At 35.0% G+C, this 144,179-nt stretch overlaps 3 protein-coding genes and 1 long non-coding RNA gene across 10 annotated transcripts in view; 2 read left to right on the forward strand and 2 right to left on the reverse strand.

Moving 5' to 3' along the window:
- Window positions 1–4,515, forward strand: part of LOC136232208 (bZIP transcription factor 16) — an 18,836-nt gene extending 14,321 nt beyond the window's left edge. The window contains exons 11-13 of the mRNA XM_066021250.1: window positions 3,296–3,373; window positions 3,455–3,580; window positions 3,951–4,515. Of these exons, the coding sequence (XP_065877322.1) occupies window positions 3,296–3,373; window positions 3,455–3,580; window positions 3,951–4,046 (300 nt within the window). The 3' untranslated portion in view covers window positions 4,047–4,515. The remainder of the gene's footprint in view (window positions 1–3,295; window positions 3,374–3,454; window positions 3,581–3,950) is intronic.
- A 63,399-nt stretch (window positions 4,516–67,914) lies between these two features.
- Window positions 67,915–70,367, reverse strand: LOC136233611 (probable pectinesterase/pectinesterase inhibitor 51). The gene is made up of 2 exons (XM_066023341.1): window positions 69,647–70,367; window positions 67,915–68,597 (listed from the first exon to the last, which is right to left on the reverse strand). The coding sequence occupies exons 1-2, from the start codon at window positions 70,311–70,313 to the stop codon at window positions 67,915–67,917; spliced, it is 1,350 nt and encodes a 449-aa protein (XP_065879413.1). The 5' UTR covers window positions 70,314–70,367.
- Window positions 70,368–77,276: 6,909 nt separating this feature from the next.
- Window positions 77,277–81,610, forward strand: LOC136232076 (uncharacterized). 7 transcript variants are annotated; one of them, XR_010690287.1, is made up of 6 exons: window positions 77,277–78,846; window positions 79,072–79,250; window positions 79,326–79,575; window positions 79,797–80,441; window positions 80,520–80,663; window positions 81,261–81,610. It is a non-coding gene; the product is annotated as an uncharacterized lncRNA (long non-coding RNA). The 7 variants fall into 7 exon arrangements; XR_010690284.1 differs by having other exon boundaries at window positions 79,797–80,096; window positions 80,372–80,441; window positions 80,520–81,610; XR_010690286.1 differs by having other exon boundaries at window positions 79,797–79,912; window positions 80,372–80,441; window positions 80,520–81,610.
- A 10,359-nt stretch (window positions 81,611–91,969) lies between these two features.
- Window positions 91,970–95,376, reverse strand: LOC136232912 (probable pectinesterase/pectinesterase inhibitor 51). Its single transcript, XM_066022391.1, has 2 exons — window positions 94,346–95,376; window positions 91,970–93,012 (listed from the first exon to the last, which is right to left on the reverse strand). Exons 1-2 carry the CDS (start codon window positions 95,289–95,291, stop codon window positions 92,333–92,335), a joined length of 1,626 nt encoding a protein of 541 aa, XP_065878463.1. The 5' UTR covers window positions 95,292–95,376; the 3' UTR covers window positions 91,970–92,332.
- Between the last annotated feature and the right edge of the window lie 48,803 nt (window positions 95,377–144,179).

Below are 144,179 nucleotides of genomic sequence, written 5' to 3' on the forward strand. Positions count from 1 at the left end.
GCATTTTTCTTCTTCTCAGTTCTCATTGCTAGGCAAATAAGAGTAATTTGGATCGATCTGTTGATAGTTGGGGAAGACACCTTTAAACTACAAAGTAGCAGTCAACATGAATTATGTTGCTTTCCACCTTGTGGTTAAATCTGAACAAGCCTTTCTGAAGGTAGTTGCAATTGTTTTGCCACTTCATTGAACATAATAAGGGGAGCATTTAAATTTGCAAGATAACTTTCGTACACATTTTTTTCCTGTTCCATCAATCTCACATAACATAAACCATCTACTGAAAGAGATTTAAGATGTGTGCCCATTTGAATTATTTTTCTAATTGTTTTCTTTTCAGATTCAGTGTTGATAATTGTTATTGTGAAAATGCTTTTGTAACTCTAGGTTCAGATTATTAATTTGATTCATGAAGTGGGAACAAAGTGACAATTTGTTTGATAAAGTCGCAAAAATGCATTTCTCACCGTGGCTTGGTCGAGTATTGGTTGTTCGTTTGACCCATGCATGTTTCATGTGCCGAAAAGAGGTGTGTCACTTGCCCGGTATTTTTCCAAGTACTAAGTAGAACCTTTTTAATTTTACGAAACTGAATTGGCCCCTTGCTCCCTCTTCATGGTGCAATTTGGAATTTAATCTCTCTTGAGGTGGTTTTCTGGCAGCAGTATTAGTTCATGCCTTTTGATTTTTTGAGATTTTTAAACTGTAAAGCTACTGCATGAAAAATGAACTTGTAGAATTTTTATGTTCTAACCTAAAGAAAGGAAGGAGAGATTTTAGACAAAGGTAATCGATTTCTTGAAGCTTCAACACTGAAAACTTTCGTTCTCTTTGAGATTCCTCTCCATAATCTATTTAATCCGCGAGTCGGGTTTATATCTTTGTGGTTATCACTGTACTGGCGAAGGTTTTCTTCTGTTTGATTACAATGATTTTCTTCGTTTTTAATCAAATTCTCTTTAGAATTCTGCTCTGCTTATTGTATTTGTTTATTTTGCTTTTTCCGTATGGATTCGGATGCAAATTGTTCTGGCATTGGTAATACCAGAATATCATTTTGGAGAAACATAATAAAAACTAAAAAACTAAAATGGAGGTTCTTGTCACTGAGAAAGTATATCAACCCTATATAATAACTCTGGCAGATTTATACCCTTTATCTTTCGAATACAGCCTGCTGATGTATGCACCATCCTGGATCTTTTTCTAGTCCTCTTCTTTGTTTCTGCTCATTTAATTGCCTACAAATTTGCTGAAATAGGTAGATTCTGTGAAAAGCTTACAACGTTGAGGGATTTAATTTTCTGAATCAAACCCAGTTGGAACAATTCTGTATTTAATTTGAAGGCTGTCAGGATTAGGATTTCTGACAGTAAGATTAGGGCAGAAAAGATCTAAGGAGAAGAGAAGAATAGAGAAAGAAGAGAGAAGGTTAGAGAGAGATTGAGATAAACAGAGAAAAGAGAGAATAGAGAGAGAATTTAGAAGAAAGAAATAAAGATTTCATTAATCAATTGCATAATGAATTAGTACAGGCTCATTCTCTTAAATAGGGAAAAAAAGGAAAGTATAGCTAGCCTCCTAAATTCATGGCCCTAATAATTCTAACTTACCTTAAATCACCCTAATAATTCTAACCTACCTTAAATAAGAAAAGGAAATACAACCTACCTTAAATAAGAATAGGAATTACAGCAATTCACTAAATAGATAGAATGACAACTATGGATGGTAAAGAGCTATTTTAATCCTTCTTTTGCACATATGTGACAATACTTCCCCTTTAGAGATCAGTGAACTTGAAAGGGCTCTGCCACCGAAACAGCCCATTGAATTTGTAGCGGAACACGAAGATGACCTGGAAAATTTCTCTTCTCAAAATTCCAGCATGAGCTAGGTGTTTTCTCAATAGAAGTAGGAAAGTTTTGGGTTCTGACATCTAAAGTTTTCTGTTTGATCACTGGAGACATATTAGTCTCAAGAAGGATTTTCAGTGTGTTCGAGGTGATTGGAGATCTGAAAGTCGGATTAGGTTTCAGATTGTTTCGGGTGGTTATTGGGGATTTGAATGGCGGTTTAGGTTGCAATTCTTCCCTATCATCTTTGTCTTGCCTAAGGGCTGCTTGCAATGCTCTAGGGTAATAGGATCTCTTAATCCCAATATTTAAAGGAATGATAGGACATGGTAGAGAGTAAGGCCCTGTTTGATAACAATAAAAATCACTTAAATTAATAGATTAAGCACTTATTTAGTTTAAGTGTGTTTGATAATGGTTTTTTATTAACCACTTAAATTATTCAATTAAGCTACATATCACTTATTTTGTTATCATTTAATAATTTCAGCACTTATAATATTCAACACTTAAAATTCAGTACTTATTTTTTCAGCACTTAATTTTCAGTTTTATCAAACGACACCTAAGGCTCAATAATGAAGGGGCTTACCCTTTCAAACAGCCCTCCTTAACAATTTCAACAGTGACCTGCTTCCTTAGAGAAGGCTGCTCTAGCACATCTTCAACTTTTCCTTGCAAATAGAGACCTTCCAATTCTATTTTCTTTTGTGGCATTTCATCAAACAGTTGGAGGGTGGTTTGCAAGGTTTCCTCTTCTTTGTTCTCAGACATTACATCAAACAACTGGTAGGCAATAGAAGAGGGATTTGAAACTCCATGAGTTTCTAGAATCAATTGAGACAAATTTGAGATGGATTTACAGATTTGTTCAAGAGAGTTTTGTTGCTCCTTACGAAGAAGTTCCCATCGTTGATCAGAGTCCTGTTGCTCCTTGCAAATCCGTTCCCATCGTTGGTCAATTTCTTCCATGGCGGGAGGAAGGAAAGCTCTGATACCAATGTCAGGATTAGGATTTCTGACAGTAAGATTAGGGCAGAAAAGGTCTTAGGAGAAGAGAAGAATAGAGAAAGAAGAGAGAAGGTTAGAGAGAGATTGATAGAATAGAGAGAGAATTTAGAAGAAAGAAATAAAGATTTCATTAATCAATTGCATAATGAATTAGTACAGGCTCACTCTTAAATAGGAAAAAAGGAAAAGGAAAGTATAGCTAGCCTCCTAAATTCATGGCCCTAATAATTCTAACTTACCTTAAATCACCCTAATAATTCTAACCTACCTTAAATAAGAATAGGAATTACAGCAATTCACTAAATAGATAGAATGCCAGCTATGGATAGTATTTAATCCTTCTTCTTTTGCACATACGTGACAAAGGCGTCTTCATCTGTTCATATACTTAATTCACAATGATCATATTGTCAATTATTGTTATTTAGGACGAGAGAGAGATAAAGAGACAGAGGAGAAAGCAGTCAAACAGAGAATCTGCTCGCCGTTCTAGGTTGCGTAAACAGGTAAAAAGTATGCCTCAGAATGTGGTTCAAAATAGCTATTTTTCTTTACATTCATTGGTAATATGGGTCCTTTTGAATCAGGCTGAATGTGATGAGCTGGCCCAGCGTGCTGAAGCCTTAAAAGAAGAAAATGCCAATTTGAGATCAGAAGTGAACCGCATCAAGAGCGAGTACGAGCAGCTTCTCGCAGAAAATGCCTCTCTCAAGGTGATTATATATTCCCTGGTTTGATCATTTAACTTTATTGTCCTTGTATTTCTACCTGCTCTGTATTGGAATTGCGATGATTAGTTCATGGTTTTGGGTTTTCGCATTCGAACTTTTTACCTGTAGGAGAGTTTTGGTGTAATTGGGTCCTTAAAGATATACACCTAGGGCATGTAATGATGTAATGACTTGTACTAGTCTGAAGTTCAAACATCCTCGTGTCCTGCGAACCAAAACGATAAAATAAACAAATAATCGATGAAGGATGCTCCACTAGGTTCTTTTCAGCTTTACGAGTAAATTTCCGAAATTACTGAACTCTATCTACGAAAAATTGCTGGTCTGATGAAGTTTATGGATATTGTTGCAGGAGAGACTTGGGGAAATTCCGGGTCACGAAGAGTTTAGGAGTAGCAGGAATGAACAAAACGATACACAAAAGAGTGGACAAAAAGATCCTGTATAGTGTGGTGTGTAGCTGCCATGTTTTCAGCAGCTTACCCTAACCAAATTAGCAACAACAACAGGACTCCCCTTATTTTGCATAGCATCATGTAGTTTTAAAGAAAAAAAACTTGATGAAAGCTGACGTCAACAGTTTTAGGAATTATTGATCTGGTGAGTATGGTATCATCCTCAATTCCTAGGTCTACCTATCAAAATCTTCTTGTAACAATTGATGATGAACTAGGAAGCAGAGAGTAAATTAAGTTTGTGTCATATCCCAAAATGAAGAGGGCTGTCTGTATTTATTTATACTCAAAACTTGTCATTCTCAATTTCTCATCCTTATTTTAAAGAAAATAAGATGGTTGATGATTGTGCTGTGCCGTGCCCTGCCCGACTTTATGGGATTTTATTCAAACCTCTGTGTCAAAAAATCCTATCTGTATGTATGACATTGACAGTTGTGTGGAGTGCAGTTAGAGCCCCGACATGAAATTCTCTTGTTGAACAAAATATTGTTATTGGAATTTCAGTTTTTTTTCTTTCTTTAAATCTTGTGGTAATGATTAGGGTAGGTTGCATTGAAATGGTGGAAAATCTTATATTTCATAGATTTCTCCTGAATCCAATAATGAAGTTCTCAATGGGTTTGTTCAATTTTTGGTAGAGGCTATCTGTATGTATGACATTGACAGTTGTGTGGAGTGCAGTTAGAGCCCCGACATGAAATTCTCTTGTTGAACAAAATATTGTTATTGGAATTTCAGTTTTTTTTCTTTCTTTAAATCTTGTGGTAATGATTAGGGTAGGTTGCATTGAAATGGTGGAAAATCTTATATTTCATAGATTTCTCCTGAATCCAATAATGAAGTTCTCAATGGGTTTGTTCAATTTTTGGTAGAGGCTATGTTTACTTTGTGTGTTTTACTAAAAATGTAGTTTCAGTTAATAAAATTTAAATATCAATTTTTATACTTTATGAGAGTCTTGTTTTAGGGTTTCTTGTGATTCTATTACGGAGGAAAAACTTAGTGATGTTACTATTGTTGATGATGGTTTTGAGTTCTTTGGGCTAGGAAACTAAATGAATTGGTGACTTGTGCAAACTGTCTCTTGGGAACCCTAGTTATAGATAGGTCCTATAATTTCTTGGCTTGCAAGCTTATGGCGACTTTGGGCGCGGTTTAACAATCACTGAACTTGGACATAAATTGATTCTTTTTCGATTCTATCAGTCATGATCTCCGATGGGTAATGGATGGGGGACCTTGGACATTTGATAACCATCTTCTTTTTCTACATGAGATGAAGTTTGGGGAGGAACCTATGGAGGTTGCGTTATATTTCGTGAACTTTTAGATCCAGATTTTGTAATCTATCATCAGGTTTCTTCTCCAAAATAGTTGGTAAAGTCTTGTGTAGTTATATTGGTATGTTTTTGTGATTAGTTGATCGATTTATATGAGACTTAAAGTGCGTTTAGATATATGCGACAAAGGAGGAAAATATTTGTAAATTGAGGGGTGAATGGATTGCGTGCTCTTTCAAATATGAGAAACTACCATCATATGCGGTTGTGAGTACGGATTTACGAACCTTGTGATGTAAGTTAAATGAAATAATAACCGAGTCTTAAAGAGCTCGCGATCATTGATCATTGAAATACGGAGCGTCGGAAGGTTTGAAATGTTTAGAAAAATTAACATGGTTAATGTTTCTGGGAATTGTAAGTTTGTTAAGCCATCTAGAATAGTTATTGTCGAGTCAGTTTGTCTCGTTGGAGCATTGCGGCCTCCCCGAAAGGGTCCGTTTCTCTCTCAGTGAGGACGTAGGATATCAATCCTTCATTTTTGAGGTCTCGCCTCTGAATTGGGAGGTCGAGACTCATTTCAGGGACCTCTGCTGCTCCCCTAGATTGAGGCTGTCGGCTTCGTTTTGTGGAGCTGCCAGCCCTCATTTTGGGGCCTCCACTTTGGAGGCCACCCTTTCTAAGGCCTTATGCCCTATCTTTTGGGCCTTCATTTTCCTCTCTCCAAAGGGGTGTGCCTATATCTCAAGGTTTGAAGAAGGCAAGTTGAGTGAGAAGAAAGAAAGAAAAAAAAAGAAAAAAAGGAAAGGAAAAGAAAAGAAAGTTGAGAAAGAAAGTTGAGTGAGAAGAAAGAAAGAAAGAAAGAAAGGAAAGGAAAAGAAAAGAAAGTTGAGAAAAAGTAGAGAGAGAAAGTGAGGAAGAAAGAAGAAAGAGTGAGGGAAGAAAGAAAGAAAGAAAGAAAGAAAAGAAAGTTGAGAAAAAGAAGAGAGAGAAAGTAAGGAAGAAAGAAGAAAAAAGAAAGAAGAAAAAGTGAGGGAAAGCTAGAGAGAGAAAGAAAGAGAGAAAAAGAAAGGAAATTTTAGAGGGAAAGTTTCTCTCTCTAAAGAGCATTTTATTCCAACTTTAGGCGTTAGAGATCTATTGCATTTTATTCAAAGATTCAGAACACTCTAGAGAACTACCGATGCTGAATCTACACCAGATATTGGAGATACGCTTCAAAGGTAACACATTGAAAGACATAAAATTCCTCACTTTTTATTTGTTTATTTAATTTTCATAGTTGCGAAATTAAATCGAGATATCAACTATGTATTAATATATATATATATATATATATATATATATATATATATATATATATATATATATAGGAGGGATCAAATGAGAACCTCATCTTAGGTGAGGGTACTTCCTTATGGTGAGAATACTCAAAACTACGTCGTTTTGAGTAGGAAAATTTAAAAAAAAACACTGCTACTTAGGAGGTTCGAACCTAGGACTCTTCATCTACACTCCACATTGCTTATCACTAAGACAATTACTTTTTCTGTATATTATGTCGCGCGCTGCTTAATATACCACTGCCCTTTTAGCTTCTATTGTTTAATATTTGACGCATGCACTTATTAATATCGATTAAATATGCATAATAATGAATTATTAATAGAAAAAAAAGAAATGTGTATAATAAATGAATTATTAATAGAAAAAAAAAGAAATGTGCATAATAATGAATTATTAATAGAAAAAAAATCCAAGAACATGCTCTAATTTCTTATTTATTTAATTCCTTTATATTTTTATAATTTATGTTATATAAGAAAATATATTTTTTAAAACATACGTTAGAACATATATTTTAACTTTTAAAACACGAACTATGAAGTTTAGAACGTACGACATATTTTTTAGAACATACGTTATGTTTTTTAGAACATTTGTTATCTTTTTTCGAACATGAGTTATAAATTATATTATAGAACAAATGAAAAAACGATCCAGATATCTACTGATTTTTTTAGAACATTATACTTAATTTTTGGAACACAAACTATATATTTTTTAAAACAAACGTTAGAACATATATTTTAACTTTTAAAACACGAACTATGAAGTTTAGAACGTACGACATATTTTTTAGAACATACGTTATGTTTTTTAGAACATGTGTTATGTTTTTTCGAACATGAGTTATAAATTATATTATAGAATAAATGAAAAAACGATCGAGACATCTACTGATTTTTTTAGAACATTATACTTAATTTTTGGAACACAAAATATAAACTTTAGAACATACGTAATGTTTTTTAGAACATATGTTATGTTATTTAGAATATGAGTTATAAATTATATTATAGAACAAATGTAAAAATGGTCCATATATTTACTATTTTTTTAAAACATTATAATTAATTTTTAGAACACAAATTATAAAGTTTAGAACATATGTAACAATATTTAGAACATCGTCCTTAACATTTTAAAATATAAATTACAAAAATATAGAAGAATTAAATAAATAAGAAATTAGAGCATGTTCTTGGATTTTTTTTCTATTAATAATTCATTGTTATGCACATTTTTTTTTCTATTAATAATTTATTATTATGCACATTTAATCGATATTAATAAGTGCATGCATCAAATATTTAACAATAGAAGCTAAAAGGGCAGTGATATATTAAGCAGCGCGCGACATAATATACAAGAAAAACAATTGACTCAGTGGTAAGCAATGTGGAGTGTAGATGTAGAGTCCCAAGTTTAATATATATATATATATATTAAAATGAATTTCTTAAAATAAGCATTTGATTTTTATCGATCCATGGGATCAAAATGTTATTTTAACCTTAAATTTCCATTTCTTTTCACAAAATTACATAATTAATTTCGAAATGAATTTCTCAAAACAATTAATCCGTCAATTTTTTTTATCTATTTTGATCTCTACATGATATTTTATTATTTATTTTGATTGAATTATTTATTTCTTTCATAAAAATTCATATTTCCTTATGGGCGGGCATTGAGGTCGAAGCAATGTCAGAGGATAGTGACATGATGAAACTATTTCAGCTGAGTTATTGCGTAGATTTTTCTGATTTATGCTCATCGCACTAATTTGATGTGAGATAATATGGACTAATCTTAATGAATTCTTAAAGTACTTGAGATAAGACATAAAAGTGATTAAAGAGGGACTCTGAACCGACAACCCCACTTTGATGCCTAAGTTAGTGATGTGTGATACTAAGTAGTATGAAGTAAATTACACCAATGGTACCTGAAATATACCCCAACTCACACTTTGGTACCTGAATTACATTTTGTCTCAAAAATATACCTTAGTAATTTTAACAGGCACTAACCAGTCAATTCGAATTTGACCATTTATTTGACTATTTTTAAATGTTTTATATATTTACCAAAATACACTTTAATTTCTTCCATGTCAACAAGCAACTCTCTATCTTTTTACATCCTATCTTTCTCTCTATCTTTCTGTCTCTCTCATGCTCTCTCTCTCTCTCTCTCTCCATTGATATCTTCAACATACTCTATCTTAATCTCTCAACAACCTCTTCTCTTGATTCGTCACTGATTTTAATAGCACAATCTCTATAGTGTCTCCGATAAGGATGCAGAAAAAATTGATCAACTGCAACTCCGTTTGCTCCAGATAGATACTCGGATATAGTGGTGAGATTTTGAGTTGTATTATCTGCTTCATTCACAACAAACTTTACTCTACTAGTTGAACTATGGTGGAACTTTTCCTATCCAGTGTAAAAAATAATGCAGCCAATTCTGGAACAATTGAGAAAATGTAAGAATAAGAAATTTCTAATTCAACCGTGAAAGGAAGAGATGAGAATCGTTGGGTCGAGAATGATGGAAACAAAAAAAGGTTAATTAAAGTTGAAAAAGGTTCATTAAAGTTCTTGTAATGGTTGAAAAACAGCAGTAACGTTAAAATTTTAAGATCAATAAAACAAAACATTTTAAGATCAATAAAACAAAACAGCAGTAAAACAAAACCAATTTAAAGATCATCTTGTATCAAATCCAATTTTAAGATCAATAAAATAAAACAGCAGGAACTTCAAAATTTTAGAGAGAGAATAGAGGCGAGAGAAAGAAAGAGAGAATGGAGGAGAGAGAGAAAGAAACTAGAGAGAGAGAAACTAGAGAGAGAGTGAGAGGGGGGAGGGGGGAGAGAAAGAAACAAATATAGAGGAAATAGTCAAAATTTTAATTAAAAAGGTCAAAACTCGGGTTGACCGGTTAGTGACTGCCTAAACGTATTAAATTGTCCGGTCATCCATACTTTAGGTATATTTTTGAAACAAAATGTAATTCAGGTACCAAAGTGTGAGTGAGGTATATTTCAGGTACCATTGATGTAATTTACTCAAATAGTATGTGTACTTAGGTGAGAAAATAGAGTGGATTGAATACTTTTTGGGTACTACGGACCTTATATTTATAGGAAGAGCCGGCCCTGGGTATAGGCCGGGAGAGGGGCCGTCCAGGACCCAAGGCCAAAAGGGGTCCAAATTTTTTATTTTTATTGTTTATATAGTAATTTTTTATTTTTGTTATAAATGTAGTTGAAATACCCATTCAAGTCTAAATAGGGACCAAATAATATGATATTGGGAAAATTACAAAGAAATTCATCTTTTAAAAACTATTTACAACTATGTCAAGTCATAATTTTGGATTATATCAAACTAGTAAAATCAGTACTTTTAATATATTTTAAGGACTAGAATTTATAAATTAGAAGTCTAGAATATATTTTCTAGAATTTATAATTTATGAATTGGAGTCTAGAATTTTTAAATTATGGTGTAAAATCATAATATATAGAGAATAATGACATATTAAGAATTAAGTTTGATGATATGACTTATTTGTAATTTTGTACTTAATTATGATATTCATGTATTTGACCCGATATTTTAGGTCTAAAATGGGCCCAAATTTCCATTTTAGATTTTTAAGTACATTTTTTTTTATTAAGAGTTTATTGTCTCTTATTTCGTCCGGAGCCCATAAAATGCCAGGACCGGTCCTATTTATAGGAGGTCTAGGTTGTGTGCTCTAAATGAGAGCAGTCAGGGGCGTCTCCAGCATCTTAGAGGCCTTAGGCAATTTTTTTTTTTTTACTTTTTTTTCATATTTAAACTTCGTATATATTATTTTAGAAATAATAAATACGAGTATATTATTAAATATAATTCAAAACATTATTATTCATCTTGCTTTTATATGTGCAAAATCTCTAATTACACTGTAATCCAATTCTGTTAAAATTTTCATCTCAAGGTAAAGCCGTTCATTCTTGTGACATAGTTGATTCAAGATATATTCTCAATCAAATTTCATCAATAGTGGTACTCCCTATTAAATTTGACAATTTATTACTCAATCCATTTCATTTTATAAGTAATTCTAACAATTGAGTTTTTTTTTCCTAAAATAGAAGTTATATTAATTTTTTAAGAATTTTTAGTTTAGTTTTTTGGTCCAAACATTACATTTTTTTTAATCTTGGTCCGTATGTTTTTTAACATTTTAAGGCTTATTTCCCAACCATTAGATGTGAGAGAATTTTTTTAGTTAACTAATGTAAATTCATTAATTTTAATCTATATTATTCGTATTTCTTAATTTGTTTGAAACACCTTATAATGACTGCAGTATAATGTTTTACAACTGTTCATGGGTCCCATAAGCAAGCAAGTAGGTTGTTAAACTAATAGAAAAAAAAGTACAGCACTTATAATTTATTAATTTTAAATCAAATTTTCGTAAGAAATTTTTTTATACCCAATCAAAATTAATAAATCAATTCCAAAACTAGGAATTAGGAAAATTTATATTCAGTAAATTAGAAAAATAAGGACATAATATTAATAATTCATGAAGTTTAAGATTTGTTTGAAATAATTTTAATTTTCAATTGAATTAAAATTCAACACCGTCTGAAATTATTCCTGATAATTATTCTTAAATTGAAAATTATTTATGAAAATAATCTCCAATCAACAGAATCAAAAACCAAACAAATTACTATTTGAAATGAGAATTGTACCTAAACTAAATAAGGCAAAGCTCAAAAAAGAGAGAAAACAAGTTTTTTTTTTTTAATAAAAGGATTAACCTAGCAGTTTTTATATTTTATAATAGAAATAGTTATAGCTAATTGCTTTCTTAAATCCTTATTGAAGGTGGTGGTGTAATATAGTAAGGTGTAGTTTTAAGAATAGAACTAGTTTTTGACCCGTGCGATGCACGGATTCATCTTAATATATAAATATTAACAAAAATATAATTAATAATTACAATTAATGATATAAAAAAGGAGGAAGTGACACCTCAGCTCCATCGTTACTGTTTTATATTATATATAGATATGCAAAGAAATAGAGAGATTTTAGGGACTAATTTAAATTATGTAGAACTTTTAGATATAGATATGCAGAGAATTAGAGAGATTTTAGAGATTAATTTAAATTCTGTAGAACTCTTAGATATAGTACGGATAAAATAATCTTTTTATAAATAAATATAATAATATAACTAAAGTTAATATATTATATTTTTTATTATATTTTTTATTAGTAAAAAAGGAGGAAGTGACACCTCAGCTCCATCGTTACTGTTTTATATTATATATAGAATATAGATATGCAGAGAATTAGAGGGATTTTAGGGATTAATTTAAATTATGCAGAACTTTTAGATATAGATATACAGAAAATTAGAGAGATTTTAGGGATTAATTTAAATTATGTAGAACTTTTAGATATAGATATGCAGAGAATTAGAGAGATTTTAGGGATTAATTTAAATTCTGTAGAACTCTTATATATAGTACAGATAAAATAATCTTTTTATAAATAAATATAATAATATAACTCAAGTTAATATATTATATTTTATATTATATTTTTTATCAGTAAAAAAGGAGGGAGTGACACCTCAGCTCCATCGTTACTGTTTTATATTATATATAGATATGCAGAGAATTAGAGAGATTTTAGGGATTAATTTAAATTCTGTAGAACTCTTAGATATAATACGGATAAAATAATCTTTTTATAAATAAATATAATAATATAACTAAAGTTAATATATTATATTTTTTATCAGTAAAAAAGGAGGAAGTGACACCTCAGCTCCATCGTTACTGTTTTATATAGAATATAGAATATAGATATGCAGAGAATTAGAGGAATTTTAGGGATTAATTTAAATTATGTAGAACTTTTAGATATAGATATGCAGGGAATTAGAGATATTTTAGGGATTAATTTAAATTATGTATAACTTTTAGATATAGATATGCAGAGAATTAGAGAGATTTTAGGGATTAATTTAAATTATGTAGATCTCTTAGATATAGTACAGATAAAATAATCTTTTTATAAATAAATATAATAATATAACTAAAGTTAATATATTATATTTTATATTATATTTTTTATCAGTAAAAAAAGGAGGAAGTGACACCTCAGCTCAATCGTTACTGTTTTATATTATATATAGATATGCAGAGAATTAGAGAGATTTTAGGGAGTAATTTTAATTATGTAGAACTTTTAGATATATATATGCAGGGAATTAGAGATATTTTAGGGATTAATTTAAATTATGTATAACTTTTAGATATAGATATGCAGAGAATTAGAGAGATTTTAGGGATTAATTTAAATTATGTAGATCTCTTAGATATAGTACAGATAAAATAATCTTTTTACAAATAAATATAATAATATAACTAAAGTTAATATATTATATTTTATATTATATTTTTTATCAGTAAAAAAGGAGGAAGTGACACCTCAGCTCCATCGTTACTGTTTTATATTATATATAGATATGTGTTTATAAAAAAATAAAACAGGTGCAACGTATAGTATTGACACTTCAAAGGAATAGAATATGCAACGTGTAACATGAAAGAAGGTCGGTTGGTGTGGTGTTGTGTTGGTGGACACTTGAACTAAGTATTTTATTTAAAATATATATATATATATATATATATATAAAAGGGAAGGGACATATGAAATTTTGAGGCCCTAGGCCGGCGCATAGCGGAACTCCCCTTGGAGCCGGCCCTGAAAGTAGTGGACCAAGTAGTAGTTAGTCATGGTAAGGTCAGTAACAATCAACAACTGCACCTACAATTCCACTATTTGTGGCATGTATGTGTGTAAGGATATGCGTGATATTAAGGTCTCTTTTAACTGGTCCATGTAGTTCCGACGATTATAATATTAGAACATGGCCTCTCATTGATCCACATGTATTCATGAGAAATTGTGTGATATACCTCTTATTTGAAATTCTTCCTAATACATTGGAAGACGTCTAATTTGTTGAATACATAATATAGATAAATAGAAAAGATATAATGTTTAATTAATTTTCTTCAATCAGGTTGATCACAGAGCCTTGTATATATAGTGTGGATTACATGAGTTAGAGTTTAACTAAGATTAATCATATCCGTAATATAGATAAACATAAATACTAGTTATTAAATAACTCTAAACAATAATAATAATAATTACATGTTAGTATCTGATGATAGGTAAAGAGATAATTAACAATAATTATCTCCAACACTATCCACCACCATGAAACTCTTGAAATCGTAGTTACAGTCTTCTCTTTCATTTCCAAAGAGCATGATCGTAAAACTTGGCGAGGAAAATAGTAGAGTTGGCTTGAGAAGGAGTTAAACAAAGAAGAAGAGGGATTGAGAGTGACATATAATAGGGATAAAAAAGTAATTTCATTCGAATTATATGGGGTGGAATCTATAATAGAGTGAAAAAGCCATATGTTAACGTCTCATAAGTTTAGAGGACAACTGAATATATGCTTAGAGCGAAATAATTTTTTTTCCAAGTGAAAGTGAATGTTTTTATTAGATAACTTTTTAAGTGTATTAAAAAAGGTAAATAATTTATTAGTTCTTGAGTTTGTGCATACTAGACTAGTCAATTCCTCTATTTTTAGAAACACACTATAACATCCTCTGAGTTTTGACAAAACTAACTACTTAGTCCATCTATCCATAAATTTTATATGAAATAACAATTTTAGCCTTCCGTCATAGGTAAAGAGATAATTAACAATAATTATCTCCAACAACCTCCGTCAAGCCAATAGCAAGAACGAACCAAAAGGCGAGATCAAAGCATAACGAACTGAACTCTTGCAAGCGACTTGATTAAGATATCTACAACTTGATTAGTCGGAATGAAGTGGATGCTATGGTCAAGTCATGGACGGGCTGAAACCTCCATTCGTGAATTGAAGAAGAAGACATGATTTTCCAACTCTAGTGTTGCCGGTGATGTACTTGAAGATGTAGGTGTAAGGTTCTGTTCTTTATTACTTAATTTTAGTAACAATCAGTTCAGTTTAGTTCAATAATTTATTATTACTTATTATAATTATAATTATTTTTTCCATTATTATTATTATTATTATCACTATTATTAGAACTATTATTAATTTTATCAAATTTTAATTTAATTATTGATATTTTTAAAAGGATTATATTATTATTTCAGTTTCAGTAGAATTCGGTTCAGTTTAGTTGAGTTTTTTTTCAGTCATAAAACCTAACCTATCTTGAACTGGATTGATCCGATCTTGGAGGAACAAAAATGCTAAAACAAAAACAGTTCAACTGGGAAATAGAATAACTCAACAGAAAATAGAACCGGTAATAGCCTTTGCAGAATTTGACGCAACAAATACGATAACTGAAGAGTACTCGAGAAAATGATTAAACAATTAAACGATTAAACCACTCGAAACAGAGAAGCAATCGGAGCAGAAGTAATAAGATCAGAAGCTGGGAGTATAAATCGAACAGAAAATTCGAAACAGGAGCGATAACACAGGTAGAAACACAGATTGAGAATCACAGACTTTAAACCTAAAGAAGCGATCTTTAGATCAGTAGGTAGGGAAGAAGACAAGCAAGAATTGCAGCGAGGAAGAAAAACGAGTAGGGCTATGTGAGAAATAGAATTGCAGCAAGATGAGGAAACTGCTAACTGAATTGCAGCAAAGAAGAAAGAAAATTAAAGGAGACAGACGACAAGGAAGAAATCACATTTATTTTTTTTTTATTTTTTTTAACAATGAATTGAACTTAAGCCTTTGTTTGGGAGTTTGGAGGTTAATGGAGGTGAGAGTTAAAGGAGGTAATGGAAAGGGAAGAAAAGTGATGGAATGGAAAGTTAAAAATTAACCTTGTTTGGGAGTTGATAGGATGTAAATGAGGTTAAATGTTTAACCTCGTTTGAGAGTTTAAATATGAAGGGGAAGGAAGGTTAAATTTAGTCTGCAGAGACAAGAAATTTTAAAAAAGTTTACATTACTCCCATTAACCCTCAATTTGGAGGTTAGAGTTTGGAGGTTAGAGGAAGTAAACATTTAACCCCATTAACCTCCATTTACTCTCAAAAAATAACTCCCAAACAAGGTTAACTTAATACTTAGGGCCCGTTTGGTTGCTCCTTTTCATGCTCCTGTTTGCCTTTTCATTTCAAAAGGGAGAGTTTTAAGTGTTTGGTTAGTGACCTCATGTTTGCCTTTTAAATCTGAAAAGCAGCATTAAGTATTTGGTTAGTGACCTCCTGTTTGCCTTTCACACCTGAAAAGCAGCCTTTTACAAAAGCAGAGAATTCATGCTTTTTGGAAAAGCAGCTTTTTCCAAAAGCAAACAGCAAACCGTAACAGGAAACAGCAAACCGTAACAGCAAACGGCAACAGCAAACAGCAAACCGTAACAGCAAATATCAAACAGCAACAGCAAATAGTAGGTAAAACAAACGGGCCCTTAACCTTCCATTACTCCCATTTACTCTCATTAACCTCCTCCCAAACAAGGGCTAAGTCACAATGGAAGGAAGGTAAAAAACAATGAATTGAACACCTATGAAGGAAGGTAAAAAACAAAGTTTAAGGCAGATGGAAAAAGTAGAAATTGAGAAAATAAGCAGCTTCAGTGACCGGAAGGTAGGTGTGGAGGCCAGATTGTAGGAAGAGGATGCGACTGTTAGGTCGGCCGAGGAAGACAAAGCAGAAGCCCATAATCGGTAGCTCTGATACCATATTGAATACACAATAGAGATAGATAGAAAAAACAAAATGTTTAATGAATTTCCCTCAACCAGGTTGATCACAGAACCTTATATATACAGTGGATTACATGAGTTAGAGTTTAACTAGAATTGATCACATCCGTAATATAGATAAACATAAACACTAGTTATTAAATAACTCTAAACAAGCCTAATAGTTATATGTTAGTATCTGATGATAGGTAAAGAGATAATTAACAATAATTATCTCCAACACTATCCACCACCATTGAAACTCTTGAAATCGTAGCTACAGTCTTCTCTTTCATTTCAAAAGAGCACGATCGTAAAACTTGGCGAGGAAAATAGTAGAGTTGGCTTGAGAAGGAGTTAAACAAAGAAGAAGAGGGATCGAGAGTGACATATAATAGGGATAAAAAAAGTAATTTCATTCGAATTATATGGGGTGGAAATCTATAATCGAGTGAAAAAGCCATATGTATCCCTCATTTTCAATGGGCACATGATACAAATTCTACAAGTCTAGAGGTTAATATAACGTTTCATAAGTTTAGAGGACAATTGAATATAAGCTTAGAGCGAATACCGCGTAGTGACCATACTTGGAGCAATTATAACACTCAATATTGGACTTGTAGCGTCCTTCATTCAGCCTCCAATTTCCTCTTCCTTGACCGCATCCACGACCTCTTCCTCTGCCTCTAGTAAATTGAGTGCTTCTGTCATTGTTGATATCGTTTTCATTTCTGACTTGACTTCTGCCACATCATCATCCTCTACGATTCACTCCCCGACCTCTTCCGCATCCTCTGCCGGACTGACTACTTTCACCATTTTTAAACACAGTCTTCGTTGCTAAGACTTGTTCTGCGGAATATTCTCTTCGTTTCTCAAACCGCTACTCGTGTGCTTGTAATGACCCTACAACTTTATCAACGAACATTTTGCTGATGTCTCTGGACTCCTCCATATCCACCACTAGGTAATCAAATTTTGGTAGTAGTGATCGAATAATTTTTTCGACAATTCTGGACTCTTCAATTTTTTTCTCCATACTGCCGCATCTGGTTTACAACAAATTTTACTTGGGGTGAGTAATCACTAATGGTCTCTGTCTCCTTCATCCGTATCGTCTCGAATTCTCCTCTCAGCATCTGCAATCGAGCTTTTTTAACTTTCTCTTCACCTTGAAGAGAAACTCGTAGGATTTTCCATGCTTGTTGGAGGTGGTAGCTTCAGCTAGCTTCTGGAACATGACTTCATCCAAGCCTTGGTGGATGAGAGTAAACACCCTTTGATCGATTTTTCGATTTTTCTGCAGAGTATCTTTTTCTGCTTGTGACAGCGTTGACTCGTTTGCTCGGACTACGTTAGGGGTGGGCACGGTTCGATTAACCGGTCCAATAAGTAAAACAATTAACCGAACTGTTATCTTCGGTTTTGTAACCATGTAAACCGAAACCGAAACCGATGAATCGATTAACCATACAACCGGTTAACCATTAATTTTGGTTAGTTTTTTCGGTTAACGGTTTTTAACCAATTCACACTAGCTAACAAAAAATCAACGATTAACCATAATTTTTACCCAAATCTAAATTTTTAAACAATATTAAAATACACATAATTTCAAAAATTCAAACGAAACGAATTCATATAAAAGTTCAGAATTCAAACATAAACACCGAACTAAAAAACAATCCACAAGTTTACATTTAAAACATAAAGAAATGTAAAAAATATTCCGTCAAAGTACTTATTACAACATTAATTCATCAAATCTTTTCAATCATCCTATTCATCACATCTTCTCAATCATCAATCATCAATTGTGCAAAGAGGATGATTATCAGTGACACAAGATTCCTCTACAAAAAAAATATATAGTTAAATTAAATATCAAATTTTAACTAAATTTAATATAACAAAAGTATCTAAATTCATGTTACCTAGGTTGATTGCCTCGAGTTGTTCCAAGATATTATCCAAATTTATTGGTTGAGTTGAACATCTCAACCAATTTTGTGCACAAACAAGAGCTTCCACAATCCTAGGAGTTAAAGCACTCCTAAATGAATCAAGCACACGACCGCCAGTGCTAAAAGCAGATTCAGAAGCAACTGTAGACACAGGAATAGCCAACACATCTCGAGCTACCATAACAATTGTAGGATATCTATGTGCATTTACCTTCTACCAATTTAATATCTCAAAAGAAGCTATATTTGTCACACGGTTTTCATCCAAATACTTTTCCAATTCAGATTTTGAATCTCCACCTGTATCACCTACTTTTTGCTTCTTAAAAAAGTTATCAGCATATTTGACCACATCATCAACATCACCTAATAAACTAGGATCCATGTTATTCTCAACACTAGAAAAAGCCTCACTAGATAAAGGTTGGGATGTATCATAAGATTGGAATAAAGATTCTAAAACACTTCTAACTTTATCTTTCAATTTAGTTCCCTTTGCAACATCATAAGTTTTCTCAATCATGACATTCACATATTCCAACTTACATCTAGGATCAAGAATCAATGCAATGTACAACAAAACATTAATGTTGTCAACATTTTCCCAATACTTCCCAAACTTTCTCTTCATCTTCACAGCCATACATCTCAAATTAGCATCATTATTTTCAATCTTTGAATCAATCATCAAACCAAGACCAAAAATCTTTTTCATATACTCATTACTAGTGACATGCAAAGAACCAGATAAGCCCAAAGTAGTTTCATAAAACGTGGCTGCATTACACGATAAAATCCACGAAAACCCTCATGCTTAACAAACATAAAAGGCAGCTCATCAATTATTATCATCCTAGCAAGCAATTTCCTACACTCTTCTTGATCAAACTTCCAATTAGCAAGCAAATTAATAGCAATATCATCAGAAAACTTGGGTAAAGGTCCAAAAGCTAAAACAGATTGATCTTTAGTAACATTGTAAGGATACTTCTAGCACCTACTCAAGTGATTACTCATACAACTAGTGCCACTAGAAGATGGACATCCATGAGACGTAGAGCAATACTTACATGAAGCTTTAGGATCATTAGCGTCATTGTTTTTAACAAAGTGCTCCCATACCCATGATTTTGGTTTTCTTTTACACGCCTCTTTAGTATCAGGTTTAGGGATAGGTGGCTTTGATGCAGTGTATTCCTGAGTTATAGCCTTGGGTATAGTTTTCTCAACACTTTCCACCATTAATGGAGCACTTAAAGTACCCTCGCCGGTAGTTTTAGTTTTATCATTGTCTCCCGTAGTTTTAGTTTTATTATTGTCTCCCGTGCTAGACATCTGAAAATAGGACAAAACAGAGTACTCAGTTACAAAGAGAAACAAACAGCAAAAGAAAAAATGAATAACTTAAGAGAAATGAATAACAAAGAGAAACAAACAACAAAAGAAAAAATGAATAACAGTTAATTTAAAAATAGTAATAATAAATCAAAATTTACAACAAACAGTGAGAGATCCGAACAAACATTAGCAAACAAATAGAAATACCTTAATGAGCTATCAAACAAACAGCAAAATGAGGTATCAGTATTTCGTAAACAAGCTTTGTCAACACTAAAACAAAACTGAACCGAGGCAAAACTTCTTTTTAACAGTTCAACACTAAAACAAAACCAAACCGAGGCAAAATGAGGTATCAGTATTCAGTAAACAGCAAAACTTCTTTTTAACAGTTCAACACTAGGCCAAAAGTAAAGAGGGAAGCTTAATTTAAAAGCTAGCTGCTCACCAAACCGAATACTAAAACAGTAAACAAGCAAAAACGCATTCAAGAGACTTCAAACACACTTATTTAACTTTTTCTGACTTGGTTTTAAAGATGAATTTGTTTCAAGTCAAGTCATCAACATCAACTTAATCCAACAAAATCTGTCTGCTCTAGCATGCACATATGCTAAAACTTTATATTCCAGAAACATGCTATCAGAACGGATGAAATTATAGGAAGGAACCACCCCCTTTCATTGAAGAAGGAAGCAATACAAATAGTGCAGAAGGATTGCCAGGTAAATCTCCTTTGGCAGAGAGCACACTAGGCCACTTAATGCAAGGTAGCTAGTGGCTGCCTACCAATGGAGATTTTTCCCTGTAATTAAACCAGCTGCACCTCTAAGTTTCTTATAACTAAATGGACGAGAGACTTGCCATTTATACTAACTGTGAATCGAACAATGCTTCATTCCTTTTCATAGATCAATAGTGCAATATATCATTTTCACTTTTTTTCTTTCAATGCTCTCCATATATAGCCATTTATATATGATAAAAGTCAGAAACGTTTCTTACCTTGAAGATGCGCTACGAAGCGAGATCGGAAGATCGGAAGCTGCGTGCGTTCGGTGGTGCTGCGAGCGATCGGTGGTGCTGCGTGCGGCATGCGTTCGGTGGTGCGGCGTGCGGTCGGTGGTGTTGCGTGCGTTCAGTGGTGCTACATGCGACAGACGAAGCAAGACAAGAGAAGAACAAAGGTTTTTTGCGATTTTGAGTTGCGGTGGATGAAGCAAGAGAAGAGAAAACAAACGGGGGTTTTTAATTTTTAGATTTTAGCCTTTAGGTCAGTTTTTGGGTAGACAGTATATAATTAGTATTTTATGTTTAAGTATTTACAAAAAATATAAATTAGAATAGGTAGAATAATAATAAACGGTAGTATTTTAGGTAAATAAATAAATATATATTATTAAATATATATATTAAACGGTTCGGTTAACTATTAACCGCGGTTTTTATACACTTCAAACCGAAACCGAAAACTGAACCAGACTATTTTTTCAACCCTAAAAGAAAACCGTCGGTTCGGTTAACCACCTTTTCTGGTTTGGTTTTCCAGTTTTCGATTCGGTTATCGGTTTGACCGGTTTTTTTTGCCCACCCCTAAACTACGTAGCCTTTTTTACAATATCCTAGACATCCTGGCATCCAAGTAATGTCTTCATTCGAATGCACCAATCGCATAATTGGCTTTGGTAAGCTGAGGGTATTGATAAGTGAGTTTGATATTGTCTGCCATTTTTTTTATAGGATCTCTGAAATAATCAGTTGAAAAAATAAGGTTATTTTGCGGAAGGGTGACTCTAAAAAACGTGGCTATGATATCACTTTGTTGAAAAGAGTGAGACTGAATAAGCTATTTATAAATGGATTATATATGAAATTTTGAAGGACTATCTTGTTTGCATAATATAAAAACGATAAATTTATACAAACATAACCTTACACACTCTTTACTCCAACTTTTATTATTGTCTTTGTAAAAAAAAAAAAACGAAAAACAAACTCTACTTATATAGAGTTGATTTTCGGATACAATTACAAGAGTCCACATGCTAACTTTGTTTTTTTTATTGAGACATTAATTGGAGACACCCATTCATTAAATCTCTCAACATCACATGTTTTGTTTGAATTTTTTCTTTTGACCATGCTGCATTCATTAATGATTTTTTATTTTATTTATTTTATTTTAAACAATTAAGTTTATTTATTATTTTAACAGTTAGAGGTAAAATTGCCCGACCCAAAATATTAAGGATATTTTTGCATCTTAACCTTTTAAGTTTTATATAATTTTATTTATCATATTAAAAAAAGAATAAAAAGTAATATTAGTAATAAAATTATATTGCTATTTATAGACAATTAATATTTTTTGGAAGAGGATAATTAATTTTAATATTTTGTTATTTTAATTTAAATATATCTTTCATATAATATATACTTTATGTGATAATTGTTATATATGCATTAGAGTTTTTTTGAGCAGATATGCATTAAAGATTATAATTTGATGCCTTCTATGGTTACTTTATTTTTGACAAAGTAAAGCTTATTTTGTTTTCTTTACCATTGGATGATGGTGTAATCGATTAAGTAAAACATAAGTTAAATAGTCATAGTCAGGGACGGATATACAGTGGGGCAATGGGGCACTTATCTAGAAAGCAATAAAATCACAGTTATTATTTTATATTTCTGAAAATTTGCCCCCTCAGAAAATTATACCGCCATTGATGTATGCTTGAGGTTGAGGAGCTGCTAAACTTGCACGAGGGAGGAGAAGGGTTCAAAACCTAATTTTTTTGTTCTAACAAAAAGACAACAAAAAATTACGTTTTCATCCATCAATCTCACCCTCTCATTCTGTCGAGTCAAATGAAAATCTCCAAATGAGTTGGCTTCTTCCCTAAAAAATGAATCCCTAACTCTCACGATCTTTCGATTTCTCTTCCTCAAAACGAATCTGTAATCCCTAATTCTCTGCTGCTGCTGCTCTTCTCTTTCTTGTTCGGCCGTCATCGTTGTCGCCTCCTCTTCTTTTTTCAGTCTCTCCTGCTGCTGATTGATTCAAGAACCCCATCTTTTGTTTTGCTATTCAAAAATCAAATAAACGGTTGAATTTAAGCGTTTTCTGCTTTGCTTTGCTGCTCTTCTCTTTGTTTGATTTGCTTAATTTATCTTGAATTGTGTTTGTTGTTGGTTGGAACTTGCAGGGTTTGATTTGAACCTATTTAGTGATTTGAACCAATTTAGGGTTTTGAACCAACTGCCATCTTCAATTAATTGTTTTTTTTTTGTTAAGCAAGCGTTTGATTTGAGCCAATTTAGTGTTTTTAACCCATTGTTAAATTAAGCAAGGATTCTATTTGAACCAATTTAGTGTTTTGAACCAATTGTTAAATTAAGCAAGGGTTTAAAAGAGCAATTTAACAAGCAAATTATTTGAATTGTACTCTCTGTACTTAAGATCATGTGTGTATTAACAAATTTTGGATGTCAATTTGTTTTTTTTATTGAAATTGATTCTGTAAATTTTGTGATATCAACTTAGAGTATTATGTATTAAAAAATACTGGGTTTTTGATGCATAAGAGGATAGCAACAAGAGTTCAGAATTGTGAAAGCATATAAGATAGTAATTTTTTACTAGGAGGATATGCTAATATGCTATGCTGCAAATGACTCTTTTTTCATTAAGAGAAATAGACAAAGATCATGTTCTCCAACCCCATAATGTCACATAATATTTCTGAGTCTCTTCTTTACTTTATTTAGTTCCTTGTTTATTTATGTTGTTATTGATTTTTTTATATCATATATATAGTTTGCCCCACTGTCCAAAAATCCTGGATCCGTCCCTGGTCATAGTCATTAATGTTTTTTCGTAACCTAATCAGTAACATTAAAATTTATGAAATAATTGCTAACTAATTTTAATACATACTATTTTAGTAAAAAAATATTAGTGTTTTTATAATTTAGCTGATTGTTCGGTTCGAGAGACATCCTTTAAGTGGATCATTTTTCAATTAAATTTCTTTACATAGACTAGAACTCGAACTCGAGATCTTTTAATTTAAGCAATTTGAGGTCTTTTACCACTCAATTCAATATTAATTGGCTTAGTAAAAAATAATTAAATACATTATTGATTTTTTAACATATTAATTTATTGAAAATTATAAACACTAAACTAATTTAAGGATTATTAATTAATAAATTAAGAACTCTAATGGTAAAAACACTTAGTGGCTCGTTAAGAGAACTCCATGATCTGTTGATTTTAATTGGATTTTCAATTTATGGCTATTTTATTAACGATTTTCCCTTAAATGGAGAAAATTTACTATACGCCAGGCGTAGAAGATGATGTGGTATGGCAACCATTCAAATTAAGAAAAGTGTTAAATTAATAATAAAAAATTAAATAATAAAATTTAGAAGATAAAAACTTATTTCAATCATGTCCCACCACTTCTCCTTCACGTCTCTTTCTCCCTTTCTTTTTCATCTGCATATCTCTTCCAAAACTAAAATCACTCTTTTCAGAACACTACCACCAGAATTACTCAACAGATTTACAGTTAGTTATTCTTCGGTCATCACCACTTCTCTCTTGATTCTCCTTCGACACCAACTTCCTTCTTCCTTTTCTGTCCACCTCATGGACCTTGTACCTCCAGCGAGTCAAGAAGAAGAATCAAGTTCCATCGGCTACTACTCTTATCCCCAACTTAATTCTTACCTTTTTTTATAAACATTTACAAATTGAATTGTGGAGATTAATTACATGAGATCTTGAAATTTGGTTGGAAATCAGATGCATTGATTTCATGATTTGTGATGTAATTTGTGTTGAAAAAACTCAATAAAAAATAATCTTTGAAAGAGGCGGCATATTGGGATTACTAGGTTAGTGATGATAATTCCATAATTAATTTTTTTATTATTAATTTGAACACTTGTGTTAATTTGAATGGTTGACATACCAGATCATCATATACGCGTGGCGTATAGTAAATTTTCTCCCTTAAATGGAAGAGACGGAATTAGAAAACAAGAATAAAATATTACTAGCTAGGGATGCGTAGGCATCAAATAATTAGGAACATGAAACAACACGTTACTTTCATAAAAATCAATATGCAGTAATAAATTCTTAAATTCTACATGTCAACAAAAATATTTTTGTGATGAACACGGGTTTGGGATCTAGTTACGGGAATTTGTACCATATAATCTTCTAGACAAGACTAGTTAGGAGTCTTCCTTCCCTTACGACCTTACCTATTTTGTTCAAACAGTTAGTGGCTCGTCGAGAAAGAACTCTACGATCTCTTGAGTTTTAATTAGATTTTCAATTGATGGCTATTTTACTAATACTCTCCTCTTTAAATGGAAGAGGTAGTATTACAAAATAGGAATGCAATAATGCTAGCTAGGGCTAAGTAGGCAGCAACTAATTAGGAATAAGAAACAACACGTTTTCATAAAAGTCAATATGCATTGATAAAATATTAAATTCTACATACTCATCAACAAAAATACTTTTGTTATGGACACGGTTTTGGGATCTAGTTACAGAACCTTGTACCCTGTAATCTTCTAAAAAATAATGCTTAGGAGTTTTCCTTCCCTTATGGCCTTACCTATTTTATTCAAACAGTTTGTAGCTCGTTAAGGGAGAACTCCACGACCTCTTGAGCTTTAATTTGATTTTCAACTGATGACTATTTTATTAATGATCTCCCCTTTAAATGGAAGTGACAAATTACTAAATAGGAATAAAATAATGCAAGCTAGGGCTGCGTAGGCAGCAACTAATTAGGAATATGAAACATAAGTTAAATAGTCATAGTCATTGATGTTTTTTCGTAACCTAATCAGTAACATTAAAATTTATAAAATAATTGCTAACTAATTTTAATGCATACTATTTTAGTAAAAAAAATAGTGTTTTTATAATTTATCTGATTGTTTGGTTTAAGAGTCATCCTTTAAATGAATCATTTTCCAATTAAATTTCTTTGCATAGAATAGGACCCGAACTCAAGATCTTTTAATTCAAACAATTTGAAGTCTTTTACTACTCAATTCAATATTAATTGGCTTAGTAAAAAAATAATTAAATACATTATTAATTTTTTAACATATTAATTTATTGAAATTATAAACACTAAACTAATTTATGGATTATCAATTAATAAATTAAAAACTTTAATTTAGTAAGTTTATAATTTTATTTATAATTATTTATTAAAATATATTTTAATATATAATTGATTATATATATTTTAATCTTAATGGTATATAAATTACGAATAACACGTAAAATAAAGTATATATGAAAATAGGTTTATTATTATTCAAATTACAATATTACATTATTATAAATTTAATTATATAATTTAAATAAAAATGTATAAATAATAATATAATATTATTTATACTTGAATTAATATAATAAAAGGTTCATATAAGTAAAACAATTAACTGAACTGTTATCTTCGATTTTGTAACCATGTAAACCGAAACCGAAACCGATGAATAGGTTAACCATACAACCGGTTAACCATTAATTTCGGTTAGGTTTTTCAGTTAACGGTTTTTAACCAATTCACACTGGTTAACCAAAAATCAACGGTTAACCATAATTTTTACCCAAATCTAAATTTTTAAACAATATTAAAATACACATAATTTCAAAAATTCAAACGAAACGAATTCATATAAAAGCTCAGAATTCAAACATAAACACCGAACTAAAAAACAATCCACAAGTTTACATTTAAAACATAAAGAAATGTAAAAAATATTCCGTCAAAGTACTTATTACAACATTAATTCATCAAATCTTTTCAATCATCCTATTCATCACATCTTCTCGATCATCAATCATCAATTGTGCAAAGAGGATGATTATCAGTGACACAAGATTCCTCTACAAAAAAAAATATATAGTTAAATTAAATATCAAATTTTAACTAAATTTAATATAACAAACGCAACTAAATTCATGTTACCTAGGTTGATTGCCTCGAGTTGTTCCAAGATATTATCCAAATTTATTGGTTGAGTTGAACATCTCAACCAATTTTGTGCACAAACAAGAGCTTCCACAATCCTAGGAGTTAAAGCACTCCTAAATGAATCAAGCACATGACCGCCAGTGCTAAAAGCAGATTCAGAAGCAACTGTAGACACAGGAATAGCCAACACATCTCGAGCTACCATAACAATTGTAGGATATCTATGTGCATTTACCTTCTACCAATTTAATATCTCAAAAGAAGCTATATTTGTCACACGGTTTTCATCCAAATACTTTTCCAATTCAGATTTTGAATCTCCACCTGTATCACCTACTTTTTGCTTCTTAAAAAAGTTATCAGCATATTTGACCACATCATCAACATCACCTAATAAACTAGGATCCATATTATTCTCAACACTAGAAAAAGCCTCACTAGATAAAGGTTGGGATGTATCATAAGATTGGAATAAAGATTCTAAAACACTTCTAACTTTATCTTTCAATTTAGTTCCCTTTGCAACATCATAAGTTTTCTCAATCATGACATTCACATATTCCAACTTACATCTAGGATCAAGAATCAATGCAATGTACAACAAAACATTAATGTTGTCAACATTTTCCCAATACTTCCCAAACTTTCTCTTCATCTTCACAGCCATACATCTCAAATTAGCATCATTATTTTCAATCTTTGAATCAATCATCAAACCAAGACCAAAAATCTTTTTCATATACTCATTACTAGTGACATGCAAAGAACCAGATAAGCCCAAAGTAGTTTCATAAAACGTGGCTGCATTACACGACAAAATCCACGAAAATCCTCATGCTCAACAAACATAAAAGGCAGCTCATCAATTATTATCATCCTAGCAAGCAATTTCCTACACTCTTCTTGATCAAACTTCCAATTAGCAAGCAAATTAATAGCAGTATCATCAGAAAACTTGGGTAAAGGTCCAAAAACTAAAACAGATTGATATTTAGCAACATTGTAAGGATACTTCTAGCACCTACTCAAGTGATTACTCATACAACTAGTGCCACTAGAAGATGGACATCCATGAGACGTAGAGAAATACTTACATGAAGCTTTAGGATCATTAGCGTCATTGTTTTTAACAAAGTGCTCCCATACCCATGATTTTGGTTTTCTTTTACGCGCCTCTTTAGTATCAGGTTTAGGGATAAGTGGCTTTGATGCAGTGTATTCCTGAGTTGTAGCCTTGGGTATAGTTTTCTCAAGACTTTCCACCATTAATGGAGCACTTAAAGTACCCTCGCCGATAGTTTTAGTTTTATCATTGTCTCCCGTAGTTTTAGTTTTATCATTGTCTCCCGTGCTAGACATCTTAAAATAGGACAAAGCATAGTACTCAGTTACAAAGAGAAACAAACAGCAAAAGAAAAAATGAATAACTTAAGAGAAATGAATAACAAAGAGAAACAAACAACAAAAGAAAAAATGAATAACAGTTAATTTAAAAATAGTAATAATAAATCAAAATTTACAACAAACAGTGAGAGATCCGAACAAACATTAGCAAAGAAACAGAAATACCTTAATGAGCTATCAAACAAACAGCAAAATGAGGTATCAGTATTTAGTAAACAAGCTTTGTCAACACTAAAACAAAACCGAACCGAGGCAAAACTTCTTTTTAACAGTTCAACACTAAAACAAAACCGAACCGAGGCAAAATGAGGTATCAGTATTCAGTAAACATCAAAACTTCTTTTTAACAGTTCAACACTAGGCCAAAAGTAAAGAGGGAAGCTTAATTTAAAAGCTAGATGCTCACCAAACCGAATACTAAAACAGTAAACAAGCAAAAACGCATTAAAGAGACTTCAAACACACTTATTTAACTTTTTCTGACTTGGTTTTAAAGATGAATTTGTTTCAAGTCAAGTCATCAACATCAACTTAATCCAACAAAATCTGTCTGCAATAGCATGCACATATGCTAAAACTTTATATTCCAGAAACATGCTATCAGAACGGATGAAATTACAGGAAGGAACCACCCCCTTTTATTGAAGAAGGAAGCAATACAAATAGTGCAGAAGAATTGCCGGGTAAATCTCCTTTGGCAGAGAGCACACTAGGCCACTTAATGCAAGGTAGCTAGTGGCTGCCTACCAATGGAGATTTTGCCCTGTAATTAAACCAGTTGCACCTCTAAGTTTCTTATAACTAAATGGACGAGAGACTTGCCATTTATACTAACTGTGAATCGAACAATGCTTCATTCCTTTTCATAGATCAATACTGCAATATATCATTTTCACTTTTTTCTTTCAATGCTCTCCATATATAGCCATTTATATATGATAAAAGTCAGAAACGTTTCTTACCTTGAAGATGCGCTACGAAGCGAGATCGGAAGATCGGAAGCTGCGTGCATTCGGTGGTGCTGCGAGCGGTCGGTGGTGCTGCGTGCGGCATGCGTTCGGTGGTGCGGCGTGCAATCGGCGGTGCTGCGTGAGTTCAGTGGTGCTGCATGCGGAGGACGAAGCAAAACAAGAGAAGAACAAAGGTTTTTTGCGATTTTGAGTTGCGGTGGATGAAGCAAGAGAAGAGAAAACAAACGAGGGTTTTTAATTTTTAGATTTTAGCCTTTAGGTCAGTTTTTGGGTAGACAGTATATAATTAGTATTTTATGTTTAAGTATTTACAAAAAATATAAATTAGAATAGGTAGAATAATAATAAACGGTAGTATTTTAGGTAAATAAATAAATAAATATTTTTAAATATATATATTAAACGGTTCGGTTAACCATTAACCGTGATTTTTGTACACTTCAAACCAAAACCGAAAACTGAACCAGACTATTTTTTCAACCCTAAAAGAAAACCGTCGGTTCGGTTAACCACCTTTTCTGGTTTGGTTTTCCAGTTTTCGGTTCGATTACCGGCTTGACCGGTTTTTTTGCCCACCCCTAGACTACGTAGCCTTTTTTACAATATTCTAGACATCCTGGCATCCAAGTAATGTCTTCATTCGAATGCACCAATCGCATAATTGGTTTTGGTAAGCTGAGGGGATTGATAAGTGAGTTTGATATTGTCTGCCATTTTTTTTATAGGATCTCTGAAATAATCGGTTGAAAAAATAAGGTTATTTTGCGGAAGGGTGACTCTAAAAAACATGGCTATGATATCACTTTGTTGAAAAGAGTGGGACTGAATAAGCTATTTATAAATGGATTATATATGAAATTTTGAAGGACTATCTTGTTTGCATAATATAAAAACGATAAATTTATACAAACATAACCTTACACACTCTTCACTCCAACTTTTATTATTGTCTTTGTATGTCAAAAAAAAAAAAAAAACGAAAAACAAACTCTACTTATATAGAGTTGATTTTCAGATACAATTACAAGAGTCCACATGCTAACTTTGTTTTTTTTATTGAGACATTAATTGTAGCCACCCATTCATTAAATCTCTCAACTAACATCACATGTTTTGTTTGAAGTTTTTCTTTTGACCATGCTGCCTTCATTAATGATTTTGTATTTTATTTATTTTATTTTAAACAATTAAGTTTATTTATTATTTTAATCAGTTAGAGGTAAAATTGCCACTGACCCAAAATATTAAGAGTATTTTTGCATCTTAACTCTTTAAGTTTTATATAATTTTATTTATTATATTAATTAAAGAATAAAAAGTAATATTAGTAATAAAATTATATTACTATTTATAGACAATTAATATTTTTTGGAAGGGGATAATTAATTTTAATATTTTGATATTTTAATTTAAATATATCTTTCATATAATATATACTTTATGTGATAATTGTTATATATGCATTAGAGTTTTTTTGAGCAGATATGCATCAAAGATTATAATTTATTAATTAATAATCGATTAAATAAAACCTAAGTTAAATAGTCATAGTCAGGGACGGATATACAATGGGGAAATGTGACACTTATCTAGAAAGCAATAAAATCACAGCTATTATTTTATATTTCTGAAAATTTTCCCCCTCAGAAAATTATGCCGCCATTGATGTATGCTTGAGGTTGAGGAGCTGCTAAACTTGCACGAGGGAGGAGAAGGGTTCAAAACCTAATTTTTTTGGTCTAACAAAAAGACAACAAAAAATTACGTTTTCATCCCTCAACCTCACCCTCTCATTCTGTCGAGTCAAATGAAAATCTCCAAATGAGTTGGCTTCTTCCCTAAAAAACGAATCCCTAACTCTCACGATCTTTCGATATCTCTTCCTCAAAACGAATCTGTAATCCCTAATTCTCTGCTGCTGCTGCTGCTGCTCTTCTCTTTCTTGTCCAGCCGTCATCGTCGTCGCCTCCTCTTCTTTTTTCAGTCTCTCCTGCTGCTGATTGATTCAAGAACCCCATCTTCTGTTTTGCTATTCAAGAATCAAACAGACGGTTGAATTTAAGCGTTTTCTGCTTGCTTTGCTGCTATTCTCTTTGTTTGATTTGCTTAATTTATCTTGAATTGTATTTATTATTGGTTGGAACTTGCAGGGTTTGATTTGAACCTATTTAGTGATTTGAACCAATTTAGTGTTTTGAACTAATTGCTATCTTCAATTAATTGTTTTTTTTTTGTTAAGCAAGCGTTTGATTTGAGCCAATTTAGTGTTTTTAACCCATTGTTAAATTAAGCAAGGATTCGATTTGAACCAATTTAGGGGGCTGTTAGACAAGGTGCCGCGGCCTAATCTCCCGGGTGGTGGACACCTCATGGCGACGTAAGCGGTGATTGGTTCCGAAAGCAACCAATCGTGGAATCAAGCTGCTCGGCAGGATCGGAGCTCGGAGTATGGAAGAGTCGCCACCTACGAATGGGAAAATGAACACCGATCCCTTGCGGGAGACCGGTGAGGGTTCGGAAAACTTAGGTACGAGCCGAGAAGGCTAGCTCCTTTCCGGAGAAAGGCTACTAGGCACCCCGACATCGCCCGGTTATGAACCACCGGCCTCCTACTCATCGTGTTAGGCGATAACGGACTAATCGCATATTTCTTTAAGTTTAAAATTCATTTGAAACCTTTTCTTTCTTGCTTTGAAAACCGTTTTGAGCATGTTATTTGAAAGCCATTTTAGTAAAGAATCACCTATTTTGCATAAATTTAAAGTATATAGGAGAGAGAGGGAGAAGAAAGAATTGAATTATTCACAGTGTGATTTTATGCTTTAGACTATACACTAACTCTAAGCTAATCTCATTCCCAAAAAACGAGTTTATTTACATGGTTCGTACCTTAATCGCCGTTGGAACGATTTAGGCACGTTTCAAAACACCGTTAATGACGTTCACTCGAATCGCCGTTGGAACGACTCGAGCGTTTGAAAACGTTGAGCAAACATTTTTAATCTAAAAGCGTGATTAAGCATACAAGTCAATTTATTTTGTACAAAAACCATTTAATTAGGAAAACAATTCAAAACTTCATTATTCACAAAAGCAATTTTAATTACAAAGTTCGCTTAATCCGTCGTTGGAACGAATTAAGGTTTTAACACGTGATGCTTTAGGAAACGGTTTAAAGTGATAAGAAAGCCTTTTATTTACCTTAGGAACTTCTTAACAAATTAAGTTTAAATAAGCAAATTAAACTCTCTTTTTTATGATTTATTTCCCCTTTCCACTCAATTGAACCTTACTTGAATATGTGTACAAGAATGAACCATTTAAATCCCCAAAATTCACCAAGTAAAACAAACTTGAAATATGTACATTAAAGTCCAAAAAATGAAGTGAATATACATATATACATATATACATTTTTATCTAAAAGTAAGGATATAGTTTAAAAGATAAGTAAAAGATACTAAATATATGCATAATAATGATAATACAAAATACTAAGTATAATACATTTTTATCCTACAAAAAAACATATGAAAATAATGGGCAAAATCCATAAATAGAAAATAACATTTATCTCAAAATAGTTTTACATACTAAATATATAAAAAACAACTTCCACTCTAAATAATAGCTAATATATCTTAAATGAGCCAAAAACTATATATATATATGTACACAAATATAATGCTTTACAAAACCAAATCAAAACGGATTAAATTCCCAATGTGAAATATAAGCTATACAATGCGTATTTAAGGGTTATAGCACTCAAAAATAAATTTTATGAATATGCTACTTAATTAAATATATATATCTACAAGTATAAATATCAAAAAGTTGAGAAAAGATGGTTAAAAGGGCAATTTTCGGATTCCAGCAGATTACGACGGAAAATCCGTCGCTAATCTGCTGTTAGTGACAGAAAAGGGAGAATATCAACAGCAGTCCCTATACTATCCAGATTTGTTCAAACACTTTAAATTAGATCTATTCTATCGTTTTGGACCTCCGAACTATCCAAATTGGATCATAGTCTATAACGGAGACTCCTAAAACGATGTTTTATTTCAAAACGTTATTTAGAAATATTTTCAAAAACTTATAATTACAACGTTTTTTAATCCTGAACTACCTTTGAATCGGATCACGGTTCGTATTGGGATGTTAAAACGAGGTTTTTATTTCAAAATCAAAACGAACATTTATTTAATACGGGACGAGAATTAAATAAATACGGGAGAATAAATAAATAAATAAAATAAAGACTAAAAATAAAAATAAAAATAAATAAATAAAATAATTAAAATAAATAACACGAGTCTAGTCCTCGGATAATACCTCAAGATCGGTATTGACAGTTGAAGTCGGTTGATTCCACGAATGGTGATTTTCCGGTGTTTTTGGTAAAATTTTAACTTTTAGGAAATTCGGATTTTTTAGGGAAAAAAAATTTTTTTCCCAAAAAAAATAACTTTCTCTCTCTAAAAAATTTTTTAGAGTGAGAAGCTCCCAAAAATCCCTCCTCCCTTAATGCATGGGGATCCGTGCCTTTTATAGGCACGGATCCCCGGAGACTTTGGTCGACGCCCGATTAAGATTGGGCGGACGCCCAACCTAGTTGGGCGAACGCCCAACATTAGTTGGGCGAACGCCCAACCTGGTTGGGCGAACGCCCAACTCTCGTTGGGCGCACGCCCAACTCTCGTTGGGCGCACGCCCAACTCTCGTTGGGCGCGCGCCCAACGGGCGTTGGGCGTCCGCCCAATGGACGTCGGACGCTCGCCCCACCTACGTTGGGCGTTTGCCCCACGTCGTTTGGCGCTCGCCCAACGGCCGTCGGGCGCGCGCGCCCAGCGGACGTCAAGCGTGCGCCCCGCGCTGCCGGGCATGCGTCCAACTGTCGTCGGACGCGCGTCGGCTGCCGCTAGGCGTGGGCACCACGTCGCTGAGCACTCGCGAGCCGTCCACTCGACAACCGCGACTCCCACGAACTTCTTCCTTTTTTATTATATATTTTTGTTTTAAAACTTCCAGAATCAACCGCTTCGACTGTCTTGTTACAGGTTTTCGTCACAGGTCCTCCGACTCGGTGTCTACAGGGGCGTTTGGTTCACAAGGGGTAAGGGAAAAGGAATCAAGAAAGGGAAACTAAAGGAAAGGAAAGGAATAACCATTAATTCTCCTATGTGTTTGGATATGTTTAGGAAAGGGAATGAGGGTAAAGGGAATCTAATTCCCTAGAGGACATGAGGTAATGGCTTAACCTAAAGTGGGTAAAGGGAATGAGTTTTTTTTTGTAAACAAACAAGAACAAAGGGAATGAAACCCTCACATTCCCATTCCCATTCCTAAAGACCCCAAACCAAACACCCCCTTAGTGTTTTGAACCAATTGTTAAATTAAGCAAGGGTTTAAAAGAGCAATTTAACAAGCAAATTATTTGAATTGTACTCTCTGTGCTTAAGATCATGTGTGTAATAGCAAATTTTAGATGTCAATTTAATTGTTTTTTTTCTTATTGAAATTGATTCTGTAAATTTTATGATATCAACTTAGAGTATTATGTATTAAAAAATACTGGGTTTTTGATGCATAAGAGGATAGCAGCAAGAGTTCAGAATTGTGAAAGCATATAAGATAGTAATTTTTTACTAGGAGGATATGCTAATATGCTATGCTGCAAATGACTCTTTTTCTCATTAAGAGAAATAGACAAAGATCATGTTCTCCAACCCCATAATGTCACATGATATTTATGAGTCTCTTCTTTACTTTATTTAGTTCCTTGTTTATTTATTGAAATAATTGCTAACTAATTTTAATACATACTATTTTAGTAAAAAAATATTAGTGTTTTTATAATTTAGCTGATTGTTCGGTTTGAGAGACATCCTTTAAGTGGATCCTTTTTCAATTAAATTTCTTTACGTAGACTAGGACTCGAACTCAAGATCTTTTAATTTAAGCAATTTGAGGTCTTTTACCACTCAATTCAATATTTATTGGCTTAGTAAAAAATAATTAAATACATTATTGATTTTTTAACATATTAATTTATTGAAAATTATAAACACTAAACTAATTTATGGATTATTAATTAATAAATTAAGAACTTTAATAGTAAAAACACTTAGTGGCTCGTTAAGAGAACTCCACGATCTGTTGATTTTAATTGGATTTTCAATTTATAGCTATTTTATTAACGATCTCCCCCTTAAATGGAAGAGACAAAATTAGAAAATAAGAATAAAATAATGCAACACGTTACTTTCATAAAAATCAATATGCAGTGATAAATTCTTAAATTCTACATACTTGTCAACAAAAATATTTTTGTGATGAACACAGGTTTGGGATCTAGTTACAGGAACTTGTACCATATAATCTTCTAGAAAAGACTGGTTAGGAGTCTTCCTTTCCTTACGACCTTACCTATTTTGTTCAAACGGTTAGTGGCTCGTCGAGAGAGAACTCTACGATCTCTTGAGTTTTAATTAGATTTTCAACTAATGGCTATTTTACTAATACTCTCCTCTTTAAATGGAAGAGGTAGTATTACAAAATAGGAATGCAATAATGCTAGCTAGGGCTAAGTAGGAAGTAATAATTAGGAATAAGAAACAACACGTTTTCATAAAAGTCAATATGCATTGATAAAATATTATATTCTACATACTCATCAACAAAATACTTTTGTTATGAACACGGGTTTGGGATCTAGTTAGAGGACCTTGTACCCTGTAATCTTCTAAAAAATAATGCTTAGGAGTTTTCCTTCCCTTATGGCCTTACCCATTTTATTCAAACAGTTTGTAGCTCGTTAAGGGAGAACTCCACGGCCTCTTGAGCTTTAATTTGATTTTCAACTGATGACTATTTTATTAATGATCTCCCCTTTAAATGGAAGTGACAAATTACTAAATAGGAATAAAATAATGCAAGCTAGGGCTGCGTAGGCAGCAACTAATTAGGAATATGAAGCATAAGTTAAATAGTCATAGTCATTGATGTTTTTTCGTAACCTAATCAGTAACATTAAAATTTATAAAATAATTGCTAACTAATTTTAATGCATACTATTTTAGTAAAAAAATAGTGTTTTTATAATTTATCTTATTGTTTGGTTTAAGAGTCATCCTTTAAATGAATCATTTTCCAATTAAATTTCTTTGCATAGAATAGGACCCGAACTCAAGATCTTTTAATTCAAACAATTTGAAGTCTTTTACTACTCAATTCAATATTAATTGGCTTAGTAAAAAAATAATTAAATACATTATTAATTTTTTAACATATTAATTTATTGAAATTATAAACACTAAACTAATTTATGGATTATCAATTAATAAATTAAAAACTTTAATTTAGTAAGTTTATAATTTTATTTATAATTATTTATTAAAATAAATTTTAATATATAATTGATTATATATATTTTAATCTTAAGGGTATATAAATTACGAATAACACGTAAAATAAAGTATATATGAAAATAGGTTTATTATTATTCAAATTACAATATTACATTATTATAAATTTAATTATATAATTTAAATAAAAATGTATAAATAATAATATAATATTATTTATACTTGAATTAATATAATAAAAGGTTCATATAAGTAAAACAATTAACCGAACTGTTATCTTCGGTTTTGTCACCATGTAAACCGAAACCGATGAATAGGTTAACCATACAACCGGTTAACCATTAATTTCGGTTAGGTTTTTCGGTTAACGGTTTTTAACCAATTCACACTGGTTAACCAAAAATCAACGGTTAACCATAATTTTTACCAAAATCTAAATTTTTAAACAATATTAAAATACACATAATTTCAAAAATTCAAACAAAACGAATTCATATAAAAGCTCAGAATTCAAACATAAACACCGAACTAAAAAACAATCCACAAGTTTACATTTAAAACATAAAAAAAATGTAAAAAATATTCCGTCAAAGTACTTATTACAACATTAATTCATCAAATCTTTTCAATCATCCTATTCATCACATCTTCTCGATCATCAATCATCAATTGTGCAAAGAGGATGATTATCAGTGACACAAGATTCCTCTACAAAAAAAAATATATAGTTAAATTAAATATCAAATTTTAACTAAATTTAATATAACAAAAGCAACTAAATTCATGTTACCTAGGTTGATTGCCTCGAGTTGTTCCAAGATATTATCCAAATTTATTGGTTGAGTTGAACATCTCAACCAATTTTGTGCACAAACAAGAGCTTCCACAATCCTAGGAGTTAAAGCACTCCTAAATGAATCAAGCACATGACTGCCAGTGCTAAAAGCAGATTCAGAAGCAACTGTAGACACAGGAATAGCCAACACATCTCGAGCTACCATAACAATTGTAGGATATCTATGTGCATTTACCTTCTACCAATTTAATATCTCAAAAGAAGCTATATTTGTCTCACGGTTTTCATCCAAATACTCTTCCAATTCAGATTTTGAATCTCCACCTGTATCACCTACTTTTTGCTTCTTAAAAAAGTTATCAGCATATTTGACCACATCATCAACATCACCTAATAAGCTAAGATCCATGTTATTCTCAACACTAGAAAAAGCCTCACTAGATAAAGGTTGGGATGTATCATAAGATTGGAATAAAGATTCTAAAACACTTCTAACTTTATCTTTCAATTTAGTTCCCTTTGCAACATCATAAGTTTTCTCTTCATCTTCACAGCCATACATCTCAAATTAGCATCATTATTTTCAATCTTTGAATCAATCATCAAACCAAGACCAAAAATCTTTTTCATATACTCATTACTAGTGACATGCAAAGAACCAGATAAGCCCAAAGTAGTTTCATAAAACGTGGCTGCATTACACGACAAAATCCATGAAAATCCTCATGCTCAACAAACATAAAAGGCAGCTCATCAATTATTATCATCCTAGCAAGCCATTTCCTACACTCTTCTTGATCAAACTTCCAATTAGCAAGCAAATTAATAGCAGTATCATCAGAAAACTTGGGTAAAGGTCCAAAAGCTAAAACAGATTGATCTTTAGCAACATTGTAAGGATACTTCTAGCACCTACTCAAGTGATTACTCATACAACTAGTGCCACTAGAAGATGGACATCCATGAGACGTAGAGCAATACTTACATGAAGCTTTAGGATCATTAACGTCATTGTTTTTAACAAAGTGCTCCCATACCCATGATTTTGGTTTTCTTTTACGCGCCTCTTTAGTATCAGGTTTAGGGATAGGTGGCTTTGATGCAGTGTATTCCTTGTAGCCTTGGGTATAGTTTTCTCAAGACTTTCCACCATTAATGGAGCACTTAAAGTACCCTCGCTGATAGTTTTAGTTTTATCATTGTCTCCCGTAGTTTTAGTTTTATCATTGTCTCCCGTGCTAGACATCTGAAAATAGGACAAAGCAGAGTACTCAGTTACAAAGAGAAACAAACAGCAAAAGAAAAAATGAATAACTTAAGAGAAATGAATAACAAAGAGAAACAAACAACAAAAGAAAAAATGAATAACAGTTAATTTAAAAATAGTAATAATAAATCAAAATTTACAACAAATAGTGAGAGATCCGAACAAACATTAGCAAACAAACAGAAATACCTTAATGAGCTATCAAACAAACAGCAAAATGAGGTATCAGTATTTAGTAAACAAGCTTTGTCAACACTAAAACAAAACCGAACCGAGGCAAAACTTCTTTTTAACAGTTCAACACTAAAACAAAACCGAACCGAGGCAAAATGAGGTATCAGTATTCAGTAAACAGCAAAACTTCTTTTTAACAGTTCAACACTAGGCCAAAAGTAAAGAGGGAAGCTTAATTTAAAAGCTAGATGCTCACCAAACCGAATACTAAAACAGTAAACAAGCAAAAACGCATTAAAGAGACTTCAAACACACTCATTTAACTTTTTCTGACTTGGTTTTAAAGATGAATTTGTTTCAAGTCAAGTCATCAACATCAACTTAATCCAACAAAATCTGTCTGCTCTAGCATGCACATATGCTAAAACTTTATATTCCAGAAACATGCTATCAGAACGGATGAAATTACAGGAAGGAACCACCCCCTTTCATTGAAGAAGGAAGCAATACAAATAGTGCAGAAGAATTGCCGGGTAAATCTCCTTTGGCAGAGAGCACACTAGGCCACTTAATGCAAGGTAGCTAGTGGCTGCCTACCAATGGAGATTTTTCCCTGTAATTAAACCAGCTGCACCTCTAAGTTTCTTATAACTAAATGGACGAGAGACTTGCCATTTATACTAACTGTGAATCGAACAATGCTTCATTCCTTTTCATAGATCAATAGTGCAATATATCATTTTCACTTTTTTCTTTCAATGCTCTCCATATATAGCCATTTATATATGATAAAAGTCAGAAACGTTTCTTACCTTGAAGATGCGCTACGAAGCGAGATCGGAAGATCGGAAGCTGCGTGCATTCGGTGGTGCTGCGAGCGGTCGGTGGTGCTGCGTGCGGCATGCGTTCGGTGGTGCGGCGTGCAGTTGGTGGTGCTGCGTGCGTTCAGTGGTGCTGCATGCGTAGGACGAAGCAAAACAAGAGAAGAACAAATGTTTTTTGCGATTTTGAGTTGCGGTGGATGAAGCAAGAGAAGAGAAAACAAATGAGGGTTTTTAATTTTTAGATTTTAGCCTTTAGGTCAGTTTTTGGGTAGACAGTATATAATTAGTATTTTATGTTTAAGTATTTACAAAAAAATATAAATTAGAATAGGTAGAATAATAATAAACGGTAGTATTTTAGGTAAATAAATAAATATATATTTTTAAATATATATATTAAACGGTTCGGCTAACCATTAACCGCGATTTTTGTACACTTCAAACCGAAACCGAAAACTGAACCAGACTATTTTTTCAACCCTAAAAGAAAACCGTCGGTTCGGTTAACCACCTTTTCTGGTTTGGTTTTCCAGTTTTCGGTTCGGTTACCGGTTTGACCGGTTTTTTTTGCCCAACCCTAGACTACGTAGCCTTTTTTACAATATTCTAGACATCCTGGCATCCAAGTAATGTCTTCATTCGAATGCACCAATCGCATAATTGGTTTTGGTAAGCCGAGGGTATTGATAAGTGAGTTTGATCTTGTCTGCCATTTTTTTATAGGATCTCTGAAATAATCGGTTGAAAAAATAAGGTTATTTTACGGAAGGGTGACTCTAAAAAACGTGGCTATGATATCACTTTGTTGAAAAGAGTGGGACTGAATAAGCTATTTATAAATGGATTATATATGAAATTTTGAAGGACTATCTTGTTTGCATAATATAAAAACGATAAATTTATACAAACATAACCTTACACACTCTTCACTCCAACTTTTATTATTATCTTTGTATGTCCAAAAAAAAAAACGAAAAAAAAACTCTACTTATATAGAGTTGATTTTCGGATACAATTACAAGAGTCCACATGCTAACTTTGTTTTTTTTATTGAGACATTAATTGTAGCCACCCATTCATTAAATCTGTCAACTAACATCACATGTTTTGTTTGAATTTTTTCTTTTGACCATGCTGCCTTCATTAATGATTTTTTATTTTATTTATTTTATTTTAAACAATTAAGTTTATTTATTATTTTAATCAGTTAGAGGTAAAATTGCCACTGACCCAAAATATTAAGAGTATTTTTGCATCTTAACCCTTTAAGTTTTATATAATTTTATTTATTATATTAATTAAAGAATAAAAAGTAATATTAGTAATAAAATTATATTACTATTTATACACAATTAATATTTTTTGGAAGAGGATAATTAATTTTAATATTTTGATATTTTAATTTAAATATATCTTTCATATAATATATACTTTATGTGATAATTGTTATATATGCATTAGAGTTTTTTTGAGCAGATATGCATTAAAGATTATAATTTATTAATTAATAATCGATTAAATAAAACCTAAGTTAAATAGTCATAGTCAGGGACGGATATACAATGGGAAAATGTGGCACTTATCTAGAAAGCAATAAAATCACAGCTATTATTTTATATTTCTGAAAATTTTCCCCCTCAGAAAATTATGCCGCCATTGATGTATGCTTGAGGTTGAGGAGCTGCTAAACTTGCACGAGGGAGGAGAAGGGTTCAAAACCTAATTTTTTTGGTCTAACAAAAAGACAACAAAAAATTACGTTTTCATCCCTCAATCTCACCATCTCATTCTGTCGAGTCAAATGAAAATCTCCAAATGAGTTGGCTTCTTCCCTAAAAAACGAATCCCTAACTCTCACGATCTTTCGATTTCTCTTCCTCAAAACGAATCTGTAATCCCTAATTCTCTGCTGCTGCTGCTGCTCTTCTCTTTCTTGTCCAGCCGTCATCGTCGTCGCCTCCTCTTCTTTTTTCAGTCTCTCCTGCTGCTGATTGATTCAAGAACCCCATCTTCTGTTTTGCTATTCAAGAATCAAACAGACGGTTGAATTTAAGCGTTTTCTGCTTGCTTTGCTGCTCTTCTCTTTGTTTGATTTGCTTAATTTATCTTGAATTGTGTTTATTATTGGTTGGAACTTGCAGGGTTTGATTTGAACCTATTTAGTGATTTGAACCAATTTAGTGTTTTGAACCAATTGCTATCTTCAATTAATTGTTTTTTTTGTTAAGCCAGCGTTTGATTTGAGCCAATTTAGTGTTTTAACCCATTGTTAAATTAAGCAAGGATTCGATTTGAACCAATTTAGGGGGCGTTTGGTTCACAAGGGGTAAGGGAAAAGGAATCAAGAAAGGGAAACTAAAGGAAATGAAAGGAATAACCATTAATTCTCCTATGTGTTTGGATATGTTTAGGAAAGGGAATGAGGGTAAAGGGAATCTAATTCCCTAGAGGACATGAGGTAATGGCTTAACCTAAAGTGGGTAAAGGGAATGAGTTTTTTTTTTTGTAAACAAACAAGAACAAAGGGAATGAAACCCTCACATTCCCATTCCCATTCCTAAAGACCCCAAACCAAACGCCCCCTTAGTGTTTTGAACCAATTGTTAAATTAAGCAAGGGTTTAAAAGAGCAATTTAACAAGCAAATTATTTGAATTGTACTCTCTGTGCTTAAGATCACGTGTGTAATAGCAAATTTTGGATGTCAATTTAAATTTTTTTTTTCTTATTGAAATTGATTATGTAAATTTTATGATATCAACTTAGAGTATTATGTATTAAAAAATACTGGGTTTTTTATGCATAAGAGGATAGCAGCAAGAGTTCAGAATTGTGAAAGCATATAAGATAGTAATTTTTTACTAGGAGGATATGTTAATATTCTATGCTGCAAATGACTCTTTTTCTCATTAAGAGAAATAGACAAAGATCATGTTCTCCAACCCCATAATGTCACATGATATTTCTGAGTCTCTTCTTTACTTTATTTAGTTCCTTGTTTATTTATTGAAATAATTGCTAACTAATTTTAATACATACTATTTTAGTAAAAAAATATTAGTGTTTTTATAATTTAGCTGATTGTTCGGTTTGAGAGACATTCTTTAAGTGGATCCTTTTTCAATTAAATTTCTTTACGTAGACTAGGACTCGAACTCAAGATCTTTTAATTTAAGCAATTTGAGGTCTTTTACCACTCAATTCAATATTAATTGGCTTAGTAAAAAATAATTAAATACATTATTGATTTTTTAACATAATAATTTATTGAAAATTATAAACACTAAACTAATTTATGGATTATTAATTAATAAATTAAGAACTCTAATGGTAAAAACACTTAGTGGCTCGTTAAGAGAACTCCACGATCTGTTGATTTTAATTGGATTTTCAATTTATGGCTATTTTATTAACGATCTTCCCCTTAAATGGAAGAGACAAAATTAGAAAATAAGAATAAAATAATGCTAGCTAGGGCTGCGTAGGCAGCAACTAATTAGGAAAATGAAACAACACGTTACTTTCATAAAAATCAATATGCAGTGATAAATTCTTAAATTCTACATACTTGTCAACAAAAATATTTTTGTGATGAACACAGGTATGGGATCTAGTTACGGGAACTTGTACCATATAATCTTCTAGAAAAGACTGGTTAGGAGTCTTCCTTTCCTTACGGCCTTACCTATTTTGTTCAAACGGCTAGTGGCTCGTCGAGAGAGAACTTAATGGAAAAGCTAAGAAATTGAGAGAAGAATCTTGTTTCATTGAATGGTGAAAAGTAAGTAGATACAGGTGTGCTAATGGTGGTTATATGCTAAAATACCCCATCAGCATTTACTAAAATACCCTCACTTATTGTTATCTAAATACAAGAATGTCCCTTCTCATTTTTATCCTAATATTCCAATACCCCTTCCTCAAGTTGAAATACACTGCATTATTTCAACTTGACATTAAAACAAATCAACTTTCTTCCTCTTGAACTTCAAAAGTGTATATCTGCATTTTGTGTAAAGCTGTTGCCATTTGATTTCCTGTCAAGGGTTTTGTGAGCAAATCAGCTAACTGCTCAGTAGTGCAAACATAAGGTGTATGTATAAATCCTAGCTCCATATGCTGCCTGACAATGTAGCAGTCAATCTCAACATGCTTCATCTGCTCATGAAAGACAGGATTGGCTGCTATATGTATGGCGGCTTGGTTATCACAATAAAGTGGTATAGGTAATTGAGGTTGATACTGAAACTCACTTAGCAGATAAGACAACCACTTTAATTCACATGATGCAGTTGACATAGCTCTATATTCTGCCTCTGCAGAACTTTTACTGCATGTTCCTTGCTTCTTAGATTTCCAGGATATCAAGTTGTTACCAACAAAGACACAATACCCTGTCACTGACTTCCTTGTTATCTTACATCTGCCCCAATCTGAATCACAGTAAGCCTCCATCTGAGTTAAGTTTCCATTACAACTATAGTATAAACCAGTATGCACTGATCCCTTCAAGTACCTGACCACATACATCGCTGCCTCCATCTGTACAATAGTAGGACTGTTCATGTATTGTGATAGCTGCTGGGTTGCATATGCAATATCTGGCCTAGTGAAGCCTAAATAAAGTAGCCTGCCAACCATTCTTCTAAACCTCTCAGGTTCTGAACATAATGTAGACTCATCCTCGAGCTTGATTCCACTCTGAAAAGGACTAGTGACGCTGTGTGCTTCATTCAAACCAGCATTATTAATAAGATCTTTGATATACTTGGTTTGTGAAATCATCAAACCCGAATCTGATCTAGCGAGCTCAATACCCAAAAAGTATTTAGCCTCTCCCATGTCTTTTATGGTAAATGAATCATCTAATGCTTTCTTAGTTTCCATGATTAGTTTCATACATGTGCCAGTGATGAGAACATCATCTACATAAACTATCAAGGCTAAGAATTGACCTGTAGTTTTCTTAGTGAAAAGACAATAATCATGAATAGATTTCTCATACCCCAATTGAATAAGCTTTTCAGTGAAAGCCTTATTCCATTGTCTTCCTGCCTGCTTCAATCCATACAAGGATTTTTCCAGTTTGCAGACCATTCCTTTACTGTTATATCCCTCAGGAGCTTCCATATACAATTCTTCTTCAATGTTGCCATGTAAATAGGCATTATTGATATCTATCTGTTGAATAGGCCAATTATTTGTTGTTGCTACAGCCAAAAACATTCTCACAGTAGTTACTTTTGTGACTGGTGAGTAACTATCATGATAGTCAATCCCATATCTCTGGTTGTACCCTCTAGCTACAAGTCTGGCCTTATGTCTTGATACAGTTCCATCAGCAGCATATTTCACCTTGAATATCCATCTAGATGTGATTGTTGCCTTCCCCTCTAGTAATGTGACCAATTTCCAGGTATGGTTCTTTTCCAATGCTGCTATTTCTTCTGCCATGGCCTTCTCCCATTTGGGATTGCCCTTTGCCTCCTTATAAGTTTTAGGTTCGTGCTCCTTTTGTATTTTAGCTAGATAAGCTGAATGGTCATTACTCAACAATAAGGAACTACCTCCTTTATGAAACACACTATTGACCACAAAGTCTCTCATCCATGTAGGTTGTGTGCGTTGTCTGGTGGATCTCCTTCCTTCAATCTCCATGTGTTGATGTTGTTGTGTTTCATGCACAACTGCTTCAGGTTCAACAATGCGTCTATTATGCATAATTGGGGTTGGTGACTGTTGCTGCTGACTAGAATCAGATTCATCCTCAGTAACAGCATCTGATGTGGTAGGAGCCTCAGGAGCTTCATTTATGATATCATCAGTTGCATCGATAAGTATGTGATTGCTAGTCGTTGTCTGCAAAATAGGAACATCATTAATTGCATAAGGGAAACAAGTTTCATCAAACTTGACATCCCTGGATGTGCAAAATTTGTGTGTGACCATGTTATACATCTTCCACCCTTTTTGGCCTGTTGAATTCCCCATATAAACACAAGGAGTGGATCTGTCATCAAATTTTCCTCTGTCAGGATGCACATTTAACACATAGCCTTTGCAACCAAATATTTTGATATCTGCATAATTTGGCTTTACACCATACAAAACCTCAAAAGGTGTTTTCCACTGCAAGACCTTAGTTGGTGATATATTCAGTATAGTTGTGGCATGCAGTAATGCCTCTCCCCAGAACTTGACTGGTACTGACCCTTCCTTCAATAAAGCCCTTGCCACAGTTGTTAAACTCCTATGCCTCCTTTCAACTGTTCCATTTTGTTGTGGTGTGTATACACAAGATTTTTGGTGTAAAATACCATATTTCTGCAGTACTGATTGTGTTGACTTGCCAACAAACTCAGTGCCATTATCTGTTCTAATGCACTTCACACATTGTTGAAACTGTGTCTTGATTAATCATAAAAAACCCTCCAATAACACACTCACCTGGTCTTTATGTTTAAACAAAACTGTCCATATAACTCTGCTATAATCATCCACAATGGTTAACATGTACCTATCACCACTAGTAGAAATTTGTTTGTAGGGTCCCCAACAATCAATATGTAAAAGATCAAAAACTTTTATTGATTGAGTTGTACTGCTACAAAAAGGCCTTCTGGTCTGTTTAGATCTGATGCAAACATCACAAGTACTAAAACATTGAGAATCTACAAACTGAAATACATGAGACAATTTCTCTGCTGAGATATGTCCTAATCTTCTATGCCATAAATGTGTATCAGTGGTATTTTCTTTAACAGAAAGAGCTATGGCATCTTTATTCATACTACTACATTCTAACTGCATTAACTTGCAGAACTCATTTATTACATTTGCACTAAAAGAGTCTTCATCCAAAAAGTATAATCCTCCCTTCATTCTGCCCACAGCAATGATAGTTTTACATGGCTGGTCCTGCAAAACACAATGCTTAGCCCAGAATAGCACAGTGATTGCATTATCTGTCAACAATCTGCCTACTGATAACAAATTCTGCTTGAAAGTAGGCACATACAACACATTTTGTAAAATGCATCCATGTGGTAAAATGACTTCTCCTTTATAACTCACTGAATGCATATCACCAGTTGGCAGAAAAACTCTTCTAGAATGTTGTAGCTTAACAATGTTACTCATAATTGAACAAGTATAGGTCATATGAGTAGTGGCCCCTGAATCCACTATCCATACTACTTGTTTTGTATTTTCAGTAAAAGAATTACCTGAACAAGCACCTGCAAAACCAGCAAATGCAGAAAATTCTGTCTGCTCAGTTTGCTTGCCTTTCAGTGCCCTTTATACCTCTCTCTGCATCATTTCCAGTTTCTGCAACATTTCTTGCATTGTATCAACATTACGTTTATCACCTGTTTCACCAAAATCATTGTTATATAGTGGATTATCAAGATCTTCTTGAGTCAAATTGGCCTGGTGTTTGGATGAACCAGTGGATGTAGTGGCTGGACCAGTAATCCTTTTCCCTTTGAACCACTCTGGGTATCCCTTCAATCTGAAACAATCATTCTTCTCATGACCTTCCTTCCTACAATAAGTACAGAATTTATCTGACTTGTTTTTGGCACTGTAGCTTGTTTTACCACCAGTGTTAGTGTTGTTGTAAGATTGCTTTCTTCCAGCAGACATATGAGCAAAATCCACAGCAGTGTTTGTACTACCACTCCTTTGCCTTTCAACTCTAGAGAGCATAGAGAATGCCTTGTTAACAGAAGGCAAAGGCTCAGTAATCAAAATTTGATCCCTCACATGATCGAACTCAGAATTCAATCCTGATAGAAATTGCATAAGCTGCTCATCATCAATTTGAGTTTGAGCTATCTTTCTAGATCCTCCACATGTACAGTTATCAAGTGGTTTAAGAATTGCATACTCATCCCACAACATCTTCATCTTATTGAAAAAATCAACTAAGATCATACCTTCTTGATTGAGACTGCAAATTTCCTTGCGAAGCTGGAAAATCAAAGGACCATTGCTCTCTCCATACCTCTCTGCAATTTCCTTCCACAATCCTCGAGCTGTTTTGGCATTAATGAACACCGGTGCAAGTTCATTGGTTACTGAGTTTATGATCCATGAGAATACAAGATCATCATTCTCTCTCCACTTCAGATGTGCATCTGAATCTGGATCTGCTGGTTCTTCATCAGTTGTGATCACACTAGTCTTTCTCTTTGCACTTATGGCTAATATCATAGCTCGCTTCCACAGATTATAGTTTGTGCCATCAAATATGATATGTGCAATCAACAAATTAGGGCTTTCTGTACCTTGAACTACTACAACATTTTGAGTGATACATGAAGTAGTCATTGGAGATTGTTGTTGAACTCGCTCTGGTTGCTGAACTTCTTCATGATCTGAATCGGAAAAATTTTCTGATTCGCTTGATTCTTCTTCTCGCTCCTCGCGACTGGAATTCACCACTTCACAATACGATCGGTATTGTTCCTTCTTCCTTCGCATTCTCCGGTGATCTCCGGCGATTGTGATTCTCAATTTCTGAGCTCCGACCTAACCTTGCTCTGATACCATAATGGAAAAGCTAAGAAATTGAGAGAAGAATCTTGTTTTATTGAATGGTGAAAAGTAAGTAGATACAGGTGTGCTAATGGTGGTTATATGCTAAAATACCCCATCAGCATTTACTAAAATACCCTCACTTATTGTTATCTAAATACAAGAATGTCCCTTCTCCTTTTTATCCTAATATTCCAATAGAACTCTACGATCTCTCGAGTTTTAATTAGATTTTCATCTAATGGCTATTTTACTAATACTCTCCTCTTTAAATGGAAGAGGTAGTATTACAAAATAGGAATGCAATAATGCTAGCTAGGGCTAAGTAGGAAGTAATAATTAGGAATAAGAAACAACACGTTTTCATAAAAGTCAATATGCATTGATAAAATATTAAATTCTACATACTCATCAATAAAAATACTTTTGTTATGAACACGGGTTTGGGATCTAGTTAGAGGACCTTGTACCCTGTAATCTTCTAAAAAATAATGCTTAGGAGTTTTCCTTCCCTTATGGCCTTACCTATTTTATTCAAACAGTTTGTAGCTCGTTAAGGGAGAACTCCACGACCTCTTGAGCTTTAATTTGATTTTCAACTGATGACTATTTTATTAATGATCTCCCCTTTAAATGGAAGTGACAAATTACTAAATAGGAATAAAATAATGCAAGCTAGGGCTGCGTAGGCAGCAACTAATTAGGAATATGAAACATAAGTTAAATAGTCATAGTCATTGATGTTTTTTCGTAACCTAATCAGTAACATTAAAATTTATAAAATAATTGCTAACTAATTTTAATGCATACTATTTTAGTAAAAAAAATAGTGTTTTTATAATTTATCTGATTGTTTGGTTTAAGAGTCATCCTTTAAATGAATCATTTTCCAATTAAATTTCTTTGCATAGAATAGGACCCGAACTCAAGATCTTTTAATTCAAACAATTTGAAGTCTTTTACTACTCAATTCAATATTAATTGGCTTAGTAAAAAAATAATTAAATACATTATTAATTTTTTAACATATTAATTTATTGAAATTATAAACACTAAACTAATTTATGGATTATCAATTAATAAATTAAAAACTTTAATTTAGTAAGTTTATAATTTTATTTATAATTATTTATTAAAATAAATTTTAATATATAATTGATTATATATATTTTAATCTTAATGGTATATAAATTACGAATAACACGTAAAATAAAGTATATATGAAAATAGGTTTATTATTATTCAAATTACAATATTACATTATTATAAATTTAATTATATAATTTAAATAAAAATGTATAAATAATAATATAATATTATTTTCTTTCAAAAAAAAAATAATATTATTTATACTTGAATTAATATAATAAAAGGTTCATATAAGTAAAACAATTAACCGAACTGTTATCTTCGGTTTTGTAACCATGTAAACCGAAACCGAAACCGATGAATAGGTTAACCATACAACCGGTTAACCATTAATTTCGGTTAGGTTTTTCGGTTAACGGTTTTTAACCAATTCACACTGGTTAACCAAAAATCAACGGTTAACCATAATTTTTACCCAAATCTAAATTTTTAAACAATATTAAAATACACATAATTTCAAAAATTCAAACGAAACGAATTCATATAAAAGCTCAGAATTCAAACATAAACACCGAACTAAAAAACAATCCACAAGTTTACATTTAAAACATAAAGAAATGTAAAAAATATTCCGTCAAAGTACTTATTACAACATTAATTCATCAAATCTTTTCAATCATCCTATTCATCACATCTTCTCGATCATCAATCATCAATTGTGCAAAGAGGATGATTATCAGTGACACAAGATTCCTCTACAAAAAAAATATATAGTTAAATTAAATATCAAATTTTAACTAAATTTAATATAACAAAAGCATCTAAATTCATGTTACCTAGGTTGATTGCCTCGAGTTGTTCCAAGATATTATCCAAATTTATTGGTTGAGTTGAACATCTCAACCAATTTTGTGCACAAACAAGAGCTTCCACAATCCTAGGAGTTAAAGCACTCCTAAATGAATCAAGCACATGACCGTCAGTGCTAAAAGCAGATTCAGAAGCAACTGTAGACACAGGAATAGCTAACACATCTCGAGCTACCATAACAATTGTAGGATATCTATGTGCATTTACCTTCTACCAATTTAATATCTCAAAAGAAGCTATATTTGTCTCACGGTTTTCATCCAAATACTCTTCCAATTCAGATTTTGAATCTCCACCTGTATCACCTACGTTTTGCTTCTTAAAAAAGTTATCAGCATATTTGACCACATCATCAACATCACCTAATAAGCTAAGATCCATGTTATTCTCAACACTAGAAAAAGCCTCACTAGATAAAGGTTGGGATGTATCATAAGATTGGAATAAAGATTCTAAAACACTTCTAACTTTATCTTTCAATTTAGTTCCATTTGCAACATCATAAGTTTTCTCAATCATGACATTCACATATTCCAACTTACATCTAGGATCAAGAATCAATGCAATGTACAACAAAACATTAATGTTGTCAACATTTTCCCAATACTTCCCAAACTTTCTCTTCATCTTCACAGCCATACATCTCAAATTAGCATCATTATTTTCAATCTTTGAATCAATCATCAAACCAAGACCAAAAATCTTTTTCATATACTCATTACTAGTGACATGCAAAGAACCAGATAAGCCCAAAGTAGTTTCATAAAACGTGGCTGCATTACACGACAAAATCCATGAAAATCCTCATGCTCAACAAACATAAAAGGCAGCTCATCAATTATTATCATCCTAGCAAGCCATTTCCTACACTCTTCTTGATCAAACTTCCAATTAGCAAGCAAATTAATAGCAGTATCATCAGAAAACTTGGGTAAAGGTCCAAAAGCTAAAACAGATTGATCTTTAGCAACATTGTAAGGATACTTCTAGCACCTACTCAAGTGATTACTCATACAACTAGTGCCACTAGAAGATGGACATCCATGAGACGTAGAGAAATGCTTACATGAAGCTTTAGGATCATTAGCGTCATTGTTTTTAACAAAGTGCTCCCATACCCATGATTTTGGTTTTCTTTTACGCGCCTCTTTAGTATCAGGTTTAGGGATAGGTGGCTTTGATGCAGTGTATTCCTGAGTTGTAGCCTTGGGTATAGTTTTCTCAAGACTTTCCACCATTAATGGAGCACTTAAAGTACCCTCGCCGATAGTTTTAGTTTTATCATTGTCTCCCATAGTTTTAGTTTTATCATTGTCTCCCGTGCTAGACATCTGAAAATAGGACAAAGCAGAGTACTCAGTTACAAAGAGAAACAAACAGCAAAAGAAAAAATGAATAACTTAAGAGAAATGAATAACAAAGAGAAACAAACAACAAAAGAAAAATGAATAACAGTTAATTTAAAAATAGTAATATTAAATCAAAATTTACAACAAACAGTGAGAGATCCGAACAAACATTAGCAAACAAACAGAAATACCTTAATGAGCTATCAAACAAACAACAAAATGAGGTATCAGTATTTAGTAAACAAGCTTTGTCAACACTAAAACAAAACCGAACCGAGGCAAAACTTCTTTTTAACAGTTCAACACTAAAACAAAACCGAACCGAGGCAAAATGAGGTATCAGTATTCAGTAAACAGCAAAACTTCTTTTTAACAGTTCAACACTAGGCCAAAAGTAAAGAGGGAAGCTTAATTTAAAAGCTAGATGCTCACCAAACCGAATACTAAAACAGTAAACAAGCAAAAACGCATTCAAGAGACTTCAAACACACTTATTTAACTTTTTCTGACTTGGTTTTAAAGATGAATTTGTTTCAAGTCAAGTCATCAACATCAACTTAATCCAACAAAATCTGTCTGCTCTAGCATGCACATATGCTAAAACTTTATATTCCAGAAACATGCTATCAGAACGGATGAAATTACAGGAAGGAACCACCCCCTTTCATTGAAGAAGGAAGCAATACAAATAGTGCAGAAGAATTGCCGGGTAAATCTCCTTTGGCAGAGAGCACACTAGGCCACTTAATGCAAGGTAGCTAGTGGCTGCCTACCAATGGAGATTTTGCCCTGTAATTAAACCAGCTGCACCTCTAAGTTTCTTATAACTAAATGGACGAGAGACTTGCCATTTATACTAACTGTGAATCGAACAATGCTTCATTCCTTTTCATAGATCAATAGTGCAATATATCATTTTCACTTTTTTCTTTCAATGCTCTCTATATATAGCAATTTATATATGATAAAAGTCAGAAACGTTTCTTACCTTGAAGATGCACTACGAAGCGAGATCGGAAGATCGGAAGCTGTGTGCATTCGGTGGTTGATGCGCCCTCACCTAAGGTTAGATGAGAACTCACTAAGGGATAAGTGTACCCCGTCGTTATCAAGTAATAAATTTCTGGTTTAAGTCCAGGTTATCGTCCACGGGATTTATTTCTGCAAGTACCAAACTACTCGATCTCGGATGTTATCTAGGCTTAGGGGGTTTTGAGTTTGTTTGTTTTAATTAATCTACTCCTAGGTTGAATTATGCTAATCCTAGCTAAGTTATCTAATTCTAACTAAGTTATCTAATTCTAGCTAAGTTATTCTATGCCTAACTAAGTTACTCTACCCCTAATTGATCTTTCATTAATGAAACTATTCGAAGGAACATGGTATGAACGATAATAATAAAGATAGATTATCAAGTCTATTGAATAAAAACCTAATCTGAGTCACTTGTATTCAAGGCGATTAACCCTACTTACCCTCCTGAGGTTCCTAGCGCATGATTCCCTAAGGCCGAAAGTAGGTCTAAGGCTCAGTAAATTGGCGCTTAATCAACTAAGAGGTCGTCAATCTCCTAGGCTCTGACTAGGTCAGATTCAGCTCGCAATATGTGCCTACTAGATTTTGGGGCTTTTGAATGAGTTAAACCAATTGAATAAAGCGTAAGATAGAGATTAGACAAATAATCATAGAACAAAACAAGAGCTAAATTATTATTAAAGGCGAAGATAATTGTCACAAGATACAATAAGTCAAGTTCGGCAACTGTATCAAAGAGTACAAACATGGAAAGATAAAAGGAGATACAAAAAATCCCTTTCAGGGAACCTGTTTACTCTGCAGCCGGCGACTTGATCTTAAGGACGGACCTTGATAATTCCTCGAGAAAAAGCTTTGAAGGAGCTTCAATGGAGGTTGAGGAAGATGGAGAAGATGGAGAGGAATTACAAGGGGAAAGCTAAAATAATTTACAAAAACGAAAGATGTCTAAATTACAATGGAAAAATCCTATTTATAGACGCGGCTCGGGCCTCGTTTTGACCTATTTTCGTGTCCTTGTTGGTGTAGGAAGACGTGGGGTCAAACGTGGCTTCGTGGGGGCGGAATTGGTCTTTTTGACCAATTCCCGCAGGGTTGCTCGCCGAGCAGGCGCCTGGCGGCCTGCTTGGCGAGCAGGCTCCTGCTCGGCGAGCAGGCCTCCAGGGGCCTGCTCGGCGAGCAGAAATGGCCCACGGGGCCCTGTTCGTCGAGCGTTTTTGCCCGGAATGCTCCCGAAGCGTGCCGAACAACCTCGATGTCCTTTTTCGCCCGAATTTACACCTGCGCACGTATAGAAACTCCAGATAACATTAGTCCAAAGGCTAAATTGATCCGTCAATCGCTTATTTTGAGCAAACGCTTCGTTTGGTGCGACTTTTGACGGATCAATTAGCTTCAAAAGATAACGGAATTATAATATGCACGCCATTTTGGCCGTATTTGCCTAAATTGATCATAAAACGAGCCTAAACAACGAAAAGTAAATAAAACGTTTCCAATTTCTAACTAACTCACACAAAAGCATTTAAATGCGAGAATTGCTCGCTTATTAACAAAATAACGCTAAAACCCGTCCTAAAACCGTGCCCAAAGATAGGGGTTTTTGACCCCTATCAAACCTCCTCGCACTTAAAACTTTACTTGTCCCCAAGTAAACTAAAAAAACTAAACCCGCAATCACAAGCAAGCTAGAAAACCTCCCGGTTTGACTAGGTGCTTGACACAATTTCGAGCATCTGTAATTACATGCATTCGGAAAAACAAAGTAGAGACACGATATCCAAAAGCCGCATTTCAATTATCATAGGTCATAGTTTTAAGCAAAAGGACACATGTTCAATTAAACGAGCTTGAGGGGATCGCTAAGTAAAACACCTCACCATAGATAGTTCACTCATTTCACACAATTTTAGTGGCTAAAGTGTTTACTCTCGGCTTATGTTCTTGCTTAGGATTACGTTGATTTTGCACGTTCATCCGCGTTCCTCTACTATGCTATATGATTCCGATGATATCAAAAACAGCCTCTAATCGGGGTTGTAATGTGGTTAGAGGGTTAAAGGTACAACAAGGGTTAATAGTTCTAGCGCTACAAAAACTAAGTTTAAATGGCATTAGCAAATATAAAGTGACTGAGCTTTTTATTCATCCCTTATTATTTTCTTTTTGGGATGTTTTCTTCGAGATGTTTTTTGATTTTTTCTAAGAACTGGGGAATGGAGTTCTTCCCTTTTGTTCGTCTCTTTTCTTTTCTTTTTCTTTTTCTGTTTTTCTCTTTCTTTTTCCCTTTTTTTTTCTTTTTGGGGTAGTGATGCTCATTCACTTTTTAGCCTTTTGGCTTGCTACTGAAATGCCATAAACAAAGATAAAGCGCTAGAAGAAAACAAAGGCTCTAATTGAGCTTTGTAAAAGAAATTGGGTTAAATAGCAAACCAAGTTGTGGTTTGCAAAAACAGGTTAGAACGAAAGAAAAATCTATAAACTACAAAAATGTAGGCTCAAAGGGGCTTCCTAGAGTGGATGAAAAAGAAAAAATAAGGTAAAGAAAAGGGTTAATTCTAATGAGGCTGATTCATCGTTTATCATCTCAAACCATTGCATGTAGGTTCAACACAGTATTAGGTGCAAAATCTGTAATCTTCCACAAGTCAAAGCATTCACACAAAAATGTCAAGAAAAAGAGCTTTTTGATGTTCGCTCTTAGGCTCAAATTCAACTCACAATTCTTTGGGTTTCAATTTTGTGTTTACTAGTTTTCCCCAAACTCAAGTTTAATGTCACATGCCTTCGATTCTTAAGTTATCTACCTAAGTAATGATTTTAGCATTCCTTCAAAAGTAGGGTCTAAATGCAAACTTTAGCTCATGCTTTTACAAATACAAGAGTTGTGTCCTACGCCTAAACTAGTTGTCATGCAATTTTAGATTCGGTTCTCAGCTCTCAAAGATAAATAACGAAGTTTAGATTCGAAGGAGGTTCACGGTTTTAGGTCCTAAACATGCAAAACCTAAATAAAACCCGAAAACGCTAAACTAAACTAGACACGACGCAACAACAATTAAAAATTTATACAATTTTTGTAAGTTTGTCTACCCCTCCTCCTCACGCTAAAAATATGCAATAAGTTCCAACATTGCATCACAAATCATGAAGTACGAGTGTAAAGAGTTAGGGTGGAGAAGACAACTTACTGATCGGCCGGGGGGTATGGCCAAGGCATGTTGTAGCGCTCGCAGTAATCTGCCGCTACGTATTCAAGACCCGAAAGCCTTCGGTCCATATTCTGCTCAAAGTTGGTGAACCGTTGGTCCATCTGTTGAACAGTGTTAAAGGTCCGTAGGTTAAGACCTCGCATCTCTGCCATCATGGTGTTGATGGCTTGGAACTGGGCCTCCGTCCCCGGCGCTTGGTGTTCCCTTTGGTCTCCTACTGTCGCAGGTTCTTCTTCCTCAGGTCCCTCGTCCCTATGCTGTTGTGGAACTCGTGCTCTTTTCCTCCCCCTTCTGCTAGAGCTTGCTCCTCCGGTTGGGTTCCTGTTTAAGACTTCATGTAAAGTAGATTTCCCCAAAAACTTGGAGTTAAGCAAAGTATGGTAAATAGCAATTTCGGGATTGTCCAAATTTTTGAATTGGCTCTCAAGTAGGTTGGTAACTAAGTGCCCAAGACCTAGGGAACCGCGTTTCCTACTCGTTTGGCTTGAGAAGCCTTCAAATATGGTCTTAACATTATTCACGTGTTTGTGGTTGGCTACACACCATAGTATGAGCAATTATGTCTTTGAGACTTTATTGCTCTCGTTTTTGCCCAACAAGTTGTGGGCCACAAATTTGTGAACAAGATTGAGAAGTGGGTCTCGGAGAGCGACTGGGCTAGCAGTCTGGGAGTCAAAGTCCGATATGCCTGTTAATTGTTCCCAAGCCATATCTTTTGTTAGAGGTTTCTCAAAATCTGAGATCGCCTCTGGGTCGTTATAGACTCCCATTAGGGCTGCTAGTGTGGTACCATCGAGACGGTAAGGTTTACCGTTTAGTCTAAAAGAATGCTTCCCACCGCCCAAGGGTAGCTCTTTTTTCCAAGTGGTTAAGAATTCCATAGTAAAGTTGTGATAAACTGGAGTCTGTTTCGTGGCTAGTCTATACCAGCCGTGGAATTTGAGGATTTCATTGAAATCCTTCTTTAAGCCTATACTCGATAAATAAGTTTGATCAACAACTATGTGTGTAGCAAGATCTTGCTTGGAAAATTTATCGTACAATATCCCCTCACGTTCATCAATAAGACCAAAGGGTGGATCATACTTAGCTTGGAGGCTTTCGTCGAACTCGACCTCAGATTCGGCTTCATTCTCGACGACGACCTTGGCTTTGCCTTTCCTACCCATAGTTCCTGAGGAATAGACCAAAAATGGAAAAGTTAGGACATATTTACAATTTTTAACATAAACCCCTAAATAAACCATTCATAGGCATAAACCATAGCTTTAGGGACTTTAGGGACTAAAACCATAAGTGTTTGGTCCCTAAGTGTTTTACCCGTAATCCACAAATTCGTGCAAAATTGGACATACCCAATGACTAAAACATGGTAAGAATGCAATTCATAACTCTATTGACAAGTTTCTAACTATAATTTGAATAGTTGAACTTTGAGCTAAAATGGGGATTTTTGCCCAAATTGAGCAATTTCTCCAAATATTCACAAATTGAGAATAGAAATCACACCTAAACTATAAATTAATCATTATGTCAACCTAAATTGCAAGGAAATCAAGAATTAGAAAGCAAACAAGAAATTAATTTGAGAAAAGAGAGAGAAACCTAAAACTTAGGTTTTTCTTAAATCTCAAAAATTATCACCCTAAGCTGAAATCTAAGCCTAGAAACATGTCAGAAATAAAAAATAGGTAAAGATTCATACCTTATATCTTGAATTCGGGTCAGAATGGTGGATTTGGGGGATTATGTTTTTGAAGAAGCAAAAGGAGAAGAAGAGGGGAAGAAAGAAAGAATGGAATAAAAGAAAGAAGAGAGAAGGGAAGGAGAAGGTGGGGAAGGTGATGATGAGTCACCCCCCTCTTTTTCTTATTCTTTTCTCTTTTCTTTTTTTCTTTTATTTATTCTTCCTTCTTTCTCTTTTTTTGGTTCGGGATCTTTAAAATCCCGAACAGCCCGTGTCGGCCGAGCCGGCTGACTCGGCCGACCAGCCCGGCGGGCTGGGCATTGCCTAACTCGCCCGGGTTGGGCGAAATTCGTTTTTTTTTTAATAGAGTGCGGGGGAACAAAGTTTGACAACGTAAATAAACAAACGAGATTAAAATTCAATTAACAATAAAAGAAAATAAAGACAGCAAGAAAAGGGAATGCATAATCGAATTGCTCAAACTTTGAATTAAAAATCGAGGAGAACCCGATTTCTCCCCCTTACTCAATCCTTTCTTAGGATCTTTGGATTCTTCTCCATTGTGCTCGGGAGAGAACCCTGTGGCCTTTCCTGCCTGTCCCTATTGATCTGAGCCACCTGATTGCTCAAATCCTTGCAGAAGGCTTCGTTGTTGGCAAGCCTAGCCGAGATCTCCTTCAAAAGAGTGATCACCTCATCAGATTCTTTAGGTGGCTGCATTGGCCCTTGGTTATGCTGTTGGTATGGGGGCATGCCAAGCCCTTGCTCTTTATGCTCTTGAACAAAACCGCTAGGAGGTCGAAGCACATTCTGATTTGAATTCCCGTAAGAGAGGTTCGGGTGCTGAGGCCTCCTGTAGTTGCCATTGTTGTTGTTGTTGTAGGAGTTGTAGTTGTTGGGGTTGGAGTTGTTATAGTTCTGATTGTATCTCGGCTGCCCCCCAACATAGTTAACCATCTCCACCCCATCTCCAGCGAAAGGGCTACCTGCTTGACAATCCTTTCCATTGTGGTCGCCGCCACAGTGCACGCAGGTGGGAGGTCGGCTGAGCGTAGCCAACAGTACGTCCATCTTCCTACTCAAATTCGTAACAACTGGATTTTGTTCCTGTTCTTCCACAGCAAATACCCGCTGCCTTGTGGGGCCGGCGAGCTTCTGTTCTTGCCACTGCACGCTCTTTCGGGCCAGCTCGTTAATCATGTCATATGCCTCTGTTGCTGTCTTCCTAAACAAATCTCCACCCGCTGCGGAGTCTACAATGGCTCTATTGGTGGATGTTAGTCCGTGATAGAAGACGCTTACTAACTGATGCTTGGGTATGTCATGATGAGGGCACATGCGCAGCATTTTTCTGAATCGAGTCCAAGATGTGTGGAGCGCCTCATGCTCAGGTTGGTGGAAGGATGTGATCTCACCCCTGAGCATTGCTGTCTTCGAGGGAGGGAAGTAGTAGGACAAGAATTCCTTCTCCAACCCTGCCTATGTCGTGATTGAACCGGGCTCTAGTGTTCTCAGCCATTCCAAAGCTTGCCCAGTCAGAGAGAACGGGAACAGTTTCAGTCTAGCAGCATCTTGGGGGACCCCATTGGTCCTTGCGGTGTCTGCGCACATTAGGAAGCGATCCAGATGATCATTCGGGCTCTCATGTGCTTCTCCTCCAAACAGTCCAGTCTGTTGGATCAAGTGAATTATACCAGACTTGATTTCGTATGTATTCGCCAGAATGTTTGGAGCAGCAATGCCGGACAGGTGCTGGTGTCGGTGCGGTGCCAGGATCTCGCTCATCAGACGAGTGTCATTTTTTGGTCCGGTGTTCTCAGCATCCCGCTCATTGTTCCGTTCATTGTCAGTCATCTTGATAGGCTTGATAGGCTCGATGATCTCATCTTGCTTCAGCTTTCCGATCTGTTTGCTCCTGCGAAGAGTACGTTCAAGTTCAGGGTTAAGAGGGACAACCGGTATTTTCACTGATCTCGTAGGCATACGCTGAGAAGAGATAAATACAGAAATAAATGAAAGCTGAAGGGAAATCATACACATCATACAGTTTTGTACATGTATAAGAACAGTATAAATAAACATATACAGACACGTATAGATGAAGTTGATAACTACATGTTCGTACAAACGAATATAAACAAGCGTAAGTATAAAGAATGGTTATCATAAATGAGTATATATAAACATGTGTATATAAACAAGTATAAACGGTATAGATACGCATGAAAAAGAATCATGATTATAAACGAGTGTGGTTATTATAAACAAGTATATATGATATTAACAAAGGATATATTCACAAGGAATGCCTAAACTAACAAGTCGACCTATGGTTCGATATTGCAGAAGAAATAAATCCCCGGCAACGGCGCCAAAAACTTGATGCGCCCTCATCTAAGGTTAGATGAGAACTCACTAAGGGATAAGTGTACCCCGTCGTTATCAAGTAATAAATTTCTGGTTTAAGTCCAGGTTATCGTCCACAGGATTTATTTCTGCAAGTACCGAACTACTCGATCTCGGATGTTATCTAGGCTTAGGGGGTTTTGAGTTTGTTTGTTTTAATTAATCTACTCCTAGGTTGAATTATGCTAATCCTAGCTAAGTTATCTAATTCTAACTAAGTTATCTAATTCTAGCTAAGTTATTCTACGCCTAACTAAGTTACTCTACCCCTAATTGATCTTTCATTAATGAAACTATTCGAAGGAACATGGTATGAACGATAATAATAAAGATAGATTATCAAGTCTATTGAATAAAAACCTAATCTGAGTCACTTGTATTCAAGGCGATTAACCCTACTTACCCTCCTGAGGTTCCTAGCGCATGATTCCCTAAGGCCGAAACTAGGTCTAAGGCTCAGTAAATTGGCGCTTAATCAACTAAGAGGTCGTCAATCTCCTAGGCTCTGACTAGGTCAGATTCAGCTCGCAATATGTGCCTACTAGATTTTGGGGCTTTTGAATGAGTTAAACCAATTGAATAAAGCGTAAGACAGAGATTAGACAAATAATCATAGAACAAAACAAGAGCTAAATTATTATTAAAGGCGAAGATAATTGTCACAAGATACAATAAGTCAAGTTCGGCAACTGTATCAAAGAGTACAAACATGGAAAGATAAAAAGGAGATACAAAAAATCCCTTTCAGGGAACCTGTTTACTCTGCAGCCGGCGACTTGATCTTAAGGACGGACCTTGATAATTCCTCGAGAAAAAGCTTTGAAGGAGCTTCAATGGAGGTTGAGGAAGATGGAGAAGATGGAGAGGAATTACAAGGGGAAAGCTAAAATAATTTACAAAAACGAAAGATGTCTAAATTACAATGGAAAAATCCTATTTATAGACGCGGCTCGGGCCTCGTTTTGACCTATTTTCATGTCCTTATTGGTGTAGGAAGACGTGGGGTCAAACGTGGCTTCGTGGGGGCGGAATTGGTCTTTTTAACCAATTCCCGCAGGGTTGCTCGCCGAGCAGGGCGAGCTACTCGCGACGAGCAGCCCCCTGCTCGCCGAGCAGGCGCCTGGCGGCCTGCTCGGCGAGCAGGCATGGCCTGCTCGGCGAGCAGGCCTCCAGGGGCCTACTTGGCGAGCAGGCATAGCCTGCTCGGCGAGTAGGCCTCCAGGGGCCTGCTCGGCGAGCAGAAATGGCCCACGGGGCCCTGCTCGTCGAGCGTTTTCGCTCGGAATGCTCCCGAAGCGTGCCGAACAACCTCGATGTCCTTTGTCGCCCGAATTTACACCTGCGCACGTATAGAAACTCCAGATAACATTAGTCCAAAGGCTAAATTGATCCGTCAATCGCTTATTTTGAGCAAACGCTTCGTTTGGTGCGACTTTTGACGGATCAATTAGCTTCAAAAGATAACGGAATTATAATATGCACGCCATTTTGGCCGTATTTGCCTAAATTGATCATAAAACGAGCCTAAACAACGAAAAGTAAATAAAATGTTTCCAATTTCTAACTAACTCACACAAAAGCATTTAAATGCGAGAATTGCTCGCTTATTAACAAAATAACGCTAAAACCCGTCCTAAAACCGTGCCCAAAGATAGGGGTTTTTGACCCCTATCAGTGGTGCTGCGAGCGGTCGGTGGTGCTGCGTGCAGCATGCGTTCGGTGGTGCGGCGTGCAGTCGGTGGTGCTGCATGCGGAGGACGAAGCAAAACAAGAGAAGAACAAAGGTTTTTTGCGATTTTGAGTTGCGGTGGATGAAGCAAGAGAAGAGAAAACAAACGAGGGTTTTTAATTTTTAGATTTTAGCCTTTAGGTCAGTTTTTGGGTAGACAGTATATAATTAGTATTTTATGTTTAAGTATTTACAAAAAAATATAAATTAGAATAGGTAGAATAATAATAAACGGTAGTATTTTAGGTAAATAAATAAATATATATTTTTAAATATATATATTAAACGGTTCGGTTAACCATTAACCGCGGTTTTTGTACACTTCAAACCGAAACCGAAAACTGAACCAGACTATTTTTTCAACCCTAAAAGAAAACCGTCGGTTCGGTTAACCACCTTTTCTGGTTTGGTTTTCCAGTTTTCGGTTCGGATACCGGTTTGACCGGTTTTTTTGCCCACCCCTAGACTACGTAGCCTTTTTTACAATATTCTAGACATCCTGGCATCCAAGTAATGTCTTCATTCGAATGCACCAATCGCATAATTGGTTTTGGTAAGCTGAGGGTATTGATAAGTGAGTTTGATATTGTCTGCCATTTTTTTTATAGGATCTCTGAAATAATCGGTTGAAAAAATAAGGTTATTTTGCGGAAGGGTGACTCTAAAAAACGTGGCTATGATATCACTTTGTTGAAAAGAGTGGGACTGAATAAGCTATTTATAAATGGATTATATATGAAATTTTGAAGGACTATCTTGTTTGCATAATATAAAAACGATAAATTTATACAAACATAACCTTACACACTCTTCACTCCAACTTTTATTATTGTCTTTGTATGTCCAAAAAAAAAACGAAAAACAAACTCTACTTATATAGAGTTGATTTTCGGATACAATTACAAGAGTCCACATGCTAACTTTGTTTTTTTATTGAGACATTAATTGTAGCCACCCATTCATTAAATCTCTCAACTAACATCACATGTTTTGTTTGAATTTTTTCTTTTGACCATGCTGCCTTCATTAATGATTTTTTATTTTATTTATTTTATTTTAAACAATTAAGTTTATTTATTATTTTAATCAGTTAGAGGTAAAATTGCCACTGACCCAAAATATTAAGAATATTTTTGCATCTTAACTCTTTAAGTTTTATATAATTTTATTTATTATATTAATTAAAGAATAAAAAGTAATATTAGTAATAAAATTATATTACTATTTATACACAATTAATATTTTTTGGAAGAGGATAATTAATTTTAATATTTTGATATTTTAATTTAAATATATCTTTCATATAATATATACTTTATGTGATAATTGTTATATATGCATTAGAGTTTTTTTGAGCAGATATGCATTAAAGATTATAATTTATTAATTAATAATCAGTTAAATAAAACCTAAGTTAAATAGTCATAGTCAGGGACGGATATACAATGGGGAAATGTGGCACTTATCTAGAAAGCAATAAAATTACAGCTATTATTTTATATTTCTGAAAATTTTCCCCCTCAGAAAATTATGCCGCCATTGATGTATGCTTGAGGTTGAGGAGCTGCTAAACTTGCACGAGGGAGGAGAAGGGTTCAAAACCTAATTTTTTTGGTCTAACAAAAAGACAACAAAAAATTACGTTTTCATCCCTCAATCTCACCCTCTCATTCTGTCGAGTCAAATGAAAATCTCCAAATGTGTTGGCTTCTTCCCTAAAAAACGAATCCCTAACTCTCACGATCTTTCGATTTCTCTTCCTCAAAACGAATCTGTAATCCCTAATTCTCTGCTGCTGCTGCTCTTCTCTTTCTTGTCCAGCCGTCATCGTCATCGTCGTCGCCTCCTCTTCTTTTTTCAGTCTCTCCTGCTGCTGATTGATTCAAGAACCCCATCTTCTGTTTTGCTATTCAAGAATCAAACAGACGGTTGAATTTAAGCGTTTTCTGCTTGCTTTGCTGCTCTTCTCTTTGTTTGATTTGCTTAATTTATCCTGAATTGTGTTTATTATTGGTTGGAACTTGCAGAGTTTGATTTGAACCGATTTAGTGATTTGAACCAATTTAGTGTTTTGAACCAATTGCTATCTTCAATTAATTGTTTTTTTTGTTAAGCAAGCGTTTGATTTGAGCCAATTTAGTGTTTTTAACCCATTGTTAAATTAAGCAAGGATTTGATTTGAACCAATTTAGGGGGCGTTTGGTTCACAAGGGGTAAGGGAAAAGGAATCAAGAAAGGAAAACTAAAGGAAAGGAAAGGAATAACCATTAATTCTCCTATGTGTTTGGATATGTTTAGGAGAGGGAATGAGGGTAAAGGGAATCTAATTCCCTAGAGGACATGAGGTAATGGCTTAACCTAAAGTGGGTAAAGGGAATGAGTTTTTTTTTTTGTAAACAAACAAGAACAAAGGGAATGAAACCCTCACATTCCCATTCCAATTCCTAAAGACCCCAAAACCAAACGCCCCCTTAGTGTTTTGAACCAATTGTTAAATTAAGCAAGGGTTTAAAAGAGCAATTTAACAAGCAAATTATTTGAATTGTACTCTCTGTGCTTAAGATCATGTGTGTAATAGCAATTTTGGATGTCAATTTAATTTTTTTTTTCTTATTGAAATTGATTTTGTAAATTTTATGATATCAACTTAGAGTATTATGTATTAAAAAATACTGGATTTTTGATGCATAAGAGGATAGCAGCAAGAGTTCAGAATTGTGAAAGCATATAAGATAGTAATTTTTTACTAGGAGGATATGCTAATATGCTATGCTGCAAATGACTCTTTTTCTCATTAAGAGAAATAGACAAAGATCATATTCTCCAACCCCATAATGTCACATGATATTTCTGAGTCTCTTCTTTACTTTATTTAGTTCCTTGTTTATTTATTGAAATAATTGCTAACTAATTTTAATACATACTATTTTAGTAAAAAAATATTAGTGTTTTTATAATTTAGTTGATTGTTCGGTTTGAGAGACATCCTTTAAGTGGATCCTTTTTCAATTAAATTTCTTTACGTAGACTAGGACTCGAACTCAAGATCTTTTAATTTAAGCAAGTTGAGGTCTTTTACCACTCAATTCAATATTAATTGGCTTAGTAAAAAATAATTAAATACATTATTGATTTTTTAACATATTAATTTATTGAAAATTATAAACATTAAACTAATTTATGGATTATTAATTAATAAATTAAGAACTCTAATGGTAAAAACACTTAGTGGCTCGTTAAGAGAACTCCACGATCTATTGATTTTAATTGGATTTTCAATTTATGGCTATTTTATTAACGATCTCCCCCTTAAATGGAAGAGACAAAATTAGAAAATAAGAATAAAATAATGCTAGCTAGGGCTGCGTAGGCAGCAACTAATTAGGAAAATGAAACAATACTTGTCAACAAAAATATTTTTGTGATGAACACAGGTTTGGGATCTAGTTACGGGAACTTGTACCATATAATCTTCTAAAAAAGACTGGTTAGGAGTCTTCCTTTCCTTACGGCCTTACCTATTTTGTTCAAACGGTTAGTGGCTCGTCGAGAGAGAACTCTACGATCTCTTGAGTTTTAATTAGATTTTCAACTAATGGCTATTTTACTAATACTCTCCTCTTTAAATGGAAGAGGTAGTATTACTTACAAAATAGGAATGCAATAATGCTAGCTAGTGCTAAGTAGGAAGTAATAATTAGAAATAAGAAACAACACGTTTTCATAAAAGTCAATATGCATTGATAAAATATTAAATTCTACATACTCATCAACAAAAATACTTTTGTTATGAACACGGGTTTGGGATCTAGTTAGAGGACCTTGTACCCTGTAATCTTCTAAAAAATAATGCTTAGGAGTTTTCCTTCCCTTATGGCCTTACCTATTTTATTCAAACAGTTTGTAGCTCGTTAAGGGAGAACTCCACGACCTCTTGAGCTTTAATTTGATTTTCAACTGATGACTATTTTATTAATGATCTCCCCTTTAAATGGAAGTGACAAATTACTAAATATGAATAAAATAATGCAAGCTAGGGCTGCGTAGGCAGCAACTAATTAGGAATATGAAACATAAGTTAAATAGTCATAGTCATTGATGTTTTTTTCGTAACCTAATCAGTAACATTAAAATTTATAAAATAATTGCTAACTAATTTTAATGCATACTACTTTAGTAAAAAAATAGTGTTTTTATAATTTATCTGATTGTTTGGTTTAAGAGTCATCCTTTAAATGAATCATTTTCCAATTAAATGTCGTTGCATAGAATAGGACCCGAACTCAAGATCTTTTAATTCAAACAATTTGAAGTCTTTTACTACTCAATTCAATATTAATTGGCTTAGTAAAAAAATAATTAAATACATTATTAATTTTTTAATATATTAATTTATACAAACATAACCTTACACACTCTTCACTCCAACTTTTATTATTGTCTTTGTATGTCCAAAAAAAAAACGAAAAACAAACTCTACTTATATAGAGTTGATTTTCGGATACAATTACAAGAGTCCACATACTAACTTTGTTTAATATCATATTTACTACCATGTTTTTTATCTTTCAAAATCATCATTTTCTGAGCTTTCTCGTTCTAAATATTAATTTCCTCTCTCATAACCAAAATAATATATAAATGACCTTAAAACTAAAAAGTTGCTTAGAATATAATCAATTCTTGAAATTTTTATTTTGAAGTTCATCATCGGTCAAATTGACAATGTCAAACTAAAAGTTTTTGATCTATAAATGAAAAAAAAATCCCAGTTGTACGTTAAAATATATTTTTTTTTTGACACAAATCTATAAATTAGTGAAAGCACATAGTTTTTTTTTTATATAAATTAACCCTAAAATAAAATATAATTTCAAGTAATTTTTATTATATATATATAATTCACTTTCCTACTTTGTTTTTAAATTCTATTTATTTATTATGACCCTCAATTGCTAATTCGTTCATATACCTTCAAAATCTCAGGATTGAATGAGTGTTCAACAACTTGGTTCTCCCTCGATGTAAATACTAATTTAAATAATTAAGAATCAATTTGACCCCTAAAGTTAGTATATATATTCAGTTTAGACCAAATTGAAAATTAAGTATTAACCTCAAGTTGACAGTATTTGATAAATTAATCTAAATTTGATAAATATTTAAATACCGAAGTTGATTGTATTTAAACTAATTTATTAAAATATTGACAACTTCAAAGCTTAATTGACACATGAACTTTTAATTTGAAATAAACTTATCTGTCAACTTCAGCAGCTAAATTCACACTTAATTTCTAATTTAAACATCAGAAAAGTTTCCTAATTGCACCACTGATCTTGCATTGTTTTGTAGGTTCTATTATAGCCACATTCATTAGCGGTTAAATAAGGTTAAATACAGAACTTCACCGAGCTTTCATAGTTATCTCAAAATGATCATTCAACTTTAATTTGTCTCAATAAAATCACTTCGGCAACTCAAAGAGCAAAAAATACCAAAAATATGACATGACTGTCATATCAGCAATAGTCAACTTTCATCGTTGACTGAACCTACATGTGGTTGCCACCTAACTGACTGACACAACATATGTCACCTAGGTGGAAACTATGTATCTTTTCGTCACCTATACGATAGCCACACATGTCGTTTTGGTACCTATGAAATTTAGCTAGTGTTGATGTGGCAGTTATGGATGAGCTTCGGTTCGGTTACTAACCGAACCGAACTGTCGCTTAACCAAACTGATATTTGTACAATTTTAAAAACCGAACCATATCAAATAACTAAAATAATTGAAGTTGACCGAACCGATTTTTTTGATTCGGTTCGGTTGTTATATTTGTAATTTAAATGTTTAAAATGTTATAAATTATGAAATTTTAGCTTCATTAATTTGAAATTACAATTTCAAAATCAATTAACCAAATATATATTACAAATTAATTCAATAGCGTTTAAAACTAAAATTTTGGGCTTTCTTGTATAAATTGAAGTACGAAGAATAAATAAATAAATAAAATTATATATTTTTTAACTAAAACATAAATTCAGTTCGGTTTTCGGTAAGACCAATATTTTTTTAGAATAACCGAACCGATAACCGATAATTGAATACCGAACAATGAAAATTTAACAACCGACTGAACCAAAATATTAAAATCACCGAACCAAACAACAATTTCAGGCCGGCTATCGGTTTTGGTCATCGGTTTTTGAATTTTTTGCTCACCCTAGTGGCAGTCATGTCATATTTCCGATTTCTTTTCTCGGAATTAAAATTGACGAGAGTGATAAAAGAAATATATATATTCAATTGCAATCTACAACTTTATAATAGAAAATTAACAAAAGCAGTAATTAAGATTTAGGAAGCCATTCATCTCCTTGAATGAAATTCTTGATTGAAAATGTAGGAACTTGTTGAGGAGGAATTTTACTACTCCATGAAACTCTTCCTTTCAAATCAGATCCAGGTCCTTTATTCTCAAATTCTCCATAATAAAGTGTATTCAACGACTGATTTCCATCCCATTCCAAATATCCAGCCGGAGCTATAATTGAATCAAGATAACTCTTTATAAATACAATCCTTGAAAAGTCCTTCCATGGCCTCCCTAAATAGTTCAGGTGCACTTTTGGATTGCTCTCACATAGTTTCTTATATTCAGCTGTTCCGGTAATCGTGCAATTGTTGAACACGAATCCTGTTGATTGCCCCGAATCTGTCCTTCCGTGTGCTGTTACTGCGTTCTTTTCGCCTTTTTCCCGTTTTTCTAACCTCGGGCTTATGAAGATTTCGCAGTCTTTGAAGTATGCGGCTGCGTTTCCGAATATGAAATCAATGTGGCCTTGGATTTTGCAGGATTTGTAGAACTGGCGGAGTCCGTGGGCGTGTAGAGTGTCTTGATTGCCGATGAATTCGCAGTTTTCGATGTAGGATTTGTCGCTGTGTGATCGGAAGGCTACTGCTTGTAGTGTTGGTATTCCTGCTGTGTTCTTGAATGTTATATCTTTAGCCATGAATCCGTCCCCCGCAACAGCTGCAAATGTACAATAATTCGGGTTAATTTTGATTCGTAATTAACTGTGTTGCGGGCTCTACAAGTGATGCGTCCGCATTAGTTGTTAGTTCCAAATAGGATACCTACTTGAAACTATGATAACATATATAGTTATATATGCGGTAACATTTGTTAAAAATTCTGATACGTGACAATAATAATTATCATAAATAATATTTTAGTGACAACTATGTAAAATTATTACATAAATAACATGCGACATATATGATAATTTTTTACTTTTAACTATAATAATAGTTCGACAATACATTTATTATTATCATAAATAATAATTTTTATGACATTATTTTATAATCGCATTTATTAAAAGAATTAGCAATAGAATTTCGTATAACAACTACTTATTATTACATAAACTTTTATGTGACATATTTTCGTGATTATGTGATAATATTTATTATCGTAAACAACCTAATTTCTCATAGTGAAAATAACTTTATCTTTCTATGTATTGAAATTTCATTAATAACATACATGGTCTAATAAACTCTTACAACATATGAAGTAAACGTTCGATTCGAAGCTTTAAATTCAAAAATACATTTCATTATTATTTTTAATACACGTTTGGATGCAAATAGTCCTTAGTTGAAGGATAGTTTGTGCAGTTACTAGGAAAATTATGACATCAAACTCGGTTAAAAATGCATTACATACTTTAGATGTATTTGAAATTTTGTTTCTAATAACTTCGTGAAAACTATATTTACACAAAAACTTTATGAATACTGTTTCAAATTGTAGAAATAATTTTAGATATTTGTAATAATTTGATCAGTGACTGGTCAAATAAATTTGGTTAATCATATTAGTTTTAATGTTATTAAAATTATTATAAAGGTTAAATTTAATAAGTCTCCTAACACTAAATTTCAAATTTTATTATAGTTTGTCTAATTTTTTTTGTTAGAGTCTCGTGATGCATTTTTAAATGAATAATCTCTTAATTAAAACTTTTTACGCATGTTAAAACTCGACGAAACCAACAGTTAAAGTGAAAAACTTACCAACAGTAGGTGTGTTATAAGTGAAAACTCCGACGGGACCAACAGTTAAATTCCCAGTAATAATCGTCTTCCCAATTCCATCTCCAATGAACACAATATTCTTCTTCTCCAACGGAACCCTAACCATTTCATCATAAACCCCTTCCTTTATATTAATCACATACTTTTTACCCGTTAAATTACTCGGCGCCGCACTTATAGCTTCTTCCACCGTCTTATACCCCTTCCCATCCTTACTCACCGTCGCATCTATCTTCAAATCCGCCGGAAACTTAGTCGGAAAATCCAATTCAGTACTTTTAATCGGTTCAAAGAACCCATCCCTTTCAGTCTTCGGAGCAGCCCATTTTCCGGTGTCTGTTCCGAACAAATCCAAAGACCTAACCACGCTCAAAGCATTGCTAGTTATCTTCCCCAAATTTTCAAAAAACGACATCAGGTTGTGAATCTCAGCGGTGTCGTTTACGTATTTGAAGTTGTTGAGGCAATCGTAATGGCATAGAAGAGCAGAACTCATCCAAGCTCTGGCATCTTTAGTTTTAGAAGGCAAAGCTTCGATCGACGATTCCAGACGGAACATTGCAAGGCTTAATTCTTCCAAGCAATTACTTGAATATACTGTTAGGTTTAGATTTTCACCGGCGCTTTCCAAAGTTTTGGTGACCATTTCTTGAGCAGTGATTGTGTTAACGATGGAGATAGTAATGGCGGATTTGACGATGTCGAGAGCCGGCGGAACGCTTCCGGAGGTGGTGGATTTTGTGAAGGACGATGCGCATACGTCGGGGAATCTGGTGGTGCTGCAGATCTTTTGCATTTCCGGTGGAATAGCGTCGGTGGTGGCGGATGACAGAGATGCGGCTGAAGATGCTGGATATGTGGCGTCAGAAAAGGTGGAGGAGGTGAAATCGAAGGATGTAGGGGCTTCGGTGTCGGCAGATGACGGAGATGTGGCGGGAAAGAAGGTGGAGGTGGAGGCGGAGGAGGAGGAGGGTGTAGGGGCTTCAGATGGAGGCTGGGCGTTAAGTAAAGGAATAATGAGAAAGAGAAAGGGAATTAGAGACGCCATTGAAATGGATTTAAAGGTTTTGAGTTTTTGTATGTAATACTTTAAAAGACGAAAGAGATTAAAATTAGTAAGATTGATTAAGACATTGCATTACACGGAGAGGGAGAAGGAATAGTAACTGAATTTTAAGATTTGACCAAGAATTTTTACTCTTCATACTAGCTACTTGTCTTTTGGATAAAATATTACTATAAGGTTCAAAAGATAATTCAAACATTATATCTTCGAAAAAAACATAATTGTGAAATTTTAAAGTGTTTTAATAATTCTCTAAATTTGAATTATTTTGATATTCTCATCCACTTATTTAAAATGCAGCTAATCAACCATTTAGTGACAAAGAAGTAAGCTGCACGCAGAAGATGTGTTACACGTATTGTGTAAAAGTGTAAAATGAACAATGTTGGAGTATGGAGTTCTTATACTAGTGATGAAAGGTTTTAGAGTTGAGTGAGTAGAAACTTTATTTTTAATATGTTTTAATCTATTTTGTAGATTATTGATGCAATGAATATGACAAATTCGTAGCCAATACTTGATTCGATGCACGAATATTATTAGAAACTTTCAAAATTCTCAAGAACTTTGGTAATTCAAAAATTACAATTTCATTAATAATAATATGTCTCAATACAAGGAGAACAAGCCTTTAAATAGGTAAAAAAAAGTCCTAAAGACACAGAAATCCTAAATAGAAATGGAAATTCTAATTGGCGACAGCATCCGAGAGATAAAAGGAAAGCTTAAAAATTGCCTAAAAACATAAAATTGGAAAAATAGGGTTTGAAATTGCAAAAAACTGTTCGTAACATCACAGAATTTATCGATTTGCCACTAAATCATATTTCTCCATAAATTTTACGGCTTGCTCTTCAACTACATTAATTATGTAATAACATTTGAAGACGTGTGCAACACACCTTACATATATAGCTTACTTTTTTTAGAAACCGAATAATTAATTGACTATATTTTAAGCAAATTAATGAAGCTATCAGAACATTTTAAATAAATTGAAAAGACTATCGAAATAATTTGAAAGTTAAAAAACCAATCAAATTTTATTGGACAAGTTAAGTGTGCACATGATATACTAAGCCAATAATTATTGAAATGTTGTTTTTTTTATACTAAATCCTAAGTTCTGACAAAAAAAAAAAAAACCTAATTAGCCACCCCCATTCGCAGAAACCTATAAATTTGACAGAAATATCATTAAAACATTGTTAACATCACAAAGATTGCATTACGCGGAGAAGGAATATGTGTTTGCAATTTGTTCTTCGAAAATAATAAACCAACTACTCAAGCAATTAATATATCCACACATCAATAACTACATGTAATGTTATATAACTGAATCCTACAAATTGGCTCAAAATGGCGTGTAAGAATACTTTATAATTAATCTAAAATATAACTATATTTTCTCTTATATTTCAATCATCATACGGTTATAACGTATCTTTATCTTTATGTGGATCAGTAGCGTTCACATGGACCCTGATGACCACGGTGAATTTGGTCATTCACCGTTAGATCTAAGCTGATTAAATCTAAGCCTTAGGATGCTTTAAAACTCCACCATACTCCACCATAGGATTTTAATCAGCTTAGATCTAACGGTGAATGACCAAATTCACCGTGGTCATCAGGGTCCATGTGAACGCTACTGTTATATGGATAGATTATAACGTAATTTTATATAGATAGCTAGTATCAGAAAAGAGAGGAGTCGGGCATTCCAACTACAGTAAAACCTCTATAAATTAATAATGTTGAGATCATGGAATTTTATTAATTTATAGAAATATTAATTTATCGAGTATTAATTTATTGAACTGGCCCAAGTCGGGACCAGAAGTAATTATTATTTTAAAAATTTTATTAATTTATCGAGTATTAATTTATGAAGGTTTTACTGTAGGTTGGAATTTTTTTATATGGATAGTTCAAGGGCTAGAGATTGATCATTACATATCAAATACGGGCTTTTAGCTAGATTGGTTTGAGGGATTTCTACAATCCCGAAGCTTGTGGAAATGTCATTTGGTGTGTATAGGTCTACGGGAAATTTGATGTCAACACAATTCTTATCATTGGAAGGGCTCGTTTTTTGTTCTGTCGATTGCGGCACGCTGGTGTAATGATTTTCTTCGTCAATTTACTTGCGCGGTCTGTTCAGGTTCTACGGGTACATCGACTCAGAATAAGGTGTGTTGGATGGCTCCACCTATGAATATAATGAAATTAAATATTGATGCATCTTGCCAGGTGGATTGGGCGTGTTACAAGACCATTCGGGAGCATTTGTCTTCGCATATGTGCATTCAAAACCAGTTTTTTTACTCATCGAATAGCATAAATTCTAGGACTGCATGCAACAAGAATTGAGATTTGACATAGTGTCTGGTGAAAAGTGGTTTGAGAGTACGAATTGAACTCAAACCGCTAATTTAGAAAATACTGATTTTAATAGCTTTTTCAATTTGATAATTAAAACTTTTATATTAAAATACTATTTATTTGTCTTTCCTAAAAAAACTTTTTTTTTGTTCGGATTACTATCCTTAATTGCATATTAAATATAAGAGAAATTTATTATTATTATTATTATTATTATTATAATCATCGTGGTCCTTTGAAAATTTGAAAAAATTGCAATCAATTGAATATTAAATATAGAGTATTTAATTTAATAAAGAAATTTTCATCAAAAAAAAAATTTAATAAAGAAAACTTTATTATCAATAACATATGACACAAGAACTCACACTTTTAATAATTACACACAACTCACAACCTCACTTGATTATTTAAAGTAGCCTATTCTCTTTTTAATTTTTTCTATCAATTTGGGTGTAAATTATATACGTAGTGTACAACTTTTACCCATTTTCACACTCTGGTGTACAACCTTTAATTTTTCATACTAAAGTGTACAACCTTATTATGACCTCCCACTAAAATGTACAGCCGGTTTTTATAACCGGTCAACACAGGTTAAAGGTTGTCACATCAGCAATTTGCCTATTCTAAAAGTGAAAAACTGACACCTATTATGAAATTACTAAAATAGCATTGTCACCTTCCTTTACAACTCCTTTCTCTCACTTTTTTCTTTCTCTCTAAATCCTCTTTCCTTGTAACTCATCTGTCGCTCTCTCTCTCTAAATTTCCCTCTCTAAGATCCCAGTTTCTTGGATGGATGGCAATGTGTAATGCATAACAGTTTATAAAGGAAATGCTTTTCCTTGCTTTAGATCTGTCACAACTAACTTGTTTTCAGCAGTTATCTCTCAATAGTAACTGCATCTATTTGTTAGCAGTTCCATAATTATTGAACCGTGCTTTTTTTCATAAGGCCTTGAGAGAACTTCTCTATTCAAATTCTCTAAAAGAAGTTTATTCAGATTTTGGGAGCACCCGTGAAGCAATTCTTCAGGTGAGAGAAATATTTATGGTAGCAGAATGTTGGATGTTGTTGCACATGATACTACTTGACGCCATAAACATTTTAAAGTATCCTATTTACTGTTAATTGTTTGTTAATTTATGTGCTATATGTCCTTTCCAATCTAACTTCAGTGCATTCGTACTTTGGATGAAGAGGCAATGGTAAAAATGCCAAAGCAATCATCTTTTATATACTTGAAGCTATTGTTACCGAGCACATACCATAGATGCTAAGAGTGGTGCAAGTATTGGTCTCTCTCTTTTGCGGCATACGTAAATAAAACAGATTTGAGAGAGAGTTGAAGAAACCTAGATTTTAAAGAGGGAACAGGAGAAAGAAGTTGCAGAAAAATGAAAAAATTGTGAAGAGAGAGAGAGGAGAGAGGTTTTAGATAGATAATGTTGGATAAAAAAAATTTAGGAGAGAGAATTGGAAAATTCTTTTTATTAAGGACATAAAAGTAATTTAATAATATGTGGGTACCACTTTTAATTTTTAAGGAGGGAAAATTGATGGGATGTCACGTTGACCAAGTGGTTAACAGGGTTGATCGGTCATTTTTACCTGCTGTATACTTTACTGGGAGGTCACAAGAAACTTGTACACTTTAGTGTGAAAAATTAAAGGTTGTACACCAAAATATGAAAATGGGTAAATATTGTACACCACTTCAATTTGCTACTTACTTGCACACTCTCACAATACCACAACACCTATTTATACTAGTATAGAAGTGTTTTGAATCACAAATTTGTACAAATTTGAGCCACAAATTTGTACAAAATACAACCACAAACTTGTATAAATTAAAACCACATTTTAAAGATTTTTTTATGACTAATCCTAGATATTTTAAATAGATTAATCTAGAACTTAAAAAAGTCTAATCTGCTAGATCCTTCCACCTAAAAATTAATGTTGATATTTCAATATTGAATTGAGTTCTTTAAAAAATGAGGTTTTTTTTAACATTTTTGAGCGATTTAATTGAAATTAACCTGATCAATTCAATAACACTTTATAATTTTCCTTAAACTAAATTTTCAATTATTATTTTGTTTACTTGAGTATATAGAGTTTTTTTTTTGGTAGGCAAAGGAAAGAAAAAACACAAAACCACAACACTAATCCGGGATTAGCCTGGGAAAGCTAACCCCAACCCGATCCTCAAAAAGTGAGGGAAAAAGGAAACTAGAGGTGACGAGAAGGTAGAGACTCCCAAGATCCTCACATGCCCCTCGGCAGCAAGGCGGTCAGCAACCTTGTTCTGCTCCCTAAAGACATGCTCAAAGTTGATGGAATCAAAGGAAGAACATAACCTTTTGATTCCTCTTACTAAATTATGGTTACCCAAACATAAGGTCTTCTTATCAGAGATAATCTTAACTGCTTCAAGGTTATCCGATTCCACCAGCAGATTCTTCAAACCCAGATTTTTTGCAAGCCTAAGCTCAGAGAAAATTCCCCAGCGCTCAGCAGAGAAGGAAGATCCCACTCCAAGGTTCTGAGAAAATCCAGACACCCAAGCCCCTCCAGCGTCTCTCAAGACCCCACCAGCCGCAATCCTACCATCCGACAAACAGGAACCATCGGTATTTAACTTCCCAATTCCTTCCCGGGGTTTGCTCCAACCCAATAAGTGAACCGCCTTGCTCTGGCAAGTGTTCGGTAGACCCTCCTCCTTGAAGCTATTAACAATGGCATTGATTTTTTTAGAGAAAAAAGCAAGTAAATTAGGAAAGATGACTGCCCCTTCTCCAAAAATATCAGCGTTCCTCCACTGCCAAAGCTGGTGACAAACAACTGCAAAGAGAATAACACCATGTTCCAGCTCAGGCAGAAGCAAACCTTTAACTCCATCTATAAACCAGTCCTGCCTAGGATAGTCAAAGAAATTAGTCAGCAAATGGCTCGGAATAATTTCCTTCCACACTTTATTGCTCTTCTCACAATCTCTAAGAGTATGGCAGGTCGTTTCAGCCTGAGCTTTGCATCTACTGCAATTATCAACCTCCACTAAATGGCGTCTTTTCCTTTCCACGTTCGTGAGCAGTTTGTTTTTGGCTCCAAGCCACATGAAACTCCTGATGCGATAGGGAACCTTCAAGGCCCAAATGCTCTTCCAATCGACTGAAGGAGGAGAATCAAGGTTGATATAGAAAGCCTCAAACGCAGATTTACAAGAGTAGGCCCCGTTATTTGTAAGGGACCAGTAATGACTATCTCCATCACCCTCCTCACTGCTCACTCTAACTCCCCGAATCTTCAGGAGCGTATCCAGATTAAGGTAAGATTCAAAATTCGACCACATCTAATCTCCCTCTGAATCCACCACATCGAAAATACTCCAGTTACGAATCTCCAGAGGCGGCGGAGAAGTACACTCTTCTAACAAAGGCTTCACCCCCAGCCAGGTGTCATTCCAAAAACTAATGGATTTGCCATTACCCACCGACCAACCAATCCCAGAACAGAACTCAATCCCAGAACAGAACTCAGAGAACACAGCACTGACCCCTTTCCCTAAGAAGGAACAACAAGGATAGAATTTTAAACCTCCACTTTTCTTTTAACTTTTATATATTAATAAAAGAAAAATTACGTATTAATAAAAATATGATTAATAATTAATACGACATATTGTTCGTTTGATTAAAAAAAATTAATACAACATATTAAACACTAATTTATTGTAAGAAAATCGTTTTTAATCCTACTGATAATGCTTATCTATTTTTATAAAGTTATATTCATCGATTAACAACTCATTATTTAAATATGAAATAAAAAAGAAAATAATAGTTCTAAAAACCAATGTCAATATTTGTTACTTTATACTAGAAAACAACCATTAACAATTAGATAAATTTACTAAACAACTCTATAGAAACAGCTAACACTACAAAAAAAACTGACCTTTGGGTACAAACTTGGGGGACAAATTAAAAAATTTGACCTCAAATCTTATTTTTAAATTCATATTGGGTACCCACGTATTTATTGTCTCCAATTATTTTAAATTTTAGAATTGGGTACAGTTTTTATAAATATTATTAAAATTTATTATTTAATACTAAATTACTAATATACGGGGACAACCCTAATTCAACATTTTACAGAATATCTCTTTCTCATCTAGCCGCAGTAATGGATTCGTTGATTCCCTTCATTCACCGTCAGACTCATCAGCAGCCACCTTCAGTCCACATTCCGTCGACCACATTCATATAAAACCGACTCCAAAGATGATTAATTACAGAAGCTTTTCAATTAAGATCCATACCCTAAACCTAAGAGTTCAATTCTTCTCAGCTTCCATCCTAAACCCTTCACCTCTATGCCTGCCTAACCCAATCCCTAACATTATCTCCTCTATTCTCGGTTGTCCACCTCACATGAACACGATTTGCCTCTCTTTGCGGCTCTCCCACATGACCTGAACGCCAATTGCAGCTCTCCAATAGTCTCACCTCTTGCCTCAGTTCGTGTCATCGCCATAGGCTGATGATGTGAGCAGCAGAGGTAAAATTGTCCAGAAAGAGAGAGAGGGAGGGTTGTTTGAAGCCTGTAAGGAGTCGATCTTCTTACGAAACACAGCCTAACGCCGAACAGCTTTAACAAAGCTCCGATAACTCACTCTAAGAAAATGGCGAAAACGCTCGGCACGCAACTCTTTGTTAGCAGTAATGTCTCCTTTCTCTGTCTATAAGTTTAACTCTCTTTAACTTCTTTTTCAGTTATTGTTTTGCTTTGTCAATAGGATTATCCCCCTACACGATGAATCAGAAATTAGAAAAATTATTTTCACCATTTGGAGTTGTAAGGGAAGGTAACCTTGCACTTTCGGAATTTCAATGAATGCACTATTGCTTAAATTTGGTGTAAATCTAGCTTCTACGGGACCCAATAACTCAAAAGCCTAAAAGATTTGGGTTCATAACTTTTAATTCAGAGGATGAAGCACATAAGGCCATGGATGGAAGGGTAATTACCCTTTCATTTAGGTGGAATCTATGCTTAGTTTGTTAATTTTATTTTTATGTATGTTGTAAACTCGTATTGTTAAACTGAGTTCAAATTTGTTGGGAAAAGAATTTTAATGTTTGATAGGTATGAGTATGACATAGGACTAATTTGGATCAGTTCATCTTATCTTCTCCTGAACATTTAAGTGAACATTTCATTAAAAAACAAGAAATTCAATGCTTTTAACTATGAAAATTGAAGTGTAAAATATAGTCCTGGTATCCTAGTTTATTGAACATGTTTATATTGAACTCTAGTTTCCATGTTTCTCTTAATAATATACATTATATTTCGCTTATATGTTAGAATTCTTGTTGTTTGGTGTATTATTACATGTTATGTGACCATTTGAAGTGAAAACCTGATAAATTGACAATTGTATTATCTTATTTGCTTATAGTTATTTAGTACTTGACACTGTAAAAGATGCTCAGACTAATAACAATAAATTGACTTTCTGTACTTCTTTTGTTTGCTTTTCAAGCTTCTTCCGATCAATCCAATGTCGATCTTTTCACACCCTTTGTTTTAAGCATTACAGTTTCCATGTACATCACGCTGCCCAGCATCATCATTATCATATGTCAATATGCTTGGCCGACTGGATTCCTGTTAATTCCACTCGGTTGGCTGAACTTTTGGTACAGGGTATGATGCCTCATTTTACCTATGCTCTGCAGTTTCTTTAAGAAAAGAACACTAGTATGTGTTGTGTACCTGCTGTATATGAGATCAATTAGAATATGTCCCAAAAAAAAAACCTTCAGATAATCTTGTAGACAATATTCATTTTTTTTATTGATACTTTTAAGTGCCTGTATTGGAGTTTACTTTGTCATAAAGTACTAATAAGCTCTCTATCTTCTGTTGCAGGGATATACTTTCTTGCAACATCTCGAGAACTAACTCGCCTTGACTCTATTACTAAATAACTTATGTAGAGATGAGAATAATATTGTTTTCCTTAGTGCTAGTAGCTGTAAAACTCTTACTGAATGGTTTTCTCAGTGTGAGAATCTAGGATTAGCTGCAGAACATGGCTACTTCCTTAGGTATATTGGTTTGAATTTTTAAACTTATCATTATTATTGGACTTGCAATATGATTTGAATATCATTTGATTTCAGGCTAATGCGAGACTCCGAGTGGGAAACATATGTGCCTGCAGATTGCAGAACCGGTGATGCAACTTTATGCTGAAACAACTGATGGGTCCACTATTGAGGATAAGGAAACTTCACTGGTATGGTCGTATGAGGATGCAAATCCAGATTTTGGTTCGTGCCAAGTTAAAGAACTTCTAGATCATCTCGAGAGCGTCTTAGCGAACCTGTAACAGTCAAGAGTGGTCAAAATACAGTGGAAGTTAAACCTCAGGTGCACCAGATATTTTTTTTAATAAAGTTTTCAATTTTTCCCTACTCTATGATGTAATCATGTGTAGGCTGATATTTGAGTGGATCCGTTATCATTAATGTGAATTTGGTAAATGGTTGAGTGTAAATTTGTAGGCTGATATTCGAGTGGAGCCATTACCATTATTTTTTTTCATGCATTATACTATTGGAGTTGATTCTAATAAGAAGTATACAATGTAGGGAGTAAGCAAGGGGCTGGTGGCGAAAGGTTACTTTCAACGATGCAAGGAAGGGGATCATCACTCGATTTTGTATTGTGCATAGGAGATGGCAGATCAGATGAAGATATGTTTGAGGTAATAATAAGTTCAATGGCAGAGGTATCAATTGCTCCAAGGGCAGAGGTATTTGCATGTACTATTGGGAACAAACCAAGTAAGGCTAAATATTATCTGGATGATACAACTGAAATTGTTAGATTGATGCAAGGTTTGGCTTCAGTTTCAGAACAGACAATTACTATGTAGCAGAATGAAAGGTGTAAGAATTTAAGCATGACACTCTAGTTTCAGTGTAATTTATGAATGATGCTTTATGCAAGTGGTGATATTTTTCTAGTGAAGCTATAAATATATGTTTGTGGTTTCAAGTTTGAACTTGAGCTTGTTGAAACTGCAATTTAGAGGTTTTTGTGCTTGTTAAATATATAGGAGGATGCATTATCAATATTTACGTATTGTTGGTAGTCAAATTGGTTATGGTTTGTTTTGGTGCAAGCAAGGACAAAGTGTAATTCTGTTGTATTGTATTCGTAGATTGTGGAAGTAATGCAATGTCATCGAGGGATTAGTATGGCCAACATCTAAAGATATTTGAACAAGACAGGTAACTACACAAACTTCATATTTTTCCATTTCTCAATTATTCTTTCAAGCATTTTAGTGATGATCCATCTCTTTGCAGAAATGTTAGGTTTTCTTTATGCGTCTTCCAGTTGCGGAAGTTTATGAGTTTCAAGAAACCCGCACTGTCTTCATAGCTCACTATGGGAAGGAGTTTGCTGCTCATGCTATCCAATTACAAAATCATTGTGGAGTTTGTCCTAAGGTAAGTTTTTCAATTCCATCCTAAAACTCATATGTATATAATATGATAAATAAAACTATTGCCTTGGGTTCCTGCAACTCATACGAAAGATAGCAACCAGGCAGCACAACATAGATATCGGAATGAAGCTACTTAAAGAATAAGGTGTGTAGGCTTTCAACTAAGAACATGTGATTTAGCTATATCTATTAAGCATAGTTGTGATGTTTTACTTTTTTTTTAATTTAACATCACCAATAATGGAGTCCCCTAACATTTTCTGCACAACATAATAATGCTTAACGAAGTTATATTGGAATTTATAATAAGCATTAGTTCCAGCTGGGAATATGAATGTGACATGACATTGCTAATTTAAACTATGAGATGTTCTATATATCAATATGACATGATATTGCTAATTTAAACTATCCTGCTGTTTTGTCTTTGGAGTGTTCTGATACTTGCATGTCTCATTTGTCTATGCATCAGAACTATATATTGTTTTCATTACCTTAATAAAAGTTTGACAAGACCCTTAACCTCCAATTTTATATACACTTCATGCGTACATTGAGATTGTGATTCCTTGTTAATCTGGTAACCTTGTTGTTGTAGCATTTGTAGTTGGCTCCTTCTTTGCAGCTGTTCAAAGTTCTTTCAAAGGTATATGTAAACTCATGTGTTGTTTCTCTTTTGTTTATTTCGTTGTGCATCCCTAATAGAACCCTTATTTTAGTCATGCATAACTTTCTCTACGTGTACGGATCCTACTGTTATAGGCATTAGCAAATCTATTTTTATTAAAGGTTGCAGTCTGGAATTTTAGGAGATTGATCTTTTTAGGAACTATGCGTAATGTTTTAGTTATTTACAAATGACAATGCATGTAGATACTCTAAGACAATTTTGTATCTTTCTAAAACATTTGTATTTACTAATTAAGGATGGATGTTATAATTTCAGCATAAATTTCAGCTCACATTTTATAGTAGCTCCCTTCAATCCAAAATTGCACATTTTATTTTATCGTTGTTTGAGAAAATTTTGGACAGAATATTTAAGGACAAATATTGTCACCTTTGCATGGGACAACAATTGTCCTTTTCTTTGTAGGAAAAAAATCGTCCCCTAAGAATAGGGACAAAAGTCGTCTCCATAAAAAGGAGACGACAATTGTCCCTTTCTTCGAAGACAAAATTGTCTCTTAAAATAGGGACAAAATTCGTCTCCTTTGTATAGGGGCGATAATCGTCCCTCAAAATGAGGACGACATTTGTCTCTATTCTTAGGGACGACAATCGTCCCACAAAATAGAGACGACATCATATTTTCGTCCCCTATAGAATAGGGTACGCTCGCATAGGGGACGAAAGAAAGGGACAATTAAAATTGTCTCCAAAAGCAGAGGGGACAATTTTTCTTATTTTTGGGGACAATTTTAATTATTTTTGGGGACAATTTTTCTTATTTTTGGGGACAATTTTAACCGTCCCCATTAATCATTTTTTTTGTAGTGTAAATCAGCTACTAAAGGAAGATGTAGTTTGAGGATAGGCTAAGTGTCACGACCCATCCCACGGGTCGTGACCGGCGCTAGGAAACGGGTAAGCTCAAGCTACCGGAACCCGTAGCAAGCCTAAATATAATATACGATCAACCTTACCAATAGTCTTAACATAATTTAATATTAAATCCTTCAAAAAGAAATACATACATAATCCTCAAACTTGTACTGCGGTCTAGAATATAAATTTTTAACATAATTCTTAAATAGTCATACATAGTAAGATAGACGTGCTGCCCGAAGAAAGAAATTAGGCTGCAACAAACTTCTAGTCATCTGAAAAATTAAAAGAGTCAAACCTCCCATAGTGAATTAATTATATGCAATGCATGAGTAATTTAACATTTATGTCACACACAATAATATTAATAATATATAATATAAGTGATCACACAATATGCTTTTCATAAAATTGTCTTACGAATAAATAGATAAGTGGTTTAATACGTGTGTTGGACCGTAAACCTCAATACCCTATCTAATAATCCACCAATAATCACCATTTCACTCATATCCAATAACTGGGGGACCGAGAATAACTCAACCGACCACACGCCCAGTTAGCTGGAGGACCGAGAATAACTCAACCGATTCCGTACCCAGCCTCACTTAAATCCAAAATCCACATATCATATAGCCTGAGAATATCTCAACCAAGCTTATCCATATATCACAACATTCACAATATTAGTATCATCAATATCCAATAACCCGATAGTACCTGTGCGCACAAGGTCCTGATGCCGCTCACTAGGAAGCATGTCCATAACACGTATTTATCCACAAATAATTACGTATAAATTATTATAAACAATAAGACACTTTTATAAGTAAAAATAATACTTTACTTGAAATATCATGAAATCATTTATTATGAATGCAAATGCTAAATTAAAAATGCATAACATATAATTAACTCACAAATTGCTCCTAGCCGACTGTCCTAATTTTCAGGTACTGCTGCTCCTCCTACCAGTTGAGTATCTAAAAGAGATAATATTATTTTTAGAATTTATATATGTTTAGAGAAATATTAAAATTTATTTTGTCTCGTTTTACGGTCTGTCTACCGAAAATTAGGCAGAGTCTCCCCTATAAAACGAACATCCTCCTAGTAATAACTAGGGTCAACCTTGCAATAAAATACACTTCTATATTAAAAAATATTCAAAGTCCAAACCGGGACTCCATAGACTACAATTTATCAACCTGGTTGGACATCAATCATCCGACAGTTCCATAACTGTCAGTAATTCCAATACTTTACTCCCAAAATTACACATCATCAAACAACATATAAACATATATACTTATAATCCATTTTCATAATATCTATATCAACCAAATTAACTAACCAATAATCTTAAGAGCATAATTAATTAATTATGCTTAGTCCAATCTCCATTCAACCTTTATTTTTAACATTATATATTCTGAATATTTATTTAAATAAGGATCCAAAAATTATTTTTAACCCAACTTAATTTATTTTCTTTAATTTCACCCAACTATATATTTTCGTAATTTATAGAGACTAAACGGTAAGGAATTTGGCCAAAGTCCAAGAATTAATGTTGCTCCAAATAATATTTAGAACATTCTGAAGTTAACCAAATAATTTTTTTGCACTTAGTTCGTATGTCACCGGAAAATATCACCGGTGTTCGGGATCCGCCTATCGAAAAGATTAAAGTTGATTGTTTTGAGAAACTAATTATACCATTTTGTTCCTTATGATTTCAGGAGTCTAGAATCACTCTCAAAACACCAAAAATCGACCGGAAAATTAAACTTTGGTTAGATTTCTTACTTTTTCCGGTGTAGCTCCGATTACCCCTCAAAACTCCTTGCATGCATCAAAATCTAGTGTATCCATAGGTAAATCGACCCCCTGAGTCCATTTTTGGTGTTAGAATTGCAAAATAATGAACATAGGACCGAGAAATAGAGAGAATAGCAAAAGTGACGAATTTTCTCTCTCTAAACGATTTTTAAAAACTCAAAATATCACCATAAAACTTACATGCACTTGTAGCTGGAGTTGAGAGCTTCGTTTCGGTATAAAGAACGCCAAAAACGGTGAAGAAATGAGGAAGATTGAGGTTAGAGAAGAAGGAGGAATGTAACAAAGTTTCAATGTAGTGTAAGAGGAAGAAGAAGACTGCGTTCTTATTTGATATTTTTGGTCAATTTATATATTAGTCCCTACATTTATAATATCTTTTAAAAAATTTCTCAAAAGTAATTATATTTTAGCTTTAACTCTTTTCTAATTAATTCAATTAAGCAAATAGCTTAATATATACAATTTGGGGTATTACAATTCTCCCCCCTTAAAGAAATTCATCCTCGAATTTAAAATTGAAATAGATAAGGATAATTGTTTGAAATAGATAAGGATAATTGTTTTGCATCTTTAATTCGGATTCCCAAGTGCACTCTTCCATAGAATGGTTACTCCATAACACCTTCACCATTGGGATAACTTTTGATCTAAGTTGGAGAACTTAACGATCCACTATTGCCACTGGTTGCTCCTCATAAGATAAATCTTCACTAACTTCTATCGCTTGAGGATGAAGAACATGAGAAGGATCAGGAACATATTTCCTTAGCATTGATGTATGGAACACATGATGAACCTGTGATAAGTTAGGAGGCAATGCTAATTGATATGCAACTTCACCTATTCTCTTCAAAATCTCAAATGGTCCGATGTATCTAGGTGTCAACTTTCCTTTCTTTCCAAATCTCATGATTCCTTTCATTGGTGACACTTTGATAAAAACATAGTCCTCTTCCATGAATACCACGCCCTTCCTCCTTGGATCCACATAGCTTTTCTGCCTACTAAAGGCAGTTTGCAATCTTTGACGAATGATAGGAACCTTTTCAGAAGTTATTTGTATTAGCTCGGGACCCGTGGGCTTCCTTTCACCAACTTCTTCCCAACATAAAGGAGATATTCACTTTCTACCATATAATGCTTCATAAGGAGCCATTTGAATGCTTGAGTGGTAGCTATTATTATATGCAAATTCAATGAGAGGCAAATATGTGTCCCAATGACCACCAAAGTCCAACACACATATTCTCAACATGTCTTCCAGCGTTTGGATTGTTCTTTCAGATTGACCATCTGTCTGTGGATGAAAAGCTGTGCTAAAATTTAACTTAGTGCCCAAAACACTTTGGAGTAAATATCGAGCCTCTATCTAACACAATAGACACTGGTACTCCATGTATGCAAACAATTTTATCCACGTACAACTGTGCCAATTTTGCCACTGAATATGTTGTCTTTACTGGAAGAAAATGCGCTGACTTGGTTAATCTATCAACTATGACCCAAATAGAATTATATCCGGTTAAAGCACAGGGCAATCCAACTACAAAATCCATGGTTACTCGCTCCCATTTCCATTATGGAATAGGCAATTGTTGTAATAATCTCGAAGGCTTCTGATGTTCGAGTTTCACTTGTTGACAAGTCAAACAACGAGATACAAACTCTGCTACATCTCGCTTCATACCATTCCACCAATACAACTTCTTAAGATCTTGATACATCTTTGTAGAGCCTGGATGCACATTATAAGCTGCAAAGTGTGCTTCTTCCATGATCTCTTTCCTCAAATCATCTACATTGGGAACACAAAATCGGTCTCCATGTCGTAGACATCCACCATCATCAATTCTAAAATCTCGAGCCTTACCATCATTCAATTCATCTGCAATCTTACACAACTGAGGATCTCTTGATTGAGCTACATTGATTCTGTCAAGTAATAACGATCTAACCTTAAAGTGAGCTAAGAATGTGCCATGATGATTCAACTCTAGTTGCACTCCAGAATCATACAGATCGTGCATTTCTTTAATCAAAGGCCTTCTTTCTGAGCTAATATGAGCTAGACTTTCTGAAGATTTCCTGCTTAGAGCATCTGCCACGACATTAGCTTTACCAGGATGATATAAAATGGCACAATCATAATCTTTCAAAAGTTCCATCCAACGTCTTTGTCTTAAATTCAAATCCCTTTGTTGGAATATGTATTTAAGACTCTTGTGATCAGTGTAAATTTCACAAGCTTCTCCATACAGATGGTGTCTCCAGATCTTTAGTGCGAATACTATTGCTGCCATCTCTAAGTCGTGAGTTGGATAGTTTTGTTCATGTTTCTTTAATTGTCTCGAAGCATATGCTACAACCCTACCATTTTGCATCAAAACACAGCCTAAGCCAACTCTAGAAGCATCACAATATACAGTGAATCCTCCTGATCCAGATGGTAAAGTGAGTACCGGTGCTGAAGTCAAACATTCCTTTAGCTTTTGAAAACTATTCTCACATGCTTCTCACCATGCAAAAGGAATATTTTTCTAAGTTAGCCGAGTTAAAGGTGCAGCTATCTTGGAATTTTTTTGAACAAATCTCCTATAATAGCCAGCTAAACCCAGAAAACTACGAATTTCTATCACTGTGGTAGGTCTCTTCCAATTGGTGATTGCTTCTACCTTTTTAAGATCTATTTGAATTCCATCTTTGGACACTACATGTCCTAAGAAAGCCACACTTTCCATCCAAAACTCATATTTAGAGAACTTAGCATAAAGTTGATGTTCTCTCAAAGCATGCAATGCCATTCTCAAATGGTTGGCGTGTTCCTCCTCGTTCCGTGAATATATCAAGATATCATCAATGACCACAATCACACAGCGGTCTACGAATGGTTTGAACACCCTATTCATTAGATCCATAAAGGCCGCTGGTGCATTGGTTAAGCCAAACGACATTACCAAAAATTCATAATGGCAATATCGTGTTCTGAATGCTGTATTGGGTATATCTTCACTCCTGATTCTCAACTGATGATACCCAGACCGCAGATCAATTTTAGAGAAGTGACACGCACCTTGCAACTGATCAAATAAATCATCAATTCGAGGAAGAGGGTATTTGTCAAGGATTGTCACCTTATTCAACTGTCTATAATCAATGCAAAGCCGAAGTGATCCATCTTTCTTCTTAACAAACAACACTGGAGCACCCCAAGGAGACATGGTAGGTCGAATGAAACCTTTATCAATTAAATCTTGCAACTGTTCCTTCAACTCTTTCAATTCTGTCGGCGCCATTCTATAAGGTGGCATGGATATTGGGGTAGTACCAGGAACTAAGTCAATACAAAACTAAATTTCTCTTTCAGGAGGTAACCCTGGTAATTCCTCGGGAAAGACAACTGGAAATTCATTAACAACAGGATCATTCTCTACTTTACCCTCATCTACCATTGTATCCTTGACTAAGGCCAAATATCTTTGACACCCTTTAAGCAACAACTTTCTAGCTATTATGGTTGATATCAAAATCAAAGAGGAAGTATATTTATTGCCTTTGAATTCGAATTTAACATCTCCTGGTATGTTAAATCTCACCAACTTCCCATGACAATCTAAAGTGGAAGAATGTTGAGATAATCAATCCATTCCCAATATGACACCAAAATCAATCACATCCAACAGAATTAAATACGCATATAGATCTCTTCCTTCTATTGTAATAGGATAAGAAGAGGACACAAGATCTGTTTCTAATGAGTTACTAGTGGAGTAGTTCAGATAAGGAGGACCTTAAATTTTGTAGAGTTATATTTATTCTTATATGAGAGCAAAGAGCGATAAAAGAATGGGTAACACCAAGATCCAAAAATATTGTAGCATCCCCGAAACATTTCAAGTCTCATTATCTTGTTGAGTAAGAGTGACTTACACTCTAGATTATCCTTGTTCAGACTACGAATCTGCTAATTGTCCCGTCTCTACAAACAAAACGACTCGGTTGACCTAGAAACATCCCACGCACATTCTGAAACTGATGATGTAGAAAGATTCCCTATTTGAATAAAAAGTTTTGTCTTAATGCACTAGATGAAGACCTCTGAAAAGTGAGGTTAGTTATTTTTTTTTTACGACGACTTCATTAAATAATTTCTTAAATTTAGCTCATGTCATACTTTTCATTCAAGATTAAAGATAATCTTTGAACCATACTCATATATGACTCTTTAAAGATTATTCTACCATATGGATAGTAAGGTAGTCGTTGCATTTTTTTTTACTTAATTAGCTAGTCGATAGGGTAATATGTGACACCATCATACAAGTTGAGTTGAGGTAAACAGTGTGTGGTGGTACAAAGGTAAGGTAGATGATCAATAGGGTTAATAAGTTCTAGGTTCGTTAGAGACATGGAAGAAAATGAACCAAATTATGGATATATCTATCGCACTTAGGAATTGAGGACAAAATGAGATAAGCTTTAATGTAAAGCATTGAAGTCACAATTCATAAAAAAATATAATAGCAGTTTGGTAGGCCGAAGTTTGAGGAGAAATGTAATACTAATAGAATAGATGAAGCACAATGAAAAATAATTGATTGAATTTTAAATCGCCTACATTTCTAAAGAAAATTATTTCTTCTTGCCGAACTTATTGGTTCAAATGAGATTCTAATTATTTAGTCCTCTAGTACGTTTGCCTTCTAAATCCACATCTTCATCTCTGAGAAGGTAATTAGGGTAATAGATCATTCCCCTTTTTGCGAACAAAATCTCATCATCAAATTATGTGTAATCGTTTGATTTAATAATTCGATTTAAACTATTTTAGATATTGATTGCCTCGTTACGTAAATAAACAAAAGAGTATTAGTAATTAACAAGACTCTTACGGTACGCTGAATCTAACTAAAAAAAGACTATCAAAGACGAATTTACAATCCTAATTCCGCAGTAACCAGATTTTCTATCATCCTAGGCCATACAATCTCTAACCTAGGCTCTGATACCAACTTTGTTACGACCCATCCCACGGGTCGTGACCGGCGCTAGGGAACGGGTAAGCTCAAGCTACTAGAATCCGTAGCAAGCCTTAATATAATATACGATCAACCTTACCAATAGTCTTAACATAATTTAATATTAAATCCTTCAAAAAGAAACACACACATAATCCTCAAACTGGTACTGCGGTCTACAATATAAATTTTTAACATAATTCTTAAATAGTCATACATAGTAAGATAGATGTGCTACACGAAGAAAGAAATTAGGATGCAACAAACTTCTAGTCACCTGAAAAATTAAAAGAGTCAAACCTCCTATAGTGAATTAATTATACGCAATGCATGAGTAATTTAACATTTATGTCACACACAATAATAATAATAATATATAATATAAGTGATCACACAATATGCTTTTCATAAAATTGTCTTACGAATAAATAGATAGGTGGTTTAATACGTATGTTGGACCCTAAACCTCAATACTCAATCTAATAATCCACCAATAATCACCATTTCACTCATATCCAATAACAGGGGGACCGAGAATAACTCAACCAACCACACGTCCAGTTAGCTGGAGGACCGAGAATAACTCAACCGATTCCGTACCCAGCCTCACTTAAATCGAAAATCCACATATCATATAGCCCGAGAATATCTCAACCGAGCTTATCCATATATCACAACATTCACAATATTAGTATCATCAATATCCAATAACCCGATAGTACCTGTGCGCACAATGTCCTGATGCCGATCACCAGGAAGCATGTCCATAACACGTATTTATCCACAAATAATTACGTATAAATTATTATAAACAATAAGACACTTTTATAAGTAAAAATAATACTTTACTTGAAATATCATGAAATCATTTATTATGAATGCAAATGCTAAATTAAAAATTCATAACATATAATTAACTCACAAATTGCTCCTAGCCGACTGTCCTAATTTTCAGGTACTGTTGCTCCTCCTACCAGTTGAGTATCTAAAAGAGATAATATTATTTTTAGAATTTATATATGTTTAGAGAAATATTAAAATTTATTTTGTCTCGTTTTACAGACTGTCGACCGAAAATTCGGCAGAGTCTCCCCTATAAAACGAACATCCTTCTAGTAATAACTAGGGTCAACCCTGCAATAAAATACACTTTTATATTAAAAAATATTCAAAGTCCAAACCAGGACTCCATAGACTACAATTTATCAACCCGGTTGGATATCAATCATCCAACAGTTTCATAACTGTCAGTAATTCCAATACTTTACTCCCAAAATTACACATCATCAAACAACATATAAACATATATATTTATAATCCATTTTCATAATATCTATATCAACCAAATTAACTAACCAATAATCTTAAGAGCATAATTAATTAATTATGCTTAGTCCAATCTCCCTTCAACCTTTATTTTTAACATTATATATTCTGAATATTTATTTAAATAAGGATCCAAAAATTATTTTTAACCCAACTTAATTTATTTTCTTTAATTTCATCCAACTATATACTTTCGTAATTTATAGAGACTAAACGGTCAGGAATTTGGCCAAAGTCCAAGAATTAATGTATAATATTTAGAACATTCTGAAGTTAACCAAATAATTTTTCTGCACTTATTTCGTATGTCACCGGAAAATATCACCGGTGTTCGGGATCCGCCTATCGGAAAGATTAAAGTTGATTGTTTTGAGAAACTAATTATACCACTTTGTTCTTTATGATTTCAGGAGTCTAGAATCACTCTCAAAACACAAAAAATCGACCGGAAAATTAAACTTTGGTTAGATTTCTTACTTTTTCCGGTGTAGCTCCGATTACCCCTCAAAACTCCTTGTATGCATCAAAATCTAGTGTATCCATAGGTAAATCGACCCTCTGATTCCATTTTTGGTGTTAGAATTGCAAAATAATGAACATAGGACCGAGAAATAGAGAGAATAGCAAAAGTGACGAATTTTCTCTCTCTAAACGATTTTTAAAAACTCAAAATCTTACTATAAAACTTACATGCACTTGTAGCTGGAGTTGAGAGCTTCGTTTCGGTATAAAGAACGCCAAAAACGGTGAAGAAATGAGGAAGATTGAGGTTAGAGAAGGAGGAATGGAACAAAGTTTCAATGTACTGTATGAGGAAGAAGAAGACTGCACGTATATGCAGTGTTCTTATTTGATATTTTTGGTCAATTTATATATTAGTCCCTACATTTATAATATCTTTTAAAAAATTTCTCAAAAGTAATTATATTTTAACTTTAACTCCTTCTAATTAATTCAATTAAGCAAATAGCTTAATATATATAATTTGGGGTATTACACTAAGAGTGTCCCCTTTCCCAATTATCTCTACATTTCTTCATCAATTAAAAAATATGAAATTCTACAATACTTCTGGTGCAATACATGTACCCGATCAATCAATAATATTACAATTATACAAATTTATTTCTTAACAACAACCATTTTTCATAGTATATATAGAGCATTCATTATGTCGGGATTGACGTGCATGGCCATAAACGCACAGATTACTAGAACTACACTCTGAAAAGGTTACGACATAGTACAATGTCAGATATAGAGTTCAAGATTACGAGCCACTCTAGTATAATCTGCTCAGTAAATTTTTTAACATTCTAGTGGGGGTTGTTGGGCTAGGTCGGCTCGATTTGAATTTATGAAAAAAGCCCAAATATTTGTTTTAAAAAAGAGGAAAGCATCACACATTGCTTAGAAATCATTTTGTGGTGATATTTATAAAGAAAGTTCTTGCACACCTGGATGTACCCTAAGGGTACCCCACTTTTGTGAAAGGGTGATGATTTACTTGATGTTTGACCACCACACACACGTGCCGCCGCCGCCGTCTATCCAATCCGGGACGGGTTGAAATAATAATAATATTTTTTATTCTAATTTTATTAATTTCAGAATTAATATTTAACACAGCAAAAAAACACTTTCATCTGAATTAATTTCGAACTGAGCAACTAGAGTGTAGACAAGCCGGGCTCCAACTGTGCAATAAAAACTCGTATTACGAGTGGGCTGTTTTATCCTGGAGGTGGTCGAAAATTGATCTGCTTGCACTTTCTGGCAGTTCCGCAAACGTTTTAAAAAAGCGACATAGTCCACGACTCTATCCGTTATTTTGTTCGGTAATTTTGGTGCTTTTTCGGTTTATATTCCAACAGTGTATTTCTCCCCGAGTACTGTAGAAGCTCTCCGTACATCTAACGTACACAATTAACTAAGATTATTTAGGAAGCCACTCATCTCCTTGCATGAAATTCTGAACTGAAAAAGTAAGAACATGTTGAGGAAGAATTTTACTACTCCATGGTACTCTTCCTTTCAAATCAGATCCAGGTCCTCTATTCTCAAATTCTCCATAATAAAGTGTACTCAATGACTGATTTCCTTCCCATTCTAACCATCCACCTGGATTTATAAGAGAATCCATAAAACTATGTATATAAACTGTTTTTGCAAACTCCTTCCAAGGCCTTCCTAGATAATTTTTGTGCACTTTTGGATTGCTCTTAATAAGTTTCATATACTCCGGTGTGCCGGTAATTGAGCAATTATCGAACACGTATCCGGTTGATTGTCCAGAATCTGTCCTTCCTTGTGCGGTTACTGCATTCGATTCTCCCTTTTCGGGTGTTTCTAACCTAGGGTTTATGAAGATTTCGCAGTCTTTGAAGTAGGCGGCTCCGTTTCCGAATATGAAATCAACGTTGCCTTCGATTTTGCATGATTTATAGAATTGGCGGAGTCCGTGGATGTATAATGTGTCTTGGTGTCCGAAGAATTCGCAGTTTTCGACGTAGGATTTATCGCTGTCTGATCGAAAAGCTACTGCTTGTTTACTTGGTATTCCTGCTTCGTTCTTGAATGTTATATCTTTAGCCATGAATCCATCCCCCATAACAGCTGCAAAACAAAAACAATTAGTATTTTTTTATAGCAATTAAAAATAATCAGTTAAAATGCTAAAAACTAAATCCGTTACATACTTTCTAAAATATTTACTGCACTATTAATATAGTTACAAAACAAAAAAAAAAATTAGGAAACTACTTCAATCCATTAACAAACTTGTTTGGAAGGTCTAATGTGACAGTTAAATAACACTCAAATCAGTCTTTTCAAATTTTCGATAGCACAGTGTTAAAAAATTGATCTTATTACTTGAAAACGTTAGAGTTAAATTTATTTTATTTCATATGTTACGGTTAAATCTGCATTTTGCTTGAAACATTAGGACTAAATTTTACGCTTATCCCTATTATACTTTTAATTTCAGTTATCCATCAATTTGAGTATATATATATATATATATATATTCACGTATAAACAAAATGTTTTAGTATAATATAGCGGTTTAAACCGATCTTTTTATTAAAACAAAACCAAAACATAACCGATAAGTAAAATCTAAAATATCCGAAGAAAATACTGATAAAAACCGAATTGAGAATATAAAATAGCCAAACCGAATTCGATTTCAATTATAAGAGGAATCCAAATTCTACTTGAGCAGATGTTAGAGACCGTAGTGCTAATCTTAAAAAATTTGAAAATCTAATTCACTTTCAAGATACAAGCCTGTTTACCTATGACTCTAAAGGTCATGAATTCGAATCACATTGGGGTAGGATGAGTTGAGAGTTTTTCTTTCTTTTTAATTTAATCTTCCTTTGTTTAATATAGTATTAGAAAACGTATGGAAATGGTGTTAAAAAACCGGTTTGAAATGTAAGAAAAATTATATTATGCTCTCTTAATTTTAAATAGACATACGTATACATATTTTTTTTTTCTTTTTATCAATCAGGTCCATAGAGTGATATTCAAAACGATTTTAATATTATTTTAACGGGGTGTTTGTTAAGAGGGATACAGGAGATGAGATAGGGATAAAAAACACGAGATAAGTTATCCCGTGTTTATTTGTGAGATAGAAGAGTGAGACAGATGGGGGATAAGTCTCTTATCCCTCAAATCCTATACTCAGGAGGGGGGTGGTATAAGGAGGTGGGATAAGCTCCTGCGATTTTAATAAGGTTAAAATAGTAAAATGTATTATTTTATCTCTATTCATATCTCACGTACCAAACATTGAATAATAATTCTCGAATTATATTTTTATCCTTATCCCAACTATTTATCCTTGTTTATATCCCAACCTTTATCATTATCTCTATCCCAATAGAATACCAAACGCACCGTAAAAGTAATTTCTCATCAGATCGGAATAACTTACCAAAAGTAGCGGTGTCGTAGGTGAAAACTCCCACGGGACCAACAGTTTTCTTCCCAGTAATAATCGTCTTCCCAATCCCATCTCCGATCAGCACAATATTCTTCTTCTCCAACGGAATCCTAACAATCTCATCATAGATTCCTTCCTTTACATTAATCACAAACTTTTTACCCGTCAAATTACTCGGCGCCGCATCCACACCTTCTCCGACCGTCTTATACCCCTTCCCATCCTTACTCACCGTCGCATCTATCTTCAAATTTGCCGGAAACCTAGTCGGAAATTCCATTTCCTTACTTTTAATCGGTTCAAAAAACCCATCCCTTTCAGTCTTCGGAGCAGCCCATTTTCCTACATCGGATCCGAACAAATCCAAAGCCCTAACCAAGCTCAAAGCATTGCTAGTCATCCTGGTCAACAAATCAAGAAGTGATAACAGACTGTGAATCTCAACGGTGTCGTTTACCTTCTTAAAATTGCTCAGGCAATCGTTTTGATAAACCAGAGCCGCACTCATCCAAGCTCTAGCATCTTTAGATTTCGAAGGCAAAGCGGTGATCGAAGATTGGAGACGGAACATTGAATTGCTTAATTCTTCTAAGCAATTACTGGAATATTGACTTAGGTTTAGATTTTTTCCGGCGCCGGTCAAAGCTTTGGTCACCATTTCTTGAGCGGAAAGAGTATTAGTGACGGAGACGGTAATGGCGTTTTTTACGAAGTCGAGAGGAGCGGCGGGGGATTTTCCTAAGAATGATTTGCAAACTTCAGGGAATTTTGTGATGTTGCAGATCTTTTGAATTTCAGGTGGGGCAGCGGAGGCTGCCGGAGAAGAAGCGGAGGGGGAGGAGGTAGGTGCGCCGGCTGGGGGGAGGGCGTTAACTGACGTTGTAATGAGGGTAAAAAAGGGAATAATGAGAAAGAGAAACGGAATTAGAGACGCCATTAAAATGGATTCTGAAATAACTTATTTTACTGTAGAGAGACATATTTAAACAGAGATTAACAGATTCAGACATATGATTAGACGGCGAGGGAATAGTAACAGTATTTCAAGATTTGACCAACAATATATCAATATCAATGGATGCAAATATATTACAGGATAAGTTTAAAATATACCAAACTCAATTTTTTAAAAAGTTTAATTCCGCATTAAGGCCCTAAATGATACAATATTATCTCTAACGAGCCGAGCTTGCTATAAAATTAACGAGCCGAGCTCGAGCCGAGTTTTGGTTTGCTCAACGAGCTTGACTCGAGCATCGAGCTTGTTTCGAGCCCAAAATCCTCTTTGGACTTAGTTCATTAAGAAAATTATCTAATCATGAATTGTTTGTGAGTAAATAGTCAATTATATTTATGAAGTTTGCTCTCAAATAACTCTTTAATTGTATACATAAACAACATAACAAGCAAAGTTCGTGAATAAATAAATAAGATTCTTACAAATAGTTCTTTTATTACTTATTTATTATTATGTTTGTGAACAAACTCATCTAATAGCAAATAAAATAATATTAAGTTTAGATATTTGTGAACTTACACAAAACTATATAGTTTTCTACAAAACTAAAATTTGTTCATAAATGTTCTAATCGAGCCTGCTCGCGAGCTTTTGAGCCGAGTTTTGTCCTATTCAAGCTCGGCTCGTTTACGAACCGAGCCAGTAAATCGTGTTCACGAGCGGTTCGTTTACAAATCGAGCTGAATCGAGCCGAGCTTTTATCGAGCCGATCACCGAGCCGCTCATGAGCGGCTCTGCTCATTTACAGCCCTACCTGTCGGGGCTCGAGCCCACCTCAACCCCCCTAGTTCCGCCTCTGAATATTAACATAGTTCCGACTCATTAAAAAACCATGAAGTTATTCTACGCTTAAGTCGATTTTGGTTGTGGAGTGCATTTCTTTCGTCCCATATGCCAAAAACAATTTCAAGCTACTCTTGTTTTATCACAATCTATAAAATTGAATATACATATTGAAAGTACTCTATTACTATGGGTTCGTAACTTTTTTAATTATAACTTATTAATTATTCATATGAGGCTTAATAGACATCCAGCCCCTTAAATTTGTAACTTTTTTTCACCTGACCCCCTCAACTTAGGGGACAACCTCTCAACCCCCTTAACTCTCCAAAAACATCACATACAACCCCTTAAACTTGTAACTTTTTTTCACCTTGCCCCCTCAACTTAGAGGACAACATCTCAACCCCCTTAACTCTCTAAAGATATCACATACAGTCTCTTACACCCCTATATCCGGTCAAAATATTAACCCGTGTAGAAAACGCGCTTGACTGTTGACCACACCAATGCCACATGTCATTTTTTTCTTAAATTTTTCCATGTAAATCCAGTAAATTACCCCATAATTTGGACATCCGTAGAGTCTTCTTCCTTGATTTGCAGGTTTCCACGAAACCTTAAGTACAACATATTCACCACAAAAACATGATTCATGAGTACCCACCATGAAATCGGTTTCAAGAACAACACAAGCCCTAACCTAATTGACAAAAAAAAAGGAATTATCTCAAAAGAAGAAAGAGGCAAACCAGAAGAAGAAGAAGAAGAATAAAAAGAAGAAGGTAGAGGAGGAATAAAGGAGATGATACTTACTATTGAACTTGAATCGGAGACCGATCGGAGACAGAAAAGAGGTGAATCGAAGGAATCGGAAAAGAGGAAGGAAGGATTTCTGAGGAGAAGAACGTTAGGGATTTAAGAAGAAAAAGGATTTTTTTACCGTTTAAGTTTCTAAAGCCAACCTTCACGCGCTTTCTAATGAGTGCAATCCCAACTTATTCCATTAAGGGGCTATATGTGATGTTTTTAGAGAGTTGAAGGGGTTGAGAGGTTGTCCCCTAAGTTGAGGGGGTCAGGTGAAAAAAAGTTGCAAGTTTAAGGGGTTGTATGTGATGTTTTTGGAGAGTTAAGGGGGTTGAGAGGTTGTCCCCTAAGTTGAGGGGGCCAGGTGAAAAAAAGTTACAAGTTTAGGGGGCTGGATACCTATTAAGCCTTCATATGAAGATATACTTAGGCCTGTGCATCGGTTCGGTTTAAACCGTATATCGAATCGAATTGACTGAGTTCGGTTTTTCGGTTCGGTTCGTCATCGGTTTTATTTTTAAGTGCATTTGGATATTCGGTTTGATAAAAAAATGCAAAAAACCCGAACTGCACCGAATTACATATATTATACATTATATATATATACACATATTTAATTTTACAAGTTTACTTTTTTTTTTAATTGTTGTTGAGATAATAAGCCAATATTAATATATTTTGAAAGTATTTCAAATTTTGTTATCGTTGAGGTAAATTTAATGAGGTAATATAGTGATTTTTATTTGTTATTTATATTTTTTTTTAACTAAAATTCAGTTTTTCGGTTGGATATTATTTCGGTTTTACATGTTATTCGGTTTGGTGTCGGTGTCAATTATTTTAATAATTTTGGTATTCAAGTTTTCAGTTCTGTTCGGTTTTGAACCGATGGACACCCCTAAATATACTTATTTTGAAAGGCTTAATACACCATTTGCACCCTGAACTTGTCTAACAAGTTTGATTGGCCCCTAAACTTTTAAAGTGTTCCTGATAACTCGGGGAAAAAACCTTGATCGGAGCACTTCCCTGTGAGGCGCCGTTGGGATCGGCCGGGGACACTCCGATGCCAAAGTCAGTAATATTTCTGAGAATAAACTGTAAGCACAAAAGTAGAGAATCAGTAAGTGTACCCTTGATCCTAGGAAGCTGGGGTATTTATATAGGTTTCTGTAACCTTCAGCATTAATGGGGAAGTAGGTGAAGAGTTGTGTCATTACTCATCTTTAATTGCTATCAATTCTCCATTAATCCCAGCATTTAGCATTGAAACCCTTAGAGTTGAGGTATTCGAACAGTCAAGTCTTTATTCCCCTTTAATGGCTATTAATTGCCATTTAATTGTATTTATTCCCATTCATGGATGGTAATAAAGGAGGCCTTTTCATATTCTTTGATCCGTCAAGGCGTATGTACGCTCTCCTTGAGAGCTATGGCGGGTCTCCACTACTCGCTCTCATCGGGCGTATCTCGTTATGGCGTATCTCGCCATGGTCCATGTGGCGTGGCATAATGCTAGAGACTCCTTCCTTTTTCTCATTATTTGCATATTCGCCCCTGCATTAATTATCATTAATTCCACATTAATCATGCATAAATATCTCTTTTAGAATGAATAATGGTTTGCCATTATTTCTATTAATTTTCCCTTATTCCTTATTCAAGAATAATTTGGGTTGTTATCAGAAGCCCCCCCCTAAAGGTATAAAAAGCTCTTTAGGGCTGTCTAAATGGTGTTTTATTTTTCTATCTTGGAGGAAAGTGGACCCGCCCTAGATGGGGGATCATATATGGAAATGATGCGCCTTTTGGGGCTTCCTTATGTGGGATCTTATGAACAAGATCCGCCCTATGTGGGATCATATATGGATATGATGCACTTTTAGGGGCTTTTGCTTCCTTGTGGATAGGTGGCCAGCCGTATCCATTGTTATCCTCTAGGGGCTTCTTGAGAGTTATATTTCCTTTAGAAAGGGAATAACCCGCCCTTTATGGGACCATTTGTTCCTACCGCATAGGATTATGATTCGCCTTAGGGACTTCTTTTCTTCAGTTCTGCCATATTGAGGAGAATGACCCGCCCTTAGGGATCAGTAAGAATGATCAGCCATTTAGGGACTTTTGTGCACTTTGTTATTTCTATGATGAAGACGTGAATTCATTACTTTGATGAAGACGAGGCTTCATTGTTTGGAGATGAAGACGAGGCTTCATTACTTGGATGAAGACGAGGCTTCATTATTTGGAGATGAAGACGGGGCTTCATTACTTGGATGAAGACGAGGCTTCATTACTTGGATGAACCCTTTGCTTTCCAGAACTATTTTTACTAATGCATTATATCTTTTAGCAAGTAACTTTTTAAAATCTGGTTTAGGATTTCTCCGATTGTTTAGGGTAGGTGGCCAGCCGTACCCCAATGTGTGAACCTTTGTGAAGGTTAGAAGCTTTTATTCCTGGTGAGGAAGTTAAGCTGCCTTAGACGATCGATTTGCTTCCTATCTTTGAGGTGAATCGATCCGCCGCCCGGTCTTGAGACTCTTCTTTGGGAAGAGTATTTGAGAGTGTAAAGTTCTCACGTCTGAGAAATGTTTTAACTCTGTCTCTGACGGCAATCAATTGCTTCCTATCTTTGAGGTAGATCGATCTGCCGCTGAGATTATTGTCCGATTGTTTGTAAAACTTAAGTACAATTGTTTTAATCCTTATGGTCGCCATTTACTTTTACATTTGCGTAAGTAAATATATAAGTTTGTAGGATTTAATATGGAGTAGGTGGCCAGCCATACTCCGTTGTGCGAACCTTTGTGAAGGTTTGAAGCTGTTCTATTCCTTCTAGAGGAAGTAAAGCTGCCTAGGGGATCAACTTGCTACCTATCTTTGAGGTGAAGCGATCCGCCCGTAGGACTTGTGAACCCTTCTTTGGGAAGGGAGTGAGAGAGTGTAAAGTCCTTGCGTCCAAGGAATGTTTTAACTCTTTCTCGAATGGTGATCATCTAAAGATGGATCCGCCCATGAGAGTGTTCTCCTATCTTTGAGGAGAAAGTTGAGGGTGTAATGATCTCATGTTTGAGACAATTTTAACCCGCTTTTGATGGTGGTCAATCCTTTTCCTGTCTTTGAGGAGAGAGTTGAGCTCATTTGAAAGCTCCTGAGGGTCTATGCTTCTTATCTTTGTGGAAAGGGGATCCGCCCGTGATGGGATCAATTGTCCTATCTTTGAGGTAATTGATCCGCCTGTGGAACTTTTCATTCGCCAGCCACTGGGCGTATATCAGCACTAAAAGCTAGGCAAGTGAATATAAGAAGTATGGCAAGAAAGAATAAATTATAAAATGTAGGATACTATAACAGTTTAATGCACATATAATCAAGATTTTGTGATTGTTAGAGATCCACGTTCACCGCACCAATTGATAACTCGGGAAAAAAACCTTGATCGGAGCACTTCCCTGTGAGGCGCCGTTGGGATCGGCCGGGGACACTCCGATGCCAAAGTCAGTAATATTTCTGAGAATAAACTGTAAGCACAAAAGTAGAGAATCAGTAAGTGTACCCTTGATCCTAGGAAGCTGGGGTATTTATATAGGTTTCTGTAACCTTCAGCATTAATGGGGAAGCAGGTGAAGAGTTGTGTCATTACTCATCTTTAATTGCTATCAATTCTCCATTAATCCCAGCATTTAGCATTGAAACCCTCAGAGTTGAGGTATTCGAACAGTCAAGTCTTTATTCCCCTTTAATGGCTATTAATTGCCATTTAATTGTATTTATTCCCATTCATGGATGGTAATAAAGGCGCCTTTTCATATTCTTTGATCCGTCAAGGCGTATGTACGCTCTCCTTGAGAGCTATGGCGGGTCTCCACTACTCGCTCTCATCGGGCGTATCTCGTTATGGCGTATCTCGCCATGGTCCATGTGGCGTGGCATAATGCTAGAGACTCCTTCCTTTTTCTCATTATTTGCATATTCGCCCCTGCATTAATTATCATTAATTCCACATTAATCATGCATAAATATCTCTTTTAGAATGAATAATGGTTTGCCATTATTTCTATTAATTTTCCCTTATTCCTTATTCAAGAATAATTTGGGTTGTTATCAGAAGCCCCCCCCTAAAGGTATAAAAAGCTCTTTAGGGCTGTCTAAATGGTGTTTTATTTTTCTATCTTGGAGGAAAGTGGACCCGCCCTAGATGGGGGATCATATATGGAAATGATGCGCCTTTTGGGGCTTCCTTATGTGGGATCTTATGAACAAGATCCGCCCTATGTGGGATCATATATGGATATGATGCACTTTTAGGGGCTTTTGCTTCCTTGTGGATAGGTGGCCAGCCGTATCCATTGTTATCCTCTAGGGGCTTCTTGAGAGTTATATTTCCTTTAGAAAGGGAATAACCCGCCCTTTATGGGACCATTTGTTCCTACCGCATAGGATTATGATTCGCCTTAGGGACTTCTTTTCTTCAGTTCTGCCATATTGAGGAGAATGACCCGCCCTTAGGGATCAGTAAGAATGATCAGCCATTTAGGGACTTTTGTGCACTTTGTTATTTCTATGATGAAGACGTGAATTCATTACTTTGATGAAGACGAGGCTTCATTGTTTGGAGATGAAGACGAGGCTTCATTACTTGGATGAAGACGAGGCTTCATTATTTGGAGATGAAGACGGGGCTTCATTACTTGGATGAAGACGAGGCTTCATTACTTGGATGAACCCTTTGCTTTCCAGAACTATTTTTACTAATGCATTATATCTTTTAGCAAGTAACTTTTTAAAATCTGGTTTAGGATTTCTCCGATTGTTTAGGGTAGGTGGCCAGCCGTACCCCAATGTGTGAACCTTTGTGAAGGTTAGAAGCTTTTATTCCTGGTGAGGAAGTTAAGCTGCCTTAGACGATCGATTTGCTTCCTATCTTTGAGGTGAATCGATCCGCCGCCCGGTCTTGAGACTCTTCTTTGGGAAGAGTATTTGAGAGTGTAAAGTTCTCACGTCTGAGAAATGTTTTAACTCTGTCTCTGACGGCAATCAATTGCTTCCTATCTTTGAGGTAGATCGATCTGCCGCTGAGATTATTGTCCGATTGTTTGTAAAACTTAAGTACAATTGTTTTAATCCTTATGGTCGCCATTTACTTTTACATTTGCGTAAGTAAATATATAAGTTTGTAGGATTTAATATGGAGTAGGTGGCCAGCCATACTCCGTTGTGCGAACCTTTGTGAAGGTTTGAAGCTGTTCTATTCCTTCTAGAGGAAGTAAAGCTGCCTAGGGGATCAACTTGCTACCTATCTTTGAGGTGAAGCGATCCGCCCGTAGGACTTGTGAACCCTTCTTTGGGAAGGGAGTGAGAGAGTGTAAAGTCCTTGCGTCCAAGGAATGTTTTAACTCTTTCTCGAATGGTGATCATCTAAAGATGGATCCGCCCATGAGAGTGTTCTCCTATCTTTGAGGAGAAAGTTGAGGGTGTAATGATCTCATGTTTGAGACAATTTTAACCCGCTTTTGATGGTGGTCAATCCTTTTCCTGTCTTTGAGGAGAGAGTTGAGCTCATTTGAAAGCTCCTGAGGGTCTATGCTTCTTATCTTTGTGGAAAGGGGATCCGCCCGTGATGGGATCAATTGTCCTATCTTTGAGGTAATTGATCCGCCTGTGGAACTTTTCATTCGCCAGCCACTGGGCGTATATCAGCACTAAAAGCTAGGCAAGTGAATATAAGAAGTATGGCAAGAAAGAATAAATTATAAAATGTAGGATACTATAACAGTTTAATGCACATATAATCAAGATTTTGTGATTGTTAGAGATCCACGTTCACCGCACCAATTGATAACTCGGGAAAAAAACCTTGATCGGAGCACTTCCCTGTGAGGCGCCGTTGGGATCGGCCGGGGACACTCCGATGCCAAAGTCAGTAATATTTCTGAGAATAAACTGTAAGCACAAAAGTAGAGAATCAGTAAGTGTACCCTTGATCCTAGGAAGCTGGGGTATTTATATAGGTTTCTGTAACCTTCAGCATTAATGGGGAAGCAGGTGAAGAGTTGTGTCATTACTCATCTTTAATTGCTATCAATTCTCCATTAATCCCAGCATTTAGCATTGAAACCCTCAGAGTTGAGGTATTCGAACAGTCAAGTCTTTATTCCCCTTTAATGGCTATTAATTGCCATTTAATTGTATTTATTCCCATTCATGGATGGTAATAAAGGCGCCTTTTCATATTCTTTGATCCGTCAAGGCGTATGTACGCTCTCCTTGAGAGCTATGGCGGGTCTCCACTACTCGCTCTCATCGGGCGTATCTCGTTATGGCGTATCTCGCCATGGTCCATGTGGCGTGGCATAATGCTAGAGACTCCTTCCTTTTTCTCATTATTTGCATATTCGCCCCTGCATTAATTATCATTAATTCCACATTAATCATGCATAAATATCTCTTTTAGAATGAATAATGGTTTGCCATTATTTCTATTAATTTTCCCTTATTCCTTATTCAAGAATAATTTGGGTTGTTATCAGTTCCGATAGCCCCTTAAACTTGCATAAAATGTTTAGTTAGCTCCCTGAACTTGCGTAAAATGTAATCACTTAATCACTCAGTTGTAAAAAAATAAGTTCAATCGGAAGATATATTGCACACATCTTAAAAAAGTAAAACGATCAAGATCAGAGTATGCGATTCTAATATTAGAAAAGAAAATGTTTTATGGTTTTTTGAATAAGAATGGGGACGAGCAAGGATAGGGTCTGACATCCCGACTAGGTCGGCACCCCAATGTTTTATAGTTGAACAAGTAAGAACTTATTTTTTTAATATGTTTTAATCCATTTTCTGAATTATGTAATAACATTCTAAGGCACGTGAAACATGTTGAAACACAATTTCCACACTAATTTTGTTAGGACAAAAATATTTAAAGGAGTTAACATTTCCATAATTAATAACACATTAAAATTTAATATTGATTTATTTGGACTAATGTGTTTGTTAAGTGTTTGATTAATTAAGTATAAGTGTAAAAGAAATAATCAAAGGTCTTAAAGATGGATTAAAAGACCTATGGATCAACTCCAGTCCAATAGCAAGAATGATCCAGAAGCTCAAAGCCATATCTAAAGAGAAGACTGATTCCGAAGACAGAAGATCAAGGCACAAGAGACAAGATCAAATGTTGACTCTGTGCAACTGATAAAGCATCACCAACTAAGGGAAAAAGCAGATGCTCTAGACGGCTTGTCCCCTGATCAACTTGGAATCTTTACTTCATTTGGTTAGACAACAGTTTGCCTATGTCAAAGATCAGAAGTGTGACATTTCGAAAAACACAACGGAAAAGAGAAAAACAACCATTGACTAAGGACACTGGCTACTGAGGAAGAGTTGTTTTCCTCCAACAGTTATTTTAAAATTCGAAATAATCAGCCTCAAAGTGTCACTATAAAAGCCCCATCAATTGCTTCATTTGGACAAGATCGTCAACGCTGAATTCAAGAGAAAATCATTATTGAAGTTCCAAAGGCAAAACAAAAATTTATACACACTCATTGTATTCATTTGTGTAATAGTTCCAAGTTCATCCATTGTGTTCTGAGTTAGAACAAAAACTATCAATAACTTAGAAAAGTTCAGAAGCTTTTCTGTTTGCTTCAGTTATAAATAGACAGCAAGAGGGGAAGATAGATAGCTCAGTGTTGAGTGTAAAGGAATGTACTATTGTAAGAGTTTGTGTTTTACCTGTTGGAAAGAGTTCACAAGCTAGTGGATTAAAACTTAGAGAAAGCTACTCTGGGGACTGGATATAGGCAGGAGACCGAACCCGTATAAATCACTGCGTAACAATTTCTTTAACCCTTTCCTTCTGATATAATTATATTGCTTGCTTCCGTGCTTAAAATTATATAACTTGCGCTTCTAACTATTGTACTCAATAGTATATTCAATCAAGTCACACAGAGGCTGCCCTAGTTGAGCGACCTAAGTGCTTAATATTCAGAAGCAGAATCAAGCTTTGTTTCTGTTGAATACAACAATCAAAGTTTGCCTCTGATTCCGAACTGTCTTGTGTTATTGAATTAATTTTGAGAAAATTTTATAAAGCCTTAAATTTATTATTAGTTCCATTAACCTCCCGTTGGAACTAGACTCTATCGTACAAGGGATCAACAAAACATATCATCCATATTTAACTTACTTTTTTACAACCGAGTGATTAATTTATTATATTTTATATAAGTTTAGGAAGCTAACTGAACATATTATGTAAGTTTAGAAGGTTATCGGGACACTTTGAAAGTCCATGAAGACCAATAAACTTTTTGAAAAAGTTCATGATGCAAATTATGTATTAAGCATATTTTGAAACGATTCCTTTCTTTCAAAAGAAAAAACAAACAAACAAAATACAAAAGAACAAGCTACACTATAGGGGTTAGAGTGGATTGAATTGAACATATATAAATGCTAAAATAGGAAGGTATTAATTAAAATTTCCTTTTCTTGGTAACATCTTATGATTTTCAACACCTATGTTTTCTTTTTCTTTTTTCTCAGCTATCTTAAATTATATGCTTTTTCTTCCAAAAATAGATCATTTGGCAAACTAATCTTCCACTGCCATAAATTATATGCTTCTGAAGGAGCCAGCTATCTTAAATTTAATCTTCCAAAAATATACAAATATATATAGCTTAATACACCATCCTCTTAAGATTTTGCAATTTATTAAAGTTGAAGTTTGATTACATAAAAAAAGTGTTGCATCTTTGAAAAATCCATGTATTATATTAATTGTATTAATCTAAAACATATTGTACATGATATTGATAAAATTTAATAAATAATGTTTATTGTTTCTTAATAATTAAGTATTATATTTCTTTTAAAAAAATTAAGCATTATTCATTGTATTTTTACTAAAAACATTCGATATGTGATTTAAAAAAAAACAAACAAACACTAGAATCACATTTCATTAAATTATCTTAGGGTGTTTGTTTACTTCATTTTCTCATCTTGTTTGCCTTTTTACTTTAAAAGTGAGAGTTTTAGATATTTGGGTAGATACCTCTTATTTGTCTTTTTTTTTTTTTGGTAAGAAGGGAAGAAAAAAAACAAACAAACAAAAACCTAACCCGGGATCAGTCTAGGAAGACTGACCCCAATCCTATCCTCAAGAAGAGAAGGTAACAGAAAAGAAGGAGGAACGGAAAGGGTAGAAACACCTAACATCCCCCCATGCCCAGCAGCTGCAAAGCGATCCGCCACGCGGTTTTGCTCCCTATAAATATGGGAGAAGGTAAGAGAATCGAAGGCAGGATGAAGCCTCAAGATGGCTTTAATGAGATTCTGACTCTTAAGACAAACATCCTGTCTATCCGAAATCCTGTTGATAGCCTCCAAATTGTCAGACTCCACCGAAAGTCTTTTAACACCCATGCGAATGGCGAGTTTAATGCCAGACAAGATCCCCCAGAGCTCTGCAGTAAAGGAGGAGCCCGTACCTAAGTTATGGGTAAACCCAGCCAGCCAGGCGCCACCAGCATCCCGAAGAACTCCACCAGCAGCAATTCTGCCATTACTAAGGCAGGAGCCATCCGTATTCAACTTGACAACCCCTTCCCTGGGCTTCCTCCAACCAACTAACTGGACCTCTTTAACCGGGGAGGGGTGAACCATTGGCTCTCCTTCAAAACTCTTTGTAATAACAGAGAGTTTTTTCGAGAAGTAAAACCGGAGGTCAGGAATAAAGACAGTCTTCTCAGCAAATAACTCTTCATTCCTCCATTTCCACATTTGGTGACAAATAATAGCGAAGAGAATAGTCCCGTGCTCCATACTGGCCAACAAATTCCCATTAACGCCTTCAGAGAACCAGTCAATATCAGAGAACCCCATAAAGGAAGGAAGGATGTGGTGAGGAAGGACCCCTTCCCAAACCTTTCTACTATTCGGGCAATCCCTCAAAGCATGGCACAAGGTTTCCACATGGCCGCTGCATCTGCTACAGGCACCAGATACAGCCAAGTGCCTTCTGTGTCTATCTGCATTCGTGAGGAGCCTGTATTTGACTCCCAGCCATAGGAAACTCCTAATGCGGTAGGGGACTTTGAGGGCCCAAATGGACTTCCAAATTTCCAAAGGAGGATCAGCCCTATTAGGGGTAAAAGCTTCATAGGCCGATTTGCAAGAATAAGAACCATTATTAGTCAAGGCCCAGCAGTGTCTGTCCTTATCCTCATCCTGATTACTAATCTTCACACCTCTAATATTAAGGAGGGTCTCCAGGCTAAGAATGGAGTCGAACTTAGACCAGATCCAGTCTCCCTCCGAGTCCACCACATCAGCAATTCTCCAAGAGAGGAGATCATTCGGCGGAGGGGCGATGCACACCTCAATCAACGGATTGTCACCAATCCAGGTGTCATACCAGAAACTAATGGATCTGCCATTACCCACCTCCAAGCCAATCCCCGTACAGAACTCAGCAAAAACAGCACTAAGCCCTTTCCAGAGGAAGGAACAGCTGACAACCCTCTCCTTCGGGCCACCAAAGATTCTATCTTTCCTATACTTGCCGCACAGAAGACGAACCCAAAGGGAGGAGGGGGATTGCCACATTCTCCAAAGAAGCTTCATTAACAGGACTTTATTATTGTCCTTAGCTTGCCTTATACCAAGACCCCCCCTGCTCTTAGGCTGGCAGGCTTCCTTCCAAGGGACCAGGTGAATCTTCCTCCCATCCCCAGACTCTCCCCACAGAAAACGCCGATTAATTTTATCAAGGTCGTTGAGGACCGGCTCAGGGAGCTTACAGGCTTGCATGATGTGATTTGGAGCAGCGCAGTTGATAGACTGGATTAAAGTAAGGCGACCTGCAAGGGAAAGAGAATTAGCTTTCCAGCTAGCACACAAACCGTTAGATTTGTCCAAAATGTCTTTAAAAGAGGCTTTGGACACCCTGTCACTATGAAGAGGGACCCCAAGGTATTTTCCAAACGATTGAGTCAGGGGAATGCCAGACATCTCACTCAGTCTTCTACACAAGCTATTATCCATATTCTTGGAACAAAGCATACGGGATTTATGGATGTTAATCTTCTGGCCAGAAGCCTCACAAAAGCAGTCGAGGATATCCATCACAGCCTTAATTTGTTCCTCATTACCCTCCACAAAAAGCATGACATCATCAGCAAAGAGTAAATGGGTAACAGGGGGGCAATGTCTATTGATGGAAACAGGGTGGAGAGTCCCTTTGCTCACCGCCTCTTGGATCAGGTGAGACAATCTTTCCATGGCAATAACAAAAAGGAAGGGGCTCATAGGATCCCCTTGACGAATACCCCTGGATGGAGAGAACTCATCCGACATATCCCCATTGATCATAACCTGGAAAACAGGAGAGGAGATACACTTTCCAATCAAATTCCTCCAGTTCTCCGGGATACCAGCTTTGGCTAAACTATCCAGAAGAAAGCTACAGTTCAACCTATCATAGGCTTTCTCCAAATCCAGCTTGAGAGCCACGATCCCTTTCTTGCCTTTCTTAATCTTCATAGAATGGACAACCTCCTGGGCAATAACAACGTTATCCATCAATTGTCTTCCAGGAACAAAGCTCCCTTGATTTTGGCTGATAATATCCGGAAGGACCTCTTATTTGTCTTTTATATTGAAAAATGTTTTTTTAGGAAAAAAATATTATCTTAGAGAGTTTATTAATGAAATAAAGATCAAATTAAACCCTAATGTTTTAAGGAAAGTGCACATTTAGCCTTAACATATGAAATGGTACAAATTTAACCTCAAGGTTTCCAAGCAAGATCGATTTTAGCCCTACGCCATCGAAATCAGAATAAACTAGTTTGACTGTCACTTTAGACCTTTCAAATACCAATTACATTAAGATATTTAGTACATTATTAACAAAATTACAAAAATTCTGTTCAAATCCTAAAAACTAAACCGGCTATATACAAGTTAATCACAATTTTTTTTATCAAACTATCTAAAATAGTTACTTTGTTATTAATATAGTTACAAAAAATGTATGAAACTACTTCCTATAGCGCATGGCTAAAATTGATCTTGCTTGGAAACGTTAGACTTAAATTTGCACCATTTCATATATTAGAGCTAAATCTACACTTCGTTTAAAACGTTAGGGTTAAATTTACCTCTTATCGGTTTATTAATTTACCGAATATCAATTTAAAAAGGTTCTACTATATACAGAGACAACCTTTCTTAAAACAATTCCTTTCTTTAAGAAAAAGAAAACCCAAACAAAAGTAAAAAACAAGCTCATGTTGTGGGTTACAGCTGCTAAAAAAAGTTACTGTAATCATATGTAAGTTGTCTCGTAAGTTCTTCTGTAGCCTGACTTGGATCTGCACTGGAAAGATACCCCTAAACAGCCTATAAAGATACCCCTCCTCCTCTATATAAGAGAGTTGTGGAATCAATGTTTGATACCCCAAAGAAACTAAAGAGCACAAAAAAAAAAAAAAATGTCTCTCTCATCATACATTGTGATTACTTTGATAACATTAACAATGTTATCAATGAGCACTTCAACGGCTACTAATTCAAACAAGAAGGTAACAAAAGAGATTCAAGAAAAGATATGCTTCTTCATCCAAGACTCTTCCTTCTGTTACCACTACCTCAACTCAATCCACCACATAGAACAACTCGACCTTGTCCAACTCTGCAAGATCCTTCTAAGATCAACAAACAGAAGGTTCGAGAAGTCATATGATGTTGTTCAATCCTTGGTTAATCGAACATCAGACAAGAAGTTGAAGAGGAGATATTCAGGTTGTGAATTTGGTTATCAGTGGATTAGAAGTGATATTGATAATGCAATTACTGGTTTTAAATTGGGGGATTTTACTAGGGTTTCTATGGGTGTTAGTGGTGCTATTATTGGTGCTGAAGTTTGTCTAGATCAGTTTACTAAATCACATAAAATGTCTATTTCACTCTTTCATCATGTTCAGGACTTTCAAAAATTGTTAGGATGATTAATAATATTGCTAATTTATTGATGGATTGAGCTAGAGTTTATCTTATTATGTATTGCTATTATTATCATAAATAAAATTCTGAGTTTTTCTAGTTTGATATATATAATTATGGTTTATTATATAATTTATTTTCATGTTTTTCACTTTTTTTTTTTTATGGCTTAATACATCATTTGCCCCTGAACTTGTCTGAACTTTCAAAATCCTGATAGGTAAATTAAATATCAAATTTTAACTAAATTTAATATAACAAAAGTAACCAAATTCATGTTACCCAGGTTGATTGGCTCGAGTTGTTCCAAGATATTATCCAAATTTATTGGTTGAGTTGAACATCTCAACCAATTTTTGTGCACAAACAAGAGCTTCCACAATCCTAGGAGTTAAAGCACTCCTAAATGAATCAAGCACATGACCGTCAATGTTAAAAGCAGATTCAGAAGCAACTGTAGACACAAGAATAGCCAACACATCTCGAACTACCATAGCAATTGTAGGATATCTATGTGCATTTACCTTCCACCAATTTAATATCTCAAAAGAAGCTATATTTGTCTCACGGTTTTCATCCAAATACTTTTTCAATTCAGATTTTGAATCTCCACCTGTATCACCTACTTTTTGCTTCTTAAAAAAGTTATCAGTATATTTGACCACATCATCAACATCACCTAATAAACTAGGATCCATGTTATTCTCAACACTAGAAAAAGCCTCACTGGATAAAGGTTGGGATGTGTCATAAGATTGAAATAAAGATTCTAAAACACTTCTAACTTTATCTTTCAATTTAGTTCCCTTTGCAACATCATAAGTTTTCTCAATCATGACATTCACATATTCCAAGTTACATCTAGGATCAAGAATCACTGCAATGTACAACAAAACATTAATGTTGTCAATATTTTCCCAATACTTCCCAAACTTTCTCTTCATCTTCACAGCCATATATCTCAAATTAGCATCATTATTTTCAATCTTTGAATCAATCATCAAACCAAGACCAAAAATCTTTTTCATATGCTCATTACTAGTGACATGCAAAGAACCAGATAAGCCCAAAGTAGTTTCATAAAAAGTGGCTGCATTACACGACAAAATCCACGAAAACCCTCATGCTCAACAAACACAAAAGGCAGCTCATCAATTATTATCATCCTAGCAAGCCATTTCCTACACTCTTCTTGATCAAACTTCCAATTAGCAAGCAAATTAATAGCAGTATCATCAGAAAACTTAGAAAAATTGCATTATATCTTTTTGCAATTTATGTACATAAATAATATTCATTATTTCTTAATAATTAAGTATTATTCATTGTATTTTTACTAAAACATTCGATGTGTGGTTTAAAATAAATAAATAGTAGAATCATATTTCACTAAATTGTCTTAGGAGGTATTTGGTTACTCCAGTTTTTATCTTTGTTTGTCTTTTCACTTTAAAATGGAGAGTTTTAGGTATTTGGTTAGACACTCTTATTTGCTTTTTATATCTATAAACCAACTTTTCACAAAAGCTGAGAATCCTGTTTTTTCCAACAGTAAACAACAAACCGTAACAGCAAACAGTAGATAAACCAAATGGATCCTTAACTATATATGTATAAGTTTATATAATTATTAATTTTTTTTGGTAGAATAAGGAAAGAAAAACAAAAAAAAAAAACCAGAAAAAAATAAACTCGGAATTAGCCTGGGAAAGCTAACCCCAACTTGATCAGCAGAAAGTAATGAAAAAAGGAAGTCTGGAGGCGACGAGAAAGTAGAGACACCAAGCATTCTCTCCTGGCCCTCAGCAGCAAGGCGGTCAGCAACCCTGTTCTGCTCTTTGAAGACATGCCCAAAATTGATGGTATCAAAGGAGGAGCATAACCTTTTGTTCCCTTTAAGTAAATTTTGGCTGCCTAAACAAATGGTCTTATTTTCAGAAATAGTTTTAACAGTTTTCAGAAATATAATTATTAATTTATCATATCAATGAGACCATATATTTACCTAGATTTTTTAAAAATATATTATCTTATTAACTTATCGAAAATTGTTAATTTTTCAACTAACTCAACTCGAAGCCGGAGAAAAAATATTATCTTAGAGAGTTTATTAATGGGATAAAGACCAAATTTAACCCTAACATTTAAAAAAAAATGTACATTTAGCCTTAACGTATGAATGATACAAATTTAACCCCAACGTTTCCAAACAAGATCAATTTTAGTCATTAATCGAAAAAAAAAACTAGTTTGACTAGTATTTTACTGTCACTTTAGACCTTTCAAATACCAATTACGTTAAGATATTTAGTGTATTACTAACAAAAATTATATGTTCAAATCCTAAAAACTAAATATGTTACATATAAGTTAATCACAATTTTTTTTTTTGTACAACAGTCTAAAATAGTTACTTTGTTATTATATGTTTAACCCTAATCACAATTATATGTTCAAATCCTAAAAACTAAATATGTTACATATGTTCCGATAGCGCATGACTAAAATTGATCTTGTTTGGAAACGTTAGACTTAAATTTATACCATTTCATATGTTAGAGCTAAATCTACACTTCGTTTAAAACGTTAGGGTTAAATTTACCTCTTATCCCTTTATTAATTTACAGAATATCAATTTAAAGAGGTTGTACTATATACAAAGATAACCTTTCTTAAAACAATTCCCCTTTTAAGAAAAAAAAAAAAACCCAAACAAAAGTAAAATACAAACAAGCTCCTTTGTGGGTTACAACTGCTAAAAAGTCTTCTGTAGCCTGACTTGGCTCTTGTCATGGAACCGATTGAACTAAAAGCTCGAGCTTATAGTTAAGGCCCAATCATATATCTTATATTAATCTCCGACACACCCCCACACGCAAATGCCCCTTGGACTTGCAGCGTGCACAACACAGGCCCATCCCGCCATGTGTTTTTAATTCCACACAATAATGAGGTTGCCGGGACTCGAACCCTCGACCGTTTGGTCCTCGAGGCTCTGATACCATGTCATGGAACCGATTGAAATAAAAGCTCGAGCTTATAGTTAAGGCCCAATCATATATCTTATATTAATCTCCGACAGCTCTGCACTGGAAAGATACCCCTAAAAAACAGCCTGTAAAGATACCCCTCCTCCTCCATATAAGAGAGTTGTTGAATCAATGTTTGATACCCCAAAGAAACCAAAGAGATAAAAAAAAAATGTCTCTCTCATCATACAGTGTGATTACTTTGATAACATTAACAATGTTATCAATGAGCTCTTCAACGGCTACTAATTCAAACATGAAGGTAACAAAAGAGATTCAAGAAAAGATATGCTTCTTCATCCAAGACTCTTCCTTCTGTTACCACTATCTCAACTCCAGGGGCGGAGCCAGAGGGGGCGGGGAGGGTCAGCCGACCCTCCGACCCTGCCGGAAAACCCCAAAGACGGGGTTTTCCACCCTGGCTCCGCCAGGGGCCGCCATGGCTGGAGCCCCTCCAGCCATGGCGGCTGAAGATGAAGAAGACCAGTAGGTCTTCTTCATTCAAACAAAACAGATGGAAATGGCATTTTAGCCCTTTCCATCTGTTTTTATTTTTAATAGAACCAGCCCAAAACGACGTCGTTTTGGGCTGGTTCTATTAAAAATAAAAACAGATGGAAAGGGCTAAAATGCCCTTTCCATCTTGGCCTCTTCTTTCACTTCTTATTTCCTTGTGGTGCGCACAACAGGAAAATAAGAGAAGAAGATGCCAAGTTATTCTTTTACTCCAAAAAAAATGGGAAATTCCATAAATCACTCCTCAATTATTTTTTATTTTCATTCAACTTCTCATTTCCAACTTTCAAGTAAATATTTTATTTTTTTTGTTTCTAGATTTAGTTTTATGATTTATATATAGATTGCTAAATTGGGGATTTTTTTGTGTGATTTCTAGTTTACAATTTTATTTGAAGATTATTAATATGTTGTTTTTGCTTAGAAATTATTTAGTACTTCGGATTTCTAATTTATGGTTTATTTAGAATTTCTAATTACAACATTTTAGACATTAGGAGTAAAATTACACCATTTTAGACGTTAAGGGTAAAATTGCTCATGAATTTAAACATTAGGATATTCTTACACCATACTTTTTTTTATAAATATGTTGGTGTAGCAAAAATATTTTTTTTTTCCCAATGTCTAGCCCCTCTGAACTTTAGCTCCTGGCTCCGCCACTGCTCAACTCAATCCACCACATAGAACAACTCGACCTTGTCCAACTCTGCAAGATCATTCTAAGATCAACAAACAGAAGGTTCGAGAAGTCATATGATGTTGTTCAATCCTTGGTGAATCGAACATCAGACAAGAAGTTGAAGAGGAGATATTCAGGTTGTGAATTTGGTTATCAGTGGATGAGAAGTGATATTGATAATGCAATTACTGGTTTTAAATTGGGGGATTTTACTAGGGTTTCTATGGGTGTTAGTGGTGCTATTATTGGTGCTGAAGTTTGTCTAGATCAGTTTACTAAATCACATAAAATGTCTATTTCACTCTTTCCATCATGTTCAGGACTTTCAAAAATTGTTTAGGATGATTAATAATATTGCTAATTTATTGATGGATTGAGCTAGAGTTTATCTTATTATGTATTGCTATTATTATCATAAATAAAATTCTGAGTTTTTCTAGTTTGATATATATAATTATGGTTTATTATATAATTTATTTTCATGTTTTTCACTTTTTTTTATGGCTTAATACATCATTTGCCCCCTGAACTTGTCTAAAAAACTTGATTGACCACTGAACTTTCAAAATATCCTGATAACCCCTGAACTTGCATAAAATGTTCAGTTAGCCCCCTGAACTTGCGTAAAATATAATCAATTGATCACTCGGTTGCAAAAAAAGTAAGTTAAATACGGAATATGTATTCCACGTGTCTTAGAATGTTATTACATAATTCAAAAATAGAATAAAATTGAAGTTATTACTTGTTCAACTATAAACCTTGTATTATCTAATATTACAACGACAATACCCCGATTTTGATTGTTTTACTTTTTTTTAAGACATGTGCAATACATTTTCCGCATTTAGCTTACTTTTTTGCAACTGAGTGATCAATTCATTATATTTTACGCAAATTCAGGGGCTAACTGAACATTTTGTGCAAGTTCAAAGGGCTATCCGGACATTATGAAAGTTCAGGAGGCCAATCAAACTTTTTGAACAAATTCAGAGGGCAAATGATGTATTTAGCCTTTTTTTTATCAATTAAAATTATACTAGTAAATGTTGTAATTAATTAGTCTTTTATTTTATTTTGTAACTATGTAAATCATTGTTTGTTTACAATTAATAAGTTAGTTTGAAAGATCTGTCTTCATTCTATCTCGGATCTATTCTCTCTCTCAGATCGATCTTCTCTCTCTCAGATTTGTCTTCTCTCTCTCAGATCTGTCTTCATTCGATCTCAGATCTATTTTCTCTCTCTCAGATCTGTCTTCTCTTTCTCAGATCTGTCTTCTCTCTCTCTCAGATTCGTCTTCTCTCTCTCAGATCTGTCTTCATTCGATCTCATATTTGTTTTCTCAAGAGAGAGAGAGACCTAGGGTTAGGCGGACCTTGGAGGGGGGCGGTGATGGCGGCAATTCCGATCTTGGTGAGGCGGATCGGGCGGCTGGGGTAGGGCGGGCGTCGAATCTGGTGCAGGATGGAGTGTCGGCTGGCGGCGTTGTGGCTTCGGCAGGGGATGCAAGGGAGAAGAGGGGGCATGGCGAGCGGGGTCGGGGGGCTTGGCAAGGGTCCGATGGGTTAGATCCGGCAGGATGCGGCGCCGGTTTAGGGGATTGGGGGGCTGGAGGGGCCTGGGATCGTGGGGACAGGGGCGTGGCGCCTGGATCGATTGCCTTGCTTGCGGATTCGGCTGGGACGCAGGCGGCGCCGTTGGAGGGGGATTCATCGGCAGGGAGGTTGGACGAGCGGTGCCCTATGCCTGGGGCACTGGTTGCAGGATGTTTGGGGGGTGGGCGCATGGGATCGGGTGACGCGGTTGCCCGCCCCTTGCTCCTCGCGATCCCGGATGGATGGGTGGGTAAGTTGCCGCCTGCGGACTGTGCGGTGCTTGTCCTCCCTGTCGATGGCACCGGGCACCGCAGGGGGCCTATCGATGCTGGGGCTGGGCGTTGGCCTGGTTTTTTCGGCATTGTGCCTGGCATTGATTGTCCTATTCCGGTCAGTGCTGGGCAGGCTGAGGCTGCATTTGGGGGGCAGGTTGCCTCGAGTCAGAGCCCTTTTGAGGCTGGGCATGATATTCAGGGACAGGGGAACATGGCCTCCCCCAAGACTACAGTTGGCAATAACGGGATAGGTAAAGGGTCTTGGAAAGACACTGTTATGGGAGTGGTTGAGGAGGAGCTCTGCTTTGAGGAAGTGGAGATGGTAGGGGATTCTGCGGATCTTTTCTCTGATTCGGACGAGGAGGATGGTGTCCAGGATGATCCTCTTTGTCCGGTTATTAGACTATCTTCGGAAGAGAAGAGGGAACTCAGAGAGAAGTGGAAGGTGTCTTTGATAGTTAAGGTGTTGGGGAAGAGGATCAGCTTTAATTATTTTGCCCAAAGGATTCAAGCCCAGTGGGTTAGGAAAGGGAAAGTCAGTATTACTGACCTTGAAAATGACTTCTATGTCATCAAGTTTACTAGAGTTGAGGATTACAATACTGTGATCAAGGGGGGCCCATATATTATTTCCAACCACGTTCTGGCTTTACGGCCTTGGGTTCCTAATTTTAATCCCCATGATTCTACTGTTAACAGGATTTTGACTTGGGTTAGGTGTCCGGGCCTTCCCATTGAGTATTACAGTGAGAAATTCCTAAGCAAAATAGGAGGCATGGTTGGGAAGGTCCACCATGTGGATAAGACTACTATTGGTGCCATTAGGGGCAAGTTTGCTAGGGTTTGTGTGGATGTGGATCTTGCGAAACCCTTATTATCTAAGTTCTGTGTTCAGAACAAGGTGTTCTTTATCGAATATGAAGGCTTACATAACATTTGTTATGATTGTGGCATTTATGGTCATTCTCAGGAAGGTTGCCCCAAAAGGGAGAGTGTTTTGAAGGAGACTGTTATGGAGAGTGGGAGTATTTCTGTAGGTAACCAAGGGAATGAAGGAAACTTCGGTCCTTGGATGGTAGCTAAACGGACTACTCGTCGTAGAACTCAGCCTCCTATTATGCAGAATCTTCCTCCTGATATTATCAAGAAGGGGATTTCCGCTCCTTCTAAGCCTATGGCTGCCCCTAGTGTGAAGGAGAAGCCTATCCCCAAGGCTAAGGAGGAGGCTGGTACAAGCTTAGCTCTTAGGTCTGGCTCTAGGTTTGGTGCCCTATCTATTGAAGACGTTCATGAGCCTGTCCAGGGAGATGAGCTTATGGAACACAGTTTGCCGGGTCTGGAGTCTATTGTGTCTTCTGAGCTAGTGGTTGATTCTGTTAATCCCCTCTTTGCTTCTAAGAATGAAGCTCAGGGGGGCCCCCTGGTTCAGGCGGCCCAAAATATGAAGGAAACTAATGAGGGTAGTTCTTCTATTCTTACTGGTGGACCTGGAATTGGGAATCCAATGGGGGTTATTAAACCTGGCTTGAAAAAGCCAAAGGGCAAACAAAAAAGCATCCAGAATTCCTTGGCTTTTTCAGAGAAGATGGGACCTACGGGTACCTCGGTGAGGCTCTCAGGAGCCCCTAGTAAATACCTGGCTTAGGTAGGTTGGTGCGGTCAGTCTCCTCCTTTCTATGGACTTGTTGTGCTGGAATGTTAGAGGTGCGGCTAGCAAGGCTACCCGTATCCATATTAATGACCTAATTAAACAGTTTAACCCCTCGTGTTTGCTTTACTGGAAACTAAGATTAGTGGAGAGAAAGCAGATGGGGTGGTTAATAAGTTTAAGAACTAGAGGTGTGTTAGATCGGAGGCTACTGACCGAGCTGGTGGGATCTGGCTTTTCTGGAGGCCAGATCGGAATCATTTTGATGTTATTAGTATCGATAAGCAGTTCATTCACTGTAAAGTGAGCATTTCTGGTATTACTCCCTTCTTGACTACCCTTGTGTATGCTGATCCGATCTTAGTTAATCGCAAACGGATGTGGGAGATCCTCTTTTCGATAAGTGGCAGCATCTCTGAGCCCTGGTTTATTGCGGGAGACTTTAATGATATCGGCCTTATGAGTGACCAGAGAGGAGGTTCCAATCATTATGTTAATCGCTGTCTTCACCACAAAAATAATATGGATTTATGTGGGCTTTCCGACTTGGGGGCTTCGGGTCATAGATTCACTTGGAAACGCAATAGTACCTTTGTTCGTTTGGACAAGGTCTATGCTAATGTGGCTGCCCTGACTTCTTTCCCTGAGTGTTCTGTTTTAAATCTTCCGTTCCGTCATTCGGACCATTGCCCTATTTTGTTTAGACTTTTAAGAGGCAACCGGCCTAGGGGGAAGAGACCGTTCCGGTACCAGCTGGCGTGGGAGTCCCATCCTAAGTTTAAGGAGTTCGTCCAAGATAATTGGAAACCTCATTCGAATGTCCTGCAAGCTTCTGAAGGGTTCAGGAAGAAGGTGCTTGGTTGGAATAAGAATGTCTTTGGGCACATTATTAGAAGAAAGAATAAGTTGTTAAAAAGGATGGAGGGCGTTCAGCGTAGGTTGGATGTGAGGTTTGATCACAGTTTAGATGGCCTCCTTAGAACCCTTCAGAAGGAGCTGGAAGCTGTGCTTAGGCAGGAGGAGCTTCTCTGGTTCCAGAAGTCTAGGAAATCCTGGATTAGGGATGGGGATCGTAATACCAGGTACTTCCATCTGTCTACTATGATCAGGCGGCAGAGGAATAGAATTGAGGCTATCAAAGATTCTGATGGGGAGTGGGTGTATGAAGATGAGGTGATTCAGAATTTGGCTCTGGAGTTCTATAAGGAGCTTTTCAAAGAGGATCCTGTTCAGCTGGAGAGGGCTCACTCTATTGCTACCTTTCCTTTGATCAGTGAGGATATCAGTCAGAGTGCCTTTCTTCCTATTTCCCGAAAAGAGATTGACCATGCCATCTTCAGCATTGGGGCGTCTAAAGCGCCTGGTATTGATGGTCTTCCAGCTGGCTTCTACCACAAGCACTAGGGTGTTGTGAAGGAGGGTATCTATAAGTTTATCATAGGTGTGTCCAATGGGTCTAAGGATATTGAGCTGGTTAATAGAACTCTCCTGGTCCTTATTCCTAAAATTGATAAGCCTTCTTCCTTTTTGCATATGAGACCCATCAGTCTTTGTAATGTTCTTTACAAGACGATTACAAAAATTGTGGCTAATAGAATCCGTGGCATTCTTCCGGAGATCATTTGTCAGAATCAGGGTAGTTTTGTACCCGGTAGACAAATGATGGATAATGTGGTGATTGCCCAAGAAATGGTGCACACTATGAAGATTAGGAAAGGGAAGAAAGGCATTGTGGCTCTTAAGCTGGATTTGGAGAAGGCCTATGATCGCATCAACTGGAACTTCCTGATGGAGAGTCTGGAGAGAGCTAGGATCCCGGACAGTTGGAGAAATCTTATTAAGGTTTGTATTACTTCTCCTGTGTTTCAGGTTATGGTGAATGGGGATATGTCGGAGGAGTTCTCTCCGGGTCGGGGCATCCGTCAGGGTGATCCTATGAGTCCCTTCCTTTTCGTTATTGCTATGGAGAGGCTGTCCCACCTTATTCAAGATGCCATTGATATTGGGAGTTTCCACCCGGTGGCCATCAATAGTTTCTGTCCCTAGGTGACCCACTTATTCTTTGCGGACGATGTCCTTATCTTTCTTGAAGGTAATGAGGAGCAGTTGAGTGTCATTATGGATATTCTGGATTGTTTTTGTTCGGCCTCTGGTCAGAGACTTAATATCCAGAAATCTAGGATGATGTGCTCTAAGAATATGAATCCGAGAATTTGTAAAAGATTAAGTGATTTGTCTGGTATTCCTCTTACTAATTCTCTTGGGAAGTATCTGGGGATTCCTCTCCATAGTGAGAGAGTGTCTAAAGTTTCTTTTAAAGATACTTTGGACAAAGCCAATACGAGGTGTGCCACGTGGAAAGCCAAGACTCTCTCCCTCGCTGGCCGTCTGACTTTAATTCAATCTGTGAATTCCGCTGCTCCCAACCACATCATGCAGGCTTGTCAGCTTCCGAATCCTGTGCTTAATGATCTTGATAAGATTAACCGAAGGTTCCTGTGGGGGGAAGCTGCGGAGGGAAGAAAGATCCACCTGGTGCCTTGGAGTGAGGTTTGTCAGCCCAAAGATTCAGGGGGTTTGGGCATTAGGAGAGCTAAGGATAATAATAAAGTTTTATTAATGAAACTCCTTTGGCGTATGTGGCAATGCCCCTCCTTGTTGGTCCCTTATAACGTTGCAATTATAGTTCTAAGGGGGGGGGGGGGGGTGACTAGGTCAACTGGTGACTAGGTCAGTTTCTTAACTTGAGTCAGGATATAGCACTTAGAGTCTATTCCTGAGCTCAGATGATCGATGCGCACAACTCAGCTTGACCTCTTTACTTGGTCAGTTTTTGGTTATTTAAGCAAGCAATATATATAAGGAGTTTAAGGTAAGAAATACGTTACTCAGCAGATTTATCCAGGTTCGGCTTCTAAGCCTACGTCCTGTCCCCGAAACACGTTCTGAGATTTCGAATCCTCTACTGAGCTCTTTAAAGGTAGAGCCTCAAACCTTTTACAATCTTAGCAACTGAGTATAACAAGAGTACCTTCCTCTATACCTCTACTCAATCCTAATCTCTCGCTGAGTACTATAACCGAGTACTCAGCCTCTCCTTTCTATTCTCTAGAAATGATAAGTGTTTGTCCTAAACAATGATTGCTAAGACACCTTAGATGATTGAATAATCACTCTAGACTTTTACACAAAGATATGAAACGTAGTGTAAGATTTGCTTTGCTTTTTGCTTGCAGAACTTGCGTAGAAATTTGGTCAGCGTAATGGCTTGATCAAGTTCTGTGTTGAATGAAGTTTCTGATGGCACTATTTATAGAGACGTCTTGAGGCATCGGTCATTTCGAATTTCGAAATAACCATTGGAGGGAAACGGCTTCCTGTCGTTGTCATCCTGACTTGCTCAGAGCTCTCGGCCAATCAGATTTGAGTATCTTCTGTCCTCGGTCAGCTTTTGGTCAGCTCGGCAGAATGTCTCTCCTTATATGGTAAAGTCAACTGGACAGCATACTGTGTCGTCTGAACTTTACCCAAAGTGGAAACACTTTGTCTGGAAGTTTTCTCTAGCCAGCTGCTGTCTTGTACGCTTTGTCGAATCTACTCAGCAGCTTCGTCCCGAAGTTATTCCCAGAAGGTCTTCTAGATCCTTCTTATACTGAGTTGCGTTTTGTACACAGCGACATCGTTTTGATAAACGCGGGCCGAGTTGTCTTGAGTTGTTTGACTTGGGCTTTGACTTTCGTATTGGGCTTGGGCCTTTTAATCCTTATGTCTCATAAGCAATTTAACTTAACATTGAACAAACACATTAGTAGAATAAATCAAAGCATTTAAACTTAGTGTGTTTAGAATATGTTTCTAGTTATACTTAAACAATTTTGTCAAATCAAAATTATATGGAAAGGTGTTTCAACACTCCTCTCTCTGGGTTCGCCTTCTTTGTGGTAAGTATCAAAAAGATAAGATCTTTGGGGGCCTGAAAGAGAGAGTTATCAATTGTTCCTTCCTCTGGAAAGGGCTTAGCGCCGTTTTTGCTGAGTTTTGCTCGGGGGTTGGTCTGGATGTGGGTAATGGTAAGTCCATAAGCTTCTGGTTTGATACCTGGATTGGGGATAAACCTTTAGTGGATGTGTGCACTTCCCCCCCCCCACCCCACCCCACCCCCCCCCCCCCCCCCCCGCCTAGTGATATCCAAAACTGGAGGTTAGCCGATGTGGTGGACTCTAAAGGGGACTGGGTTTGGCCTAAATTTGATTCTTTCTTTAGCCTTGAGACTCTCCTTAGAATTAGAGGAGTGAAGGTGAGTAATCAAGAGGAAGACATGGATAAGCATTGCTGGGCGCTGACTAACAATGGAGTCTATTCTTGCAAATCTGCCTTTGAAGCTTTTTCCCTTAACAGGACTGATAATCCCTCGGATATTTGGAAGACCATTTGGTCCCTTAAAATCCCCTACCGCATGAGGAGCTTCCTGTGGCTGGGCGTTAAAGACAGATTACTTACTAACTCAGATAGATACAGAAGGCATTTGGCGACCTCTGGAGCTTGCGGTAGATGTAGAGGCCATGTTGAATCGTTGTGCCACGCTCTTAGGGATTGCCCTAAGAGTGAAGAGGTTTGGAAGAAAATTCTCCCTCATCATACTTTCTCTTCCTTCATGTCCCATTCTGTGAACGACTGGTTCTCAGATGGTATTAGGGGAAAGTTATTGTCTTATATGGAGCATTGGGACATTTTCTTTGCCATTATCTGTCATCAAGTGTGGAAATGGAGGAAGGAGGAGATTTTTGATAATAAAGCTGTGCTTTTGCCTAACTTAGCTGAGTTCTTCTTGAAGAAACTCTCCTCTATTATTGATAGTTTCAAAGGTGAGTCCCTTGCCAGATCTTCCCCGAGTAGTGATGTCCACCTCGTGAGCTGGAGCAGGCCGAGAGAGGGGGTTGTGAAGCTGAATACTGATGGTTCCTGCCTCAGTAATGGTAAGATTGCTGCCGGAGGTGTTCTTAGGGATGCGGGAGGCGCCTGGCTTTCTGGGTTTACCCAGAATTTGGGTTTGGGTTCTTCCTTCTCTGCGGAGCTCTGGGGCATTCTCTCTGGGATCCAGCTGGCGATTAGGCTGGGTGTTAAGAGGCTTTCTGTGGAGTCAGATAACTTGGAGGCCATCAATATGATTTTGGGTAGTCATGCCATGGGTCTTCATAGCCGCAACCTTATTAAAGCTATTAAGAGGCTTAGCCCCTCATTTGATATCCTTGAGTTCAGCCACATTTTTCGGGAGCAGAACCGTGTTGCAGATCACTTGGCGGCGGCAGGCCATGAGGGGGTGTTAGGTGTTTCTACCCTTACCGTTCCCCCTATCGCTCTTTCTCCTCTTCTTTTAGAGGATAGGATTGGGGTTAGCTTTCCTAGGCTAATCCCGGTGTAGTTGCTTGTTTTGCTTTGCTTTCTTTTTCTACCAAAAAAAATAAGTTAGTTTGAAACATAAGTAAAAAAATATATAATTAAAAAAAAAACTTTGAAAATATTAGTGCTACTATCTTTTTTATAATGAATAATTACAAAAATATATACTTTTTGTCCTAATTTATGATTTGAAACGCCGTAACAAATCACATTATAAAAGTACTAATTAAGGTTGATTTCAGGGTTGAAGGGTCTCAAGATTTCAAGTTGCTTAAATTTTCATGTTTAAATCCTAATATATGCATAAAAGTTTAATTAGAGATGATCCACTCAAAGTTTGTCTGACGAACCTCAAACCGAGAAAACAAATAAACTATAAAAAACACATTAATACATTCAAATAATTTTACGAGATTAATTATAAATCGTGGTTATCAAAACCGGCGGTCAAAGAACCGGAAAAGATAAAGGATCAAAGGTTAGAGGTTCAACTAGGGTTCAACCGGTATTAAAAAAAATAATGTGAAAAATAATATTTTATCCCCATTTTAACTTATAAAAATTATATAAATAAAATTAAAAATATTAAATTTATAAATCAAATAATGAATTAAAAATATACTACAAATTTAATGTATATAAAGACTAAAAAATATAAAATATATATTTTTAAAACTAAATAACTAGTATTACTTTTAACATAACATATAAGTATAATAAAATAAGGCATGTTAAATAAGTTGAATCATTGCGGGTTTGATCTCAACAGGTTATGTGGGTTAATCGTTTGTTCCACAATGCTGGATGTAACTACAAGACGATTATGAGTAAGCATATCAATGAGTAAGCATATCAATGACCGTTCTCTCTCTTTCTTCATTATCTTCCATGATGGTGTTCCTCCCTTCACACTAATTTCTAGGATACATACGCTCAATTTGTGGATCAAAAACTAAAACGGGCAAAAATTGGCTACTTGTTAGCATATACAAATAAAAGAATATCTAGAACGAGAAACACTAAATTTTTACTAATGTTGGAACTAGAATCCCGGGCAACGGCGCCAAAAACTTGATGCGTATAAAATGTTTGCGTTCTTCTAAAGCAAGTGCAACATATCCTATCAAGTAATACAGTGTAGCTCAGTACAAATATTGATCCCACAAAGATTCTGTAAAAATCATTAGTTGTTAACAGATTATTAAAGTCTAGATGCAATGATTAAAAAGGCTGGGTTGTGTTTTAGACTAAAAATTATTGTTTTAAGAAGATTAATATGACAAGAGTACTAAGAAACCATGTTCATTTTCTAAATCTACGTTGATGAAAGATTAATTAAATTAAACACAATGAAAGCATTTGCGATAAAAGATGGTGATTTCACAGAATAAAAACTCCATGTCAAGATTTTGGTTCAATCAATTCTCTTTCTTCGCCCTTATTTTTCTAATCGGGACAATGATTAAACAAATACGACAAGAAAGCTTAACTACTTCAATAGGAAATCTTAGCAATAGAGTGCTAGAAACCACACCGACTTGCTATCAAGTCTAAGGATGTAACTTTCCGTCAATGACTTATTACCATGGTGAGTAAGAAGTAATTGACTGAAAATGGATTTAAGCTTATGATCTTAGTTCTTTAACATAAATTCATTGATATGTTTGACTCAAATAAAACTTTATTTCAGTTAAAGATTCATTTAGAAAGACCCCTCCCCCCTCATCCCTAGTTGGGAAAGTTAATTCATGGTCATTGGGGAATATTCAACTAAAATGAAAAGTATATTTGTAGGAAATATAAGAAACAACTACGCTTTCTCCTACCGAACGTAAAATGTTGTAGGAGATTTTTGAAGGGAAGATTCCTCCACAACTCCTACAAAATAATTGTTTCTTCTACGCATTTATTTGTATGAGTTAAATAATAATAATAATATATGTACTTTATGTATTATATTTTTCGACTTATTTTAGAAAATCTTTTCTCTTTTAATTTTAAACAAATTAGTGATGATAAAATTACACATAATAATTATTTACAGCAGCGTTATTATTATTTTTAGATTTATTGTTATTGTTATTATTGATATTGTTTTTGTTTTTTTATTATTTAATTTTAAATTGATTTTTTTAATCAATTGATTTTTATTCATATCATTACAAACATTAATTTTTAATTTTCAAATATAATCAATTTAAGGTAATAAAATGAAACTTTTTTAATTTTTAAATTTAATCAAATTAAAAATATTTATTCTAAAATGAAACTTGTCTTCTTATCTTTGACTACCCATTCAAATATAATAAATTTAAGATAATAAAATGATTTTTTTTTAATTTTAAATTTAATCAAATTAAAAACAGTTATTCTAAAATGAGGTAATAAAATGATACTTACATTCTTATCATTGACTATCCATTCAAATATAATAAATTTAAGATAATAAAATAAAACTTTTTTTAATTTTTAAATTTAATCAAATTAAAAATAGTTATTCTAAAATGAGGTAATAAAATTATACTTACCTTCTTACCTTGGCTACTCATATCATTTATATATTAAAAATATATTAAAACATTACAAAGGTGGGAATCAAACTCATATATAAATAAAAGAACATCTAGAACGAGAAACACTAAATTTTTACTAAAGTTGGAACTAGAATCCCAGACAACAGCGTCAAAAACTTATCGTCCACTCCTCTTTAGACTCTGGCTTCTGAAACAAACCAGACCAAAATCAAACATTTGTAAATTGGGAAAGAATAATAATTTTACGTTTGAATAAAGAAAGATAACATTGGATGGCTCTTTCTCCATTCTTCAAGACCCGGGGACATTATCGTCCAATAACCCTCCTCCAATTCCCTGCTTGCCATGCCCTGCAACAAGTTCTTCTTCATCTTCAATCTTCAATTGTTATATATAATGACATAATATTTTTTTATTTTTATTTTTATTTCTTTTATTAAATTAAATCATCATTACGTTTTTTTGTTAACAAAATCTACGTTACCTCTATATTTGGTTATCTTTTAAAAAAGTATCCACATCCCTTATTTAATTACGTCACCTAGATTTCCTACCGTTTTTTAAAATTAAAAATAGCTCAGTCGTCATTTAGATCAAAGGAGTAAAAATAAGAGCTGATCCCCTCATGAGCCTCAGTTGACTCACGGGAAACATGCTGACAAAAACAAACCAAAAAAAGAGGATGAAAATAAGCCCATTAGAAGAAAAAAAATGTATGAGATCCTCAGAAAGGAGATTCTTAAGAGGTGTAGTGCATACACCAGACATTCGACCCTCACAGACACATGCACGCCTCTATTTAAGGAGATCTAGCTTATTCAAACCCTCACAGACATTCGACCCTTACAATTTTCTTAAATTAAAAATTAAAAATATTCATTAACACTTATTTTATTTTTATTTTTTTTAAATTTAATAATCATAACGCTTTTTTTGTTAACAAAATCTACGTTACCTATATTTGGTTATATTTTAAAAAAATATCCGCAACCCTTATGTAAATACGTCACCTTGATTTCGTACAATTTTCTTAAATTAAAAATTAAAAATATTCATTAACACTATTTTATTTTTATTTTTTTATTTTTTTTAAATTAAATAATCATAACGTTTTTTTGTTAACAAAATCTACATTACCTATACTTGCTTATATTTTAAAAAAATATCTGCAACCCTTATGTAAATACCTCACCTTGATTTCGTACAATTTCCTTAAATTAAAAATTAAAAATATTCATTAACACTTATTTTATTTTTATTTTTTATTTTTTTAAATTAAATAATCATAACGCTTTTTTTGTTAACAAAATCTACGTTACCTATATTTGGTTATATTTTAAAAATATATCCACAACCTTTATATAAATACGTCACCTTGATTTCGTACAATTTTCTTAAATTAAAAATTAAAAATATTCATTAAGCCTTATTTTATTTTTATTTTTTTAAAATTAAATAATCATAACGCTTTTTGTTAACAAAATCTACGTTACCTATATTTGGTTATATTTTAAAAAAAATATCCGCAACCCTTATGTAAATATGTCACCTAGATTTCGTCCATTCTTCAAGACTCAGGGACATTATGGTCCGATTCCCTGCTTGCCATGCCCTGCAACAAGTTCTTTTTCATCTTCAATCTTCAATTGTTATATATAATGACATAATATTTTATTATTTTTATTCTTATTTCTTTTATTAAATTAAATCATCATTACGTTTTTTTTGTTAACAAAATCTACGTTACCTCTATATTTGGTTATCTTTTAAAAAAGTATCTGCATCCCTTATTTAATTACGTCACCTAGATTTACTAGCGTTTTTTTAAATTAAAAATTAAAAATATCCGCAACCCTTCATATCATATATTATTTACTACTAGGTATATATGATTTACTATTTTACGTAATATAAATTATATCATATGATTTCTTTTCATTTTCTTAAGTCATGTATATATATACAATATATTTTTTGAGTCTATTTTCACTACCGCCATCAGGCACACCCGAAGCCGATCACCAACGAAAAGACATTCCAGATCAAGAAGCCCCTCCAAATGAAGGGAAAGATAAAAAGTCCCAAAGAGAAGCTCAGTCGTCATTTAGATCAAAGGAGTAAAAGTAAGAGCTGATCCCCTCATTAGCCTCAGTTGACTCACGGGAAACATGCTGACAAAAACAAACCAAAAAAAGAGGATGAAAATAAGCCCATGAGAAAAAAAATGTATGAGATCATCGGAAAGGAGATTCTTAAGAGGTCTAGCGCATACACCCGACATTCGACCCTTACAGACACATGCACGCCTCTATTTAAGGAGATCTAGCTTATTCAAACCCTCACAGACATTCGACCCTTACAATTTTCTTAAATTAAAAATTAAAAGTATTCATTAACACTTATTTTATTTTTATTTTTTTAAAATTAAATAATCGTAACGCTTTTTTTGTTAACAAAATCTACGTTACCTATATTTGGTTATATTTTAAAAAAATATCCGCAACCCTTATGTAAATACGTCACCTTGATTTCGTACAATTTTCTTAAATTAAAAATTAAAAATATTCATTAACACTTATTTTATTTTTATTTTTTTTATTTTTTTTAAATTAAATAATCATAACGCTTTTTTGTTAACAAAATCTACATTACCTATATTTGGTTATATTTTAAAAAAATATCTGCAACCCTTATGTAAATACGTCACTTTGATTTCGTACAATTTTCTTAAATTAAAAATTAAAAATATTCATTAACATTTATTTTATTATTTATTTTAAATTAAATAATCATAACACTTTTTTTTGTTAACAAAACCTACGTTACCTATATTTGGTTATATTTGAGAAATATATCCTCAATCCTTATGTAAATATATCACCTTGATTTCGTACATTTTTTCTTAAATTAAAAATTAAAAATATTCATTAACCCTTATTTTATTTTTATTTTTATTTTTTTAAATTAAATAATCATAACGCTTTTTGTTAACAAAATCTACGTTACCTATATTTGGTTATATTTTAAAAAAATATCCGCAACCCTTATGTAAATACGTCACCTAGATTTTGTACAATTTTCTTAAATTTAAAATTAAAAATATTCATTAACCATTATTTTATTATGTAACCATTATTTTATTTTTATTACATAATAGTAATTCATTTCATATTGTAGAATTCTGAACTAGCTAATCTGTTTTAGTGATGAAATTTCTAGATTCTGTGGGGAATTTCCCACAAAAAAATATGTTTTCTTGTGATGTACATCATTGACAATGGTGAAAAACACATCTTTTAGTACGTTTTTTTGGATGTTTTTATTCTAATTCTAATAAGTTAATATTACTTTCGTATGTTTTATTTCACTTTTATTAATTATTAATTTCTTAGTTTTCTTTTAAGTATTTTGTCACTTTTATGTGTTATCACTACGCCAAAACCCTCTTCAGACGACAGTTCAAAACCGTCGTCCCGCACGATATAAATCTGTCACAGGGCTCGCTGCCGTCTGATAAGACATCAGACGACGGTAGAGTTCTGTCATCTTTCGACGCGACAGACGACACGCGCTTCCTAAGCGTCTGTCATCTTTTCAATGTTACAACGACGTTCGACTTTGTTAAAACTATAATATTGGATAATTTCTAATGACAGCTTTTTTATATACACCGTCATTGTAGTATGTAAAACCATAGACCTTTTTCTTATCATGCGGCATTTTTTACTATTGTTTGGGTCATTGTAGATAAGTTACGATGATAGTTTTCCTCTTTGTTGCTGTAGTTCAAAGATGTTTCAGTTGACGTTGTCTTTAATTTTTTTTTTTGTCTCTTGTGCGTGGATTTCACATGACATTTTTCATTTAATCAAATGTCATAAAAGTCAATGAAATTTGACTACGTTAATTGTAAGACGACAGTCCTATTTTTTATTTATGTCATCTTAGCGTTTTAGTCATGACAGTATTTCATTAACCTGGTATCGTGTCACGCGTCATAATATGACAATTTTTTTAATTTTGCGCTCATTCATTAATGCATTAGACGCCAGATTTTTTATCCCAACTGTGTCGCATAACCTGTAACCCTTTAATGCACTTGTACATACTGCAATTGAAATTACATGACACTAATACTCCAATTACAACCAAGCTATAAACTTCATATATATAACTTAACTATCCATTATTTACATAACATGTACACCAGTTGTGCACAATATATACACAGAACCAGTGGGATATCATTGTACACCAAAAAAAGACCCAAAATATGCACAACAACAGTGTACCACAAACTGATTATCATATTGTATGAAAATAGGATTACATACACAATCCATTGTCACTTCAAGTAAAGCACATGATCTGCCCATTCTGTGCGGAGATGATCCAAATCCGAATGGCTGTAAGTCAATCCACACTTGTTTATCCACTACAAAACATAAATGCTTTACTATTAGGAATTTGCTCTATATCACTAATAACAACTGCATATATCTGAACATAATAGTATTGTAATGAATTATGGTACCTTTACAACAAAGTTTAATTCCTTATCCATGACGATCTCCCGCATATACAACATTATCCAAAAACCACATGTTTTATCATCTCGTTGCTCAGGTATCCCCTGTGGCACGGAATATAATGGTTAGACCCAAAAAAAGACAATATACACTTGCTTGTGTAACTGTAAAACTCACTAGAAGCGGTGTCATCTTCAGCTTGGTCTTCGTCACCTTCTTTGGGTCTTTCTGAGCATAGTAGAACTTCATCGCACTGCAACAAGTGTAACAACATGTGTGCGTATGTGAGTAACTATTTGAATGGCGTACACATTAGAGGCATTTGGTAACTTACTTGCTCACAACATCCATCCATTCTGTGGAATTTGGCAATCTCCTTTTCAATGGATCTAACCAATATGATTTTTTCTTCTCAATGTCAACAACAGTGAGAGTCCAATGTGATCTGCAAACATTAGCCATTTCAGCTGTATCAATGTCAGTTAATCAACTGATAAACACACAGTACAAAAGATTCATAGTTACCCTGAGTTGTAAGGAATAAGGAATATAGAATTAGCACCACCCTGTTTGAACTGATCCATCTACTCCTTCGAGTGGTCGGTTGGAGTTTTCTTAGTTCCAAGAGCAAAATTGGTACATGGATCAACAAATAACACCCTTTCTTCCATTCGTGCTTTTTTCAATACATGATATAGATGACTGGGCAAATACATGTATAAGTGTTGATTAAATAGATATCCAAATTAATAAATTTGTGTATTGCATTCATGTACCTCATGTAAAATGTAATTGTGCCTGCGGTCATCTCATGAAAGTGTACCATTGCATATAAATCGCTAGGCAACAATATTTGCTTTCGTTCTGCTCCGAACAACTCAGGTCCAAATGTTTTGGTTATACATTTGATTCCATCCATCATATTGGTTCTCGCCCAGTTGCACAACTTCTGCAATGGCCGTGGTAAATTTGTTGGCAACTTAACAAAATCAATCGCCTCAGCCTCACTATTAACTTTCTTCAAGGCCTTCGCAAAAACTTTTGCTTCCTTGTTTGCCTCCTGATTGCAATAATTAAACACGCATTATACAACCAAAGAAATAATCGAAACACATAATACATAAGAAATAAATGAATATTACCTCAACAGATTTGACACTACATAGCACCTTTGGCCATGCTACAATAGACCCCATTGCCTCCCTAACAACTTCCATTTCACCTTTTATCGGGTATGGCAGACATGCATCTCCATCATCAAATGACACAATCTCCACTCTATAATTGTCCTTTCCCAGTGGTCACCCATGGATTGTCTGCTCTTCTTGGTCAATGTCTGATTGTATCAATCTGCCATGGGCAACAATCTTCCCACTCTCTTCCACTGATAATGCAACCTCAATGTCAAGTACATTGTCCTGATTCAACAATTTCAAATACAACTAATTAATTAAGTATATATAAGTGATAAATTCAACAAGCTGACAATCATAATAACCTTTTACCTCTGAGATCGTTGGAATCTCATATCATACGCCTTCACCAACAACTTCATCTTCTATGGTATTAGAGACCTCTACTACCAACTTCTTCTTTCGCCACAGCTTCATATTTCCCTAATATCTCCTCTCTATCGATATCATCTCGATTACAACTACCTTCTCCTGATTTGCCATTGTAAGTTGTTGGTGCAGCTGCTGGGGATTCCTCAGTCGTAACCCCCTTGGACACAAGTTTCTCCATTCGATCTAGTTTTTGGACCATTTTCGCTTCAGACTTCTTTAACTCGTCCTGATACATCTCATGTATCTTCTTCAATTATTCTTCATGTTTCCTTGTTGACTCTTCCTCCCACTTTGCCCTTTCTGTTTCAAGCAATGCTTGCAACTCCTCAGCTCGCCTCTTTCTTCCCCTCTTCTGACCCGGTAGCTTGAAGAATACTACCGGCTTCACAGCACCCACTCCTCTAACCCTACCACTGTGTTCTGGATTCCCTAATACCTCATTTAGCACATCATTACTACCCTTGGCTTTAAACACACCTTCAGCCTCCTCCTTTTCCAGTTTCAACTATGGAAATAAACATATATAAATCAGTTATACATATGCGTCTTATCAATCACATTGTGTATTTGAATAAATGCTACTTACAATTCTTTTAACCGCCTCCTTTACTTCAGTGTCCTTAAAATTTCCCAATTTGTCTTGCCTTCCCTTTATCCAATATGTGTGCCTGCTGATTTTTTCCACTTCCTATTTTGATAGTTCTGAGGTCTGTCACATAGTACGAATAATATCAAAAATCATACAAATATGAAGTCTGAAAATAGACAATAAGCGACCATACCATTTCAACCCGGATTCCTCTGTACCCTTTGCGAGACATCCGGTGGTTGTACTTGTTCTTTTTCTGCTTGGATATTTGCACTTGTCGGATTTCCTAAACAATAAAGCCATATATATATATGTGTATTTGTTAGCACGACACATACAAACTAACAAATTAAGAGTAAAGCATATACGTAAATAAAATGGCAAACCATGTGCTGATTTGTAAGCCGATCGGATACAAACTGATGCCAATCGTCCTTATTCATGAACTGGTAGTCATCAGGAACCTTTTGCAAGACTTCAACATCATCCTTGTGGGGCATGATATACTTGGACATAAGTAAAGACTTGAAGTTCCTCTATTTGGTTGCAGCAGATACCAGGACTTCCTTCTTTTGACTCGGTGATAGCACAAACAATGACTAAAGAACAACATACAAGTACAGTCTAAAGAACAGCATACAAATAACGTCTAAAGAACAGCATACAAATAACATCTAAAGAACAGCATACAAATATGTGTATACCGTAACAGATTCCCAAAGCTGTTCCTTTGCATCAGCTGGCACTTGTCTCCAGTCTTTGTACGCGATGGATATCCTCGTGCGTGCCAACACTAATATATAAGATTGCATTCACCCAAACTCCTTGCCAATAGGATCTCCATGGAGATTATACTTAATTTACATCTTCTTCATCTGAATCATGGTTTGGGTCAGCCACGCCATAGTCACGGTCTCACGTTTTAGCAGTTTTAACCCACCAGTCACATTTGTGATTTCAGGTTCGTCGACAACAGGTGGCGATTCAGAGAGAGGTGAACTCGATTGATGTTTACTGAGGGTTGTGATCGTTGTCTCGTCATTGTTGGGTGACTCTTTACGTTTTCTCTTGTGTTCCAATGACTTTTTAGCAGCTTGCTTTATTTTTTTTGCAAGATGTCGTGCATGCGTTTTTTCTGGTGCTCCTCTCGTATTAGAGCTGGGTGCCATGATGATATTCCTGAAGTTGCATCAATCAAAACATAGATGAAGGAAACTTGTAGGTACATGACATTAGGAGTATGCACAATAACTCATAATCAATCACATTATAACCAAAGCAAGTTCACACACAATAACTCAAGCAAATCACATTGATTTCATCAAACATTAATTATTCCAAAGTGTACAAGTAAATCCAGATTGACATACATTGTATAAGAACAAGCAAACAAAAAATTTCATCATAATTTCACTTATCAATCCAGATTGCTTCTTCTCTTAGTCTAGCATACAAAACTGTATAATCGGTGTCAACATCATCGAAGGTAGGCACATTCAGTGGATGTTCATCGAATATCCTGCTGTTATCATCATCAACCACATCAGCTTCATTTTCGTCATCACATTTGAAATATTTATCTGGGCACATCACGACAACCGACCATTCAGGATCCAAGGGGTTATTAATGTAAAATATTTGCTTTATATGGGTAGCCAGCACGAATGGATCGTTCAAATGACCAATTCTATCTAGTTTGACCAAAGTAAAGCCTAGATCGTCTACTTTCACCTCTCTAGCTGACTCAACCTAATCACACAGGAATACTGGAATCCTAAAGTGGTAGTAGTCCACCTCCCAAATCTCACTGATACGACCATAAAAATTCATGTCCATAGTCTTAGGCCTTTTATCCTTCGCGCTTGAAAACTGCATAGCATCAACAACTAAGAAGACACCATTGTTTTGAACTGATCTGGTAATGTCCCGTGCTTTTGTGTTGAAATCAACACTGTTGACATGATAACCCTGATATGTAGGAACGTGACTATTCGGTCCAGAAGCAAGCCACCTCAAAGTCTCTGAAATGGCAGACTTGTCAACTCTTATTTCATTTGAAACCTGACAAATGAAATCATTTATAGTTAGTACACAACAACCCATTACTTCAACCGGATATGCATAATTACCCTGACAAATGAATTCATGTAAAAATTACCCTGTTTTTAAGCCAATCGGGAAATGTCTTGTTTTGTCTATCTCTCATCCACTTAGGATTCTTTTTTTGGACGGGATAACTCAACTCTACGAACTTCATATGCTCCCTGCAATTCATACATATTTTATAGATAAGCAATAATTACTTAATCTTCAAACAAACAAAAATAAAGCAAAATCACAAGGTATACAAGATAGTACTTACAGAAAATAAGGTTGTACATCTTCACAGTTTTGCAAAACTGTTAAATGAGCCTTATGCAGTTGTTCTGAGTCCACCTGTATAATTGTAGGGGTAGATAAAGACTTGCATCCATTTACTAGTCCCTTCATGTTCCTTCTAGGAAGCCCCACAGTTGAAACATCTCCATTACTCATATGCTCTTGAATAAATTCTACGGCTTCTTCAACAATGTAGCACTCCGCAATGCAACCCTCAGGAAATTGTCGATTATGAACCATTCCTTTAAACACTTTCATATACCTCTCAAAGAGGTACATCCATCTATAAAATACCGGACCGCACAACTCAACTTTTCTTACAAGGTGTAGGGTTAAGTGAATCATTATGTCAAAGAAATAGGGTGGGAAAAACTTTTCAAGCAAACAGAGGGTATTACCAAGCTCATTTTGGATTTTGTGAAGGATTGATATGTCGATTACTTTAGTGCAAACAGATTTGAAGAATAAGCAGAATCGAATGATGGAAATTCTAACAGGTTTGTCCAACACTGAACGCAATGCAATGGGCATTAGCAATTGCATTATAACATGGCAATCATGAGACTTTAAATTACCTGTTCTGGAATCTTTTAACGAAACAAGGTTTCGTACATTAGATGAAAAGCGAGATGGAGTCTTCATATTGAAAAATGAATTGCAGACAATCTTTCGTTCTTCCGCATACAAGTTGATCTGACTCATAGGCAACTTGTCTCTCTTGTCACCAGATGTGGGTTTCAAGTCAGTACGGATCCCCATATCAATCATATCATTTCTAGATGCAACTTCATCCTTTGTTTTACCCGGTATGTTCAATAGTGTCCCAAGAATAGACTCACAACAATTCTTTTCATTATGCCTGACTGGAAGGAATTTCCAATATTCTAGTTCGTAGAATACAGACTTCTTCTTCCAATATGGTCTAGACTTAGGGTCACCCTTATACGGAACAGATTTCTCACCCTTCCCATTAGCTTTGGACAAGCATTAAACTCTTTCATATAACTCCTCCCCAGTTAATGGTTTAGGAGGATCATCCTTTTCTATAGTATTATCAAAAGTAGAAGCTTGCTTCCTATAAGGATGGTTTCTTGCAGTCCACCTACGAGTCCTTATATAAGCCATCTTTTTAGAATACTTCAACCTTATCGGTTTGGTCTGGTCAATGCATATAGGACATGCATTGTACCCTTTAACAATGCTCCCTGATAAGTTCCCATAAGCAGGAAAATTGTTAATAGTCCACAACAAGGTCCCTCTCAACCTAAAGTATTCTCCTCTCACTGCATCATACACCCGATCAATTCCATCATCCCACAAGACTTTTAGGTCATCTATTAAAGGCTGCAAGTACACATCAATATCATTTTCAGGCTGCTTGGGTCTGGAAATTAACAAAGTTAACATCATGTACTTTCGTTTCATATATAGCCATGGCGGAAGGTTATAAACAACCATTATGACTGGCCAACACGAGTAGGTGCTGCTAAGATTGCCAAATGGGTTAAAACCATCTGAAGATAGTCCTATCCTAAGGTTCCTAGGTTCACTACCAAAATCTGGCCACTTAGTGTCAATCATTTGTCAAGTTGGGGAATCAGCTGGATGTCTCATCAATCCATCCTTTTTCCTACCAGTCGAGTGCCAAGTAAGTTCCTTAGCGGTAAATGTGGACTGAAACATTCTTCTAAACCTTGGGATTGGTGGAAAATACCATAAAGTCTTAGCAGCTACCCCTACCTTCTCTGTATTATCCCTAGCTAGTTTCCACCTAGAGACATTACATGATGGACATCGAGTAGCACCCTCATTAACATCTCTATAAAAAATGTAGTCATTAGGACATGCATCAATCTTCTCATATTTCATCTCTAAAGCATGAAGAGTTTTTTTGGCCTCATTGGCAGACATTGGCATTTCATTCCCATCAGGAAGTAGGGTGTGAAACAACAATAAAATGTCAGTATAACAAGACTCGGCCAGACCATGTTTAGCTTTCAGATTAAAGGTTTGTAGTAAATCATTCATCTTGGTGGATTTAGTACAACCAGGATACAAAGGCTTGTCTCCATCATGAACGAATGCATAAATTCATCTGACACTACTGAGCACTCATCTTCTTTTAAGTCTCTCCCTAAGTCATGGTTCATTTCAACTGTTTCAGAACTCTCACCTATATGATTTGAGTCTGCAATAGAACACTCACCGTGCCATACACAAGTTGTATATGTTTTCATAATTCCATTACAGATTAAATGATCCTTAATAAAGTCAATACTACCACCTCTGAGGTTACAACATTTGACACAAGGACAGAAAATATAGTTTGAGTTTGTAGCATTAGCAGTTGCAAACTTCAGAAACTCTTTTAAGCCTATTCTAAACTGTAGTGATCTCCTATCAGCCACCATCCATGATTTATCCATCTTGAACAAACATAATCTATAATCAGTTGTATTCTAACTAATAGTTAACAATAAACACATACATTGACAAACATAAAACAGCAGAAAAACCCAAAATGTATATGTAAATGTATCTGCAAGACTATAAACCCAGCTTCAAAAGTACATTAAACAATCATCTCCAAAATAAACACAACATCAAAAGTACATGAAAGAATCATCCAAAGTAAACCCAGCATTAAAAGTACATGAAAGAATCATCCAACTTAAACCCAGCATCAAAAGTACATGAAAGAATCATCCAAATAGAACAGCATTGCCAAAAAAACAGATAAACATAAAAAAATAACTAGATATACTAAAACCACATAAAACCCTTATTTCAGAATGTCAATACCTAATTTTAAGCAAACAAACTTCGAATTATGGAAAGAATATGCAGTAGATTAAGTCAAAACTAACATGCAGATAGTCTAATAATTTCAAGAACAATCGTCATAAACATAGCGTAATGTGTTAAATAAACCCTAAAACGAACCTTACCGAGATGAAGAATTAACGAGTTAGAAGACGATTCACCCGATTAAGAGAGATAAACCAAGCAGGAGAAGATGAATTGTGTTTAGGGCTTTTGCAGAGGTGGAGATCGAAGGAGAAGAGGAGGATCGAAAGACCGGATTTAGGCTAAATTGGCCTTATATACCCCGTTCTTTTTTTAAGCGCGCAAACTAAAAGTTAGAGTTTTTGCTCCCCCGCTTTTCTAATTTTTGGTTGCCTCTTTTTTATTTTCGTACAACAATGACAGTCATTTATTCGAAGTGTTGTCTGATGCTTAAGTGACTTTTCCATCAAAATCGCGTTCTTTTGGGATGACAGCATACTGTAACCGTAACGCCATATGAGACGCGAGCGCATTTTTTATTTCACCTTCCGATGACATAGAATTAAAATACTGTCACGAAACATATTCAGAAGACACGAAAACAAATGTCTGTCATGTATCTTGTGTCATGTGAAAGGGAAAATGGCATAGTGTATTTGTGTCATTTTTAATAAAATAATGTTAAATTAAGTTTCATCTTAATTTTCCTTAATTCTTTAAGGCTGATTGATTCACCAATTACCAAAATGAATTAGTTTGGTACTTAAAGACTTAGTTTGGCGAGTCAATTTAGTCTTAGGACTAATGGTTTTGGAGTTTTAGTGTGATTTTTGTAAGTCAAGACGAAAGGGGCAAGACCGTCCAAGACATAAAAAGAAGAATTCATGTTTGGGGACCTTTTGCAAGCCAACTCGATAAGCTGACCCTTTGTTAGGCTGGCACAGCTAGCCTGAGTCCAGCTCGTCGAGTTGGCACTCAAGGCTAGCTTTCGCGAGCCAAACAGGTCCAGCTCGGTGAGCTCGACCTGCGAACTAGTCTAAATTGACTTGTTTAATCCCTTTTTAAGTTGGACTCCGTCTATTACTCCCTATTTGAATTCATGTAGCGTTAACTTAAGTGTGTTTTAGGTTTATTTGGCCTATAAAAAAGCTTCTAATTTGATTTGTAAATTATCCTTTGATATGTATGTAAACTCTGTATCCCTTGAGAATTCATCTTTGCGTACGTCCATCTTCCATTAAAACATAAAAAAGCTTCATCCGTCTCCGCTTCAAGGATTCTCAAGTCTCCTCCTCCAATTTCAGAAACACGATTGCTTGAGTCGACAAGTTCCAAAAGGGATTTTTACCCTCTTAATCTTTGTGGGTAAATTTTATCAATGGTGTACAACATTTACTCTATTTCACACTTTAGTATACAACCTTCATTTTGTCTGACTAAAATGTACGACCTTATAGGTGACCTCTCACTTTGGTATACAATAGGTAAAAATGACAGGTCAACGCGCCACCTCATCATTTTTATTCAAGTCATTAGTAAAAGAGGGGCCCATAAATTATGAAAAAATTAATTTTTATCTTTCTCTCTTTTACCGTTATCCTTCCATCTATTTCTTTCTCTCTCTTCAAATTTCTTTCTCCTTCTAACACATCTCTCTCTCTCTCTTCAAATTTCTTTCTCTCTCTAACTCATATCTCTAAAAAATTTCTTTCTCTCTCCAACTCATCTCTCATATTAGAAATCAAAGCTTTGTCACGGAACTTTAATTTAAATTTCAAAATCAAAGCTCTTTTGTTGAGTTCGAAAGCATATAAATAACTATAATAGGAGAAGGAATTCTAATACAAAAAGGACTCCTATAGAGGAATTGTTCATTCTAAACTTATAAATAAACATATATGGTCACGTTTAAGGGTATGTTAACATTACTATCTCACAACTAGTCCTTACACTTCAAGTTAGCTCCTGAAAACTCCAACCTAAGGGTTCGTGGGGCTCCGGCACCTGTTTAACATTTGGTTCTATTTTACAAGTTAGCTCCAAAAGACTCAGTAAGATATTCAGACTTAGTCACTTGTTCAGATACCCGATTATCATTGGTGCAGTGAGCATGGACTCGAACAAAACACGTAAACTTCAGAAAACTCAGCAATGCGAGAAGAAAATCACATGTAGTAAAAAATCCATCGAAATATTAGAGAAGAATCTAGCCAAGAGTCTGGACACCAGCTGCAGTTGGATCCCCAGTACCAAAGGATGGTGGATGAAGTCTCTCGCCTATTTTGCTAGAACTTGGGAGCAATGCAAAAAGAGATGGATGACATAAGGTTTGCGTACGTAATAGAGATGGAGAGCTTAAGGAAAAACTAAGAATGATTGAAGAGAATCTATAAAACAATCTCAACAACTATAAGGGAGTCTAGTCATTGGTCAATGCCAACACCCACGAGGCACACCGGAAGCCCATCACCAACGAATAGACATTCCAGTTTGGCTTCATACCGGGAAGATCAACTATGGAAGCCATCCATCTAATGAGACAATTAATGGAGCACTATCGAAATAAGAAGAAAGACTTGCATATGGTTTTCATTGACTTGCAGAAGACATATGATAAGGTACTAAGGGAAGTACTTTGGTGGGCCTAATAAGGAAAGGCATTTCGTGAAAATATGTTGACATCATAAAGGACATGTATGGGGGAGCATGCACGAGTGTACGCACTGGTGTTGGGAAGACTGGAGAGTTCCCTATTACGATTGGAGTGCATCAAGGTTCTGCACTAAGCTCATTTCTTTTTGCCATCGTTATGGATGAACTAACGAGTTCACTTCAAGATGGTAAACCATGGTGGATGTTGTTTGCAGATGATATTGTGTTGGTTGATGAGACGAATGAAGGCGTGGAGAGGAAGTTGGAACTATGGAGACAAACTTTAGAATATAGAGGCTTTAAGTTGAGCCGAAGTAAGACAAAATATTTGGAGTGTAAGTTTAGCGGCGATGGGAGTAGGGAGGCAGGGACAATAACCCTAGATGGGAGAGTTGTTCAGGCATCGGATTGCTTTCAGTATTTAGGATCGATTATCGAAATGGATGAAGAAGTAGATGGAGATGTTGCTCATAGGATAAATCTGGTTGGGCAAAGTGGAAGAGTGCTACGGGTTTCCTTTGTGACCTTGGCATGCCTAATAGATTGAATGGAAAATTCTACCGCACGGCAATCAGACCAGCATTGTTATATGGTACGGAGTGTTGGGCAGTGAAACATTGTCACACTCATAAGATGTCAGTGGCGGAGATGTGTATGTTGAGATGGATGTGTGGTCATACGAGAAAGGGATCGGGTGAGTAATGAAATAATTAGGACAAAAGTAGGGGTTACATCTATTGAGAATAAAATGAGGGAAAATTGACTAAGGTGGTTTGGCCATGTAAGGCGAAGAGCGTTTGATGCGCCGGTTAGGAGGACTGAAGAGTGGCAAAGGGATGTAGTGGTGGGGGGTAGGGGAAGACCTAAGCAAACTTGGAGGAGGATAATCGAGAGTGATATGAGTTTATTGGGGATTGAGGAAAATATGGCAGTGGATAGGACAGAGTGGAGGGAGAGAATTTGTGTCGCTAACACAACTTGATTTCACGGTTTTATATGATGGTTCATGTTAGCCGATCCCGAATCATTTCGGGACTAAGGCTTTGTTGTTGTTGTTTCTTCCAAACTCCAGGGCTGGAATAGGAATGTCTTTGGAAATATCCACCATAGGAAAAGGAAGCTCCTGAGTCGCATCAATGGGGTCCAACGGGCTATTGAAAATCGCCCTTCCACCCATCTCTAGAATCTTGAATTGTCCCTCTTGTCTGAACTTAAAACTACCCTCGGCCAGGAACAGTCTCTATGGTATAAAAAATCCAGATGCGACTAGCTCAAAGAGGGAGACAGAAATACGTCCTTCTTCCATGCTGCGACTTTGGAAAGGAGAAGGCGCAATCAGATCCAGGGGCTTAAAATTAATGGGCGTGACTGGTGTATGGACGACTCTCCTATTAAAGTGGCAGCAATAACCTTTTATAAAAGTCTTTTCTCACAGGATGGCAACTCTTTTGCGTGGTCTAGTTCAACCACTAGGGGCTTCCCTCGGCTTTCTCCTAGTGATTTTTGTATTCTCCAAAGAATTCCTCTAGACCCTAAGACTAAGGATGCTCTCTTCTCCATACACCTATGGAAGGCCCCTAGGGTTGAAGGGCTACAGGATGGATTCTTTCAACATCATTGGGAGGAAGTTGCACCGAACATCTGCTCTATCGTTAAAAAAAAGCCTTTAAGGATGGGGACTTCAACCACGATCTAAACAAAACTCTCATTGTCCTCATCCCAAAAAAAGAAAGACCTGAAACCTTTGGGGACCTTAGGCCTATAAGTCTCTATACCGTTGTAGACACTGGGGTCAGAGGACCGATGAAGAAAAAATTATAAAAATGAATCCAAATCAGTCGATTGAAATAAACGTCGAGTCGAAAAAAAAATAACAAACCAAACTTCATTCGTCTGAACCATTATAATCGTCTCGATTAAATTCTAAAAAATTAAATCGAGATGTCAATTAAAACGGTTCCGCAAATGAAAATAAAAATCCTATGTTCGGGGTTGAGTACTACCTCATATTTAAATTGCTTTTTTATATCAAAATTTTAATTGATATTTAAACCGTTAAAAAATTATTTGAAAAAGGTTTTAGGAAAAAAAAAAAAAAATTGTAGTCGAGCTAATCGTATTTCTGCTCTCGTCGAATGTGAAAAAATTCATCTAATTTGATTTGTATTTATTTTTCTTTTTTATATTTTTTATTATTCTATTTTTTTTATTTTAGTTCAAAAAATAATTAAAAAAATTTATGTTAAAAGGTCACAGGCCTGCAAGCAGGCCTGTGGCCTAAGGGGGCCTGGGCTGGGCCGCCCAGGCCCATCTGGGCTGCCAAGGGCAGCCCAGCACTTCAGCCTGCTGGAGTGCCAAAGGCCCCCCTTTGGCACTCCGAGCCGCGGCTCCAGACTGCCAAACTTGGGGGTTTGGCACTCCGAGCCGGGTTCCGGAGTGCCAAACCCTCTTTGAGCTCCGTGCCTATAAATAGCACGGAGCCCATCGCTCGGAAAGGGGGATTTTTTGGGAGAGATTGGCCCGGGAAAATTTATGAAAAAAAAAACGCTAAAAATATAAAAATTATCCGAACATGGAGACGACTCAAAAAACGATAAAAAAAAGACTCGATTTGGGCTCCGTTGCCAATTAAGAGGTAATAATCTGAGGAACTAGACCCGTTAAATTCTTTATTTATTTTTATTGTTTGAATTTATTTATTTGATTTCAGTTTTATATTTGATTGAATATTTGGTTTTGGTTTCAAATGTAAAAACTTCGTTTTGGATCCCAATACGGATCGTGACCCGGTTTAAGGGTAGTTCGGGATCCAAACGTCGTAGATCTACGCATTTATAAATGTTTTGAACGATTATTTCTAATAAAATGTCGTTTTAGAATCCCGTAACAAACCATGACCCGATTTGGATAGTTTGGGGGTTAAAATGACAAAATATGGTAGATCTAACTTGTTTCATAAATCTGGAATTTCACAGTGGCTGATCCTGATATTTTCTATTTTTTTCAAATTTATATGTGTGGATCCGTATACGTATGGGTTTGGGGGAGTAGATTATTTTGTTTTTTATTTTTTATATATGTATTAATATGTATTAGTATATATTGTATATATATTTTGGATGATTAGTATTTGGAGGGGGTTTTTCGAATTTCCTATATAAACTAGGGACTTGTTTTGAACATTTTATACTTTATTTGTAATTAATAGATTCTTTGTTTTATATGGGTATATTAGGGTGTTATTTGGGTCTTTTTAATCCCATTTTAGGATTATATATAACAACTTATTTATTATATATAGTATATAGTTTGGTATTGGTATATATAGTATAGTCTATTTACTATTATTCCAATATATGTGTATATACAATTTGGTTTTCTATTTTATCTCTCTATATTGTATATTATAGTTTCGTCTTTGGATTTATTTTATTTAACGATATTTACATTTTATGCTTTTTCGCCATGTTACATGGTCGCTTTAATAGCTAATATTAGGTTTATATCATATATTATTTACTACTAGGTATATATTATTTACTATTTTACATAATATAAATTATATCATATGATTTCTTTTTATTTTCTTAAGTCATGTATATTATACAATATATTTTTTTGAGTCTATTTTCACTATTTTCACTATCATCACGAGGCACACCCGAAGCCCATCACCAACAAAAAGACATTCCAAATCAAGAAGCTCGTCCAAATGAAGGGAAAGATAAAAAGTCCCAAAGAGAAGCTCAGTCGTCATTTAGATCGAAGGAGTAAAAGTAAGAGATGATCCCCTCATTAGCCTCAGTTGACTCACGGGGAACATGGTGACAAAAACAAACCAAAAGAAGAGGATGAAAGTAAGCCCATCTGAAAAAAAAAATGTATGAGATCCTCAGAAATGAGATTTCTTAAGAGGTCTAGCGCATACACCAGACATTCGACCCTCACAGACACATGCACGCCTTTATCTAAGGAGATCTAGCACCAGCGAATGCATAGAGGGTT

Source organism: Euphorbia lathyris, chromosome 6 (genome assembly GCF_963576675.1).
Source record: "Euphorbia lathyris chromosome 6, ddEupLath1.1, whole genome shotgun sequence".
In the NCBI taxonomy this organism is placed as follows: Eukaryota; Viridiplantae; Streptophyta; class Magnoliopsida; order Malpighiales; family Euphorbiaceae; genus Euphorbia; species Euphorbia lathyris.

Coding starts and splice junctions, on each gene's coding strand:
- LOC136233611 (XM_066023341.1), bottom strand. CDS start 70,313: ATGGTCACCAAAACTTTGGAAAGCGCCGGTGAAAATCTAAACCTAACA. Junction 68,598..69,646: donor TTATAACACACCTACTGTTG/GTAAGTTTTTCA, acceptor GTACATTTGCAG/CTGTTGCGGGGGACGGATTC.
- LOC136232912 (XM_066022391.1), bottom strand. CDS start 95,291: ATGGCGTCTCTAATTCCGTTTCTCTTTCTCATTATTCCCTTTTTTACC. Junction 93,013..94,345: donor CTACGACACCGCTACTTTTG/GTAAGTTATTCC, acceptor TTTGTTTTGCAG/CTGTTATGGGGGATGGATTC.